This window comes from Tachyglossus aculeatus, chromosome 3 (assembly GCF_015852505.1).
Source record: "Tachyglossus aculeatus isolate mTacAcu1 chromosome 3, mTacAcu1.pri, whole genome shotgun sequence".
NCBI lineage: Eukaryota > Metazoa > Chordata > Mammalia > Monotremata > Tachyglossidae > Tachyglossus > Tachyglossus aculeatus.
This window is the reverse complement of record NC_052068.1, coordinates 24291692-24435870: the sequence shown is the minus strand read 5'-3', so window position 1 is coordinate 24435870 and position 144179 is coordinate 24291692. Positions and strand designations below refer to the sequence as shown.

Genomic DNA, 144179 nt, shown 5'->3' with positions numbered 1-144179 from the left:
AACATATAGAGACAGTCCCTACCCAACAGTGGGCTCAGCTCTGCAGCCCTTATTCATTCATTCAATCGTATTTATTGAGCGCTTACTGTGTGCAGAGACTGTACTTAGTGCTTGGGAAGTACAAGTTGGCAACATATAGAGACGGTCCCTACCCAACTTATGTAATAATAATAATAATGATGGCATTTACTAAGCGCTTACTATGTGCAAAGCACTGTTCTAAGCGCTGGGGAGGTAACAAGGTGATCAGGCTGTCCCCAGAGGGGCTCACAGTCTTCATCCCCATTTGACAGATGAGGGAACTGAGGCACAGAGAAGTGAAGGGATTTGCCCAAAGTCACACAGCTGACAAATGGCAGAGCCGGAGCCATAATTTATTTATATAAATGTCCATTCTCCCTCTCTAGACTGTAAGGTCATTTTATTTTGGTGGGGGGTAAATGGTTTTTGTTAAGCGCTTATTGGTTACCAGGCACCAGGTAGATTCGAGGTTGGACACAGTCAATGTCCCACAGGGGGAATCACTGTTTTATTCCCCCTTTTACAGATGAGATAACTGAGGCACAGAGATGTGAAGTCACATGGCAGACAAGTGGCGGAACAGGGATTAGAACCCAGGACCTCTAACTTCCAGGTCTGTGCTCTTTTCTCTAGACCATGCTGCTTCTGCCCTCATTTATTATCAGGGAATGTGTCTACCAACTCTGTTATGTTGTTCTCTCCCAGGCGCTTAGTTCAGGTCATGGGTTCTAATCCCGGCTCCGCCACTTGTCTGCTGTGTGACTTTGGGCAAGTCACCTAACTTCTCTGGGCCTCAGTGACCTCATTTGTAAAATGGGGATTATGACTGTGAGCCCCACGTGGGACAGGCTGATTACCTTGTATCTACCTCAGTGCTTAGAACAGCGCTTGGCACATAGTAAGCGCTTAACAAATACCATCATCATCATTATTATTATTATTATTATTAGCATGGGGATTGAGACTCTGAGCCCCACGTGAGACTGTGTCCAACCCGATCTGCTTGTATCCACCCCAGAGCTTAGTACAGGTAGCAGTGTGGCTCAGTGGAAAGAGCACGGGCTTTGGAGTCAGGGGTCATGGGTTCGAATCCTGACTCTGCCAATTAATAATAATAATAATGACATTTGTTAAGCGCTTACTATGTGCAAAGCACTGTTCTAAGCGCTGGGGTAGATACAAGGTAATCAGCCTGTCCCACGTGGGGCTCAGCTGTGTGACTTTGGGCAAGTCGCTTAACTTCTCTGGGCCTCAGTTACCTCATCTGTAAAATGGGGATTAAAACTGTGAGCCTCCCGTGGGACAACCTGATCTCCTTGTAACCTCCCCAGCACTTAGAACAGTGATTTGCACATAGTAAGTGCTTAATAAATGCCATTATTATCATTATTATTATTATTACATTGCCTGGCACATAGTAAGCACTCACCAAATACCGTAACTATTATTACAGTGCTCTGAACACAGTAAGTACTCAATAAATGTAATTGATTGATTGATTGACACGGACCCTGGATCCCTGAGCAATTTTGTGGGCACTCTGCCATCTTCAGTGGATCTACAGCCCACAGAGCAAGGCCGTTAGCTGGGTTCCCCTCAGTCTGGTGGTTGTGATTTGAGTGGTTGCTGCCCATTCTGCAGTTGCATTGATGGTGTTTGCTGCGGTGGAGATTGATTGCCATGGTTGGGAGGACTGTGGTGTTTTTTTGGTTTTGATTGACTTGTTTCTCCTCAATCCTGTCCACTCTTCACTCTGCGGCCCAGGTCATTTTTCTGCAAAAACATTCAGTCCATGGTTCCCCACTCCTCATGAACCTCCAGTGGTTGTCCATCCATCTCTGCGTCAAAGGGAAATTCCTTACCACTGGCTTTAAAGCAGTCATCTTGCTTCTTTCTACCTTACCTCGCTGCTCTCCAACTACAACCAGCATGTTCGCTTTCCTGTTCTAATGCCAACCCTCTTATCGCCTCTCGATCTCATCTATCTTGCCTCTGACCTCTCACCCTTTTCTTGCCTCTGGGCTGGAATTCCCTCTCCTTTCATTCATTCATTCACTCATTCATTCATTCATTCATTCAATCGCATTTATTGAGTGCTTACTGTGTGCAGAGCACCGTACTTTCATAATTGACAGACCATCCGTCTCCCCACCTTCCAAGCCTTATTAAAATCACATCTCCCCCAGGAGGCCTTCAGGCCTTCCCTGACTGAGCTCTCATTTTTCCTACTCCCTCTGTGTTATAATAATAATAATGATGATGGTATTTGTTAAGCGCTATGTGCAAAGCACTGTTCTAAGCACTGGGGAGGTTACAAGGTGATCAGGTTGTCCCATGGGGGGCTCACAGTTTTAATCCCCATTTTACAGATGAGGTAACTGAGGCACAGAGAAGTTAAGCGACTTGCCCAAAGTCACACAGCTGACAGTTGGCGGAGCTGGGATCCCTGCACTTAGCTTTGTACCCCTTATCCATCCCACCCTCAGCCCCACAGCACTTATGTACATATCTGTAATTTATTTTAATGTCAGTCTGCCCCTCTAGACGGTAAGTTCCTTGTGGGCAGGGATCAAGTCTACCAACTCTTATATTGTCATCTCCCAAATTATTTGATGACAAATAATCAATTGATTAATTGATTGTTTCTATTTTTTATGGTCTTTGTTAAGACCTTTTAGACTGTGAGCCCACTGTTGGGTAGGGACCGTCTCTATATGTTGCCAACTTGTACTTCCCAAGTGCTTAGTACAGTGCTCTGCACAAAGTAAGCGCTCAATAAATACGATTGATTGATTGATTAAGCACTTACTATGTGCCAGGCACTGTACTAACTGCTGGGATGGATACAAGCTACTCAGGTTGGACCCAGTCCATGTCCCACATGATGTTCACAGTTTTAATCCCCATTTTACAGATGTGGTAACTGAGGTACAGAGAAGTGAAGTGGCTTGCCCAAGATCACACCAAGCAGACAAGTGGCAGAGATGAGACTAGAATGCAGGTCTTCTGGCTCCCACACCCGTGAGCCCATTTCTAGACTGTGACCCCACTGTTGGCTCTATATGTTGCCGACTTGTACTTCCCAAGCGCTTAGTACAGCGCTCTGCACACAGTAAGCGCTCAATAAATACGATTGAATTCATTCATTCATTCAATCGTATTTATTGAGCGCTTACTGTGTGCAGAGCGCTGTACTAACCCCTTGGGAAGTACAATTCAGCAATAAAGTGAGACAATCCTTGCCCACAATGGGCTCACAGTCTAGAGGGGAGAGACAGACATTAATACAGGTAAACAGGCATCAATATAAATAAATAGAATTAGAAATATATACACATATACATAAATACTGTGGGGCGGGGAGCGGGGGAAGAGCAAAGGGAGAGAATGCAGGGTGATGCGGAAGGGAGTGGGAACTGAGGAAAAGTGAGGCTAAGTCTAGGAAGGCCTCTTGGAGGAGGTGTGCCTTCAGTAGGGCTTTGAAGGCTTTATAATAATAACGATGGCATTTATTAAGCACTCACTATGTGCAAAGCACTGTTCTAAGCACTGGGAAGGTTACAAGGTGAACAGATTGTCCCAAAGGGAGCTCACAGTCTTCACCCCCATTTTACAGATGGGGGAACTGAGGCCCAGAGAAGTGGAGTGACTTGCCCAAAGTCACACAGCTGACAAGTGGCAGAGGCGGGATTTGAACCCATGACCTCTGACTCCAAAGCCCGGGCTCTTTCCACTGAGACACGCCGCTTCTCTCCCCCTCATCCCCCTCTCCATCCCCCGCATCTTACCTCCTTCCCTTCCCCACAGCACCTGTATATATGTATATATGTTTGTACATATTCGTTACTTTATTTATTTATTTTACTTGTACATATCTATTCTATTTATTTTATTTTGTTAGTATGTTTGGTTTTGTTCTCTGTCTCCCCCTTTTAGACTGTGAGCCCACTGTTGGGTAGGGACCATCTCTATGTGTTGCCAACTTGTACTTCCCAAGTGCTTAGTACAGTGCTCTGCACACAGTAAGCGCTCAATAAATACGATTGATGATAATCTTCTCTTTATCCTCTAGACCACGCGGCTCGTCATGTTCTTATGCTGCGGCTGGATTTGTGGTGTTGTGATTTGATACTCGCGGTGGTAGAATTTGGGCAGCAGAGGTGTTGTTGATTTATTTCTTTCCTTGTCATCCATAAAGTTTTGCCCTTTATGGCATCTTCAACAGGAAACACCTTTTCCCTCAGAAACCTGCTTCCTTTAGATGGAGACTTTCTCAGTCTCACAGCTATACATGATGGAGCGGTGAGGAGAGATGCGGTGGATATTTTCTCTCATTTTTTATTCTTGACAATTGTGCCTGAAATGTTTCCCTCATTTTCCTTTCTGTCTTCTCTTGGAACATCCTGTTTGGCTGCCTCAGAGACAAGTTAAGATTCACTCATTCATTCACTTGTATTTATTGAGCACTTTCTGTGTGCAGAGCACTGTACTAAGTGCTTATGCGAGAAGAAAGCATTTGGAATAATCAGTGATAATAATAGTAATAATAATTATGGTACCACGGGTTATGACAGAGGACAGGATGTTCTGAAGAAAGTATATCCATGGAGTCGCTATGAATTGGAAACAACTTGATGACACATAATAATAATAATAATAATAATAATTTGTTAAGCACTTACTATATGCCAGGCACTGTACTAAGCACTGGGTTGGATACAAGCAGATTGGGTTGGATACAGAACCTCTCCCCAATAATAATAATGGCATTTATTAAGCACTTACTATGTGCAAAGCACTGTTCTAAGCACTGGTGAGGTTACAAAGTGATCCGGTCGTCGCACAGGGGGCTCACAGTCTTAATCCCCATTTTACAGATGAGGGAACTGAGGCCCGGAGAAGTGAAGTGACTTGCCCAAAGTCACACAGCTGACAATTGGCAGAGCTGGGATTTGAACCCATGACCTCTGACTCCAAAGCCCGCGCTCTTTCCCCTGAGCCATGCTGCTTCTCGCACTCTTGATCCCCATTTTACAGATGAGATAATTGAGGCACAGAGAAGTTAAGTGACTTCATTCATTCATTCAATCGTATTTATTGAGCGCTTACTGTGTGCAGAGCACTGGACTAAGCGCTTGGGAAGTACAAGTTGGCAACATATAGAGACGGTCCCTACCCAACAGTGGGCTCACAATCTAGAAGGGGGAGACAGAGAACAAAACAAAATATATTGACAAAATAAAATAAGTAGTAGTAAAATAAGTAGAATAAATATGTACAAGTAAAATAAATGGAGTAATAAATATGTAGAAACATATATACATATATACAAGTGACTTGCCCAAGGTCACCCAGCAGACAAGTGATGGAGTCAGAATTAGAACCCATGACCTTCCAACTTCCTATATGTTGCCAACTTGTACTTCCCAAGTGCTTAGTACAGCGCTCTGCACACAGTAAGCACTCAATAAATACGATTGATTGATTGATTGATTGATTCCTGGCCTTTGCTCTATCCACTATGCAATGGGAGTTTGTACTTGGAGCAATGAATTTTGGCCCCTGCAGGGAATGCCTAAGACTAGACATCTAATAATAACATTATTATTAATAACAGCAATAATAATTTTAAATACCTGTGGTATTTGTTAAATGCTTAGTAGACTGTAAACTCATTGTGGGACGGGAAAAAGTCTACCAACTCTGTTATAGTGTACTCTCCCAAGTGCTTACTACAGTGTTCTGCACAAAGTAAGCGCTCAATAAATACGATTGATTGATTATGTGTCAAACATTGTGCTGGGGGAAATACAAGATAATCATATTGGTCACAGATCCCATTCCACAGGAGGTTCACAAGTCTAATACTGCAATTACGGCATATTATTGACCTCTTCTTGGGATCACGACCACCCCAAGGACTTCTCTCCGGAGTCTCCCCTTTTCCTCATCCTTTTCCTTGTGTCTCCCACCCCACTGCCATCTCTTTTATTTCCCCACTCTCCTACTCCCCATTAGCTTAGTACAGTGCCTGGCACATAGTAAGCACTTCTTAACAAATACCATAATTATTACTATTATTATTATTGTTCATTCATTCAATTGCATTTATTGAGCGCTTACTGTGTGCCGAGCACTGTACTAAGCGCTTGGGAAGTATTATTAATTATTATTAGCCTGTCTCCTCAGACCATGACTCCCTACCCCGGCCAAGCAAATTCACCAGTAATAGCAATAATAATAATGGTATTTGTTAAGTGCTTACTATGTGCAAAGCACTGTTCTAAGCGCTGGGGGGGATGCAAGGTGATCAGGTTGCCCCACATGGGGCTTACAGTCTTCATCCCCATTTGACAGATGAGGTAAGTGAGTCACAGAGAAGTTAAGTGACTTGCCCAAAGTCACACAGCTGACAAGTGGCGGCGCCGGGATTTGAACCCATGACCTCTGACTCCAGAGCCCGGGCTCTTTCCACTGAGCCATGCTGCTTCTCTGACTGGACTAGTAGCTAGAGCCCAGGCCTGGGATTCAGAAGGATCCAGGTTCTAATCCTGACTCCACCACTTACTACTACTACTAATAATTGTGGTATTTGTTAAGCACTTTCTAGGTGTCAAGCACTGTTCATCATCATCATCAATCATATTTATTGAGCGCTTACTATGTGCAGAGCACTGTACTAAGCTCTTGGGAAGTACAAATTGGCAACATATAGAGACAGTCCCTACCCAACAGTGGGCTCACAGTCTAAAAGGGAGAGACAGAGAACAAAACCGAACATACTAACAAAATAAAATAAATAGAATAGATATGTACAGGTAAAATAAATAAATAAATAAATAGAGTAATAAATATGTACAAACATATACATATATACAGGTATATATATACACTGTTCTAAGCGCTGGGGGAGATACAAGGTCATCAGGTCAGACACAGTGGCTGTTCCACAGGGGTTTCACAGTCTTAATCCCCATTTTACAGATGATGTAACTGAGACACGGAGAAGTGAAGTGGCTGGCCCAAGGTCACACAGCAGGCATCTTAGAACAGTGGCACGTAGTAAATGCTTAACAAATACCATCATCTTCATCAAGTGACGGAGCCGGGATTATAACCCACGTCCTCTGAATCCCAGCCTCGTCCTCTTTCCACCAGGTCACGTTGCTTCTCTTGTCTGTTTTGTGACCTTGGGCAAGTCACTTCTCTGTGCCTCAGTTACATCATATGTAAAATGGAGATTAAGAACGCAAGCCCCTTGTGGGACACGGATTAGGTCCAACCTGCTTGATTTGTGTCTACCCTAGTGCTTAGTTCAGGGCCGGGCACATAGTAAGCACTTAACAAATACCATATAAAAAAAAGCAACGTGATTCCTAATAATAATAATGATAATTGTGATATTTGTTAAGTGTTTATTATGTGTTAGGACACTGTACTAATCGCTGGATAGAAGCACAAAAGTTCCTGTCCCACATGGGGCTCACAGTCTTGACCCCATTTTACATCTGAGGTAACTGAGGTACAGAGAAATGAAGTGACTTTCCCGAGGTCACACAGCAGACAAGTGGTGGAGCCGGCATTAGAATTTGTGTCCTTCTGATCTCCAGGCTTGCACACTATCCTCTAGGTCCTATTGCTTTTTTTTTTTTGATGGCATTTGTTAAGCGCTTACTATGTGCCAAGCACTGTACTAAGCGCTTAATGGTAGTAATGCCAGAGATGGTACCTGTTTAGTATATTTTACTCGTACATATCTATTCTATTTATTTTATTTTGTTAGTAAGTTTGGTTTTGTTCTCTGTCTCCCCCTTTCAGACTGTGAGCCCACTGTTGGGTAGGGGCTGTCTCTATATGCTGCCAATTTGTACTTCCCAAGCGCTTAGTACAGTGCTCTGCACATAGTAAGCGCTCAATAAATACGATTGATGATGATGATGATGATACAAGGTAATCAGGTTGTCCCCCGTGGGGCTCCCCATTTTTCAGATGAGGTAACGAGGTCCAGAGAAGTTAAGTGACTTGCCCAAAGTCACACAGCTAAGTGGCGAGCTGGGATAAGAACCGGTGACCTCTGACTCCCAAGCCCGGGCTCTTTTGACTGCGCCACGCTGCTTCTCTATTGCTTCCGTGCCCCTGAGGAACCCTCTTCTCGCCTTGTTCAGTGCACATCGGACAGCAGATAATTAAACTGCAGCTGAGTGTCCTTGGTGCCCCCCACTCCCCTGATAGCTAAACTACCTTCCTGGGAACTGCTCCGGCTCTTGTCCTCCTTATCCACCAGGAGCGTCCACCCCATCCCACCGTCCACCACTCTGGTGGGGAAAAGAAAAGCAGCCACAGCATGAGGCCCCCACCAAACCTCGGGAAGTCTGGGAACTGCCGAAGTGATGACTGGGAATATCGAGCCATGAATATTTATTCTATTTATTTTATTCTGTTAATATGTTTTGTTTTGTTCTCTGTCTCCCCCTTCTAGACTGTGAGCCCACTGTTGGGTAGGGACCGTCTCTATATGTTGCCAAATTGTACTTCCCAAGCGCTTAGTACAGTGCTCTGCACACAGTAAGCACTCAATAAATACAATTGAATGAATGAATGAAGAGCTTCAAATTCTTCCCCTTTAAACTCAGCATCCTGCTGATTTCTGTTTTTATTTTGTGTATGTGCCCTGGGGGTTTTGGTTGTTTTAGTATTTCATTGTTTCATCACTCCTAAATTTTCTGCCACCAGTCTGCCCTCTCTCCATTCTATTCACAGACTGTGAGGTGCATGAGGGCCAACTGCCGTACTTATTTTCCACCTATGTATTGTTTCCCAGTGTTTAGGTCAATGTTCTGTACATAGTAATAATAATAATAATAATGGCATCTATTAAGCGCTTACTATGTGCAAGGCACTGTTCTAAGCGCTGGGGGTATACAAGGTGATCAGGTTGTCCCACAGGGGGCTCACAGTCTTCATCCCCATTTTACAGATGAGGTGACAGGCCCAGAGAAGTTAAGTGACTTGCCCAAAGTCACACAGCTGACAAGTGGCAGAGCCAGGACTTGAACCCATGACCTCTGACTCCAAAGTCCGTGCTCTTTCCACTGAGCCATGCTGCTTCTCTAGTAAGCACTTCATAATAATAATGATGGTATTTGTTAATCGCTTACTATGTGCCAAGCACTGTTTTAAGCACTGGGGTAGATACAAGGTAATCGGGTTATCCCACTTGGGGCTCACAGTCTTAATCCCCATTTTACAGTTGAGGTTACTGAGGCCCAGAGAAGTTAAGTGACTTGCCCAAAGTCACACAGCTGATAAGTGGCAGAGGCGGGATTAGAACCCACGACCTCTGACTCCCAAGCCTGGGCTCTTTCCAATAAGCCATACATACTATTACTAGATCAGACAACTACTTATGATGTCAGGCTACACGACAGGGCTGGAGAGGATAGAACATTTTACAAGCTGAAGAGAATTTCTATATGCCAGGCACTGTACTAACCACTAAATGGACTGTGAGCCCCACGTGAGACAACCTGATCACCTTGTATCCCCCTAGAGCACTTAGAACAGTGCTTTGCACATAGTAAGCACTTAACAAATGCCATTATTATTATTGTTATTATACAAGTTAGTCAGGTTGGACACAGTCCCTGTCCCACACAGGGCTCACAGTCTTAATCCCCATTTTCTAGATGAGGTAACTGAGGCACAGAGAATTGAAGTGATTTGCCCAAGGTCACGGAACAGACAAGTGGCTGAACTGGGAGTAGAATCCAGGTCCTTCTAACTCCCAGGCCTGTGAGTTAGAATCATTTGCAAATCAATCAATCAATCAATCAATCAATCAATCATAGTTATTGAGCGCTTACTGTGTGCAGAGCACTGTACTAAGCACTTGGGAAGTACAAGTTGGCAACATACAGAGACAGTCCCTACCCAACAGTGGGCTCACAGTCTAGAAGGCGGAGACAGAGAACAAAACCAAACATATTAACAAAATAAAATAAATAGAATAGATATGTACAAGAATGAACGATTGAATGAATGTATATATGCTTGTACAGATTTATTACTCTGTTTATTTTACCTGTACATATTTATTCCATTTATTTTGTTTTGTTAATATGTCTTGTTCTGATGTCTGTCTCCCCCTTCTAGACTGTGAGCCCGCTGTTGGGTAGGGACCATCTCTAATGTTGCCAACTTGGACTTCCCAAGCGCTTAGTACAGTGCTCTGCACACAGTAAGCGCTCAATAAATATGATTGAATGAATGAATGAACAAGTAAAATAAATAAATAGAGTAATAAATATGTACAAACATATATATATATATATACAGGTGCTGTGGGGAAGGGAAGGAGGTAAGACAGGGGGGATAGAGAGGGGGATGAGGGGGAAAGGAAGGAGGGGGCAAATAAGGATTAAATATCAGTTCTCCCACCCAGTCTGTGAGCTCTGTGTGGGACAGGGGCTGTGTCTGTTCAGCTTATATTGTATGTCCCCAGTGAATCAATCAGTGGCATTAATTGAGCGCTTACTGTGTGCAGAGCACTGTATTAAGCGCTTGGGAGAGCACAGTACAACAGCCTCGGTAGACAGATTCGTTGCCCACAGCAACTTTACTGTCTAGAGGGGGAAACATGATCTCAGCTGGGTGGCCTAGTGGACAGAGAGCAGGCCTAGGAGTCCAAAGGACCTGGATTCTAATTCCAGCTCCACTGCTTGTCTGCTACGTGGCTTTGGGCAAGTCACTTAACTTCTCTGTGCCTCAGTTACCCCATCTGTAAAATGGGGATTAAGACTCTGAGTGCCCCGTGGGACAATCTGATCACCTTGTAACCTCCCCAGCACTTGAACGACCCACTGTAGGGTAGGGACCGTCTCTATATGTTGCCAACTTGTACTTCCCAAGCGCTTAGTACAGTGCTCTGCACACAGTAAGCGCTCAATAAATACGATTGAATGAATGAATGTGAGTTAGAATCCACTAGGTCACATTGCTTTGCTGATTTTCCTCATCCTCCTCCTCTACTGCATCCTGATAGGTTGGCCACCACCCAACCACCTAGTGATATTGTCCACAGTTCTCAACCCTGCAGCAGCTAGTTAGTTGCTTAAAAAAAAATGAGTGTTATTTCTTTGTCAAAATAGACACAAGTTCTTAGATTCGATGCACTTTAAATAACACTAATGGTATTCATTAGGCACTTGCTAGGTGCCCAGCGCTGGGGTGGATGCAAGATAACCAGATTAGACACAAAACCACATCTAAGAACACATCTAACACATCTTACCTCCTTCCCTTCCCCACAGCACCTGTATATATGTATATATGTTTGTACATATTTATTACTCTATTTATTTATTTATTTATTTTACTTGTACATATCTATTCTATTTATTTTATTTTGTTAGTATGTTTGGTTTTGTTCTCTGTCTCCCCCATTTTAGACTGTGAGCCCACTGTTGGGTAGGGACTGTCTCTATATGTTGCCAATTTGTACTTCCCAAGCGCTTAGTACAGTGCTCTGCACATAGTAAGCACTCAATAAATACGATTGATGTTGATGATGATGATCTAACGGACTGTACTCCACCCTAATCATCCTTGGTCTCTCAGTAGCCTATAAATCTGAACCACTCCCTTCTCCAGGAAACGCCATCTATCCTTGTTTTCTCTGACACTGTCCTCTCCTGGTTCTCCTCCAACTTCTCCGGATCTTCCTTCTGGGAATCTTTTGCCGATTCCTCCTCTGCCTCCCACCCACAAACTCCCACCCGCAAGATTCTGTTTTGGTTCCCCTTCTATTCATTTACATCCACTGCCTTGAAGAATTCATCTGCTTTACTTTACTTAGATGTCTTGCAGATACCTCTAGACTGTAAGCTCATTGTGAGCAGGGAATGTATCTGTTAATTTTTGTATTGTACTCTCCCAAGTGCTTAATACAGTGCTTTGCACACAGTAAGCGCTCAATAAGTGTGACTGAAGAATGAATGAAGGAATGAACATCTAAAACTCAATATGTCTAAAAGCAGAGAAGCAGCATGGCTCAGTGGGAAGAGCCTGGGCTTTGGATTCAGAGGTCATGGGTTCGAATCCTGGCTCTGCCACATGTCTGCTGCGTGACCTTGGGCAAGTCACTTCATTTCTCTGAGCCTCAGTTCCCTCATCTGTAAAATGGGGATTAAGACTGTGAGCCCTGCGTGGGACAACCTGATCACCTTGTATCCCCCCCAGCGCTTAGAACGGTGCTTTGCACCGTTTGCTTTGCTCTCCCCCTCTCCCCCTCTCCATCCCCCCATTTTACCTACTTCCCTTCCCCACAGCACCTGTATATATGGTTGTACATATTTATTACTCTATTTATTTATTTATTTATTTATTTTACTTGTACATTTCTATCTTATTTATTTTATTTTGTTGGTATGTTTGGTTCTGTTCTCTGTCTCCCCCTTTTAGACTGTGAGCCCACTGTTGGGTAGGGACTGTCTCTATGTGTTGCCAATTTGTATTGCCCAAGCGCTTAGTACAGTGCTCTGCACATAGTAAGCGCTCAATAAATACGATTGATTGATTGATTGATTGATTGATTTGCACATAGCGCTTAACAAATGCCATCATCATCATCAGTGTGAACTAGTGGAAAGAGCACAGGCCTGAGAGTCAGAGGGAATCAGAAGACTGGGGTTCTAATCCCAGCTACGCCACTTATCTGCTGGGCGACGTTGGGCAAGTTACTTTACTTCTCTGTGCCTCAGTTCCCTCATTTACAAAATGGGGATTCAATAACTGTTCTCCCTCCTACTTAGTCTGTGAGCCCCGCGTGGGAGAGGGACTGTGTCTGACCTGATTATCTTGTATCTAACCCATTGCTTAGTACAGTAGTTGGCACATAGTAAGGAGCTTAACAAATAGCACAATTAACATTATTATTATTGTTGTTATGATCATTATCATTATTATTGATAATAATGGTATTTGTTAAGCTATGTGCCAAGCACTGTTCTAAGCACTGGGGTAGATACAAGGTGATCAGGTTATCCTACATGGGGCTCACAGTCTAAATCCCCATTTTACAGATGAGGTTACTGAGGCACAGAGAAGTGAAGTGATTTGCCCAAAGTCACACAGCTGACAAGTGACGGAGCCGGGATTAGAACCCGCAACCTCTGTCTCCTATGCCCAGGTTCTTTCCCCTAAGCCATGCTAAACTGAACTTCTCATTTTCTTTCCCAAACCCACTCCTCCCTACAACTTTCCCATCACCGTCGACAACACCACAATCCTTCCAGCCTCACAAGCCCTCAAATTCGGGCATTTTCCAGTACAGAGTGCTTAGTAGAGTGCTCTGCACCCAGTAAGCACTCAATAAATGTCATTGACTTATCCTGAGCTTTGCTCTCTTCTTATACCTGCATACTATCTGAGGCCCCACCTCCTCCAGGAGGCCTTCCCAGACTGAGCCCCCTTTTTCCTCTCCTCCTCCCCATCCCCCTTCCCTACCTCCTTCCCCTCCCCACAGCACCTGTATATATGTTTGTACAGATTTATTGCTCTATTTATTTTACTTGTACATATTTACCATTCTATTTATTTTGTTAATGCTGTACATTTAGCTTTAATTCTATTTATTCTGATGACTTGACACCTGTCCACATGTTTTGTTTTGTTGTCTGTCTCCCCCTTCTAGACTGCGAGCCCGTTGTTGGGTAGGGACTGTCTCTATATGTCGCCAACTTGTACTTCCCAAGTGCTCAGTACAGTGCTCTGCACACAGTAAGTGCTCGATAAATACAATTGAATGAATGAATGAATGAATAATGTGGAGGTGGATGGGCAATCACTGGAGTCTTTTTGAGGAGTGGGGTGACAAGTCCTGCATGTTTTTTGTAGAAGAATGATCCGGGCAGCAAAGTGAAGAATGGACTGGAGTGGGGAGAGGTAGGAGTCTGGGAGATGAGCAAGGAGGCTGATGTGGTAATCCAGGCAGGATAGGATGAGTGATTGTATTAAAGTGGTAGCATTTGGATGGAGAGGAAAGGGAGGATTTTAGTGATGTTGTGAAGGTGGGACCGACAGGATTTACTGACGGATTGAATAGGTGGGCTGAATTCATTCATTCATTCATTCAATCGTATTTATTGAGCACTTACTGTGTGCAGAGCACTGTACTAAACGCTTGGGAAATACAAGTTGGCAACATATAGAGACAGTCCCTACCCAACAGCGGGCTCACAGTCTAGAAGGGGGAGACAGACAACAAAACATATTAACAAAATAAAATAGAGTAAATATGTACAAGTAAAATAAATATATAGTGTAATAAATATGTACAAACATATATACAGGTGCTGTGGGGAGGGGAAGGAGGTAAGGCGTGGGGGATGGGGAGGGGGAGGAGGGGAAGAGGAAGGGAGGAAGAGAGCTAGCTTGGCGGCTCTGTGGAGGGAGGGCATTCCGGGCCGGGGGAGGACGTGGGCCGGGGGTCGACGGCGGGACGGGCGAGAACGAGGCACAGTGAGGAGGTTAGCGGCAGAGGAGCGCAGGGTGCGGGCTGGGCTGGAGAAGGAGAGAAGGGAGGTGAGGTAGGAGGGGGAGAGGTGATGGACAGCCTTGAAGCCGAGAGTGAGGAGTTTTTGCCTGATGCATAGGTTGACAGGCAGCCACTGGAGATTTTTGAGGAAGGGAGTAACATGCCCAGAGCATTTCTGCAGAAAGATGATCCGGGCAGCAGCGTGAAGTATAGATTGAAGTGGGGAGAGACAGGAGGATGGGAGATCAGAGAGGAGGCTGATGCAGTAATCCAGTCGGGATAGGATGAGAGATTGAACCAGCAGGGTAGCAGTTTGGATGGAGAGGAAAGGGCGGATCTTGGTGATGTTGTGGAGGTGAGACTGGCAGATTTTGGTGACAGATTAGATGTGAGGGGGGAACAAGAGAGCAGAGTCGAGGATGACACCAAGGTTGCGGGCTTGTGAGATGGGAAGGATGGTAGTGCCGTCAACAGTGATGGGAAAGTCAGGGAGAAGGCAGGGTTTGGGAGAGAAGATAAGGAGTTCAGTCTTGGACATATTGAGTTTTAGATGGTGGGCAGACATCCATATGGAGATGTCTTGAAGGCAGGAGGAGACCCGAGCCTGAAGGGAGGGACAGAGAGCAGGGGCAGAGATGTAGATTTGGGTGTCATCAGCATAGAGATGATAGTTGAAGCCATGGGAGTGAATGAGTTCACCAAGGGAGTGAGTGTAGAGAACAGAAGGGGAACCCCTACAATAAGGAGATGGGAGGGGGAGGGGGAGCCCGCAAAAGAGACTGAATGAGAGACAGGAGTCAAGGAGTCAAGGATAGCACCCAGGTTATGGGCTTGTGAGACAGAAAGTGTGGTAGGACTGTCTACAGTAAAAGGAAAGTCATGGGGAGGACAGGGTTTGAGTAAGAAGATGAGGAGCTTTGTTTTGGATGTGTTTAGCTTGAGGTGACAGGAGGGCATCCAAGTAGAGATGTCTTGAAGGCAGGAGGAAATGTGAGACTGCAGAGAAGGAGAGAGATCAGGGCCGGAGATGGAGATTTGGGAACATATGCATAGAGATGGTAATTGAAGCCATGGGAGTGATTGAGTTCTCCAAGGGAGGGGTGTAGATGGAGAATAGAAGGGGACTAAGAACTGAATCTTTTGGGACCCCCACAGTTAGGGGGTGGGAGGCAGAGGAGGATCCCGCGAAGGAGACTGAGAATGAATGGCCAGAGAGATAAGAGGTGAACCCAGAGAGGAGAGAGTCAGTGAAGCCATGGTTGGATAATGTTTCCAGAAGGAGGTGGTCGACAGTGTCAAAGGCATCTGAGAGGTTGAGGAGGATTAAGGTGGAGTGGAGGCTGTTGGATTTGGAGAGAAGGAGATCATAAACTGCTACCTTGCTGGTTCAATCTCTCATCCTATCAATCAATCAATCAATCAATCGTATTTATTGAGCGCTTACTATGTGCAGAGCACTGTACTAAGCGCTTGGGAAGTACAAATTGGCATCACATAGAGACAGTCCCTACCCGATAGTGGGCTCACAGTCTAAAAGGGGGAGACAGAGAACAGAACCAAACATACCAACAAAATAAAATAAGTAGGATAGAAATGTACAAGTAAAATAAATAAATAAATAAATAAACAGAGTAATAAATATGTACAACCATATATACATATATACAGGTGCTGTGGGGAGGGGAAGGCGGTAAGGCGGGGGGATGGAGAGGGGGACGAGGGGGAGAGGAAAGAAGGGGCTCAATCTGGGAAGGCCTCCTGGAGGAGGTGAGCTCTCAGGAGGGCCTTGAAGGGAGGAAGAGAGCTAGCTTGGCGGATGGGCAGAGGGAGGGCATTCCAGGCCCGGGGGATGACGTGGGCCGGGGGTCGATGGCGGGACAGGCGAGAGCGAGGTACAGTGAGGAGATTAGTGGTGGAGGAGCGGAGGGTGCGGGCTGGGCAGTAGAAGGAGAGAAGGGAGGTGAGGTAGGAGGGGGCGAGGTGATGGAGAGCCTTGAAGCCCAGGGTGAGGAGTTTCTGCCTGATGCGCAGATTGATCGGTAGCCATTGGAGGTTTTTGAGGAGGGGAGTGATATGTCCAGAGCGTTTCTGGACAAAGATAATCCGGGCAGCAGCATGAAGTATGGATTGAAGTGGAGAGAGACACGAGGATGGGAGATCAGAGAGAAGGCTAGTGCAGTAGTCCAGACGGGATAGGATGAGAGCTTGAATTAGCAGGGTAGCGGTTTGGATGGAGAGGAAAGGGCGGATCTTGGCAATGTTGCGGAGCTGAGACCGGCAGGTTTTGGTGACGGCTTGGATGTGAGGGGTGAATGAGAGAGCGGAGTCGAGGATGACACCAAGGTTGCGGGCTTGTGAGACGGGAAGGATGGTAGTGCCGTCAACAGAGATGGGAAAGTCAGGGAGAGGACAAGGTTTGGGAGGGAAGACAAGGAGCTCAGTCTTCGACATGTTGAGCTTTAGGTGGCGGGCGGACATCCAGATGGAGATGTCCTGAAGGCAGGAGGAGATGCGAGCCTGGAGGGAGGGGGAGAGAGCAGGGGCAGAGATGTAGATCTGGGTGTCATCAGCGTAGAGGTGATAGTTGAAGCCGTGGGAGCGAATGAGGTCACCAAGGGAGTGAGTGTAGATTGAGAACAGAAGGGGACCAAGCACTGAACCTTGGGGAACTCCCACAGTAAGAGGATGGGAGGGGGAGGAGGAGCCTGCAAAAGAGACTGAGAAAGAACGACCGGAGAGATAAGAGGAGAACCAGGAGAGGACGGAGTCTGTGAAGCCAAGGTCAGATAACGTGTTGAGGAGAAGGGGGTGGTCCACAGTGTCAAAGGCAGCTGAGAGGTCGAGGAGGATTAGGACAGAGTATGAGCCGTTGGATTTGGCAAGCAGGAGGTCATTGGTGACCTTTGAGAGGGCAGTTTCCGTGGAATGAAGGGGACGGAAGCCAGACTGGAGGGGGTCGAGGAGAGAGTTGTTGTTGAGGAATTCTAGGCAGCGCGTGTAGACAACTCGTTCAAGGAGTTTGGAAAGGAATGGTAGGAGGGATATGGGACGATAACTAGAAGGTGAGGTGGGGTCAAGAGAGGGTTTTTTTTAGGATGGGAGAGACATGGGCATGTTTGAAGGCAGAGGGGAAGGAACCAGTGGAGAGTGAGCGGTTGAAGATGGAAGTTAAGGAGGGGAGAAGGGATGGAGCGAGAGATTTCATAAGATGAGAGGGAATGGGGTCAGAAGCACAGGTGGCCGGAGTAGCACTTGAGAGGAGGGAGGAGAGTTCCTCTGAGGATACCACTGGGAAGGATGGGAGAGTAGCAGAGAATGTTGAGAGCCGGGGGGTTGGAGAAAGGGGGGAAGAGACTTTGGGGAGGTCGGACCTGATGGATTTAATTTTGTTAATGAAGTAGGAGGCCAGATCGTTGGGGGTGAGGGAAGGAGGAGGGGGAGGAACCGGGGGCCTGAGAAGGGAGTTGAATGTACGGAAGAGCTGGCGGGGGTGATGGGCATGGGTGTCAATAAGGGAGGAGAAATAGTTTTGTGTGGCAGAAGAGAGGGCTGAGTTAAGGCAGGAAAGGATAAACTTGAAGTGAACGAGGTTGGCATGGTGTTTAGACTTTCGCCAGCAGCGTTCGGCAGCTCGAGCATAAGAGCGAAGGAGGCGGACAGTGGCAGTGATCCAGGGCTGTGGGTTAGTGGTGCGAGAGCGGCGAAGGGAAAGGGGAGCGAGCGAGTCTAGCTGAGTAGAAAGGGTAGAGTTGAGAGCAGTAATCTGATCATCAAGACTGGGTAGAGAGGAGAGGGCGGCGAGGTGGGGTGTGAGGCGTTCCGAAAGATGGGTGGGGTCCAGAGAGCGGAGATCTCTGTGAGGGAGTAATACGGATTTACAGGGGAAAGGAGTGTGAGTGAGGAGGCAGGTGAGAAGATTATGATCAGAGAGAGGGATCACAGAGTTGGTGAGGGTGGACACAGTGCAGCGGTAGGAGATGATGAGGTCGAGGGTATGACCAAGTTGGTGAGTGGGTGAGGTGGGGTGGAGGAAGAGGTTGGCAGCGTCAAGGAGAGATAGAAGGCGGGCGGCAGAGGAGTCGTTAGGGATATCCATGTGGATATTGAAGTCTCCAAGGATCAGAGTGGGCATGGAGAAGGAGAGAAGGAATGTGAGGAAGGGGTCAAAGTCGTTAAAGAAGTTGGAAGTGGGGCCCGGAGGGCGGTAGATGACGGCTACAAGAATCTGGAGGGGGTGGTAGAGGCGAATAATGTGGGCTTCAAAGGAGGGGAGGGAAAGGGAAGGGGGAGGAGGGATAGTGCGAAAGCGACATTGGGGGGCGAGAAGGAAACCGACACCTCCTCCTTTTCCAGTGAGTCTGGGGGAGTGGGAGAAGAAGAGGCCTGCACTGCAGAGAGCAGCAGAAGAGACCGTGTCGTCCGACGACAGCCATGTTTCAGACTGGATTACTGCATCAGCCTCCTCTCTGATCTCTCATCCTCCTGTCTCTCTCCACTTCAGTCTATACTTCACGCTGCTGCCTGGATCATCTTTCTGCAGAAGCGCTCTGGGCATGTTACTCCCTTCCTCAAAAATCTCCAGTGGCTGCCTGTTAACCTATGCATCAAGCAAAAACTCCTCACTCTTGGCTTCAAGGCTCTCCATCACTTCCTACCTCACCTCCCTTCTCTCCTTCTCCAGCCCAGCCCGCACCCTGCGCTCCTCTGCCGCTAACCTACTCACCGTACCTCGTTCTCTCCTGTCTCGCCGTTGACCCCTGGCCCACGTCCTCCCCCTGGCCTGGAATGCCCTGCCTCCACACATTCGCTAAGCTAGCTCTCTTCCTCCCTTCAAAGTCCTACTGAGAGCTCACCTCCTCCAGGAGGCCTTCCCAGACTGAGCCCCCTTTTTCCTCTCCTCTTCCCCATCCCCCCACCCTACCTCCTTCCCCTCCCCACAGCACCTGTGTATATGTTTCTACAGATTTATTACTCTATTTATTTTACTTGTACATATTTACTGTTCTATTTATTTTATTAATGATGTACATTTAGCTTTAATTAGATTTGTTCTTATGACTTGACACATGTCCTCATGTTTTGTTTTGTTGGGTCTCCCCCTTCCAGACTGTGAGCCCGTTGTTGGGTAGGGACCGTTTGTATATGTTGCCAACTCGTACTTCCCAAGTGCTTAGTACAGTGCTCTGCACACAGTAAGTGCTCAATAAATATGATTGAATGAATGGATGAATTATTGTTAATGATATTACTACTGTTATTATTAATAATACCAAAAAAGATAGTATTTGTTGAGTGCTTACTATGTACCAGACACCGTTCTAAGCTCTGGGGTAGACACAGGTTCATCAGGTTAGACACAGTCCCACATGGTGCTCAGTGTCTTAATCCCCATTTTCCAGATGAGGAAACTGAGGCCCAGAGAAGTGAAGTGACTTGCCCGAGGTCACACAGCAGACAGGTGGCGGAGCTGGAATTGGAACACAGATCCCTCTGACTCCCAATAATAATGTTGGTATTTTTTAAGCACTTATTATGTGCCAAGCACTGTTCTAAGCGCTGGAGGGGGGATACAAGATGATCAGGTTGTCCCATGTGGGGCTCACAGTCTTAATCCCCATTTTGCAGAGGAGGTAACTGAGGCACAGAGAAGTTAAGTGACTTGCCCAAAGTCACACAGCTGACAAGTGGCGGAGAGGGATTAGAACCCATGCCCTCTGACTCCCGGGCTCTTTCCACTGAGCCACACTGCTTCTCTAGCCTGTGCTCTGTCCTCTAGGCCATTCTGCTTCTCAGTAGCTTGAGAGTGCCCCCAAACTACTGTCTTAGGCAAGTCCATAGTGAGCTGGACATGGCTGCCATGGACTAGAACCCACATCAATCAATCAATCAATCGTATTTATTGAGCCCTTACTGTGTGCAGAGCACTGTACTAAGCGCTTGGGAAGTACATGGTAGTGGGGAGGGTGGGCAGTGTCTGGGGAAACTCCCAGATCTCTTCTCTACCTCAGGGCTTACTGGCTTGGAGGCTCCATTCCAGCTTGGCCCAAACTGGCTCCGGGAACTGTGTCTTCCAGAAGTTGTCTCACTTTTGGGGCCCCCAGAAGTGTCTCTGCTTCCCTCAGGGGTCTGAGGACTCCCACAAACCACACGCTTGGCCTCGTGGTCATCCCGGAGAGCCTGGCAAGCTAGGGGTGGGCTCCCTCATCACCCACCTGATTATTTTCCCTCCCTACTGTATGGCCAATGCACTCTGTGTGACTTTGGGCAAGTCGCTTAACTTCTCTGTGCCTCAGTTACCTCATCTGGAAAATGGGGATTAAGACTGTGAGCCCCCCGTGGGACAACCTTATTACCTTGTAACCTCCCCAGTGCTTAGAACAGTGCTTTGCACATAGTAAGTGCTTAATAATTGCCATTATTATTATTATGACCAATGCACTCCATCCCATCTCATCCTACCCCAGCCCCACAGCAGTTCATTCATTCATTCATTCATTCATTCAATCATATTTATTGAGCGCTTACTGTGTGCAGAGCACTGTACCAAGCGCTTGGGAAGTACAAGTTGGCAAAATATAGAGACAGTCCCTACCCAACAGTGGGCTTTATGTAAAGTTGCTCCCCCTACCCAAAACTTATTTTAATGTCTTATTTTAGAGAAGCAGCGTGGCTCAGTGGAAAGAGCATGGGCTTTGGAATCAGAGGTCATGGGTTCAAATCCCACTCCACCAATTGTCAGCTGTGTGACTTTGGGCAAGTCACTTAACTTCTCTGGGCCTCAGTTCCCTTATCTGCAAAATGGGGATTAGCACAGTGAGCACCCCCATGGGACAACCTGATCACCTTGTAACCTCCCCAGCGCTTAGAACAGTGCTTTGCACATAGTAAGCACTTATAAATGCCATCATTATTATTATTATTATGTCTGTCCGCCTTACCTCCTTCCCTTCCCCACAGCACCTGTATATATGTATATATGTTTGTACATATTTATTACTCTATTTATTTATTTATTTTACTTGTTCATATCTATTCTATTTATTTTATTTTGTTAATATGTTTGGTTTTGTTCTCTGTCTCCCCCTTCTAGACTGTGAGCTCACTGTTGGGTAGGGACCATCTCTATATGTTGCCAACTTGTACTTCCCAAGCACTTAGTACAGTGCTCTGCACAAAGTAAGTGCTCAATAAACACGATTGATTGATTGATTGTCTCCCCTGCTAGATTGCAAGCTCCTTCAGGACAGAGATCATGCCTACTAAATCTACTCTACTCTCTCAAGCACTGACTACAGTGTTCTGCACAGAGTAAGTGCTCACGAAATTGATTGACAAGAAAGAATGGGCATTTTACCCTCATTTTACAAATGAAGAAACTGAGGTACCGAGGTTTAGAGACTTGCCCACCATCACACAGCAGACCAGAGGCAAAGTTGGGGCGAGGACCCAGGTCTCCTGACCCCCAGTCCCGTGCTGTTTCCATTGGGTTCCGTTGCCTCACTACAGTGTTTCATTTCCAAAATGCTTTTATTCTTCAGTTCTCCGTATCTTCAGCGCTCTTGTCAGGGAAGTCAGAAGTGTTCTGCTTTTTTTTTGCTGTTTTCAGAAAAGAGAATGGGGTTACAACAAGTTGAAAGGATTTACCCAGGTCCCGTCAATCATGGACACGTGATGAACACCAATGTGCTAGATGCACTGCAGAAAATGAAACCGGACTCTACTCAATCGATCAATCAATAGTATTTATTGATAACTTTGTACAGAAAGCCACACTAAGCCCTTGGGAGAGCACAAATCCATAATTGATTTATTAATATTATTGTCTGTCTCCCCCTCTGGACTGTAAACTCCTTGTGGGCAGGGAACATGTCTATCAACTCTGTTGTACTGTACTCTTCCAGGTGCTTAGTACAGTGCTCTGCACACAGTAAGTGCTCAATAAATATGATTAGCATGGCTAGAGAAGCAGCATGGCTAGAGAAGCAGCGTGGGTCAGTGGAAAGAGCCCAGACTTTGGAGTCAGAGGTCATGGGTTCAAACCCCAGCTCCGCCAATTGTCAGCTGTGTGACTTTGGGCAAGTCACTTCACTTCTCTGTGCCTCAGTTACCTCCCCTGTAAAATGGGGATTAAGACTGTGAGCCCCACAAGGGACAACCTGATCACCTTGTAACCTCCCCAGTGCTTAGAACAGTGCTTTGCATATAGTAAGTGCGTAATAAATGCCATTACTATTATTTTTATTATTATTATTGATTGATTGATTGATTGCTCCTCCATGTTGCGGAAGTTCACGTGATTTAGCACACTATAATTATCCCGGATCTAGAACTTTCTCCCAGAATACCCCTTCCTCCACCCACTCAATTGTTCCTGGTCCTTTTCTAGATCTGTAGGAACTCAGACTCCACATCAGCTCTGCGGCCCGTGGCAGTGGGAGTCAGAGGGGAGGGAGGGTGGGCGGGCGCTAAAAATGGAAGCGACGGACATGAGAGTGTCTGGTATCAAATAGGTACCAGGCAGGGCAGGGATGATCTGGAAACTGGACTGTCCACCTTAGGCCCGGATTAATGACCATTTCAGGTCCTAAGAAACCCCTAGACTAAATCTGGTCCTTAAAAGTACCATTTGGGAGTCCTCATATAGTTTTTAATCTATGTCTCTTTTTGGGGTTTGTCAAAATATTTGTTAAGTTCTTCCTATGTGTCAAGCATTGTACTAGGTACTAGGGCAGAGACAAGATAAGCAGGTCAAATACAGGGCTCACAGTCCAAGTGGGAGGGAGAAAATATTGAATCTCCATTTTACAGCTGAGGCACAGAGAAGTTAGTGAGTTTTTATTGATTTTTTAATGATTTTATTGATTGATTGTTAAGCACTTACTATGTACCAGGTACTGAACTAAGCAGTGGGGTAGATACAAAACAACAGGATTAGACACAGTCCCTTGCCCACCTAAAGCTCACCATCTTAATCCCCATTTCACAGATGAGGTAGCTGAGGCACAGAGAAATGAAGAGACTTGCCTAAGGTCACACAGCAGGTAAGTGTTTTGTTTTGTTGTCTGTCTCCCCATTCAAGACTGTGAGCCCGTTGTTGGGTAGGGACCGTCTCTATATGTTACCAACTTGAATTTCCCAAGTGCTTAGTCCAGTGCTCTGCACACGGTAAGCGCTCAATAAATACGATTGAATAAATGAATGAATGAAAGTGGCAGAATCAGGATTAGAACTCAGGCCCTCTGTCACTCCTGTGCTTTCCACAGCACTTTTCATGGTGAAGTGGATAAAGCACGGGCTTGCAAAACAGAAGGGCTTGGGTTTTAATCCCAGCTTTGCCATTTGTCTTCTGTGTGACCTCGGGTAAGTCACTTAACTTCTCTGTGCCTCAGGTACCTCATCTGTAAAATGGGGATTGAGACTGTGAGCCCTGCGTTGGACAGGGACTGTAACCAACCCGATTTGCTTGTATAAACTCGAGCACTTAATACAGTGCCTGACACATAGTAAGTGCTTAACAAATACCATAATTTTTTTTTTGTTGCTGTTAGTGAGAAGCCATCTTTTCTCAGCCTGGAAAATTAAAATTAATGAATCTCAGGAGCGTCTCGGTTACTGTCAACAATAGTAAATAGGACAGGCAGAGGGGTCCCTCTTCAGAATGTGTCAGCTTTGCAAAAACAACTGGTTGTTGGACACATTTCCGGACTCGAACGTGTGGTAATTCTGAAGTGCTTGGTTTCCTTCTTATTTTTGGAACTGAAAACTTCCTTCACTGATCATCTGGACTGTTGTTCTAATTCAAATGTTTTAAGCCTTTCGTGGGGATGAGGTCATTCAGGGGAATAGAGGCTCTACGATGAAGAATCCAGAGTTTGCTTCTGATTTGGAAACTCGAATCTCTGGTGAGAGAAACAGGAGGGTCTTTCCGCACATGATCTTTACTCAATAGCCTCACACTCCACCTCCCCAGCAGGAGATAGTGTGTGCCTCCCTCCTCCTCTACCCAGGCACTCCAGGGCCTTGGCAGCAGCCCTGCCTGGAATGAAGAAACCTAAATACGGTCATTCCCCGGTGTAAAATCTCCGGGGGAATTCAGGCCAAAGAAATCCTAATTCTGTTTATTCTTTCAGAGGTCTCCCCTTCTGCTCTTCGCAGGTGAAGAATACTCAACTAGATATTTTTCCTTTAGTGGGATTTTTGTTTTGCATCTTGAAAAACAGTCCTTAATATGGTATCTGACGTGAATGCTTTTTTTAGACCAAAGGCAAAAACTATGCTGGGAATGGGGTTAGTCACCGCTGGGGAGAAGCCCTGTCCTGGGGGCGTCCTGGGACAGACAGAAGCCAGGACCACCTTCTCATGGCCCCAGACTCCTCCATCGGTGGCCAGTGGGCAGTCCGGCCCCCACACCCCCCGCCAGCAATTGCTAAGGAGAAGTCCCGTACCTTGGGCAAGAGATGGGCCAAAGCCAGGACTGCAGCATACCTGGACGGCCCTGCTGAAAACTCTTCCTTAAGTCTACTGAAAGTGGCAAAGATGCAGTGTGGCCCAGTGGAAAGAGCGCAGGACTGAAATCAGAGGCCCTGGGTTCTGGTCCCGGCTCTGCCACTTAACCTGGTTTGGGAACTTGAGCAAGTCAAATTAACTTCTTTGTGCCTGAGCTTCCTCTTCTGTAAAATGGAGTTTCAATACTTGTTCTCCTTCCTACTTAGACTGTGAGCCCCATGGGGGCCTGGGACTCTGTTTGACCTGATGATCTTGTTTCCATCCCAGTGCTTAAAACAATGATCGGCACATAGTAAGGGATTAACAACAACTCCAATTATTGTTGTCATTGTATTGGTTGTGTTCTCTTTCTCCACATTATATCCTTTCTTATGGGTCTATCTCTTCTCCTCCCACCCGCCTTTTGAGATTGTGAGCCACCGAAGCTGAATTATCATTCTTGTAATGACTTGACTGAACTCCTTGTCTTCCCTCCCAAACCCTGCCCTCTCCCTGACTTTCCCATGACAGTTGACAGCACTACCATCCTTCCCGTCTCACGGGCCCGCAAACTTGGTGTCATCCTCGACTCCGCTCTTGCGTTCACTCCTCACAACCAAGCCGTCACCAAAACCTGCCGGTCCCAGCTCCGCAACATTGCCAAGATCCGCCCTTTCCTCTCCATCCAAACTGCTACCCTGCTCATTCAAGCTCTCATCCTATCCCGTCTGAACTACTGCATCAGCCTTCACTCTGATCTCCCATCCTTGTGTCTCTCTCCACTTCAATCCATACTTCATGCTGCTGCCCGGATTGTCTTTGTCCAGAAACGCTCTGGGCATGTTACTCCCCTCCTCAAAAATCTCCAGTGGCTACCAATCAATCTACGCATCAGGCAGAAACTCCTCACCCTGGGCTTCAAAGCTGTCCATCCCCTCGCCCCCTCCTACCTCACCTCCCTTCTGTCCTTCTCCAGCCCAGCCCGCACCCTCCGCTCCTCTGCCGCTAATCTCCTCACTGTGCCTCGTTCTTGCCTGTCCCACCATCGACCCCCGGCCCACGTCTTCCCCCTGGCCTGGAATGCCCTCCCTCCCAACATCTGCCAAGCTAGCTCCCTTCCTCCCTTCGAGGCCCTACTGAGAGCTCACCTCCTCCAGGAGGCCTTCTCAGACTGAGCCCCCTCCTTCCTCTCCCCCTCCCCATCCCCCCGCCTTACCTCCTTCCCCTCCCCACAGCACCTGTATATATGTTTGTACAGATTGATTACTCTATTTATTTTACTTGTACATATTTATTCTATTTATTTTATTTTGTTAATATATTTTGTTGTCTGTCTCCCCCTTCTAGACTGTGAGCCCGCTATTGGGTAGGGACCGTCTCTATGTGTTGTCAACTTGTACTTCCCAAGCGCTTAATACGGTGCTCTGCACACAGTAAGCGCTCAATAAATATGATTGATTGATTGATTGATTGATTCTTGTACCTTTCTTTCCTTAGTGCTCAGCATACAGTAGGTGTGCAATTATTACAACTATTATTATTGCTAATATTACTCCTACTATTAGCACTCAATCACCTTGCCCCCTCCTACCTTATCTTGCTGCTCTCCTACTACAACCCAGCCTACATGCTTTGCTCTTCTAATAATAGTAATAATTATGGTATTTGTTAAGTGCTTATGTGCCAAGCACTGTTCTAAGTTCTGGGGTAAATACAAGATAATTGGATTGGACACAGTACCTGTTCCATACAGGGTACAGTCTAAATCTCCATTTTACAGATGAGGGAACTGAGGCACAAATAATTTAAGTGCCTTGCCCAAAGTCATCATCAATCGTATTTATTGAGCGCTTACTATGTGCAGAGCACTGTACTAAGCGCTTGGGAAGTACAAGTTGGCAACATATAGAGACGGTCCCTACCCAACAGTGGGCTCACAGTCTAGAAGGGGGAGACAGACAACAAAACAAAACATGTGGACAGGTGTCAAGTCATCAGAACAAATTGAATCCGCAGCATGGCTCAGTGGAAAGAGCACGGGCTTTGCAGTCAGAGGTCAGGGGTTTTAATCCCGCTCCACCACATGTCTGCTGTGTGACCTTGGGCAAGTCACATAACTTCTCGGAGCCTCATTTACCTCATCTGTAAAATGGGGATGATGACCGTGAGCCCCACGTGGGACAACCTGATCACCTTGTATCCCTCCCAGTGCTTAGAACAGTGCCTTGCACATGATAAGCACTTAACAAATGCCATCATTATTTTCTAGACTGTGAGCCCGCTGTTGGGTAGGGACCGTCTTTATATGTTGCCAACTTGTACTTCCCAAGTGCTTAGTACAGTGCTCTACACACAGTAAGCGCTCAATAAATATGACTGAATGAATGAATAAATAAAATTAAAGCTACATGTACACCATTAACAAAATAAATAGTAAATACATACAAGTAAAATAGATAGAGTAATAAATCTGTACAAATATATATATACAGGTGCTGTGGGGAGAGTAATGAGGGAGGGGGATGGGGAGGAGGAGAGAAAAAAAGGGGCTCAGTTTGGGAAGGCCTCCTGGAGGAGGTGAGCTCTCAGTAGGGTTTTGAAGGGAGAAAGAGAGCTAGCTTGGCGGATGTGTGGAGAGAGGGCATTCCAGGCCAGGGGGAGGATGTGGGCTGGGGGTCGATGGTGGGACAGGTGAGAACGAGCCACAGTGAGGAGGTTAGCAGCGGCAGAGGAGCAGAGGGTGCAGGCTGGGCTGGAGAAGGAGAGAAGGGAGGTGAAGTAGGAAGGGGCGAGGTGATGGACAGCCTTGAAGCCAAGAAGCCAAGAGTGAGGAGTTTTTGCTTGATGCATAGGTTAACAGGCAGTCACTGGAGATTTTTGAGGAGGGGAGTAACATGCCCAGAGCTTTTCTGCCCAGAGCTTTTCTGCACAAGGACGATCTGGGCAGCAGGGTGAAGTATAGACTGAAGTAGGAAAAAACAGGAGGATGGGGGATCAGAGAGGAGGCTGATGCAGTAATTCAGTCGGGATAGGATGAGAGATTGAACCACCTAGGTAGCGGTTTGGATGGAGAAGAAAGGGCGGATCTTGGTGATGTTGTGGAGGTGAGACCGGCAGGTTTTGGTGATGGCTTGGACGTGAGGGGTGAACAAGAGAGCGGAGTCGAGGATGACACCAAGGTTGCAGGCTTGTGAACCAGGAAGGATGGTAGTGCCGTCTACAGCGACAGAAAAGTCAGGGAGAGGGCAGGGTTTGGGAAGGAAGCTAAGGAGTTCAGTCTTGCACATATTGAGTTTTAGATGGTGGGCAGACATCCAGATAGAGATATCCTGAAGGCAGGAGGCGACACAAGCCTGAAGGTAGGGAGAGAGAGCAGGGGCAGAGATGTAGATTTGGGTGTCATCAGCATAGACATAATAGTTGAAGCCGTGGGAGTGAATGAGCTCACCAAGGGAGTGAGTGTAGAAAGAGAACAGGAGGGGACCAAGAACTGACCCTTGAGGAACCCTTACAGTAAGAGGATGGGAACGAGAGGAGGAGCCCGCGAAGGAGACTGAGAATGAATGGCCGGAGAGATAAGAGGAGAACCAGTAGAGGACAGAATCAGTGAAGCCAAGTTGGATAGTGTGTTGAGGAGAAGGGGTGGTCCACAGTGTCGAAGGCAGCTGAAAGGTCGAGGAGGATTAGGAAAGAGTAGGAGCCATTGGATTTGGCAAGAAGGAGGTCATTGGTCTATCCACTAGACCATGCTGCTTCTGTAATGCCAACCTATTCACTGTACCTCAATCTCATCTATCTCAGCACTGAGCCCTCATCCACATCCTGCCTCTGACCTGGAGCCCCCTCCTCTTTCATATTTTACAATCACTCTTCCCACTTTCAAAGCCTTACTGAAGGCACATCTCCTCCAAGAGGCCTTCCCCAAGTCCTCATTTCCTCTTTTCCCACTCCCTTCTGCATCACTCTTATGTTTGCATTTGCACCCTTTATTCACCCCATCATCAGCCCCTACAACTCCTATATATATATATATATATATACACACACATAATTTATTTTTTATGCTAATGTATGTCTCCTCCTCCAGACTGAAAGTTCCTTGTGGGCAGGGAACGTGTCTACCAATTCTTTAATATTGTATTCTCCCAAGTGCTTATTAGAGTGCTCTGCAAACAGTAAATGTTCAATAAATATGACTGACTGATCTAACAGTCGATTGATACTACAGTTATCAATAATACTAGCATGCTGAAAATAACCCTAAGTGCACTGGATTTTAAACCTGTTTTGTTAGACCAGTTTCCACTAATCTTACCAGTTTGGTGAGTAAGTATGCAGGTAATTTCTGGGAGGGAATCTCTTCTCTCTTCTCCAGGGCTTTCCCCAGTTCAAGGAGAGAGAGTGATAGCTTCCAGGGAGAGTTGGCTTTTTTCTGGATAGTTACCTCACCTTGGCTTTTTCATTCCCCCAATCGTATTTATTGAGTCCTTACTGTGTGCAGAGCACTGTACCAAGTCCTTGGGAAGTACAAGTCGGCAATATTGATGGGCTTTAACCATCTATGGTCAATTCCAGTAGATGCTGAACTGCCTAGTTGATTTTCCAGGATCTCAGTCTAGACCTATAGCTACTGTAGGGATTAAAAATCTGAACAATGCCTAACAAGTTTGAGCTGATACAGGCAAAACTCTTGGAAGACTTTTGTCGTTATTCCCTTCCACTCCCTAACAATCCTCCCTATTACAACGAATTACATAGTGTCGCCGTGGTCCCCTTCTAGCATGGTTCTGAGGTATTACTATTTTATGCTGGGATCCTTATGAGAAAATGGAAACAACAGCGATTACTACAGCGTTTCATGGGCAATGGCTAATCTATTAACCGGAGACCTAAAGGTCATTTCCTCTCTCTCCAGCAGGAAGCCGGTTGTAATGAACTGGCACCGAAGAAAGGCTTTACAGAAGTTTTTCTTCAACCCAGGAGGCAGTTCTGAACTTTTGTATCTCCTGTTTTTCTGAGGAAAAGTTCCGAAGACAGAACTTCTTCCTTGGGGTGGTGGGACAATGGGGCTACACTATTCCTCAGATGTAGAGAAGAAGCGTGGCTTAGCGGAAAGAGTGCCGGCTTGGGACGTGAGTTCTAATCCCCCCTCTGCCACCTGTCTGCTGTGTGACCTTGGGCAAGTCACTTCATTTCTCTGTGCCTCAGTTACCTCATCTGTAAAATGGGGATTAAAAGCGTGAGCCCCATGTGGGACAACCTGATTACCCTGTATCTACTCCAGTGCTTAGAACAGTGCTTGGCACATAGTAAGTGCTTAACAAATACCACCATCATTATTATTATTATTATGTAGAAAAAGAGATTCTCTGGAAATAGAATCGATATGAAGGAGGATTGCCTACTCGCAGCCGAGGGCCCACTGAGTTTCCCTTCCCCCGTGGTTTCCTTGGGATCCCTAAGAGACGGAAACAATAGACTCCCGACCTTCCTTAAAACAGAAATAACAGCTCCGCATTTACTGGGTGTCTGGTTCATTGAGCAAGATTCTTCTGCTTTCCTTCCAGCCCCTCTCCAACGGTAGGAGAGGAGGGCAGGGAAGGGGGGAAATAACATTTTTGGAGCACTGTGGGAACACCCAGAGAGCCTTCATGCCTATCTCCTCCTCCCTCTTTCCTCTTCTCCCCCATTAAGAGAAGTTTATCGAGTAATGGATAGATTATGGACCTGGGTTCTAATCCTGGCTCTGCCCCTTGCCTGCTGTGTGACTTGGGAAAGTCACTTTATTTCTTTGTGCCTGAGTTTCCTCATCTGTAAAATGGGGATTAAGCACCTATCTTTCTTCCCTCTCCCCCCGAGACTGTGAGCCCCATGTGGGACCGGGGCTGTGTCTGGTTGATTATCTTGTAGCTACCCCAGGCCTTAGAATTGACACTGTCTGTGGGGTATATTACATTACCAATCAATCAATCAATCGTATTTATTGAGCACTTACTGTGTGCAGAGCACTGTACTAAGCGCTTGGGAAGTACAAGTTACCATGTCGACAAAGGATTGTCTGGAATTCTTTAGAGCCACCAAGGGCCACCGTAGAGTGATATAGGAATAAAATAAGAGCACCAAGGTCTAAAGCTTCCTCGTTTGAGAAGCAGCATGGCTTGGTGGACAAAGCACAGGCCTGGGATTCAGAAGGACTTGAGTTCTAATTTCGGCTCTGCCACTTCTCTGCTGTGTGACATTGGGCAAGTTACTTAATTTATCTGTGCCTCAGTTACCTCACCTGTAACATGGGGACTAAGAATGTAATCCCCATGTGGGACAGGGACCGTGTCCAACCAGATTAATTTGTAGCTACCCCAAGCTTAGAACAGTGCTTGGAACATAGTTGTGCTTAACAAGTAGCATAAGTATTATTATTACTATTATTATTATTGGCTCTCCAGAGCATTGTCTGCTGCCAAGGAGGGTGGGCTAGTTGCTCTACACCTTCTTGTGGCTAGGACAAGATCGACTAGCGTGTTTTCCTACTGTTGAGGCAAACAGTAGGAAATCCCTACTTTCGACACTTTCGATACTTTCGAAGTTAAGGAGGGGAGAATGAATGAATGAATTTTAAAAATCCACAAGGTTCGTTCATTCATTCATTCAGTTGTATTTATTGAGCGCTTACTGTGTGCAGAGCACTGTACTAAGTGCTTGGGAAGTACAAGTCGGCAACATCTAGAGACGGTCCCTACCCAACATCGGGCTCAGAGTCTAGAAGGGGGAGACAGACAACAAAACAAAACATGTAGACAGGTGTCAGAATAATCAGAACAAATAGAATTAAGGCTATATGCACATCATTAACAAAATAAATAGAATAGTAAATATGTACAAGTAAAATCAGTAGAGTAATAAATCTGTACAAATATATATACAAGTGCTGTGGGGAGAGGAAGGACGTAGGGTCGGGGGGATGGGGAGGAGGAGAAGAAAAAGGGGGTTCAGTCTGGGTTGTATCTGTATGGGCTGAGGGAACCTGATAATTGAGCTTTACCAGTTAATGTGCTCTTCACGATGTGCTCCACAGAGATTTAGAGCCCAACCAGAAAATCAAGCACCAAATATAATTTTTAGCCTATATTCTCAAATTGGGTTCTCTACATTCATTCATTCATTCATTCAATCACATTTATTGAGCGCTTACTTTGTGCAGAGCACTGTACTAAGTGCTTGGAAAGTACAAGTCAGCAACATATAGAGACGGTCTCTACCCAACAATGGGCTCACAGTCTAGGATGGGGAGACAGCAAAACAAAACAACTAGATAGGTAATACTGTGTAGTGTTATATACGAACACACACACACACACACACATATATGTGTATATATATGTTAATATATACTGTATATTAACATAAGTAAATACGATTGAATGAATGTAGGTGCTTATTATTTGCCTAACACTGTACTAAAGTCATTCAATCATATTTATTGAGCACTTACTGTGTGCAGAGCACTGTACTAAGGGCTTAGCACTGTACCAAGCACTTAGCACTGTACTAAATGCTGGGGTAGATTCAAGATAATCAGGTGACAACTGGTGTTCACAGTCTAAATAGGTGGAAGAACAGGAATTGAATCTCCATTTTGCAGATGAGGGAACTAAAGCACAAAGAAGTTAGGTGACTTCCCCAAGGTCACTTCCCTGACTAAGCCCTCCTTTCCTCTTCTCCCACTCTTTTCTACGTTGCCCTGACTTGCTCTCTTTATTCAACCACCCTCCCAGTCCCACAACACTTATGCACATATCTATAATTTATTTACTTATATAGATGTCTGTCTTCCCCTCTAGACTGTAAGCTCATTGTGGGCAGGGAATGTGTCTGCTTATTATTATATTGTACTCTCCCAAGAGCATAGTACAGTGCTCTGCACACAGTAAGAACTCAATAAATATTATTGCCTGCCTGACTGACTGAAAAGAACACGCACCAGGCAAGAGGAAGAACTGGGTTTTGAACCCAGGACCTCTGACTCCAAGGCCCATGTTCATTCATTCATTCATTCAATCATATTTATTGAGCACTTACTGTGTGCAGAGCACTGTACTAAGTGCTTGGGAAGTACAAGTTGGCAACATATATAGTCCCTACTTAACAGTGGGCTCACAGCCTAGAAGGGGGAGACAGAGAACAGAACAAAACATATTAACAAAATAAAATTAATAGAATAAACATGTACAAATAAATAAATAAATAGAGTAATAAATACGTACAAACATATATACATGTATACAGGTGCTGTGGGGAGGGGAAGGAGGTAAGGCGGGTGGGATCATCATCATCATCATCAATCGTATTTATTGAGCTCTTACTGTGTGCAGAGCACTGTACTAAGCGCTTGGGAAGTACAAGTTCGCAACATATCATCATCATCATCAATCGTATTTATTGAGCGCTTACTATGTGCAGAGCACTGTACTAAGCGCTTGGGAAGTACAAATTGGCAGCATATAGAGACAGTCCCTACCCAACAGTAGGCTCACAGTCTAAAAGGGGGAGACAGAGAACAAAGCCAAACATACTAACAAAATAAAATAAATAAAATAAACATATAAATAAAATAAAATAAAATAAAATAAACATATAGAGACAGTTCCTACCCACCAGTGGGCTCACAGTCTAGGGAGGGGGAGGAGGGGGAGAGGAAGGAGGGGGCTCAGTGTGGGAAGGCCTCCTGGAGGAGGTGAGCTCTCAGTAGGGTCTTGAAGGGAGGAAGAGAGCTAACTTGGCGGATGGGCGGAGGGAAGGCGTTCCAGGCCAGGGGGAAATGTTCTTTCCATTTGGCCATGGTATTTCTCTAATCGGCCACTCCTTCGCTTCCTTTGGTTCTTTGCAGATCCAGCCCTCGAGCGAGTTTTAACCATTTTTTCTATATCCACTTTCCATCCCTAAGAGAAGCAGTACGGCCTCGTGGCAACAGCCAGGGCTTGGGAGTCAGAGGACGTGGTTTCTAACCCTGGCTCTGCCACTTGTCTGCTGTGTGACCTTGGGCACCTCACAACTTCTCTTTACCTCAGTTACCTCATCTGTAAAATGGGGATTAAGACTGTTAGCCCCATCTGGGAGAACCTGGTTACCTTGTATCTACCCCAGCACTTAGAACAGTGCTTTGCACATAGTAAGCGCTTAACACATGCCATTATTATTATTATTTTTATCTACTTATGAGCAGGCTAAATAGCATATCCATCTACCAGGGGGAATTAGGCAACTGTAAGTACTGAGTAATTTAAATGCTCTCTTTTTCCAGCCTATGAAACCTTGTTCATTCATTCATTCATTCATTCATTCATTCATTCATTCGTATTTATTAATAATGATGGCATTTGTTAAGCGCTTACTATGTGCAAAGCACTGTTCTAAGCACTGGGAAGCTTACAAGGTGATCAGGTTGTCCCACGGGAGTCCCCGTCCCATATGAGGCTCGCGGTCCAAGTATGATGGAGGACAGGCAGTGGATTCCCATTTTAGAGATGTGGAAACTGAGGCACAAAGAAGTTAAGTGACTTGCCCAAGGTCACATGGAAAGCAGTGCCATTTCCCCTGGCTAGTCCATGCTACTCCCATTTAGAAGCTGTCAAAGAGGACACAATCAGTCTCTGTTCCCTCCTCTCCCCATTCTCCCCTATTGCCAGGCTTATCTTACCTCCTTCCCTTCCCCACAGCACCTGTATATATGTATATATGTTTATACATATTTATTACTCTATTTACTTATTTATTTATTTATTTTACCTGTACATATCTATTTTATTTATTTTATTTTGTTAGTATGTTTGGTTTTGTTCTCTGTCTCCCCCTTTTAGACTGTGAGCCCGCTGTTGGGTAGGGACCGTCTCTGTATGTTGCCAACTTGTACTTCCCAAGCGCTTAGTACAGTGCTCTGCACACAGTAAGCACTCAATAAATACGATTAATTGATTGATTGATTGATTAATCCTCATTTTACAGATGAGGTAACTGAGGCTCAGAGAAGTAAGTGACTTGCCCAAGGTCACACAGCAGACATGTGGTGGAGCCGGGATTCGAACCCATGACCTCTGACTCCAAAGCCCGGTCTCTTTCCACTGATCCACGTTATTGAGTGCTTACTGTGTGCAGAGCACTGTACTAAGCACTTGCGAAGTACAAATCGGCAACATATAGAGACAGTCCCTACCCAACAATGGGCTCACAGTCTAGAAGGGGGAGACAGACAACAAAACAATTATTTTTTATTAGTTTATTATTTATTATTATTTATTAGTTATTGAGAGGAGCGTGTTCTGGGGTGTGAGAAGCAGCATGGCGTAGTGGATAGAGAATGGGCCTGGGTGTAAGAAAGTCATGGATTTTAATCCTGGCTCCGCCACTTTGCTGTGTGACCTTGGGAAAGTCACTTCGCTTCTCTGTGGTTCTCTGTTACCTCATCTGCAAAATGGGGACTGAGACTGTGAGCCCCATGTGGGACAGGGACTGTGTCCAACTTGATTTGCTTTGTATCCACCCCAGTGCTTAATACAGTGCTTGGCACATAGTAAGCTCTTAACAAATACCGTAATTATTATGTGAGTCTTGTTTTGGAGTTCACTATAATCACAACACCTTCGCTGCAGATAGTTCCTTCAGCAAACAATTTGCGGTTCCCCTCAGCAACTCTTAGCCCTAGTTTCAAACCAACAGTCTGCGCTCAGACCTTCTTCTAGCAGTTATGCATTGAAGAGATGCAGCGTGGCTCAGAGTCAGAGGTCATGGGTTCAAATCCAGGCTCTGCCAATTGTCAGCTGTGTGACTTTGGGCAAGTCACTTAACTTCTCTGGGCCTCAGTTACCTCATCTGTAAAATGGGGATGAAGACTGTGAGCCCCACATGGGACAACCTGATCACTTTGTATCCTTCCCAGTGCTTAGAACATAGCACATAGTAAGCGCTTAAGAAATGCAATTATTATTATTATTTACACCCATCCTCAGCAGATGTATATGTAGAGATAGTGAATTACATGTTTAATTATCATTCTGATTCCTCTAGTTGTTAAGAGTTTTACATCCATCTCCTCTATTAGACTGTAAATTCTTTGTGGGGAGGATAGCTGTTTTGTGCTTTTCTTGTTCTTTCCCAAGTGTTTAATTGAGTGTCTTGCACTCAGCAAGTGCACAATAAATGTCATTTCTTCTTCTACTACTACTACTACTGATAATAATACTACGACTAATACTACTACTACCAACACTACTAACAAAGAAGCATGGCCTAGTGGATAGAACTTGAACCTGGGAGTCAAAAGGTAATAGGTTCTAATCCCAGCTCTACCACTTGTCTGCTGTGTGACCTTGGGCAATTCACTTCACTTCTCTGGGCCTCAGTTCCCTCATCTGTAAAATGGCGATTAAGACTGTGAGCCCTATGTGGGACAGGGACTGTGTTTAACCTGACTATCTTGTATCTACCCCAGATCTTAGAACAGTGTCTGGTGCATATTAAGCACTTAGCAAATGCTATAATAATAATTATTATTATTAATGCTACTAGTACAACTAATGATATTGCTTGGGGTATTTGATAAGTGTTTACTGTGTACCAAGAACTGTGTGCTAAGCTACTGGGTAAATTCAAGATAAACACAACAGGCACAGTCCATGTGCCACATGCGTTCATATTCTAAATAGAGAGGGAGGGAGAACAGGTATTTCAACCTCATTTTACAGTTGAGGAATCTGAGGCACAGAGAAGTTCATTGTTTGCTCAGGGTAACACAGTAGGAAAGCAGGAGAGAGGGGATTAGAATTACCAATACTTCTATCAGTCAGTCAATCAGATTTATTTAGTGCTTACTGTGCGTAGAGCACTGCACTGAGAGCTTGGGACAGTACAATATAACACTATAATAGATGCTTTCCCTACCCACAACAAGCTTACGGTCTACTACTACTACTGTGCAAGGGAATCAGGAAAGCTCTGCTCCAGGCAATAAGGCAATTATTCACTGGCTGGATAAATGGGAGAATAAAAGGAATTGGTTTATTAATGACATTTTGTTAAGCACTTATAGCGCTGGGGTAGATACAAGTTAATCAGGTTGGGTACAATCCCTGTCCCATATGGGGCTCCCTGTCTTTATACCCATTTTACAGATGAGGTAACTGAGGCCAAGAGAAAAATAATGATGATAATTGCGGTATTTGTGAAGGGCTTACTATGTGTCAGACACGGCACTAAGCGTTAGGGTGGATACAAGCAAATCGGGTTTGATACAGTCCTGTCCCATGAAGGGCTCACAGTCTCGATCCCCATTTTACAGATGAGGTAACGGAGGCCCGGAGAAGTGAAGTGACTTACCCAAGGTCACACAGCAGGTATGTGGCAGACTGGGAATTAGAACCCAGGCCCTCCAACTCCCAGGCCTGCGCTTTTTTCATTAGGCTATGTGGCTCTCCTTATTACCACTGCTGCTACTACTACTACTATAACTACTTTTCATTAAATCGTATTTATTGAGCACTTACTAAGCGCTTGATAATGTTGGTATTTGTTAAGCGCTTACTATGTGCCAAGCACTTCTAAGTGCTGGGGGGGGGGGGGATATAAGGTAATCAAGGTTGTCCCATGTGGGGCTCACAGTCTTAATCCTCATTTTACAGGTAACGGAGGCACAGAGAAGTTAAGTGATTATCCCAAAGTCACACAGCTGACAAGTGGCGGGGCAGGGGTTAGAACCCATGACCTCTGACTCCCAAGCCCAGGCTCTTACTACTAATAATGATAATGCTTGGGGTACTTGTTAAGTGCTTACTATGTACCAAACACTGTGCACTAATCTATGGAGTAAATACAAGATAATCAAATCAGACACAGTCCACACCCCAGGTGTGTATAAGGTTTAATCCTCATTTTACAGCTGAGGAAACTGAAGCACAGAGCACTTAAGTGTCTTGCTCAAGGTCACACAGCAGACAAGGGGCTGAGTTGGGATTTGAATCCAAGTCCTCTGATTTACAGGCCTGTGGCCCGTGCTCTTTTCACCAGACTATGCTGCTTCCTTATTCACCCCACCCTCAGCCTCTCAACAGTTGTGAACATATCCACATATCCTGCCATTTCCCCTATCTATAATTTATTTTAGTGCCTGTCTCCCCGTCTAGACTTTATGCTCTTTGTGGGGCTGGGATCATATTGACCAACTCTATTGTACTCTTCCAAGAGCGTAGTAATAATAATAATAATAATGGCATTTATTAAGCGCTTACTATGTGCAAAGCACTGTTCTAAGCACTGGGGAGGTTACAAGGTGATCAGGTTGTCCCACGGGGGGCTGACAGTCTTAATCCCCATTTTACAGATGAGGTAACTGAAGCACAGAGAAGTGAAGTGACTTGCCCAAAGTCACACAGCTGACAATTGGCAAAGCCGGGATTTGAACCCATGACCTCTGACTCCAAAGCCTGTGCTCTTCCCACTGAGTCATGCTGCTTCTACACACGGTAAGCGCTCAATAAATACCATTGTTTTACTGAATGAACAGCCGTGACTACATTCTGGATTGTTTCTCTATAAACCATCAGAAGTCCTACCAGTCTCCTCCTCTCTTATCCCAAGGAGCACTTTAGGGAGTAAGGGATGGAGAAGGAGAAGGAGCAGCCTCACTCTGGGCCACTATTATAATGGTGCTAACAGAAACAGGGAATTAGTCCTAAATGTGGTTCATTACTCAGAAAGCTGCAGTCTTTGAAAACCATCTTAGGTGATCTTTGTCCTCGTGTCTCAAAGCTCCACATCAGAAGAGAGCAGGTACGATAACTTTTATTCATACTTCTTTTCTTAGAAGCCACCACCAGCAGAAAGAGAAGAAGCACACATTCAAAAGGAAAACTAACATCTGTGGGACTAGATAATTACAAGGGACAGTCTGATTAAAATTTTGGGCAAATTTCTGTGTTTCGGTTACCTCATCTGTAAAATGGGGATTAAGACTGTCAGCCCCATATGGGACATGGACTGTGTCCAGTTCGATTTGCTTGTTTCTACCCCAGAACTTGGTACAGTGCCTGACCCATAATAAGTGCACAACAAATACCATTTAAAAAAACACCAAAAAAACTCATCTCCTTTCCTCCCAAGACTCCCATCTAACTGATCGTCCTCAACTCTTCCACCTCCAAACCCTAACTCACTTTGTGCCCCCCACCTGGAACTCCTTTGTCCTCCTACCCGCTCAAATCCACCAATCCCAGCTCTCCCCACCTTAAATGTCCTTGAATTCCCATCTCTTCCAAGAAACTTTACCCAATGAATTTACCACACCCTATTGTGTCGATCAATACAATCAATCAATTGTATTTATTGAGTGCAGAGCACAATACTGTTTGGGAGAGTACAACACAGCAATATAAAGACACATTTCCTGCCCACAGTGAGCTTACAGTATAGAAGGAGAGACAGACATTAATATTAATAAACAAATTATGGATATGTACATAAGTGCTGTGGGGCTTAAGTGGAAGTGGTGGTGAATAAGGGGAGCAAGTCAGGATGTCACAGAAGGGAGTGGGAAAAGAGGAAATGAGGGCTTATGGTCAAGGAAGCCCTCATGAAGAAGATGGGCCTTCAATAAGGTTTTGAAGAGGGGAAGAGTAATTGTCTGTCCGATATGGAAAGGGAGGACACTCTGGGCCAGAGGCAGGATGTGAGCGAGAGGTTGGCAGCATAATCAAGGTACAGTGACTAGGTTGGCATTTAGGGGAGCAAAATATGCAGCCTGGTTTGCAGTAGGAGAGTAGAAAGGTGAGGAAGAAGGGGGAAAGGAGATAGCGTGCTTTAAAGCGATGGAAAGGAATTTTTGTTTCATGCAGAGGTGAATGGGCAACCACTGGAGGTTCTTGAAGCACGGGGAAGCATGGCGTGAACGTTTTTCTAGAAAAATGATCCGGGCAGCAGAGTGAAGTATGGGCTGGAGTGGGACTGAGACAGGAGGTAGGGAGATTCTAAAGGAGGCTGATACAGTAATTAAGGAAGGCTAGGATAAGTACTTGGATTGACGAAGTAACAGTTTGGATGGAGAGGAAAGGGGGGATTTTAGCCTTGTTGTGAAGGTCGATCCGACAAGCCTGTTGTTTGGTAGGGACTGTCTCTATATGTTGCCGACTTGTACTTCCCAAACACTTAGTACAGTGCTCTGCACACAGTAAGCACTCAATAAATACGATTGAATGAATGAATGAATAAATAAATTGAATATGTAAGTTGGATGAGGGAGAGGAGCTGAGGAAAATGCCAAGGTTACAGCATTGTGAGACAGGAAGGATGATGGAGCTGTCAACAGTGATGGGAAAGTCAGAGATGGGGACAAGGTTTGGGTGGGAAAATAAGTCGTCCTGTTTGGGACATGTTAAGTTTGAGGTGATGGCAGGACAACCAAATAGAGATGTTTTGAAGGCAGGAGAAAATGTGAAATGATAGAGAAGGAGAGAGATCAGGCCTGAAGATGTAGATTCCAGAATCATCCACATAGAGGTGGTAATCGAAGCCATGGGAGCGAAGGAGTTCTCCAAAGTAGTGGGGGTAGATGGAGAATAGAAGGGGACCCAGAACTGAACAGTTATGTGGTGGGAGGCAGAGGAGAAGCCCATGAAAGAGACTGAAAATGAGGTACACAAGAGGAGGAGAATGAGGAAAGGACAGTTTCAGTGAAGCGGAGGTTGGATAATGTTTCCACGAGTAGGGGGTGGTAGACAGTGTCTTAAACAGCTGAGTGGTAAAGGAGGATTAGGATGGAGTAGAGGCCGTTGGATTTGGCAAGAAGGAGATCATTCGTGACTTTTAAGAGGGAAGTTTCTGTGGAATAAAGGGGATGGAAGCCAGACTGGAGGGGGTCAAGGAGAGAATTGGAGGAGAGGAACTTGAGACAGCAGGTGTAAACAACTCTCTCAAGGAGTTTAGAGAGGAATGGTAGGTGGTAGATGGGGCAATAACTGAAGGGACCAAGGGTGGGTTTTTTTTAGGATAGGGGAGATGTGAGTATGTTCTAAAGCAGTGGGGAAGAAGCCACTGGAGAACGAATGGTTGAAGATGGCGGTCAGGGAAGGAAGAAGAGAGGGGGCAAGTGTTTTGATATGGCGCAAAGGGATGGTGTCAGATGTGCAGGTGGAAGGGGTGGATTTTGAAAGAAGGAAGGAGGTCTCCTTTTAAGGTACTGCTGGGAAGGATGGAAGAGTTGAAAGAGGGTAGGAGGAGGGAGAGACTCGAGAAGCAGGAGAGATTTTAGGGAGATCATGCCTGATAATTTCAATTTTCTTAATAAATTAGGTAGCCAGGTCATTAGGGGAGAGGGAGGGGGGAGGCAGGGGAGAAAGGGGGCTTGAGGATGTAGTTAAATGTCAAAACAATGCCCATCCTTCACACGTATGTACTTGAATTGTTTCCTCAGCACTGGTATAAATATACATTTTCACTTATTGATATAGGATATACAAATTATTATTTCAGTTGTTTGGAGTGTTTGTAGTTGATGCTTCCTGATGTGTTTTTACTGCTTCCAGTTATACTTGTTCTTCCTTCTGTTTCCCCCATCTGTAAATATTTTTGTCTGTCTCCTTCATTAGACTGTAAGCTGGGGAGGGAGGAGAAAATGTGTCTTCCTAATGTACTTTCCCAAGAGCATAGTATTTGCCTGACACTCCTCCTGTCTCTCCCCACTTCAATCTATACTTCATGCTGCTGCCCGGATCATCTTTGTGCAGAAACGCTCTGGGCATGTTAGTCCCCTCCTCAAAAATCTCCAGTGTCTGCCAATCAACCTACGCATCAGGCAAAAACTCCTCACTCTAGGCTTCAAGGCTGTCCATCCCCTCGCCCCCTCCTACCTCACCTCCCTTCTCGCCTTCTCCAACCCAGCCCGCACCCTCTGCTCCTCTGCCGCTAACCTCCTCAATGTGCCTCGTTCTCGCCTGCCCCGCTGTCAACCCCCGGCCCACATCCTCCCCCTGGCCTGAAATGCCCTCCCTCCACACATCTGCCAAGCCAGCTCTCTTCCTCCCTTCAAAGCCCTACTGAGAGCTCACCTCCTCCAGGAGGCCTTCCCACACTGAGCCCCCTTTTTCCTCTCCTCCTCCCCATCCCCTCCGCCCTACCTCCTTCCCCTCCCCACAGCACCTGTATATATGTTTGTACAGATTTATTACTCTATTTATTTTACTTGTACATATTTACTATTCTATTTATTTTATTTTGTTAATATGTTTTGTTTTGTTGTCTGTCTCACCCTTCTAGACTGTGAGCCCGTTGTTGGGTAGGGACCAGCTCTATATGTTGCCAACTTGTACTTCTCAATAAATACGATTGAATGAATGAAAAGGTGCTCAATAAATGCCATTTGGTAATCGACTGATTGGTTGATAGTTCTTCACAATCATGTATAATCAGGAGAAGAATAGGCAAGGTTTTCTTCAGGAGCCTGGTCCAGATTTCAGCGGCATAACTGACATTGGTTTTAGCATTTGGCGTACTGAAGATTTAGACCTGTTTAGGCTTCCTTCCCCCTCCCCCATCTCGCTCCACCCTCCCCGTACAGCCCCCTCCAAAAGCGCACAGAGTTTGCTACTTTGTTTTTTCATATCTGAAACTTCTTGGAAGCAGCCAGAATAATTTCCCCTCAGTTGTTACACCCTCATAAGTAGAAAGAGATAAGAAAATGAAGAATGGCCCGTGATGCAAAGGGCCTTCCTACTTGCATACAGCAGTTCAGCAGATTCTGTCTGCGTCTCGATAAAGGAACCAGATTTTTGGCAGTTCAGTTTCCTCACCCTTCCCCCTCCAGCCCTGAAGAAAGTGCTTTGCACATAGTAAGTGCTTAATAAATGCCATCATTATTATTATTATCAACTGGTCATGGCACAAGTTTGGCAGGATTGGTTGGCTTTTGCTTATAGCATTTTAAACCTCTAGTGTCCGGCTAGGATAGGCTAAAAGATGGGTTCAGGACTCCACAGGAGCATTTTCTGGAAATCCTTTTCTCTTCACCTTTTTATTTAATTTTGTACATTTGTTTTATATTTATTGAAAAAATGGGAGTCATTGTCAAAGCTGTTCTGCTCACTTTTTCTAGCTGGAGAAACAGTGAGGCCTGGTGGAAAGAACATAGGTCTCGGAGTCAGAGATCTGGGTTCTAATCTCAGCTTCTCCCTCTGTCTGCAAATCACTTAACTTCTCTGGGCCACAGTTTCTTCATCTGTAAAATGGGGATTAAATATACAATGTAGACTGTAAACTCCCTGTGGGATGGGGACTGTGTCCCACCTGATTATCTGGGCCCTACCCCAGTGCTAAGTTCAGCGCTTGGCATGTAGTATGTGCTTAAAAAATAGCACTGTTATAATTATTCGTTTGGAGATGAGCCAAGGTGGCTAGTTGCTGGAGGGGTCAGGCCTGGTGGCAGGCATGTGCTTAGCCCAACCTGGCCCTGGCTGCTGCTCTGAGTTCCGGAGGAACAGGACTGCAGGAAAAATAACTTTAAGGGAGGGTCAAGAACAGCCCTCAGTGATGTCTCTGCCTCCCGGAAGCTCAGGCCCAGACACTTGAAAGCCATCGTGAGAACCCAGCCCGCACCCTCCGCTCCTCTGCCACCACTAACCTCCTCACTGTACCTCGTTCTCGCCTGTCCCACCGTCGACCCCCGGCCCACGTCCTCCCCCTGGCCTGGAATGCCCTCCCTCCACACATCCGCCAAGCTAGCTCTCTTCCTCCCTTCAAAGCCCTACTGAGAGCTCACCTCCTCCAAGAGGCCTTCCCAGACTGAGCCCCCTTTTCCTCTCCTCTTCCCCATCCCCTCCGCCCTACCTCCTTCCCCTCCCCACAGCACCTGTATATATGTTTGTACGGATTTATTACTCTATTTATTTTACTTGAACATATTTACTATTCTGTTTATTTTGTTAATGATGTGCATCTAGCTTTACTTCTATTTGTTCTGATGACTTGACTCTTGTACACATGTTTTGTTTTGTTGTCTGTCTCCCCCTTCTAGACTCTGAGCCCGTTGTTGGGTAGGGACTGTCTCTATATATTGCCTACTTGTACAGTGCTCTACACACAGTAAGCGCTCAATAAATACAATTGAATGCATAAAACTGTTTTTCTGCTCCCTCCTTCCCAGTCAAATGGCTGCCAGTCCATTGGCTACCACCACCTCAAGCCCTGGTATGGGACAGCAGATCAAATGCCGGGGCAGAGGAACCGGTCATTAGTGTCTCTCTGTCTGTCCACCCATCAATCAATCAATCGTATTTATTGAGCGCTTACTGTGTGCAGAGCACTGTACTAAGTTCTTGGGAAGTACAAGTTGGCAACATATAGAGACGGTCCCTACCCAACAGTGGGCTCACAGTCTAGAAGATCAGGCCCCCGTGACATCTTGGGCCCCTCCTTTCACAGGAGTGGAACCTGACAGATAGTCAAGACCAACAGGAACCAGAAAAGTCCTGCTTTTGTTTGCTGCTGCCCCACTTTGTTTCAAAGGCCCCAGGGAGTCCAGAGTAAAGGATGGGAGCAGAGGGGTGGCAGGGTAAGAGGCTATTTCGATTCCCGTCCTTGTTTCCTTCTTCCTCTAATAGACCCCTCTTCTGTCTTTCTACTAATTGAAATACATTAGGTTTAGCAACTAGGGAAGACTTAAGGGCCTAAGACAACATCAGGAACATTGTAAGACTTAGTAGGTATTTGTAATACAATTTAAAAAACGAAATTGGGGGATCGGACTAGACTGTAAGCTCACTGTGAACAGAGAATGTGTCTTCCAACTCTGTTATAGTGTACTCTCCCAAGCATCCAGTTCAGTGCTCTGTCCACATTAAGCATTCAATAAATATAATAGATTGATGTATTGATCTGATGGTGGAACTTTTTGCAAATCAGCGGAGGAAGATCGCAGTTATTGAACCCAAGTCAGGTAAACAGGATATTTTCCCGTGAGCTTGCATCCTTGTGGTTCCTTCTAATTGGCTTAAAGACCTACTCAGTTTTCTGTCGGGAGCTCTGCCTCTCTCTGATTTGGCCTTCCTGCCCCACCACCAGACCGCCTGGTGTCTGGAGATTACTTTGACACCTCCCCGAGGGTGGTAGCCAATGGAGGTAAGAATCGGGGAGTTTTGCAGGTCTGTCTCAGTTTGATATGGCACCAGACACTGGGTCCCGGGGGCTAGAGCAGAGATAGAACCACAGCTCCAAGAGCGTTGGTCTGCCCATGTGGCACCATCTCAACATTAAGTAGGCATTTGAGAATAGATTTCTGCAGGGAAATTCAAACAGTCAATCAGTCAGTCGTATTTACTTAGTAAACCTTACCTCCTTCCCTTCCCACAGCACCTGTATAAATGTATATATGCTTGTACATATTTATTACTCTATTTATTTATTTTACTTTGTACATACCTATTCTATTTATTTTATTTTGTTAGTATGTTTGGTTTTGTTCTCAGTCTCTCCCTTGTAGACTGTGAGCCCACTGTTGGGTAGGGACTGTCTCTATATGTTGCCAACTTGAACTTCCCAAGCGCTTAGTACAGTGCTCTGCACACAGTAAGCGCTCAATAAATATGATTGATTGATTGATTGAGTGCTTATCGGTGTGGTGTAGTGGAAAGAGCATGGGTTTGGGAGTCATCCCGGCTCCGCCACTTATCAGCTGTGTGACTTCTGGCAAGTCACTTAACTTCTCTGTGCCTTAGTTACCTCATCTGTAAAATGGGTATTAAGACCGTGAGCCCCATATGAGACAACCTGATTACCATGTGTCTATCCCAGTGCTTAGAACAGTGCTTGGCACTTAGTAAGTGCTTAACAAATACCATAATAATAATAACAATAATAATAATAATAATTATTATTATTATTATTACTGTGTGCAGAGTGCTGTACTAAGTGTCTGGGAGAGTAGGATATAACAATAGTGCAGCCTATTCCCTGCCCACAACGAGCTTACACCAACCTGCCACTGTGATATGCACCAGAGGAATGATGGTGGCCTCACCAGATCTAAGATCAAAGTTCCAGAAGTGGAATTATGTTAGCCCAGTGGAATGGAGAGCAAACGTTTTGCTTGGTTCAGGACAGAAATCATATTTGAAATTCCACGAGGTTCAGAATGTAAAACAATAAGAATTTTTTAAGGGCAGTTTTTGTCCATGGAATCTGATTTGTTTTCCTGACACAAATCCGTGTGACATTCCTGGGGAGGAGGAAGGGGCCATGGTAAGTCATTCTCTTGATTTCAAAGCATTGCTCACCTAATGATGCTTGATAGATAGACATTTCCCTCCAAGTTGGTTGAGGAGTCCATTTCCCCCTTTTTGCCTTAATTTGGGTCAAAGTTTCAGCCAACTTACGTTTTGTTTGTTTCTCAAGGTATTTGCTAAGCACTTACTATGTGCCAGGTGTGCCAGGTACTATCAATCAATCAATCAATCAATCGTATTTATTGAGCGCTTACTGTGTGCAGAGCACTGTACTGTGCAGAGCGCTTAGGTACTATGTGTACTAAGCTCCAGCGTAGATACAAGCTAATCAGGTAGGACAGTGCCCGTGTTCTTAATCCCCATTTTACAGATGAGATAACTGAGGCACAGAGAAGTGACTTGCCCAAGGTTATACAGCAGATAAGTGGCTGTATAAGTCTGCTGTATAACCTTGGGCAAGTCACTTCACTTCTCTGTGCCTCAGTTATCTCATAAGTGGCGGAGCTGGAATTAGAACCCAGGTCCTACTGAGTCCAGGCCTATGCGACACCCCTAGGCCACAATGCTTCTCAGAACTTGTTCAAAAGAAACATCGTAGCCTTGTGGAAAGAGCAGAAGCCTGGGAGTCAGAGGACCTGGGTTCTAATTCTGGCTTTGCCACCTGCCTGCTGTGTAACCTTGGACAAGTCACTTAACCTCTCTGTGCTTTGGTTTCCTTGTCTGTAAAATGGAGTTTAGATGTCTATTCTCCCTCTTAGGCTGTGAGTTCCACATAGGTCAGGCAATGTCTGACCTGATTATCTTATATTTACACCTGTGGTTTGTACAGTGTATGGCACATAGTAAGTGTATTATTATAGTTCATCCATTCATTCAATCGTATTTATTGAGTGCTTACTGTGTGCAGAGCACTGTACTAAGTGCTTGGGAGAGTACAACAATAAACAGACATATTCCCTGCCCACAAGTTTACAGTCTGGGGCAGGATAGGGGGAGACACATATCAATACAAATAAGATCTACCCTGCTGGTTCAATCTCTCATCCTATCCCGACAGGGTTACTGCATCAGCCTCCTCTCTGATCTCCCATTCTCCTGCCTCTCCCCACTTCAGTCTATACTTCACACTGCTGCCCGGATCATCTTTGTGCAGAAACACTCTGGGCATGTTAGTCCCCTCCTCAAAAATCTCCAGTGGCTACCAATCAACCTACGCATCAGGCAAAAACTCCTCACTCTCGGCTTTAAGGCCCTCCATCCCCTCGCCCCCTCCTACCTCACCTCCCTTCTTTCCTTCTACAGCCCAGCCCGCACCCTCCGCTCCTCTGCCGCTCACCTCCTCTTCTATCAATCAATCAATCAATCAATCAATCGTATTTATTGAGCGCTTACTATGTGCAGAGCACTGTACTAAGCGCTTGGGAAGTAAAAATTGGCAACACATAGAGACAGTCCCTACCCAACAGTGGGCTCACAGTCTAAAAGGGGGAGACAGAGAACAGAACCAAACATACCAACAAAATAAAATAAATAGGATAGAAATGTACAAGTAAAATAAATAAATAAATAAATAAATAAATAGAGTAATAAATATGTTCTTCTAGACTGTGAGCCCACTGTTGGGTAGGGACCGTGTCTATATGTTGCCAACTTGTACTTCCCAAGCGCTTAGTACAGTGCTCTGCACACAGTAAGCACTCAATAAATATGATTGAATGAAATAATGCACCTCGTTCTCGCCTATCCCGCCATCGACCCCCAGCCCACGTCCTCCCCCTGGCCTGGAATGCCCTCCCTCCGCACATCCGCCAAGCTAGCTCTCTTCCTCCCTTCAAAGCCCTACTGAGAGCTCACCTCCTCCAGGAGGCCTTCCCAGACTGAGCCCCCTCCTTCCTCTCCCCCGCCCTACCTCCTTCCCCTCCCCACAGCACCTGTATATATGTTTGTACAGTTTTATTACTCTATTTTACTTGTACATATTTACTATTCTATTTATTTTGCCAATGATGTGCATCTAGCTTTACCTCTATTTATTCTGATGACTTGACACCTGTCCACATGTTTTGTTTTGTTCTCTGTCTCCCCCTTCTAGACTGTGAGCCCGTTGTTGGGTAGGGACCTTCTCTATATGTTGCCAACTTGTACCTGTTCTGGCTGAATCTCAACCCGCCAGAGTGTTTTCCAGTGACTTGTACCTGCTGCCCCGTGATCCTGCCCACAAATGCACTGGACAATGGGAGGGGGGATCTTTTAGACTGTGAGCCTTTTAGACTGTGAGCCCACTGTTGGGTAGGGACTGTCTCTATATGTTACCAATTTGTACTTCCCAAGCGCTTAGTACAGTGCTCTGCACATAGTAAGCGCTCAATAAATGCGATTGATGATGAGGGGGAGATTCGGTCCTGTTCTGGAGTCAAGTCTCTGCATCAAAACTAGGTGAGGGTTCAGCAGGTGCAGAGATAGCGAGAGAGAGAAAGAGAAGCAGCATGGCTCAGTGGAAAGAGCACGGACTTTGGAGTCAGAGGTCATGGGTTCAAATCCCAGCTCTGCCAACTGTCAGCTGCGTGACTTTGGGCAAGTCACTTAACTTCTCTGTGCCTCAGTTACCTCATCTGTAAAATGGGGATTAAAACTGTGAGCCTCCCGTGGGACAACCTGATCACCTTGTAACCTCCCCAGCGCTTAGAACACTGCTTTGCACATAGTAAGCGCTTAACAAATACCATTATTATTATTATTATTATTATTGTACTTCCCAAGTGCTTAGTCCAGTGCACTGCACACAGTAAGCGCTCAATAAATACGATTGAATGAATGAATGAATGAATCTGCCTGCCCTTGGCTGTAATCCTAACAACAGCAGCATGACCTAGTGGAAAAAACACAGGCTTGGGAGTCAGAGGTCTTGGGTTCTAATCCCAACTCTGCCACTTATCTGCTGTGTGACCTTGGGCAAGTCGTTTCACTTCTCTGTGCCTCAGTTTCCTCATTTGTAAAATGGGGATTAAGATTGTGAGACTCAGGTGGGGCCAAGAGGCACGTAGTAAATGCTTAACAAATACCATTATTATTATTGTTATTACTTACTCTGAAGGCTATTTTCTTCTTGCCGCAAGTTTAACCCTCTCTCATCCCGTCACAGAATCCAGCCATCCACATTTATGTGGGGACAAGTAAATGGGAACAGGCTTTTCTGCCTTCAAGAACCATTTCCCTCTCATTCTCAGCCTTCCCTGCCCCTCTGAGTGTTGACAGTAAGCTGGCTTTGAAGACTAATGAAAAAAAAATGCTTTTTTTTTGCTTATAGCTAAATAAGTAAGTTCTCGAAGGAAGAAACAACATTCAGCCTCCTGGGACCTCCCAGAAGAAAAAGCAGAGAACTATTCATAGTTTGGTATTCCAGAATACAGGAAACTGCAAATCCAGGGAAGTTTCCTTGGAGCTCCAGGGAAAGGAGTCGGCTCTCGTGCGAGCCAGTCTCTTGTTTTCCCAATGGAAAAGGCTGGGGGTGACCCCAGGTTCCTGGGATCCTCCTGAATCCTGCGTCGCCTCTGCAAGTCCCGCCCACCCCCAGAGAGGACCGTTATATAGCCGGCCCCTGAGCACCACTTATTAAAAACAGCAACCCAGGCACCGCAGAAGCTGAGAATCGGAGAGGGAAAAAGAGGAAGAAAACAATCGCTGCCACTTATGGAGGACCTTAGGGGTAAGAACCAAAACCAGCTGATCCGAATTCTTTAAAAACAAGAACGACCAAAAAAAAAAAACCCCAAAAAACCAAAGAAAACCTCTCAAAATGAACTCTCCCACCCTCTTCTTCTCTGAGAGAGGCAGAGAGCAAAGTTTTGAGAAACTTTTCAGGAAGCAAAAACCTATGCTGTTGTCTAATTTCAGCAAATTAGAGAAGGGCACGAATATTCATGAGTGTTTTCTGTTTGGATTTGTCTCTGGGGGAAGGGGGAGAAAATGCAGTTTGGGGAAGATTAAACCCTGTGCGGATCATTTAAAGCAGGCGTCTCTGCATAATCTCGGAGAGATGCTGCGGTTGCTGCCCAAGAGGGTTATTTGCGTCTCCCGGGGCACAGACTTCTCCTGCATTCTTTCCCCATTATGAAATTAGCACAAGTTTCTCAGCTGAGAATTTGGCTGGGACATTAATGGGCTGAAAGCCTGCTGTCACAATCGGACCTGGGAATTGTATGTCTTGCAACAGTCTGAAAGCTGCGGGGAGGGGCAGGAGGAGAGGAAAAGCGGACAACCAGGGTTTAGATTTCCCCGGGCTGCTGGAGAAATCCCAGCATGGACTGCATGTGGAATCACCAGAAAGGAGGGATGGGCAACAATCAGGCAAGCCAGGTGGGGCTGGGAAAGTGAACTAAACACCTAGTGAGGGCTACTGAGCCTTTTCACTAGATAGAGGAGGCAAAAGTGTCATCCTTGTTTCTGTCTGGTGACACCTGCCAAGCCGGGATGCTGTCATCCCCACTGACAGGAGCTGGAAATGTCTTTTGGATGTTTTGGGGCTGGCTGGGGGAGAAAAGACCTCTTTGTCAGAAGGATTTCATTCATTCAAACATATTTACTGTAAGCCCTTTTAGACTGTGAGCCCACTGTTGGGTAGGGACTGTCTCTATATGTTGCCAACTTGTACTTCCCAAGCACTTAGTACAATCAATCAATCAATCAATCGTATTTATTGAGCGCTTACTATGTGCAGAGCACTGTACTAAGCGCTTGGGAAGCACAGTAAGTGCTCAATAAATATGATTGATGATGATTTACTGAGCACTTACTCTGTGCAGAGCACTGTACAAAGTGCTTGGAAACTACAATTCGATTTGTGAGTGGCTTTGGGGAGCGGAGAAGAGGGTCCTAACTGCGGAGGATAGAAGTTTGAAGAGGAGAAGGAGGCAATGAGAGCTGAAAGGGTGAGTTGTGTTGAGCTACTAAGATTCAGGGGAAAAAAGGCAGTGGACTAAAAGCTCTCTAGATAAGTGTGCTCAGAGAAAAGACTTAGGTATTAAACTTTATGGAAATAGCCTTATATTCCGCTATTTACCAATCTGTAATTGATTTTAATGTTTATCTCCCCCTGTAAACTATGAGCTCCTCCTGGGCAGGGATCTCTCCTAAGTACTCTATTGCATTGTACTTTCCCATGGTTTATACTTCAGTATTTATCTGTAAGTCATTCAATTGTATTTGCTGAGCGTTTATTGTGTGCAGAGCACTGTACTAAGTGCTTGGGAAAGCACAATACAACAATAAACAGTGACATTCCCTGTCCTCAACTAGCTTACAGTCTAGGGGTGGGGGAGACAGACATCAATGGTAATAGATAAAAATACAGATATGTACGTGTAATTGATTTTAATGACTGTCTCCCCCTGTAGATTAAGAGCTCCTTTTGGGCAGGGGTGGTACCTAACAAGTGAATACTGTATTGTACTTTCCCAAGCGCTTAGTACAGTGCACAGTAAGTACCATTGACTAAGATATTGATTTAAAGAAGAATAGAAAGCCATCACTACATGAATCAATCAACCAACGGTATATATCGAGCACCTACTCTATGCTAAGCACTGTACTAAGCGTAAAGAGCAACAGAAGCAAGATACATGTTCCCTGCCCTCAAGGAGCTTCCTATCTAATGGAGGAGGCAGGTGGCATCCAAAATTATGTGGAAATAGCAAGAGCAGGACGAAGAGCAAAGATCACATATGACAGGATGAAGTATCAGACCAAATCTTTGAAAGTACAATTGAATGGAGTCCACTGGTGATTCTGCCTTCTATCTCTGGCCTGAGGAGCGTGATTTTCATTCATTCATTGAATCGTATTTATTGAGTGCTTACTGGGTGCAGAGTGATCTGGGGACCATCCTCTCTGGACATTACGTTATGGTATTAATAAAAAGCATCTAGACACTCTAAGCTCACCTAGGGCAGGAAATGTATCTATGTATTCTGTTGACTTTCCCAAGTGCTTAGTACAGTGCTCTGCACTGAGTAGGCACTCAATAAATACCATTGATTGATTGATTGATTGATTGAATGTGTAAAAATGCCGAGGAGGGATATGAATACTCCAGTGGTTAGGGGAACCTTTGGCTGATGTGACTTGGGGCGGGTGGAGGAGGGGTTTGGCAGGATGTTATGGAGTCAGAAGAGGGAGAAAAGACCTCTTTGTCAGAAGGAATAGTGCCCTCCTGGCAAAGACAGGAACAGTGAGCGGATCCCGGGAGTGGAGAGAGGTCCAAACTGAAGACTGTAGAAGAGGAGGAGGAGGAGGAGGAGGTGCTGTTGTACTCTCCCAAGTGCTTAGTACAGTGTGCTCTGCACATAGCAAGCCCTCAATAAATATCACTCATTGATTGACTGTATTGTTCATTCATTCATTCAATCATATTTATTGAGTACTTTCTGTGTGCAGAGCACTACAGGGCTCTTGTGCACTAAGTCCTCAGTGCACTAAGCGCTTGGAAAGTACAATTCAGCAATAAAGACAATCCCTGCTCGCACCGGGCTTACAGTCTAGAAGGGGGGAGACAGACATCAAAACAAGTAAATAGGCATCCAAATAAATAATAGAATTAAAGATATATGCATATCAAAGCAAGCAAACAGACATCAATATAGATAAATAGAATTATAGATATGTACATATAGACACATTTATACGTAAGTGCTATAGGGCGGGGATGGGGGTAGAGCAAAGGGAGTGAGTTGGGGCAATGAGGAGGGGAGGAGGAGCTGAGGAAAAGGGGGGCTTAGCCTCTTAGGGGCTTAGTACTCTCCCCCAGTGCATAGTACAGTGCTCTGCACACAGTAAATGCTCAATAAATACCCCTGATTGATTATTAATCAGGGAGGATTTCTAGATAGATTCCCCATCTGCTGCCAGAGAGCCAGAGCCACACTCCTGGCATAGAGGTCCCTGCCCCCCTGTAGAGAGGGGCTGGGGGCCCAACCGGGGGATCCTTTGGTCCAACTCCAGTTCCCCAGAATGGGTTATAATAATAATAATAACAATGGCATTTATTAAGCACTTATTATGTGCAAAGCACATAGTGCTGGGGGGATACAAGGTGATTCGGTTGTCCCACAGGGGGCTCGCAGTCTTTAATCCCCATTTTACAGATGAGGTAACTGAGGCCCAGAGAAGTTAAGTGACTTGTCCAAAGTCACACAGCTGACAATTGGTGAAGCCAGGATTTGAACCTGTGACCTCTGACTCCAAAGCCCATGCTCTTTCCACTGAGCCACGCTGCTTCTCAGCATTATCCAGCATTCTCAGGGTTATCCAGGGCACCCCTCAGTGCTCCCCCCGCCCCCGGACGACGAGGCCAGCACTTAGCCGGGGCAAAGCATCCACAGAGACCAGCCAGAGCTGGAGCCGGCAGCCCCATTAAAAGTCCCCGCCAAGTCCACCCCACAGTCCGACAAAGATTGTTTACGGATGGTGGGAATAGGAGAAATAACAAATATGTAGTGGGAAGTAGTATAACCATAGCAGTATAAATAAATAAAAGGTTACATTTCTACACATGTGCAGAGGTGAAGAATAAAAAACTCCAAGGGTCGTGTTGTGTGGTGAATTCATCGGGGAAGACTTCCTGGAGGAGGTGGACTTTTAAGAGGGCTGTGAAAATGAGAAGAGGTGCGGTGTAGAGGGAAAGGATGGTCCAGGCAGGGGAACAGCATCATCATCATTAATTGTATTTATTGAGCACTTACTGTGTGCAGAGTACTGTACTAAGCGCTTGGGAAGTACAAGTTGGCAACATATAGAGACAGTCCCTACCCAACAGTGGGCTCACAGTCTGATTGAAGGGTCAGAAGCAAGGGACATCAAGAGCAAGGTTCACTACATTCATTCATTCGATCATATTTATTGAGTGCTTATTGTGCGCAGAGCACTGTACTAAGCGCTTGGGAAAGTACAGTCCAGTAATGAAGAAAGACAATGAGCTCACAACGAGCTCACAGTCTAGAAAGAGGGGAGATAGACATCGATACAAGCATACGGACATCAATATAAATAAATACAATTACAGATCTATACATAAGTGCTGTGGGGCGGGGAGAGGGGGAAAGATTAAAGGGGGAGAGTCAGGGTGTCACAGAAGGGATTGGGAATGCCCATCTGCTACTTGCTTTTTCTGCTATGGTCCATAGAAGGTGCTCTGGGATAGCAGAGGGAATCCTGCCCATCCCAGGTGCAATTATAGGATTGAACACAGGCCCCAGCTCTGACAAGCCTGCAGTTTGTGCTTCCAATCTCTCAGAGAGTGTGGCCGGGACAATGGAGGTGGTTTTGTTTCCCCAAGACAAAAGTTCTGCTGAACTGAGCCTGCAAATTTTTCTTTCCCCATAACTCATGGTGGGGACCGAAGTGGGACCCAGTTAGGTTGCCTCTGGATGCTCCTAGCCCCCACACGTCTCCTCCAAGAGGCCTCCCCTGATTGTTGTACTCAGATGTTGTACTCTCCCAAGTGCATAGTACAGTGCTCTGCACATAGCAAGCCCTCAATAGATACTGTTCACTGATTGATTGTATTGTTCATTCATTCATATTTATTGAGTGCTCATTTCCTTTCAACCCTCATTTCCTTTTCTCCCATTCCCTTATGTGTCACCCTGATTTGCCTCTTTATTCACCGCCCCAACCCACCCCCCAGCCCCACAGCACTTACACACATCTGTAATTTATTTATTTATTCATTCATTCATTCAGTCGTATTTATTGAGCGTTTGCTGTGTGCAGAGCACTATACTAAGCACTTGGGAAGTATAAGTCGGCAACATATAGAGACAGTCCCCACCCAACAACGGGCTCACAGTCTAGAAGGGGGAGACAGAGAACAAAACAAAACATGTAGACAGGTGTCAAAATCGTTAGAACAAATAGAATTATAGCTATATGCATAGCATTAACAAAATAAATAGCATAGTAAGTATGTACAAGTAAAATAAATAGAGTAATAAATCTGTACAAATATATACAAGCGCTGTGGGGAGGGGATTAGCAGCAGAGGAGCGGAGGGTGTGGGCTGGGCTGGAGAAGGAGAGAAGGGAGGTGAGGTAGGAGGGGGCGAGGGGATGGACAGCCTTGAAGCCGAGAGTGAGGAGTTTTTGTCTGTCTCCCCCTCTACACTGCAAACTCACTGTGGGCAGGGAATGTGTCTGTTATATCATTATATTTACTCTCCCAAGCACTTAGTAGACTGCTCTACACATAGTAAGCACTCAATAAATCCAACTGATTGATTGATTGATTGATCAGCTAGGGGAGTTGTTCTTTTCAGGTGTATATTCCTGAGGACCTGTTGCTATGAAGTTAGGGATCCCGATGGAAATAAGACCAGGATGTCTCAGACATGGGCATGAACAGGAAATGCCTTGCATGGTATTTTTAATGCTATTTCTAAAGGGCTTACTATGTGTCAAGCACTGTACTAAGTGTTGGAGTAGATATAAACTAATAAGGTTGGATAGAGTCCACATCCCACATGGGGCTCACAGTCTTAATACCCATTTTGCAGATGCTTTACAGAGGCACAGATAAATTAAGTGATTTGCCCGAGTTCACACAACAGACAAGTGGGGAAATGTGTCCGACCTGATTAACTTGCATTCATTCATTCATCCATTCAATTGTATTTATTGAGTGCTTACTGTGTGCAGAGTACTGTACTAAGCGCTTGGAAAGTACAAGTCGACAACATATAGAGACAGTCCCTACCCAACAACGGGCTCACAGTCTAGAAGACTGTATCTACCTCAACACTTAGTACAATACCTGGCACATAGTAAGTGCTTAACAAATACCATTATTATTATTATTCTCATTATTACCATTAAAATTAAAAGGTGGAGCCATGATTAGAACTTAGGTCTTCTTGACTCCCATTCCTGTGCTCTTACATCTTGCAGTGATCTCTCTTATCCCACCCCATTAATTCAGGCTGACCTCCTTCTTATTCCTTCTGAAGCCCCTGAGGGAGTCATCACTGGGAGATCTCAGGTCAGACCAAATATTTTACCCATCAATCAATAATAATAATAATAATAATAATAATAATAATAATGGCATTTGTTAAGCACTTACTATGTGCAAAGCACTGTTCTAAGCACTGGGGTGGATACAAGGTGATCAGGTTGACCCACGGGGGACTCACAGTCTTAATCCCCATTTTGCAGACAAGGTAACTGAGGCCCAGAGAAGTTAAGTGACTTGCCCAAAGTCACACAGCTGACAATTGGCGGAGCCGGGATTTGAACCCATGACCTCTGACTCCCAAGCCCGTGCTCTTTCCACTGAGCCATGCTGCTTTTCTGATGGTATCCAGGAGAGGATGGGAGGCTGAGGGCCATTCTGCTTGTTGCCCTGGTCGGACAGAGCCCCTTGACTAGTCAATCAGTCAGTCAATCAATCGCATTTATTGAGCACTTACTGTGTGCAAAGCACTGTACTAAGCGCTTGGGAGAGTACAATACAATGATAAACAGACACATTCCCCTCCCACAACAAGCTTACAGTCTAAAGTTTAGCTGAGATCTGCCATCCAGTTTAAGCCAAGCCCATCGACCTTGGCATCTCTCTCCCGCCTCCCTCTTTTAATGGTATCTATTAAGCGCTTACTATGTGCCAGCCACTGTATTAAGCACTGAGTTAGAAACATGATAATGTGGTTGGACACAGTGCATGTTATGGGGCTCACAGTCTTAATCCTCATATTACAGATGAGGTAACTGAAGCACAAAGTTCAGTGACTTGCCCAAAGTCTCCCAGCAGGCAAGCAGCAGAGCCAGGATTCGAACCCTCATCCTAATGACTTTTAGGCTCATGCTCTATTAACTAGGCCACAATGCACTCTGAGGTATGAAGGCACAGGCTGGCACCCCCTTCCTTTCATTCATTCAATCGTATTTATTGAGCGCTTACTGTGTGCAGAGCACTGTACTAAGCGCTTGGGGAGTACAAGTTGGCAACATATAGAGAAGCAGCGTGGCTCAATGGAAAGAGCCCGGGCTTTGGAGTCAGAGGTCACGGGTTCAAACCCCTGCTCTGCCAGTTGTCAGCTGTGTGACTCTGGGCGAGTCACTTCGCTTCTTTGGGCCTCATTTACCTCATCTGTAAAATGGGGATTAAGATTGTGAGCCCCACGTGGGACAACCTGATCACCTTGTAACCTCCCCAGCACTTTGAACATTGCTTTGCACATAGTAGGTGCTTAATAAATGTTATCAAAAAAAAAATATAGAGACGGTCCCTACCCAACAATGGGCTCACAGTCTAGAAGGGAGAGACGGACAACAAGACAAAACATGTAGACAGGTGTCAAAACCATCAGAATAAATAGAATTATAGCTATATGCACAGCATCAATAAAATAGAGTAGTAAATATGTACAAGTAAGGTAAATATAGTAATAAATCTGTACAAATATATACAAGTATTGTGGGGAGGGAAAGGTGGTAGGGCAGGTGGGGGGAGCGATGGGGAGGAGAAGAGGAAAAAGGGGGTTCAGTCTGGGAAGGCCTCCTGGAGGAGGTGAGCTCTCAATAGGGCTTTGAAGGGAGGAAGAGAGCTAGTTTGGTGGATATGTGGAGGGAGGGCATTCCAGGCCAGGCGAAGGACATGGGCCGGGGGTCGATGGTGGAACAGGCGAGAACGAGGCACAGTGAGGAGGTTAGCACGGCAGAGGAGCGAAGGGTGCAGGCTGGGCTGGAGAAGGAGAGAAGGGAGGTGAGGTAGAAGGGGATGAGGTGATGGACAGCCTTGAAGCTGAGAGTGAGGAGTTTTTGCTTGATGCAAGATGTAAGCTAATCTGATTGGACACAGTCCCCATCTCATATGGGGTTCTCTCTCTCTCTCTGAGTCACAGAGATGTTAAGTGACCTGCTCAAGGTCACACAGCAGACAAGAGGTGGAGCCGGGATTAGAAGCTAGGTCCTTCTGAGTCCCAGGCCCATCTTCTGTGCTGTTTCCTACTAGGCTATGCTGCTTCTTCATTGTATGCTGCCTTTGGGTGGGGGATAGGAAAGGGATAGAATCTCAGCATTGGTAGCACTGTCAATCAATCAATGACAATAGTATTTATTAAGTACTTGGGAGAGGAAAAGGCAGAGTCCCTGCCTTGAAAGAGTTTACAGTGTAAGGGAGAAGTAGACCCAGATTAGAGACAGTGGGCAGGGAACCTCTCTACCAACTCTGTTGCACTGTACTCTTTCAAGTGCTTAGTACAGTGTTTTGTATGCAGTAAGTGCTCAATAAATATGATTGATTGAAATAGGAAGAAAAAGAGACTGAAACCTGCCTGCTGGGAAAACTTGGACACATCACTTCACTTCTTGGTTCCTCATTTTCTTCACCTGTAAAATAATAATAATAATAATAATAATAATAATAATAATGGCATTTATTAAGTGCTTACTATGTGCAAAGCACTGTTCTAAGCGCTGGGGGGGAATACAAGGTAATCAGGTTGTCCCACGCGGGGCTCACAATCTTAATCCCCATTTTACAGATGAGGTAACTGAGCTCAGAGAAGTTAAGTGACTTGCCCAAGGTCAGACAGCAGACATGTGGTGGAGCCGGGATTCGAACCCATGACCTCTGACTCCAAAACCCGTGCTCTTTCCAGTGAGCCATGCTGCATCTCAATGGTGATTAAATTGGTGATTAAATTCTTGTTCTTCCTCCCCTTTAGACTGAGGGACCAATCTGAAAATCTTTTATATGCCCAGAACTTCATATAGTGCTTTGCACCTAGTAAGTGCTTAACAACCACAATTTTTATTATCACTATTATCATTATCTTTACATCATTTCATTACATTATGCTATTTATTATCATATATTGTATCATTATTATATCGATATAGTATATCAATATAATATATCGATTGTTGTCTGTCTCCCCCTTCTAGACGGTCAGCCCATTGTTGGGTAGGGACCGTCTCTATATGTTGCCAACTTGTACTTCCCAAGGGCTTAGTACAGTGCTCTGCACACAGTAAGCGCTCAATAAATACGATTGAATGAATGATATATTTTATATCATTATTCTATTACCATAATCAATAATATCCTAATGGATATTATTACTGAATGATTAACTGGGGGGAAGAGGTCATCTTCATATGTATGTGATGGATTTATCTACATTTTCTTTTGCCTTTAAATCTTTCAATTTCCCTTTCACCATCATGGCCACTAAAAACATTAGTTGAGCGCTGACAGGCTCTTTAAACTTCCCAAAAGCCTTTGTATGGAGAATCTTGTCCTTGACTTAGAGAGGGGAGGAGAGGCCATAGTACACTTGACTCTGAATGAAAATCTTTGTCCCTCTGATCACCAGGAGTTTACAGTCTAGAGTGGGAGACAGACATTAATATAAAAAAAAATACATTACTGATATGTACATAAGTTCTGTGGGGCTGAGAGTGGGCTGAATACCAAGTGCTTAAAGGTCACAGATCCAAGTGTGTAGATTCATTCATTCATTCAATCGTATTTAGTGAGCGCATACTGGGTGCAGAGCACTGTACTAAGTGCTTGGAAAGTACAATTCAGCAACAAATAGAACAGCAACAGCAACAATGGGCTCACAGTCTAGAAGGGGGGAGACAGACAACAAAACAAGTAGACAGGCATCAATGGCATGAATATAAATAAATAGAATTACAGATATAAGCACATCATTAATAAAATTAATAGAATAATAACTATGTACATATATACAGAAGTGCTATGGGGCGGGGAGGGGAGTAGAGCAGAGGAAGGGAGTCAGGGTGATGGGGAGGGGAGGAGGAGCAGAGGAAAAGGGGGGCTCAGTCTGGGAAGGCCTCCTGGAGGTGGTGAGCTTTCAGGAGAGGGAGTTGGGGAAAAGGGCTTAATTGGGAAAGGCCTCTTGGTGGAAATGTGATTTTTAACAAGTTTTTGAAGGTGTGGAGAGTGGTGGTCTGGCATATATGGAGGGGGAGGGAGTTCCTGGACAGAGAGAGGACTTGGGAAAGGGATCAGCCATGAGATACACGAAATCAGGGGACACGGAACAAACTGGGGCTAGAGAGTGTGAGGGTGGGGCGGCAGAAGGAGATCAGTGAAGTAATTTAGGAGGGGGGAAGGTGATTGAGTGTTTTAAAGTGTTGGCAGGGTGTTTCTTTTTGTTGCAGAGCTGAACAATAATAATAATGATAATAATGGTATTTGTTAAGCGCTATGTGACAGACACTGTTCTAAGCCCTCGGGTAGATGCAAGGTAATCAGGTTGGACACAGTCCCTGTCACACATGGGGCTCACAGCCTTAATCCCCATTTTACGGATGAGAGAACTGAGGCCCAGAGAAGTGAAATGACTAGCCCAGGGTCACACAGCAGACTAAATGGCAAAGCCATTAGAACCCATGACCTTCTGATTCCCAGGCCCTTGCTGTATCCACTACGCCATGCTGCTTCTGGATAGGAAAGGGCTGTGAGGTTCATGAGGCGTGTAAAGAGCGGTGGCCTCGATTGGCATATTCCTCTCTCTACGATCCTTTTAGACATAAGAAATGCCATCCACATGGAGAGTAGCAGTTTCAGTTCAACTCTTTTCTTTGAGCAGATATCCCATTTTCGAAGATGATCTTTTTTTTTTAGGATTTTTGAATTTTACTGAAAAATCCCACCTGAGACTTTTTTCATTGCAATATGTTGTCTTTTTCCATTGAATTAACATTGCCACCTTATAAAATTTTACTTTTTACTTTTTTGATGTGGGTGGTAAATAAAGATTTGCAATTTCTGCTTTTCATTTTGTTGGTCGGGAAAACAAATCCCTGAGGCTGGTAGAGGGAAGTCATAAGGAAGAAAGAATAAAGAATGTCTGTCTGGAGGCTCAGCTGGTTGATATTACAGTTCATGGAAAGGAGGATTAGGACATCAATGTGACAAAATTCCCAGGAAATAAGACATCCCTGGAAGGAGGAAAAGAGTGGGATTTTAAAAAAATGTAAGGTGGTGGTATTTGTTAAGCACTTACTATGAGCCAAGCACTGCACTAAGCCCCAGGGTAGATTCAAGACAATCAGATTGGACCTAGTCCCTGTCTCTGATGAGACTCACAGTCTAAGGGGAAGGAAAACAAGCCTTTAATCATTACTTTGCAGATGAGGAAACTGAGGCTCAGACAAGTTAAGTGACTTGCTCAAGGTCACACAGTAGGCAAGTGGCAGAGTCAGGATTAGAATCCAGATCCTCTCACTCCCAGGCCTATGTACTTTCCACTGGCCCAAACAGCTCGCTAAGACAAAGACAGCATGCCCAGCCTGGTCATTGCGACTCCCCCCTTCAGTAGATTTGAGTGGGTCCTGGTTTTCCCAGCACTCTCTGATTGATTATGGAGGGCTCTGATCTCTTCAGGGCCCTCTCTTCATGGGCATAGTAATTATAATAATAATGATGGTATTTGTTGAGCGCTGACTAGGTGCCAAGCACTGTTCCAAGGACTGGAGTAAATACAAGGTAATCAGGTTGCCCCATGTCACATGGCTCACCGTCTTAATCCCCATTTTACAGGTGAGGTAACTGAGGCACAGAGAAGTTAAGTGACGTATTCAAGGTCACACAACAGACAAGTGGCAGAGATGGGATTAGAACCCACAACCTCTGTCTCCTAAGCCCGGGCTCTTTCCACTAACCCACGCTGCTTTCCCAAGGCATAGGGGGGGAACTTTAAAAATAATGATGGCATTTGTTAAGCGCTTACTATGCGCAAACCACTGTTCTAAGCGCTGTAAAAAGCAGGGTCAGTGTCTCCTTCCAGTGACCTTGGACAGACTGAAGAAGATGCCCCATCCCATGAAGTCTGCCTCTAAATGGGCATGGACACTGACTGGATGGAGGCCCCATTGTCCTTTTCCTGGGGCAGAGAACGCTTCTGGCAACTCTATTGTACCGTACTCTCCCAAGCGCTTAGTGGAGTGCTCTGCACATGGTAAGTGCTCAATAAATACCACTGATGATGATGATGGGGCCTCTGGTGGAGGTTACAGTGTTGCCTCGTACTTTTCCATCCCCAGCTTTGGAGAAAGGGAAGGTGGGACTTCTAGGGGGATGGTTCTGGGTCGGTGCCTTTCGTGTTGTGTTGCCATTTAATTTGATCTGTGATTTAACTGTTGACATCAGTTTACTGGAATTGTGGCTGCCTAACCAGCAGTTGTTTTCTTTTCCATCGTATTGTTGTAGTAACCCAGTGAAATTCCCCATTGTCCTTTTTTCCTGTTGCTGTGGGGCCTCCCTCTGGTTCCAATTATTATGTGCTCTGCCTTCCAGCCAGACAAATTCTACAAACAAATTGATTCTCTCAACTTCCCACTTTCTACTTCACGGGCACTTTCGAGGCTGTAGGCTTATCAAGTGGAGCATGCACTTATAAGAGGAGCAGCCCGAAGATGACCCACTGGAGTTGACATCTAGTTTTCATTCACTTCATTCCTGTCACCTCTACTTCTTACTCTCCTTCAACTCCCTCTGTGATCTATGATCTGATTTCCATCCTCTTCACTCCATTCTCCACTGAGGTCATTCTCTCCAAGGTCACCAATGACCTCCTTGCCAAATCTAATAGATTCTACTCTATCCTAAACCTCCTTGGCTACTTTCATCCCTGTAGGCCACTTCCTTCTCCTGGAATCACTATATTCCCTTGGGTTTTCTGTTACAGTTTTCTCTTGATTTTCATCCTACTTCTCTGACCGCTCCTCTCAGTCACCACTGCTTGCTCTGCCTCTGCCTCCCACTCCCAAATTGTGGGATTCCCTCAGTGGTCTTTTTTGGGCGCCTTCCTCTTCTCACTTAACTCTCACTCTGTTTGGAGAGCTCATTCAGATACCACTTTAACATGGGTGATGCCCAAATCTACCTCACCAGCCGCGACTTCTCTCCCTGTCTGCAATCTCTCATTTCCTCCTGCCTCCAGGATATCTCTATATAGATGTCCCATCGCTGTCTAAAACTGAACCTCCTCCTCTTTCCTCTCAAAACTTCTCTTCCCCCTAACTTTCCCATCACAGTTGGAGATCCCCCACAAAAGGATTGTGGGCCTCTGAACCCACAATCTTGGCATTATCCATCATTCCTCCCTCACTTTCAAAACCCATATTCAATTTAATGCCAAATCCCATCTGTCTTTCCTCCACGACATCCCCACAATCCACCCTTTCCTCTACATCCATATGGTTGCCATACTCTTCCAGACACTTGTCATAGCCCAGCCTGAATATTTCATCAGCCTCCTGACAAGTCTCCTTACCTCCTATCCATTCTTCATGCTCCTGCCATGATCATTTTCCTAAAACATCATTCCTCAGACATCTCCCCACTCCTTAGAAACCTTCAAAGGCTTCCTGTTCCGCTCTGCATCAAGAAGAAACTCCTGATCACGGGCTTTAAGGCACTCAACTGACTTTCTGCCACCTACCTATCTACTCTCCTTTCCCACTACACTTAAGCTTGTACTTTTCATTCCTTTCGAGCTAACATAATCACCTTACTCGTCCTCGTCTCTCCCACTGCTGACCTCTTGTTCACGTCTCAGCTCTGGCTGGAACTCCCATTTCAAATCCTTCAGACCTCAGTTCTCTCCATTTTCAAAATCCTTCTGAAATCACAACTCCTCCAAGAGGCCTACCCTAATTCATCTCTAATCTCCCCAGGTCATACTCTTCCATTTCTCCCTCTAGACTGTAAACTCATTATAGGCAGGGAACATATCTACTAAATCTGTTGTATTATACTCTCCCAAGTCCTGAGTATAGTGCTTTGCTTGGAGTAAGTGATCAATAAATACTATTGGTTGTGTGATTTGCCACACACAACCTCCTGTGGCACTTAGGCACATATTTTATAGACCAGAGTTAAAAGATCTAGTTTTAATTCATTTCACTTCATTCCTGCATCTCCATATCCTCCTCTCTGGCATAGTGGATAGAGCACAGGCCTGGGTGTCTAATCCTGGCTCTGCCCCTTGTCTGCTGTGTGGTCTTAGGCAAGTCATTTCACTTGTCTGTGCCTCAGTTACCTCATCTGTAAAATGGGGATTAAGACTGTGAGCTCCACGTGGGGCAGGGACTGTCCAACCCCATTTGCTTATATTCATTCATTCATTCATTCAATCATATTTATTGAGTGCTTACTGTGTGCAGAGCACCGCACTAAGTGCTTGGGAAGTACAAGTTGGCAACACATATCTGCCCCAGTGCTTAATACAGTGCCTGGCACATAGTAAGTCACCCTCTAATAATAATAATAATAATGATAATGGCATTTATTAAGCGCTTACCTCTACCATCCAGTTTCCTCTCACTTCACTCCAGACTCTATTACTTAAGCACTGACTCCGGGTTTATATGCTTTTTTCCCCTCTTCCTCCTGTTTCTAAATGATGTTAATGTCTATCTCCCCCATAAGATTGTAAACTCCTTGAGGGCAGGGATCATGTGAACTAACTCTATTGTTCTCTCCCAAGCACTTAGTGCAGTGCCCTGCACGTAGTGGGCACTTAGTAAATATGAATGACTTGATTAAACGATTGATTGAGAAGCAGTGTTGCCTAGTGAATAGAGCCTGGGCCTAGGAGTCAGAAGGACCTGGGTTCTAATCTCGACTCCACCACTTGTCTGCCGTGTGACCTTGGGCAAGTCACTTTAACTTCTCTGGGCCTCAGTTACCTCATCTGTAAAATGAGGATTAAGACTGTGATCCCCATGTGGGACATGGACTATGTCCAACCTGATTAGCTTGTATTTACCCCAGTGTCTAGTACATTGCCTAGCACATAATAAGCGCTTAAATGTCATAAAAAATTATCTTAGGAACAATTGGGTCACTGTTCAGCAGGCTCTCCTGTGGCTTCTAGAAACCTCACCTACAGCCGGAAGGCTTCTGGGTGGATCCCAGTATTTCAAGAGCTCAGCTACTCCTGGGCAGAAGAAGGTCAATATGGGACTCTGGACTTCTCACTTGACTCCTTCCTATTTCGCTGTTAATCCACGCCAGAGGAACAACCTCAACTTCTCTGGGAAACCTGAGGGTTGAGAATGTTTGGATTGGTATCTTCCCTCCTCTATTCTATTTACCCAAATGCTTAGTATAATGCAATCAATAACTACTAGGAGACTGTGTTGCCTAGTGGAAAGAGTGTGAGAATCAGGAAGCCCCGGTTCTGATCCCAACTTTGCCAATGACCTGCTCTGTGACCTTGGGCAAGGCAGAGGTCTCCTCCTGCAAACTAGCTCCTTATGGCACTAACCCTTCATGTGAAGCGGCCTGCAATTTACTGTACCACTCAAGATTGGTCTGACCAAGTTTGAAGACCCTAGAGATAGCCTTGTCTAAGCCCCTAGTATTTGAGAGTGACAGGGACCCCAAAGAACTCTGACCCAAGCCTGGTGAATAATGAAACCAGCTGTGACAGACAAGTGCCTATTTTCTTAAAGACAGTTGAGAGTGCCAATTGTGAGCCTATTGTTGGGTAGGGACCGTCTCTATATGTTGCCGACTTGTACTTCCCAAGCGCTTAGTACAGTGCTCTGCACACAGTAAGTGCTCAATAAATATGATCAAATGAATGAATGCATAACTTCTCTGAGCCTCAAGCTTCTTTATCTGTTAAATGGGGATAATAGTATTCATTAGAGCAAGATGCTGGGAATCAGAAGGTCATGGGTTCTAATCCTGTCTCTGCCACTTGTCTGCTGTGTGACCTTAAGCAAGTCACTTCACTTCACTGTGCCTCAGTTCCCTCATTTGTAAAATGGGGATTGAGACTGTGAACCCCACGAGGGACAGGGATTGTAACCCAGCCATTAAAACAGTGCCTGGAACATAGTAAGTGCTTAACAAATACCATCGTTATTATTCAATCATATTTACTGAGTGCCTGCTGTGTGCAGAGCACTGTATTAAGAGCTTGGAAGAGCACAATGCAACAATAAACAGATACATTCCCTGCCCATAATGAGCTTACAGTCTAGAGCGGGGTGTGGGGGGAAACAGATATCAATACAAATAAATAAACTACAGATATGTACATAAGTGTTGTGAGGCTGAGTCAGGGAAAGAACTAAGGGAACAAGTCAAGGCAAAGAAGAAAGGAGTGGGAGAAGAGGAAAGCGGAGGCTTAGTCTGGGAAGGCCTTTTGGAGGATATGTGCCTTCAATAAGGGTTTGAAGGGGTGAAGAGTAATTGTCTGTCAGATTTGAGGAGGGAGGACTTTCCTGGCCCGAGGCAGGCCGTGGGCTGGGGTGGGTGGTGAGATAGGTGAGATTGAGGCACAGTGAGAAGGTTAGCACTAGAGGAGTGTAATGTGAAGCCTGATATGTAGTAGGAGAGTAGAGGGGGGAGGTAGAAGGGAGCAAAGTGGTGGATTGCTTTAAAGCCAATGGTGAGGAGTTTTTTGTTTGATGCAGAGGTGGATGGGCAGCCACTGGAGTTTTTTGAGGAGTGGGGTGATGTGTCCTGGACGTTTCAGAAGAAAAATGATCCGGGCAGCAGAGTGAAGTATGGATTGGAGTGGGGAGAGACAGAAGGATGGGAGATGAGCAAGGAGGCTGATGTGGTAATCCAGGTGGGATAGGATAAGTGATTGTATTAACGGGGTAGCAGTTTAGATGGAGAGGAAAGGGCAGATTTTAGCGATGTTGTGAAGGTGGGACCGACAGGATTTAGTGATGGTTTGAATGTGTGGGCTGAATGAGAGAGAGGAATCAAGGATAGCGCCAAGATTATGGACTTGTGAGACAGGAAGGATGGTGGTGCCATCTACAGTGATGGGAAAGTCATGGGGAGGACAGGAGTTGGATGGGAAGATGAGGAGCTCTGTTTTGGACATGTTAAGTTTGAAGGTACAGTAGGGCATCCAAGTAGAGATGTCTTGAGGGCAGAAGGAAATGCAAGGCTGTAGAGAGGGAGAGAGAACAGGATTGGGGATGTAGATTTGGGAATCATCTGCATAGAGATGGTAGTTGAAGCCATGGAAGTGATTTGAATTCTCCAAAGGAGTGAGGGTAGATGGAGAAAGAAAGGGACCCAGAACTGAACCTTGAGGGACCCCCATAGTTAGGGAGTGGGAGGCAGAGGAGGAGCCTGTGAAGGAGACTGAGAATGAACAGCCAGAGAGATAAGAGGAGAACAAGGAGAGGAAGGAGTCAGTGAAGCCAAAGTTGGGTAATGTTCCCTCCCTCATAGGGATGTTGTGAGGATAAAATGGGGCAATTACTGTGAAAGTACTTTGGAAAAAATTTACAAGCACTGTAAATAAACAAGATATTATCATTGTTGATTCAGTGATTGGGAGGAGTCCCAGTGGACTGCAGGGAGGCAATGAGTCCCATGAGCCACTGCTGAGTCAGTCCCAGAGATATTCTTTAGCTTTAGCCTCTTGGGTTAGAAGGTCGCGAAGCAGTGTGGTGTAATGGAAAGAGCACGGGCTTGGCAGTCAGAAGTCACCTGCCGTGTGACCTTGGAGGAGTCGCTCACCTTCTCTGTGCCTAGTTACCTCATCTATACAATGGGGATTAAGACTGGGAACTCCATGTGGGACACGGGCTGGGGCCAACCTGATTGTCTTGTATCTTACGCAGTGCTTAATACAATTCCTGGCACAGAGTAAGCACCTAACAAATACCATTTAAATAAAACAACCAACAGAATAATATTTGCCGAGCAAAGTGAACCAGCTGGTTAGAAAAGCATGTTGTGAGTGGATCTGTGTTTATTTTGAATGCTCTTAAACTTGGTTAAGGGAAAATACATCAGAAAGGTTTTCAAGGCCAAAATATTGAAGCCAAAGCTCTGCAAGTCTCGAAGACAGCTTACCTAAGTAGAGTTTTAAACCCTTAGTCAGAGATGGGATCAGCCCTGAGACCCACCCACTGTTCACTCAGCTCTTATGTCTACATCTCCACATCTCCAGAGCAAAGAAGAGAGTAAAGGACAAGGCCCCATTTATGCCAGTGTTTCGTGATCAATCTGTATGGCTGATAGTGGGAGCACCTGGGCAGGGTGGTTAATGTCTGATGTCCCACACTCTCCAATGATGCCATGGAGATGGCAACTCCACCCTTTGGATTTCCTTCCTCTCATGCCTGGAAATATGGATAATGGTAGTTTAGGATAGGCGGCAGGGTCACAGGGGACATCATGTCAGGATAGGTTGAACCTTGATAGACAGGAAGCCAAATAGCCTTCATCCTGTTTTTGATTACTTGGGCGTGATGCAGATGGTTGAGGGAATCAGTTCATTCATTTATTCATTCAGTCGTATTTATTGAGTGCTTACTGTGTGCAGAGCACTGTACTAAGCACTTGGGAAGTACAAGTTGGCAACATATAGAGATGGCCCCTACCCAACAATGGGCTCACAGTCTAGAAGGGGGAGACAGACAACAAAACAAAACATGTGGACAGGTGTCAAGTCACTCCAGGACTCTTAGGAAACTTGAAAGAGCTCCATTGGTGTGGGGCAGGAAGAGGATCACAATGGAGTTTCCATAAGTTTCCTTAAGTTCACAGAAGCAGTGTGGCTTAGTGGAAAGAGCACGGACTTTGGAGTCAGAGGACGTGGGTTCTAATCCCAGCTCTGCCACTTGTCTGCTATGTGTCCTTGGGCAAGCCACTTAACTTCTCTGTGTCTCGGTGACCTCATCTGGAAAATGAGGGTTAAAGACTGTGAGCCCCATGTGGGACAACCTGATTACCTTGTATCGCCCCCAGTGCTTAGAACAGTGCTTGGCACATAGTAAGCACTTAACAAATGCCATCATTATTATTATAAGTTAAAGGAGTGAATATTGAGGGGAGAAAGCCCTGAAGGAAGGCCTTTCTACAGAAATGGAGTTTGAGGACCAGAGATACAAGAAAGAGAGCCTCTCCTTGGGAGGGAGTCATGGAATTGCAACCTCATTAAGTGAGTCTCCTTTTCTCTCTCCCCATCTGTATTCCTTTGCACTCCTGGAAGCTTGGAGAGCAGCCCACACATTTTAAAAGCAGAGTTAAGTATGGTCCCAAGCAGTATGATAGAGAGGTATTTACAAGGAGACCACTGTAAAATACTAACCAGCCTGGCGGGCAGCAATCAAGAAGGAGGTTGCTGTCCCCAGGCAATCAATCAATCCTATTTATTGAGCGCTTACTATGTGCGGAGCACTGTACTAAGCACTTGGGAGAGTACAATACATCAGAATTAATAGACACGTATCCCGGCCCATAACAAGCTCCCAAGCAGGGATTTAAGGAACACCAGGAGTCCAAAAAGCAGCTGCAGAAACAGTGGCAGACCTGGAAGTGGCAAATATATAAGCAGAGCAAGGACAATCGTTACACATACACAGTGGGGAATGAAGCACCATCATCATCATCATCAATCGTATTTATTGAGTGCTTACTATGTGCAGAGCACTGTACTAAGCACTTGGGAAGTACAAATTGGCAACATATAGAGACAGTCCCTACCCAACAGTGGGCTCACAGTCTAAAAGGGGGAGGCAGAGAACAAAACCAAACATACTAACAAAATAAAATAAATAGAATAGATATGTACAAATAAATTAAATAAATAAATACATAGAGTAAAAAAAATATGTACAAACATATATACATATATACAGGTGCTGTGGGGAAGGGAGGGAGGTGAGATGGGGGGATGGAGAGGGGGACGAGGGGGAGAGGAAGGAAGCACCAGTCTCATATATCAATCAATTAGTTAATGGCATTTACTGAGCACTTACTTGATGCAGAGCCCTGTACTAAGCCTTCTGGAAAGTACAATACAATAGAATTAGTAGACATGATTCCTGTCCCTACTGACCAGAGAGAGGGAATAAGCCCATCGCAGGCCAAGCTCTTCCCTCTTTGTCAATGTCAGACAGTCATATTTATTGAGCACTTACTGTGCACAGCACTGTAATAAGCACTTGGGAGAGTACAATATAGCAATGAAACAGACACATTCCCTGCCCACAAGGAGCTTACAATCAAGCTTTGGTCTGGTCTACACTGATCCCATGGCCCGTGGGGCTAACGACAGTGTCAGGGATTCAGGGGTGGGGCCTGGTAACTTTTAGGCTTCCCACAATCTTGGCCGATTTTTAGGCCAATGTGGAATTGGTAGAGAGGGGTTGAGAAGGCTGAAGTGAATAGGGGGTCCATGTCCTAAGGGTGAGCAACTCTTTCCTCCCAAGACTCAGTACTATATTAGGGGCTGGAACCATCTCTACAAATGGCAGAGGGAAACATACTCATCTCCCATCGGATCTATTCTGTACTAAGCGTTTGGGAGAGGACAGTAGAGTAAATAAAGCTGACCCCCACCCTCAAGGAGCTTACAAGGTAGCGCGGCCCTTCAGGCCACTGTATTCCGGAGTTTGATTTTCGCCGTTGGAGTTCAGGAGTGGTGACGTCAGCCAGTGTCTTAAATAATGCATGAAATGTCCCCTTGGGGGGTCACTCTGTTTCCTTACTCTGCACCACAATTTCCCTTTTCCTTGTCTGGACTCCCCAGTCCTAGCCCAGAGGAGAGACATAAGGGCTGGGGGATTCACGATTCTTTAAGAGGAAATCATTTTTCTTTAAGTGACTGAGATCGCCTATCTACCTCACTTCTAGTCTCTTGGGGAACCCCCTCCCAACCGGCTGATCCAACACAAACAAATGAGCCAGGATTCCTCCATCCATTCACTGTCAAAGCAAAAACCATCAGCTTTGTCCAACTTCCCCAAGTTTTCCAGGCAAAGGTGGTTGGAAAAAAGAAGGCTAATGATTCTTTTCTGAAGAATGCGGCTCCTTTTTCCTTGATTTACACCATCATTAGGGTAACCAATCATCGGGTTTTATATTGGACAGTTTGGTTTTCAAGTCATCTGTCATCCGTCTGGTATGAATCGAAAACCAGTAGTAGTAATAATAAGCGCTTACGATGTGCAGAGCACTGTACTAACCACTGGGAAAGAATGCACAGATAGGGTTTAGAAATGGTCCCTGTCCCTTGAGGGTCATGCAGTCTGAAAATAAGTAGGGGAAGAAGAGACTGGCAACAAATACCTCTCCCCCTCCTCCCCCTCCCCACAGCACCTGTGTATATGTATATATGTTTGTACATATTTATTTATTTATTTATTTTATTTGTACATATTTATTCTAATTATTTGATTTTGTTAATATGTTTTGTTTTGTTCTCTGTCTACCCCTTCTAAACTGTGAACCCACTGTTTGGTAGGGACTGTCCCTCTATGTTGCCAACTTGTACTTCCCAAGCGCTTAGTACAGTGCTCTGCACACAGTAAGTGCTCAATAAATACGATTGATTGATTGATTGATTGAAATACACAAGGAGAGATGAAACAAAACACTAAGACAACATAGAGACAAAAAACAAAAATCAGTAGGATGCTGTAGCTAGAGGAGCAGAATTTCTGGCTCCTCATGGCTCAGAGTTCACAGCACAACCACAGTCCCAGGGATCATTTCTTATTTTTTATAGTATTTATGAAGCACTTACTATGTGCCAGGCCCTGTACTAAGCACTGGGGTAGGTACAAGTTATTCAGATTGGACACAGTCCTTGTCCCACACGGGGCTCACAGTCTTAATCCCCATTTTACAAATGAGGTTACTGAAGCCCAGAGAGGTTAAGCGACTTGAACAAGCAGACAAGTGGTGGAGTCGGGATTAGAACCCAGGTCCTTTTGACACCCACCCAAAGCTCTACAGCAGCAGTTGTCTCAGCCTTCCCAAAGTGGTTTTTCCCTGTCCTGCCAGGGTGGTGCAAAGCAGGATGGGATGGAGGTTCCTCTGACATGGAGGAAGGCTTTAGTGTCCAGTATTTTTATTTTAAGCACCCAGTCTCTCTCCACCATGGCTGCCAAGTCCCTCAGTTCCAACTGGGCGTCTGTGTTTACAGGGACTCAGGAGGGCAACACAATGACGTTGGAACAAGAGATGAGGTCAAGGGTTCCCCCAAGGGAACTCAGCATATTTCCACAAAATGACACAAATGCCATTGTTACACTAGGCCTCAAAACAAGCATAATCCATGGGACATCAGGCGTGTCTTGATGTCTGCTGTTTTTGAGTGAGGTCAAAAATCCCCATGGCGATCGTCCCCAAAATACAGCTCTCAAAGCCCACAACGCGCATGGCAATCTAGCAGCCAACTCCCCCTCTGCCCCAGCTTCTCCCTTCCTTGAAAAACCTCTGGGCGGGGAAGCTTTTTGTCTGAGCTTCCACTGGGCAAAAAGAGACCTTCTCCCCTGCCTTGGGTTTGCAGTACACACTGGGAGTCCATAAATACTTGGAAAAGTGCATTCACTCTCAGGATAAGGGTACCCCATGTAAAAAGGAAACTTGCTCTATGCCCAGCTACATTGGACAGGAAGGGAAGGAGGCTTTGGTCTTTGTTCCTCATTCTTCTTCCCCCAACTTCACTTTCACAAAGCTGCTGAGGTCCCAACCCCTTGGTCTCTCCCCTCGGCCTTCTTGGAGCCTTTCCCATAATGATTCTCCAATTTTTGCATCTGGTGAGGCTTTAGGATGCCTTCCAGCTCACAAAAGATGGTACAGTCTTCGTGCCATTGAGAAAAGAAGGGAACAGGGAGAACCAGGGCTTTTAATAATGATAATCATAATAATTATGGTATTTGTAAGTGCTTACTATGTGCCAAGCACTGTTCTAAACACTGGGGTAGATAGGAGGTTATCAGGTTGGGCACAGTCCCTGTTCTACATGGGGCTCACAGTCTTAATCCCCATTTTATAGTTGAGGTAACTGAGGTCCAGAGAAGTGAAGTGACTTGCCCAAGGTCACACTGCAGACATAGCAGCATGGCGTAATGGATAGAGCATAGGCCTGGGAATCCAAAGGTCGTGGGTTCGGCCAATCCTGGCTCGGCCAAATGTCTGCTGTGTGATTTTGGGCAAGTCACTTCACTTCTCAGGGCCTCAGTTCCCTCATCTGTAAAATCAGGAATGAGACTGTGAGCCTCACTTGGGACAGGGACTCTGTCCAACCAGATTTGCTTGTATCCACCCTAGCACTCAGTACAGTGCCTGACACATAGTAAGCGTTTAACAAATACAATAATTATTATTATTAGTTATTAAGTGGCAGAGCCGGGATTAGAACTCATGACCTCTGACACCCAAGCCCATCTCTTGCCATTAGGCCATGCTGCTTCTCAGAAGCCTGTCCTCTTTTGTGGTTCAAGAGCATGGAAACGTAGTCCCAGGAACTCTGTTCCTGAGCAAGGTGCTCAATAAAATGTCTACTGTTCCAGGAGACCCCTCAACTCAGCTAGAAAAAAACAAGGGAGGGAGGAGGTTTTGCTTTCAAGCACTGCTCTGCCTCTTTCACTACCGAGCAGCTGTTCAGACTTCCAGTCCAGAGCTCTCACATCTGATCTTGGGCTTCAATTTGGAATAACAATAATTATTATATTATATATAATTATATGTAATTATATAATAATTATTATATTATTAATACTGAGGGCTGAGGTAAATACAAGATAATCCAATTGAACCTGGTTGAACCCAGTTCTTACCCCACATTGGGCTCACAATCAAAGTAGGAGGGAGTACAGTTGAATCCCCCTTTGACAAAAGAGGGAACTGAGATACAGAGAAGTTATGATTTGCCCAAGGTCACCCAGCAGACAAGTGGCAGAGCTGGGATTAGAATCCAGTTCATCTGAATCCCAGGCCTGTGCTTTCTCCACTAGGTCATGATGATAATAATAATAATAATAATAGCATTTGTTACGCAATCCTCCCCAGTGCTTAGAACAGTGCTTTGCACATAGTAAGTGCTTAACAAATGCCATCATTATTATTATAAGCACTTACTATTTGCTGTGCAGTGTTCTAAGCACTGACAAAGTGATCAGGTTGTCCCACGTGGGGCTCACAGTCTTAATCCCCATTTTACAGATGAGGTAACTGAGGCACAGAGAAGTCAAGTGACTTGCCCAAAGTCACACAGCAGACAAGTGGCAGAGCCGGGATTAGAACCCGTGCCCTCTGACTCCCAAGCCGAGGCTTTTTCCACTAAGCCACGCTGCTTCTCGCTGCTTCTCCATCCCCCCATCCTACCTCCTTCTCTTCCCCACAGCACCTGTATATATGTATATAGGCTTGTACATATTTATTACTCTATTTATTTATTTATTTATTTATTTTACTTGTACATATCTATTCTATTTATTTTATTTTGTTAGTATGTTTGGTTTTGTTCTCTGTCTCCCCCTTTTAGACTGTGAGCCCACTGTTGGGTAGGGACTGTCTCTATATGTTGCCAACTTGTACTTCCCAAGTGCTTAGTACAGTGCTCAGCACACAGTAAGCACTCAATAAATACGATTGATTGATTGATTGATTGATTAAAAAGCTCTTCCCTCTGCCTTACCATTGTTCACCCTCCTTCAGCCTTTTTACTATTCTTTAGCTGAACTGTTGAGGTGGGAGGGGATTAATTCAGTGCCAGTGGATGTGATGACAAAGGACTAATTTGATCTCCCTCCCCCCATGTGACCCTACGCCTATCTGCTTTACTAACTCTCTCACAACCTCCTCTTCTTCCTGGTTGGTTCTTCCCTCCCAATCTTAGGTCTAGAGGCAGTGATCAGGGTGGCTGGCGATGAGGGGCAAGGGGATAAAAAGGGTGTAACTCTCTTGTATTCCCATCTAGAAGACAATCAGTTCAAAGGAAATGACTAGAGGGGTTTGAGGAGATAAGGGTGTTAATGGAATGTGAGGTGATGAGGGAAGGAGTCATTTATATTAATATCTGTCTCCCCGCCCCTAGACTGTAAGCTCATTGCACGCGGGGAATGTGTCTGTTACGTTGTTATATGATAATTATGGCATTTATTAAGCGCATACTATGTGCAAAGCACTGTTCTAAGCGCTGGGGAGGTTACAAGGTGATCAGGTTCACAGTCTTAATCCCCATTTTACAGATAAGGGAACTGAGGCGCAAAGAAGTGAAGTAACTTGCCCAAAGTCACACAGCTGACAAGTGGCGGAGCCGGAATTTGAACCCATGACCTCTGACTCCAAAGCCCAGGCTCTTTCCACTGAGACACGCTGCTAGGTCTAAAAACTTTATCTCAGTATTCCTAGGTGATTTATTCTAAATCCTCCAGCGTATTTCTGATTTTTTTTAACTCTCATAGCAGAGAGGGGATTAGAACCCAGGCCTTACTCTCCCAAGTGCTTAGTACGTTGTTCCACACACAGTAAGCCCTCAAGCTCGTTGTGGACAGAGAATGTGTTTGTTTACCATTCTATTGTACTTTCCCAAGTGCTCAGTACAATGCTTGCGCGCTGCAAGTGCTCAATAAATATGATCGAATGAATGAATGAATACAATTGACTAAGGAACTGACCGGCTGACCGAACAAGAGGAAGTCGTATTACAGAACTGAATTTCCGCCACCCCCAAGCAACTGACTGTTCAAAGATAAAGTTCCCTGCGCAAATCTGAAACTCCTTGGAAGCCTCCACAACTAGTTTACAACATTCCTGCCACCTTATTCTGAGAAATTCATCTCTGGTGCCTCTCTGATTCCTCTCCTACATTAAATCCTAGCAAGCATATGATTGCTCCTCACGTGCCCTGCTTGGGACATGGCTTCCCCCTCTGTTGCCACCACTGCTGTCCCAGTTTAGCTGCTTGGGCTAAGGTCCTGTGAAAGAAAGCATGTGCCAGGGACTATGACTCTTCCCACTTTCAAAGCCTTACTTAGAGAAGCAGAAAAGCAGAGTGGCTCAATGGGAAGAGCCCAGGCTTTGGAGTCAGAGGTCATGGGTTCAAATCCTGGCTCCACCCATTGTCAGCTGTGTGACTTTGGGCAAGTCACTTAACTTCTCTGTGCCTCAGTTACCTCATCTGTAAAATGAGGATGAAGACTGTGAGCCCCACGTGGGACAACCTGATCACCATGTATCCTCCCCAGTGCTTAGAACAGTGCTTTGCACACAGTAAGCACTTAATAAATACCATTATTATTATTATTATCATCTCCTCCAAGAGGCCTTCCCAGACTAAGCCCTCTTTTCCTCTTCCCCCAACTCCTTTAACGTGTCTTCCTGACTTCCCCCTTTTATTTTTCCCAGCCCCAGCCCCACAGCCCTTATGTACATTTCTGTAATTTATGCACTATTTATATTAATGTCTGCCTCCCCTTCTAGACTATAAGCTCATTGTGGGCAGGGCATGTGTCTGCTTATTGTTGTATCGTAGTCTCCCAAGCACTTAGTACAGTTCTGTGCACACAGTAAGCGCTCAATAAATACGATTGAATGAATGCATAATGCTTTGCATTGAAACTACTGAACACTGCTGTCCTGGGGTGGGTTTGGAGTGAATCCGGTGGATGTGGGCAGAAATAGGGGCCTTTAGATGTCAGGATTGCCTTCTGTTCTCTCTCCACGGTGCGCCAACAGTGTTGAGGGAAAGGACTAGATGTGAAAGAACCAGAGCAGTGGGTTGTGAGTCACCCCTGCCCACCTATTCCCAGCCCCTGTTATGCCACGTGTGGGTTACTGTGCTGTCGGAAGCAGGTCGGGTAGTTGGGAATGACAAGGGGCTCAGAGGAGGGCCGGATGAGGGCTCCTGAGAACGCATAGCTGAGAAGAATGGAAGCTGCCACTGCTGAGCCAATTAAACCCCGTCATCACCCCACCGGGACCGGAAGACATCCCGGGGCTGATGCTGCCCCGCGTCATTCCCACCCTCTCGAGGGAGCCGGAGCTGAATAGCAAAGCACGAACAGGCCAAATCTGCCCTCCTGAGATGTCGAAGCTAACCAGATGAGTGGTACCCTCTCCAATTAAAAGGAATGTACTTTGGGGAGAAGCGGTGAATGAGGGAGATTGTCAGAATCCGTTGGTGGGGTGATAGGGAATTCCTGTCCGTAACCTCCATGACTTCACTGAGCTGGATACAAATCCCCCGGTCCCTGCCAACAGAAACATAAACCATGGGATTCCACCCTTCACACAAAGTCCCATTGTGTCACTTCAAGGCTGTGTGCTGGGGAAGTCAGAGAAAGACATGGAAAGGAACCTCCTACTTCCTGATTTCACACACAGGAACTCGGTTGGTGCTTGAGTTTTTGCAATCATTCTTGTCCTGAAGCTCTGGGGTTGCTCACCACTCTCCAGGGTAGGGGCGTGCCTCCCTCAGCTAGGAGCAGCGAGATCTTCCAGGAAGACTTGAAAGTCCCTGGTTTCCTCCGACTCGTCAGCTTCCACTTTCCTCCCCACCAAACCGCCGCAGCCTTGGGTCTTTGACCCGCTCTCAGTGCCGGTTCTTTTTCTACTGAATATTCAATTGTAATTCTATGAGGTATTATCGAGTTCAAACTGAACTGGTTTTGATAATTTTACCCCCTAAAATATGCTTGTATGACATCATGAAATGCTCTGGGGAATGACACGTTGAGGAATAGGTGAATCACAATTCCCAGATCTTAGTACATTGCTCCGCACATAGTTAGCACCCAATAAATACCTTTGATGATGTTGATGATGATGATGATCCCTGTCTTCAATTAATGTATATTGGGACCTATTTATGGATAGAGCAGCAAACTATATTTTTTGGATGCAGATGTCCAGAAAAAAGGCACGTTTCCTTTCCACAAGAAAAGACAAATAAGGGGCTAAAAGAAGTAGCATCATAGGCTTGCTTATGGTTTTCCTTTAGGTCTATTAGAATGTAAGCTTTTCCACTGGAGTGTAACCTTCTTATCTTCAGAGGATGTGTCACTTGCTTGTGTTGTACTTCTGAAATGCTCAGTGCCATGCACTGCACCCAGTAGATGCTCAATAAATACTGTTACTATTCAGCAATGATATTTACTAAGTGCTTACTGTATGAGGAGAACTGTACTCAGCGCTTGGTAGAGTACAATAAAACAGAATAGGTAGACACATTCCCTGCCCACATGAGCTTACAGTCTACTACTGCTACTACCAGGGTCACAGCTGGTGAGGAGTTCTAAAATCGTGGCAGCCAGTTGGAAATTTTCAGTGGCAGGAGTCCCCCATTGAGTGAACCCTTGAATCATGATCCTTTTCACATTTCTGCACCCTCCTTTCCCCTTCTCCAGGTGCAAAACACGATCCCTATTCTTCCAGTTCAACCTGAAGTTCCAGGAGGTAGAATAGAGAGTCAGGATAAGTTCCTCCATCAGTCAATCAATTGTATTTATTGAGCGCTACTGTGGGCAGAGCATACTAAGCACTTGGGCGAGCACAATACAACAGAGTTGGCAGAAACATTCCCTGCCCACCTGAGTTAACAGTCTAGATGTGGAGACAGACATTAATATAAATAAATGTTACGGATATGTACATAAGTGCTGTGGGACTGAGGGAGGGGTGAATAAAGGATGCAAATCTAAGTGCAAAGGGGATGCAGAAGAGGGTGGGAGAAGAGAAAAAGAGAGCGTAGTCGGGGAAGGCCTCTTAGAGGAGATGTGACTTTCATAAGCCTTTGAAGGAGGGGAGAGTGATCATCTGTGCATTATGAAGGGGAAGGGAGCTCTAAGATAGAGGCACAGAATGGGTATGGGATTGGTGGCAAGATAGATGAGATTGAGATAGAGTTAATAGATAAGCATTAGAGAAGTGAAGTGTCCAGTTTGGTTTGTAGTAGGAAATTAGAGAGGCCTAGTAAACATACAACTTGATCACAAGCAAACAAAATTAAATTAAACTATACCACACTCTTCCAACCTAATAGGAAAAACCACAAACCCTTTTTCTTGTGGTTACTATGGTGTAATAATAATAATATCAAGGATGATAATAGTATTTGTTTAGCACTTATTATATGCCAAATACTGTTCTGGGGTAGATACAGGATAATCAAGTCCTACAAGGGGCTCACAGAGTAAGTAAGAAGGAGAATGAATATTGAATCCCCATTTTGCAGATGAGAGAACTGAGGCACAGAGAAAGTAAGTGGGTTGCCCAAGATCGCACACAGTTAAGTGGTGAAGCCAGGATTAGAACCCAGGGCCTATGACTCCCAAGCCCATTCTCTTTTTACTAAGCCACACTGCTTCCCTAAGTCCCATATACGTTTCCACTGCAGTCTAGTAGAACCTAAACTCACCAAGAACTAACAAAACCAGATTAAAATGTTTCACAGCTGAGTTATATTTACTCAACAGTAATATCTTGCTAGATTGGATTAAACATTGGTCATAGATGCCTAGCCATACCTGAGCAAAGGTGCTTGTAAATTCCATTAACATCAGTGGTCACTGCATACAGTTTATACAGGGAGAAAAATGACCTTCTAACCTTGGCATCCTTATAGAAGATCGATTATCCTATTATGAGATACGCTTGCTTGAGTCTGAACACACTTGCACAACCTTTGAACACTATCATTGGAAAAAATTGGGCGTTCCTAACACTCCAAAGTCATTTATGCATTCATCATTTAGTCACATCATTCCAAAGGCTTTGCACTTCACTGAAAAGCAGTTATCTGAGCGCTTTCTCTGGGAAACTGAAGGAGTACTAAATACATGGATAGTAATCAGTTATGTCATGCTCTGTCAATGGTACGTGTAAGCTCTTTGTTGGCAGGGAAACTGTATTTGCTTCTGTTGTACTATCAGAAGTTTTTATTGCAGCTCTTTGCACTCAGTAGACATACGGTAGATATTAGACTGTAAGATTCTTGTGGGTAGGGATTGTGCCTGCCAACTCTTATATTTCTGAAGCACGTAGTACTGTGCACACCATAAGTGCTCAGTAAATACCATTGATTGAGGGTTTACCTGTGGATGGGTACTGAATCCCAAATAATAATAATAATAATAATAATAATAATGACATTTATTAAGCGCTTACTATGTGCAAAGCACTGTTCTAAAGGCTGAAACCTTGCCCAAACTAGGCAAGGTTCTCCCCAAGTCAAGGAATTGGATTCTTCAGGTCTCTTGGTGTTTTGGGGAGGAGGGGTTTAGTGGTATTTGTTGAGCGCTAACTATGTGCCAGGCACTTTACTAAGCCTTTGGGGAAATACAGGCTAAATGGCCTGGACACAATCTGTGTCCCGCATGGGGCTCACAGTCTTAATCACCATTTTACAAATGAGGAAACTGAGGGCCAGAGAAGTGAAATGACTTGCTCAAGGACACACAGCAGAGAAGTAGCGGAGCTGGGACTAGAATGCAGGTCCTCTTACTCCCGGGCCCTATGTTCTTTCCACTAAGCCATGCTGCTTCTCAGCCTTCAAGATCAGAACAACACTTCTTTAAATTGCCACCACCTCATCCATCACCACCACTCCTAGAAAAGGACATCATGAGTTTATCGCAAGCAAAACAACCTATGTGTATAGTGGCCCAAAATACCGGTCTCTTGCTAGCTGAAGAGGCAGCAGTATTTTTTCTCCATCCCAGCTCGCTGCATTCCAAGTTGGACTGCCAGCCTTTGAGGATTCCGAGGGTGCATTCGGCAGGAACTACGGTCCAGGATTAGAAATGGGCTTTCATCCGGCCTGCTCTGCCTGCAGATTCCCAACTTCAGCCAACCATTCTCCAGACCCTCCAGCCATTCTGCCATCTGATGCAGTGGAATAGTCCTGGTGGGCTGGCTCATTTTGGGTAGGGTGGTCATTCACAAGATACAGAAGCATTATGGGGCAGAAATGTACTGATACCCCTAAGCATTCCTTAAACAGGTGTATAGATGAAAAACAGTCTTTGGTTTTGATTGTGACATCAGTGATAGACAGCTCCAGCAGTGTGTGTGAGCTTAGCTGAAAAGACCAGCGCGTAAGGATGTACCCTCCATCATTGTTTACGCGTAAGGATTTGTCATCTCCCTTCTGTACTTCTCCAGCCCAGCCCACACCCTCCGCTCCTCTGCCGCTAACCTCCTCACTGTACCTCATTCTTGCCTGTCCCACAGTCGACCCCTGGCCCACATCCTCTCCCTGGCCTGGAATGCCCTCCTTCCTCACATCCACCAAACTAGCTCTCTTTCTCCCTTCAAAGCCCTACTGAGAGCTCACCTTCTCCAGGAGGCCTTTCCATACTGAACCTCCTTTTTCCTCTCCTCCTCTCCATCCCCCCCGCCCTACTTCCTTCCCCTCCCCACAGCGCCTGTATATATGTTTGTACAGATTTATTACTCTATTCTACTTGTACATATTTACTATTCTTTTATTTTGTTAATGATGTGCATCTAGCTTTATTTCTATTTATTCTGATGACTTGACACCTGTCCACATGTTTTGTTTTGTTGTCTGTCTCCCCCTTCTATACTGTGAGGCTGTTGTTGGGTAGGGACCGTCTCTATATGTTGCCAACTTGCACTTCCCAAGCGCTTAGTACAGTGGCTCTCCTCCACAATACTGAGGAACCTCCATCCTGACCTGCCTCCCACCACCCCAGCTGGATAGAGAAAAGCAGCCACAGCCTGGAGCCGCCTCCACAAAACCTCAGGAAGACCTGGAGGTTGTTTCTGGGGCACTCCCTGGAACTGCCCTGGTGACTGTGGACTCTGAACCATGAGGCAACAGAAATCCTGCTCCTCTAATCAATCAATCAATCAATCAATCAATCAATCAGTGCTTGGGAAGTACAAGTTGGCAACTTATAGAGACAGTCCCTACCCAACAACAGACTCACAGTCTAGAAAGGGGATGAGGTAACTGAGGCTCAGAGAAGTTAAGTGACTTGCTCAAGGCCACACAGCAGATGTGGCGGAGTCGGTATTCGAACCCATGAGCTCTGACTCCAAAGTCCGTGCTCTTTCCACTGAGCCATGCTGCTTATTTTCTAACCCTTCATCCATTTGTGCACTGTTAGATGCTGTACTGCCCTGGGAGCAGAATGTGATGACTGTTTTAAATTCTGGGCTGCTGATGAAAACCTTTGGTGATTACTGGGTTTTTAATATGTAGGCTGGTACATCCATTCAGTTTTCTTCAGGTCTATTGTCCATCTTTCCCCTCTCAGGGTCGCACCTGGAGAGTTTCCAGGACTCTTCCCGTCTCGACAATTCATTCAGTCGTATTTATTGAGCACTTGCTGTGTGCAGAGCACTGTACTAATTATTTGGGAAGTACAAGTTGGCAACATATAGAGACGGTCCCTACCCAACAGCGAGCTCAAAGTCTAGAAGGGGGAGACAGAGAACAAAGCAAAACATATTAACAAAATAAAATAAATAGAATAGTAAATATGTACAAGTAAAATAAATAGAGTAATAAATATGTACAAACACATATACAGGTGCTGTGGGGATGGGACAATGGGAGGGGGAGTCGAGCAGAGGCCTGTCCATTCCATTCCTAGCTTGGACAGTGGCTAGCGAGTGGAAGGCAATTTTCTATAAGTGAAAACTCACCTGTGCTGGGCAACAGTGTTACGGGAGAGAGTCGAGGGCGGAGAATCAAGTTTACTGTGCGAAAGGAGGCAATGGTAAACCGCTTCCGTATTTTTACCAAGAAAACTCTATGGATACACTACCAGAGCAATTGCTGATAGTGGTGGGGCATTCAGGGACAGATGGGTCCGTGGCGTCGCCATGGGTCGGAGACGATATGACGACATAAGACAAGACCATCATCCAACCGTAATGCTGAGATGGATCTGGAATGGGAATTACAATCATTAGTTTGTCTTCTTGTGTTTCATCTCTAATAATAATAATAATAATGGCATTTGTTAAGCACTTACTATGTGCAAAGCACTGTTCTAAGTGCTGGGGTAGATACAAGGTAATCAAGTTGTCCCATGTGGGGCTCACAGACTTAATCCCCATTTTTACAGATGAGGCAACTGAGGCACAGAGAAGTTAAGTGACTTCATTCATTCATTCATTTAATCGTATTTATTGAGCGCTTACTGTGTGCAGAGCACTGTACTAAGCACTTGGGAAGTACAAGTTGGCAACATATAGAGATGGTCCTTACCCAAGTCACACAGCTGACAAGTGGTGGAGCCAGGATTTGAACCCATGACCTCTGACTCCAGAGCCCAGGCTCTTTCCACCGAGCCACGCTGCTTCTCTAGAGAATAGTCAATGCTTATCTCAGTGTTTGACCCACCACCTCAAACACTTTTGAGAATGCTTGAAGCTGGAGTAATTTCCTGGTGGATCTGAAGTGCATTTTGACTTCAGGTTCCAGATTCATTCATTCATTCATTCAATCGTATTTATTGAGTGCTTTCTGTGTGCAGAGCACTGTACTAAGTGCTTGGGAAGTACAAGTTGGCAACATATAGAGACGGTCCCTACCCAACAGATCTTTCCCTCCGACCTCGAGCCTGGTGACAACAGTATTGGGCTAACCAGACAACCCTGCTTCATTCCAAAGTTGGGAAGAAGTGTGGCCTAGTGGAAAGACCACAGGCCTGGGAGAAGCCAGAGGACCCGGCTTCTAATCTCAGCTCTGCCACTTGTCTGCTGACACCTTGGGCAAGTCAATTAACTTCTCTGTGTCTCAGTTCCCTCTTCTGGAAAATGGGAATTAAGACTGGAAATCTCATGTAGGACATGGACAGTGTCCAGTCGACTAGTTTGTATCTACCCCAGAGCTTAGTACAGTGCCTGGCACATAATACTATAAATAAGGTGATGGAGAGTCTTGATAATTTCTCAGGTCAACCCAATTTGCTTAACCAATGCCATCAAAAGCTTTTTTAAGGTCAGTGAATGCTAATGGGGTCTTGGTGTTGCTCTGTACACTAATAATAATAATAATGGTATTTGTTAAGCACCTACTATGTGCCAAGCACTGTTCTAAGCACTGGAGTAGATACAAGGTAATCAGGTTGTCCCACGTGGGGCTCACAGTCTTAATCCTCATTTTACAGATGAGGGAACTGAGGCACAGAGAAGTTAAATGGTTTGCCTAAGGTCACACAGCAGACAAGTGGAGGAACCAGGATAAGCGCTTAGATCCAGCGCTTAGAACAGTGCTTTGCACATAGTAAGTGCTTACTAAATGCCATTATTATTATATTAGAACCCACGTCCTCTGATTCCCAAGCCCTTGCTCTTTCCACTAATCCACACTGCTTCTCTAAATCTGGTGTCTGTCATGTTATTAAGACCACATCTGCTGTGTTGCATTTTTGGTCTTCATTCATTCATTCAATAGTATTTATTGAGTGCCTACGATGTGTAAAGCTTGGGAGAATGCAGTATAACAATAAACAGACACATACCCTGCTCAGGACAAGCTTACAGTCTAGAGGGGGAATCAGACAATAATATACATACATAAATTATAGATATGTACATAAGTGCTGCGGGACTGGGAGAGGGGATGAATAATAATAATGATAATAATCGTCATCATCATAATAACGATGATGGCATTTATTAAGTGCTTACTATGTGCAAAGCACTGTTCTAAGCACTGGGAAGGTTACAAGGTGATCAGGTTGTCCCATGGGGGGCTCACAGTCTTCATCCCCATTTTACAGATGAGGTAACTGAGGCCCAGAGAAGTTAAGTGATTTGCCCAAAGTCACACAGCTGACAATTGGCAGAGTCGGGGTTTGAACCCATGACGTCTGACTCCAAAGCCCGGGTTTCCACTGAGCCAGGGTGATGCCCCGCCCTACCTCCTTCCCCTCCCCACAGCACTTGTATATATTTATACAGATTTATTACTCTATTTATTTTTCTTGTACATAATTACTATTCTATTTATTTTGTTAATGATGTGCATATTGCTTTTATTCTATTTGTTCTGACAATTTTGACACCTGTCTACATGTTTTGTTTTGTTGTCTGTCTCCCCCTTCTAGACTGTGAGCCCACTGTTGGGTAGGGACCGTCTCTATATGTTGCCGACTTGTACTTCCCAAGTGCTTACTACAATGCTCTGCACACAGTAAGTGCTCAATAAATACGATTGAGTGAATGAAAGGGAGTGGGAGAAGAAGAAAGGAGGGCTTAGTCAGGGAAGTTCTCTTGGAGGAGAGGTGCTGTCAGTAAGGCTTTGAAGAGGAGTCCAGCAATTGTTATTTAGTTCGTGCAAAGTTGACTATATTCTTCAGTAGTCTATTAAAAAGGATTCTGGATCAGATCTTGCCTGTAATGGAGAATAGGGAAATTCTCTAGTACTTTCCACAGTCAGCTCTCCCTTTTTTCTTCTGGAAGATGGTGATTGTGGTGGCCACTTTGAGGTCTTCTGGCATTCCTTTAGGATGCCTTATGCTGACGCAAAGCTTGGGCAGATGTCTGAGGATTCACTTCTTAGGTATGGATGCTTCTTCAGAGTTTTTATTGCTGAGGTTACTTCCTCAAAAGTTGGAGCCGGATCATGCCTTCAAACATATGTAATAGTCCTGTGTGATCCCATCCACTTCTTAGGATGTGTTGCTAGGACTATGTCTTAGTAGTCCTCTTGACACCTGTCCACATGTTTTGTTTTGTTGTCTGTCTCCCCCTTCTAGACTGTGAGCCCACTGTTGGGTAGGGACCGTCTCTATATGTTGCCGACTTGTACTTCCCAAGTGCTTACTACAATGCTCTGCACACAGTAAGTGCTCAATAAATACGATTGAGTGAATGAAAGGGAGTGGGAGAAGAAGAAAGGAGGGCTTAGTCAGGGAAGTTCTCTTGGAGGAGAGGTGCTGTCAGTAAGGCTTTGAAGAGGAGTCCAGCAATTGTTATTTAGTTCGTGCAAAGTTGACTATATTCTTCAGTAGTCTATTAAAAAGGATTCTGGATCAGATCTTGCCTGTAATGGAGAATAGGGAAATTCTCTAGTACTTTCCACAGTCAGCTCTCCCTTTTTTCTTCTGGAAGATGGTGATTGTGGTGGCCACTTTGAGGTCTTCTGGCATTCCTTTAGGATGCCTTATGCTGACGCAAAGCTTGGGCAGATGTCTGAGGATTCACTTCTTAGGTATGGATGCTTCTTCAGAGTTTTTATTGCTGAGGTTACTTCCTCAAAAGTTGGAGCCGGATCACGCCTTCAAACATATGTAATAGTCCTGTGTGATCCCATCCACTTCTTAGGATGTGTTGCTAGGACTATGTCTTAGTAGTCCTCTTGACACCTGTCCACATGTTTTGTTTTGTTGTCTGTCTCCCCCTTTCTAGACTGTGAGCCCGCTGTTGGGTAGGGACCGTCTCTATATGTTGCCAACCTGTACTTCCCAAGCGCTTAGTACAGTGCTCTGCACACAGTAAGTGATCAATAAATACAATTGAATGAATGAATGAATGAATAGTCCTAATAGACAATTACTCTCTCTGTATCTTCAAAGCCTTATTGAAGGCACATCTCATCTAAGAGGAGACGACTAAACCCTCCTTTTCTCTTCTTCCTCTCCCTTCTGGCTGCCCTGACTTGCTCCCTTCATTCATCGCCCCCCTCCCAGCCCCACAGCACTTATATCTGTAACTTATTTATTTCTACTAATGTCTGTCTTGCCCCCCTAGATTGTAAGTTTATTGTGGGCAGGGAATGTGTCTGTTTATTGTTATATTGTACTCTCCCAAGCACTTAATACAGTGCTCTGCACACAGTAAGGGCTCAATAAATACAATTGGATGAATGAATGAAAGTCTTAGGCAGGTTTACTAGTCCCCAAAAGGAAATTCACACAAAACAAATGGCTTACGACAGGTGGTCCTAGTAGCCCAGCCCAGCAAGTGGACAGTATAGACAGAAGGGACCCCAACAATCCACTTTCTCACTGCCACTGAGGGGGTTTCCCTGCCTCAGAGAAGGAACAGAAGGCAGAGTGGAAGCTGTCATCTCCCAATTTGACTTGAGCTGACTGAACCACTTTTGCTCCCAACGGGGATCTTGCTTTTCCACTCATTACTCAAATGATGACTTTTAGAGAAGCTAGTCAGGTGGAGGAACCGCTCAAGAAGCTGAATATCATCTGGAAGCACAACCATTCCCTAGATCTGGGGTGGGTTGGAGTTTAATGTCGCAATGCCCCACTACTCTGCCAGCAGGTCTCCTGAAAGCGGGGATTAGAGGGGCTCCCGGACCGGGCTGTTATGTCATGGTTAGACCAAGAGGGCAGAAGTCTTTGAGAACATACAAATTGGGAGAGTCCTCCCACAAATAATCCAGGACTCTGGGATCTCTGCATGTCCTGGGGAAGGCACTTAGGAACAAAGCCACCCAAGAACAGCAGGCAAGGAAGATCAATTAATCAATTGTATTTATTAATGATAGTAATAATAATAACTGGAAGATAACTGGATAAATAATAAAATAAATAATAACTGGAAGTTTAAGCTTCTTCCAGGAATGAAATATTCGTCATTCATTCATTCATTCATTTAATCGTATTTATTGAGCTCTTACTGTGTGCAGAGCACTGTACTAAGCTGTATATATGTACTACCTGTACATATGTATATATGTTTACATGTATTTATTACTCTATTTTACTTGTACATATTCTATTTATTTTATTTTGTTAATATGTTTTGTTTTGTTCTCTGTCCTCGTCCCCCTCTCCATCCCCCCATCTCACCTCCTTCCCTTCCCCACAGCACCTGTATATATGTATATATGTTTGTACATATTTATTACTCTATTTATTTATTTATTTATTTATTTTACCTGTACATATCTATCTATTTATTTAATTTTGTTAGTATGCTTGGTTTTGTTCTTTGTCTCCCCCTTTTAGACTGTGAGCCCACTGTTGGGTAGGGACTGTCTCTATATGTTGCTAACTTGTACTTCCCAAGCGCTTAGTACAGTGCTCTGCACACAGTAAGCGCTCAATAAATACGATTGAATGAATGAATGAACAGTATTTTAGTGCTCCACTGAGTACTTGGGAGAGTACATTATAACAATAAACAGACACAAGGAGCTTTCAGTCTAGTGGGTGAGAGTATAATACAACAAAATTGGTGGACACGTTCCCTGTCCACAAGGAGCTTATAGTTTAGAGGATCCTCATGCCAATCCTTTTAGAGTAGAAACCCAGGGTCCCAACCTTGTCTGATTGTCTTGGCACAAACATCACAGACATTTAGATCTTCTATTAGCCTGAGTTTCAGTTTTAGCTTCTGGCTAAAAGTCAAATGTTTTAGAACTTTCAAAAAAACAAATCTAGATACCAAATAAAAAGCTCAGGTTTCTCTCCTGAGCAGGAGCTTCACTCAGAGGGGACAAGATTTAGCAGAAAGTTTTATTTTTCAGAAAAGAACTTCCATTAAGATTATGTTTTCCAGTACTCTGATGGGTGTTTCCATTTTCCTTCAAGTGGGGTCTTCTTTGAACTTGAAGGAAACTGAAATAGTCCTTCAGTGGAAATCCAGCAACGATTTCAGAGCTGGTCAGAGGTTTCATTTTCAGAAGGAATCTGTTTGTTGTAAAGGAATCTGTTTCTTTTATGGCAACCCAACACCCACTCCTAAAACTTAGACATTTAATCCCTTGCCTCAACATGCACCTACATTTAAGTGTCTACCTATGTTTGAATGTTCAATAAGTGCCATTTATTTCACAATGTCGCAATTTCACAGTTTATTTCAAATGTCACAAAAGTGACATTTATTTATCTATCTCATCCTGACATATCTGTATTACTTCCTACTAAATCTCTGTTCTCTCCTTCTGCTTTAGTTATTCATAAATACTTTCTGTTTCCCCTATTAAAGTTTAAGCTTCATCCAGGAATGAAATATTCTTCATTCATTCATTCAATCGTATTTATTGAGCACTTACTGTGTGCAGAGCACTGTGCTAAGCACTTGGAAAGTACAAGTTGGCAACATATAGAGACGGTCCCTACCCAACAGCGGGCTCAGAGTCTAGAAATGCTTACTATTCAAGGGCTTAGTACAATGCTTAGCACTCAATAGGTGATCAATAAATGATATCGATTCTGAATTAGGAAATTTACTTGGGCAATGCAAAAGCAGAAATCACTGTTTGACTTACAGTTGTCCTAAAGTAAAACTGCAAAGAATAGGAACTGAAAAGCAGGAGTTTAGTAGAGAAGCCTTCTGGAGAATACAGAAGTAGATATCTGCCTCAACTTCTTTATAAAATGCACTTAGTACAGTGCTTTGCACACAGGAAGTGCTCAATAAATACGATTGAATGAATGAACGTGGACTCTCACTGTTACTAACTATTAAATTGAATTATTACCAGAGTGCATTTGGATGATAAAACTCAAAAATGCCTATCCAGCTAATGCTGGATATTGCTGAAGGGATTTATCATCCTCAATCAATCAGTCGTAATCATTGAGTACTCTCTGTGTACAGAGTACTGTACTAAGTGCTGGGGAAAGTACAATGTAACAGAGTTGGTAGGCATGTTCTCTGCCCACAAGGATCTTAAGGCTTCGAGGGGGAGACAGACATTAAAGTTAATTATGAATATGCACATAAAGCGTGGCTCAGTGGAAAGAGCCCGGGCTTTGGAGTCAGAGATTGTGGGTTCAAACCCCAGCTCTGCCAATTGTCAGCTGTGTGATTTTGGGCAAGTCACTTCACTTCTCTGGGCCTCAGTTCCCTCATCTGCAAAATGGGGATTAAGACTGTGAGCCCCCCTGAGGGACAACCTGATCACCTTGTAACCTCCCCAGTGCTTAGAACAGTGCTTTGCATATAGTAAGTGCTTAATAAATGTTATTATTATTATTATTATTATTATTATTAAATGCTGTGGAGTAACTCAGAAGGGAGTAGGGGAAATGAGGACTTAGTTGGGGAAAGTCTTTTGGAGGAGATGTGATTTTAGTAAGGCTTTGAAGGTGGGTAGAGAGATGGCCCGTCAGATCTAAAGGGGGAGTGAGTTCCAGACCAGAGGCAGGATATGGGCAAGGAGTGAGTAGCAAGATAGATGAGATCCAGCACTTAGAACAGTGCTTTGCACATAGTAAGCACTTAATAAATGCCATTATTATTATTATTATTATCAAAGTTCAGAGAGTAGGTTGGCATTGGAGGAGCAAAGCTTGTGGGCTAAGTAAGTTAGGAGGAGACTAGCTGATTGAGTGCTTTAAAGCTGATGGTAAGGAGTTCCCGTTTGATGTGGAGGTGGACGGACAACCACTGGAGGAGTTTCTTGAGGAGCGAGGAGACATGGATTGAACGTTTTTTTAGAAAAATCTTCCTGGCAGCAAAGTGAAGTAAGGACTAGAGTGGGTAGACACAAGGAGGCAGGGATAACGATAACTGTGGTACTTGTTTAGTGCTTACTTTGTGCCAAGCAAAGAGAAGCAGCATGGTGTAATGGATAATGGGAGTCAAAGACAGGGATTGTGTCCCAAGCCAATTAACTTGCATCTTTCGCTAGTACTTGGAACAGTGATTGGCACATAGTAAGCCCTGAACAAGTACTATTATTATTGTTATTATAATGATTATTAAGTGACAGATTGAGACAATTTTCTGGGCACATAGGATTAAAAGTCTGCTAAGTTAACAAAGGGCTTTTGGGACTTATTTGTCTGTCCTGGATACCCGGCAAGCCTCTCCACTTCACATCCTCTAGACTACAAGCTCGTTGTGGGCAGGGAATGTGTCTGTTATACTGCTGTATTGAACTCTCCCAAACACTTAGTACAATGCTTTGCACACAGAAGTGAGCTCACTAAATACGACTGAAGACGAGTGAATGAATTCCTGGCATAGGCCCTCCTTTCTTGGCCCTGACAAGTGGAAAAGGGGGAAATTTACCGGAAGAAGATGCCTGGGGATGGATTGTTCACAATAAAGCTTCAGTGTAGCAGTGTAGCAGTGCTGAGCCCCAGGCATAATCTCCATGCAGCAACTTGCTGCTGGTTTCCTGGAAGGAGAGAAGAAGAGAAGCAGCATGGCTCAGTGGTAAAGGGCACAGGCTTTGAAGTCAGAGGTCATGGGTTCAAATCCCAGCTCTGCCAATTGTCAGCTGTGTGACTTTGGGCAAGTCACTTAACTTCTCTGGGCCTCAGTTACCTCGTCTGTAAAATGGGGATTAAGACTGTGAGCCCCCGTGGGACAACCTGATCACCTTGTAACTTCCCCAGCGCTTAGAACAGTGCTTTGCACATAGTAAGTGCTTAATAAATGCCATTATTATTATTATAAGAGGGGCGTGAAAGAGGGGGAAGGAGTTGACGGAGGGGTGTAGGCTTGCCCTCCCAACACTCTTCCCCCCATCACTGCTCCTTCCCAGCTAAGCAGCAGTGGCAAGGAAAGGGAGTGGTAATGGGGAAGTTTCAGGGCCCGAAGGACACAGAGAGAGTTAGACAAGGCCCCTGCAACCATCCATTACCCACCCAACATGCACAGGAAATTGGAAGACTCACAGGAAGTGCGTGAGGCGCCCAATCAATCCATTCCTGCCATTACTGTCCTGGGCTGGTGAGCCAACCTCCCGGAGTTTTCAGTACGCTGCCAAGTTCTTTAGGGCTTCCCGCTTCTGGTGGTGTAACAAAAGGCCATTAAGAAGTTCCTTTCATGTTTCAGGGGTGGAAAGAGGGTGTGTCCTAACAAGTTTCCCAAAGAAAGGTCAGTCTTCATTTAAATCACAGACTATTTTGAGGGCTTTGCTCTTTTGGACAATTTCTACACTGTTCTGCTTGAGGGAAGCAGAGCTAATCTTCAGAACCCTCTCTCTCTGCCTCCTCGATTTAGTGGAAGATGAGATCATCTGTGAGGGCCAAAAATCCACAATAAAGTAGTCTTGGCGTTCCAGTTATTAAAGTCAGGTAGGCAGCGTAAGATGCGAGATTTTAGGGGCAGGGACACAGAGGTACCCTTCTCTCTTCCCCTCTCTTCTAATTGCAGATTTTCAGTCCCTCCCTCCCTGGTCACCAATTTTATTCGTTCATTCATTCATTCATGCAGTCAATCATATTAATTATCATCATCATCATCAATCATATTTATTGAGCGCTTACTGTGTGCACAGCACTATACTAAGCGCTTGGGAAGTAAAAGTCGGCAACATATAGAGACGGTCCCTACCCAACAATGGGCTCACAGTCTAGAAAGGGGAGACAGACAACAAAACAAAACACGTAGACAGGTGTCAAAATTGTCAGAACAAATAGAATTACAGCTATATGCACATTGTGGACTCTGGAATCCAATCAGTCAGTCAATCGCATTTACTGAGTGTTTACTGTGTGCAGAACACTCTACTAAGTGCTTGAGAGTACGATATAATAAGTGGACCCCATTCCTTGCCAATCCATCCACTGTTTTTGAGTTCATTCATTCATTCATTCCATCGTATTTATTGAGCGCGTACTGTGTGCAGAGCACTGTACTAAGCACTTGGGAAGTACAAGTTGGCAACATATAGAGACAGTCCCTACCCAACAGTGGGCTCGCAGTCTAGAAGGGGGAGACAGAGAACAAAACAAAACATATTAACAAAATAAGATAAATAGAATAAACATGTACAAATAAAATAAATAGAGTAATAAATACGTACAAACATATATACATACATATATACATATACAATATATATATATTCCCACTGTTTGCAGAGCACTATGTTAAACACTTGGGAAAGTATGTTTGAGTTACAAGATTTGATCCCTGTCCTCAAGGAGCTTATAGTTTTAGCAGGGAGATGGTCATAAAATAATAATAATAATAATAGTAATAATAATTATGGCATTTATTAAGCACTTACTATGTTCAAAGCACTGTTCTAAGCGCTGGGGAGGTTACAAGGTGATCAGGTTGTCCCACGGGGTTCCTCACGGTCTTAATCCCCATTTTACAGATGAGATAACTGAGGCACAGAGAAGTGGAGTGACTTGCCCAAAGTCACACAGTTGACAATTGGCGGAGCTGGGATTTGAACCCATGACCTCTGACTCCAAAGCCCGGGCTCTTTCCAGTCTTTCCACTGAGCCATGCTGCTTCTCTAATAAATAAAATTATTTTTAGAAAGGGGAGGTTGATGTAGAAACTGTTTTGATACCCTGAAGGATCTGTCTCAGTGAAGCCTGAGGGGAACACAGAAGGAGGCAGGTATGCTATGAAGTCCCTTTAGGAATAATAATATTAATAATAATAGTAATAATATTTAAGTGCTTACTATGTGTCGAGTTCTATAATAAGCACTGAGATAGATATAAGATCATCAGGCTGAAAGGATCTAGTTTTTTTCAGTGACAACAAGATGAAATCACCACAAGAAGGTGGTGAGAAGCAGCGTGGCCTAATGGATAGGGAGTGGGCCTTGGAATCAGAAGGATCTGGGTTCCAATTCTGCCACCTGCCCGGTGTGTGACCTTGGGCAGGTCACTTAACTTCTCAGAGCCTCAGTTACTTGATCTAGAAAATGGGGATTAAGATTGTGAGCCCCATGAGTGACATGGACTGGGTCCAACCTGTTTAGCTTTTCTCTACCTCAGTTCTCAGTATGGTGCCTGACACAGTACGTGCTCAACAAATTCCATTAAAAAATTTTTCAGTTTTTGACTCCTTGGGTCCTTTTCTGCTCTCTAGTTCGATACTTTAGTGGTGGAATTTTTATAGTTTGCATTTTGTATATGTGTCTGTGCTTTTTCCTGACCTTGTACATATTTACTATTCTATTTATTTTGTTAATAATGTGCATCTAGCTTTATTTTTATTTATTCTGATGACCTGACACCTGTCCACATGTTTTGTTTTGTTGTCTGTCTCCCCCTTCTAGACTGTGAGCCCGTTGTTGGGTAGGGACCATCTCTATATGTTGCCAACTTGTACTTCCCAAGCCCTTAGTACAGTGCTCTGCACACAGTAAGCGCTCAATACAGTTGAATGAATGAATGAATGAACCCCCTTCTTAAGGTGGAGAGCCGTAGTTTCAGAAATACAGAAAATGGTGACATCTGGGGCTTCAGATTCCACCAGTAAGCCTGGTATATATGAGAACATATGTACCCTAAATCTTTCGGCAGGGTTAGAAACTAGTTAAGTATTTCTGCCTTTCCCTTCTGCTCACTCAGTGAGAATTTTACTGATAATTGTGGTATCTGTTAAGTGCTTCCTATATGTCAAGGATTGTAAAAAGTGCTGGGGTAGATAGAGTATCTGTGGCCCAATCCCAATCTTTACTTCTGGAGAGGTCTCTTCATCATCATCAATCGTATTTATTGAGCGCTTACTATGTGCAGAGCACTGTACTAAGCACTTGGGAAGTACAAATTGGCAACATATAGAGACAGTCCCTACCCAACAGTAGGCTCACAGTCTTATTTCTGTAACTACAGCTCTCCACCTTAAGGAGGTGGTTTATTCATTCATTCATTCAATTGTATTTATTGAGCGCTTACTGTGTGCAGAGCACTGTACTAAGCGCTTGGGAAGTACAAGTCGGCAACCTATAGAGATGGTCCCTACCCAACAACAGGCTCACAGTCTCTTCCACCCGGACCCTGGCTTCTGCTGTTGGAAAGTTCCACAACTAAACCCCAGTGTTTAGTACAGTGCCTGGCACATAGTAAGCATTTAACCACTCACCCATTCTGGCTCAGTTACCTTGGCTCTCTGTGCTAGGGGACTTCACTGTGAGAAGCGGCATAGTGCAGTGGATAGACAACAGGCCAGGGACTCAGAAGGTCATGGGTTCGAATGCCGACTCTTCCCCTTGTCTCCTGTGTGACCCTGGGTAAGTCACTTTACTTCTAGAGAAGCAGCGTGGCTCAGTGGAAAGAGCACGGGCTTTGGAGTCAGAGGTCATGGGTTCAAGTCCCGGCTCCACCACTTGTCAGCTGTGTGACTTTGTGTCACTTCACTTCTCTGGGCCTCAGTTACCTCATCTGTAAAATGGGGATTAAGACTGTGAGCCCCCAATGGGACAATCTGATCATCTTGTAACATCCTCAGTGCTTAGAACAATGCTTTACACATAATAAGTGCTTAATAAATGCCATCATCATCATCATTATTATTATTGTTCTGTGGGTTTCAGTTCCCTCATCTGTAAAATGGGGATTGAGATTGTGAGACTGTGAGGTACAAGGACACTGTCCAGTCCAATTTGCTTGTTTCCACCCCAGTGTTTACTACAGTGCCTGGCACATAGTAAGCATTTAACAAATACCATTATTATTATTAGTAGTATTATTCTCTGGGTCTCAGTAAACTCATTTGTAAAATGAGGATTGAGATTCCCAGCCCCACATGGGACAGGGACTTTGTCCAACCTGATTTACTTGTATCCACCCCAGTTCTCAGCACATAGAAAGTGCTTAACAAATACCACAATTATTATCATTACTGGAGGATATTGAAAATAAGGGAAATTGAGTCTAAATAGGGCAATTTGTTCTTCACAAAGAGGCATTTCCCAGCCGACACAGATATTTAACAGGAATGTCCATTCGCTCCTGGTAAAATGAATAAAGTCAGTAGATGCTGGAATAGTTGGGGGCAGCTGGTTTAAAGTATTAACAAGATTCAGAAATCGTCCTTTTGCATATGAAACTTTTGCAGGACTGAGAAGCTACTCATTCATTCATTCATTCAATCGTATTTATTGAGCGCTTACTGTGTGCAGAGCACTGTACTAAGCGCTTGGGAAGTACAAGTCGGCAACATATAGAGATGGGCTCACCCAACAGTGGGCTCACAGTCTAGAAGGGGGAAACAGAACAAAACATATTAACAGAATAAAATAAATAGAATAAATATGTACAAGTAAAATAAATACATAAATAGAATAATAAATACGTACAAACATATATACATATATACGGATGCTGTGGGGAAGGGAAGGAGGTAAGGCGGGGGGGATGGAAAGGGGGAGGAAGGGAAATACTCCTTTGCCTTGTTCTTGTGCATGCAGGTCAATCACAATGTTACAATGATATAATTTAATATTTAACATATATTTCATACATGGTGATTTGTTGAACAGAGGACTTAGCAGTCCTCATGTACAATGTCCAGATAAGTAACAGTATTAGCCTTTGTTTGAAACAGGAGTCAAATAGAGGCAAAGCGGTTTCTAAGTCATAAGGAAATCAATGGGAGAGCGGAGACAAACTCCTTTCTCCTCAGTAATCCCAGCTCATAGATGGACATTGCCCCAGTTCTCCCCCTCCTTCCCTTCCCCATCCCCTCTGCCCTACCTCCTTCCCCTCCCCACAGCACCTGTATATATGTTCGTACAGATTTATTACTCTTTATTTTACTTGTACATACTTACTATTCTGTTGATTTTATTTTGTTAATATGTTTTGTTTTGTTTTCTGTCTCCCCCTTCTAGACTGTGAGCCCGCTGTCGGGTAGGGACCGTCTCTATATGTTGCCAACTTGTACTTCCCAAGCGCTTAGTACAGTGCTCTGCACACAGTAAGCTCTCAATAAATACGATAGAATGAATGAATGAATGAATCAAGATTCATTCATTCATTCAATCATGCTGCTGGCCTGGCTGACCACACCAGCCAATAGGTCAGATGCGAAATGGGTGTTACTACAGGTACTAGCATGGGGGCAAGATACTGGGGGTTTTTTCCTGAGCTTTAATCATGTTGCAGCTATTATTAGAAATGAGTCACTAGGGAGATTTTTGTTTGTACAACTCCCATTGGAGAAGGTCAACATAATTCTTTCCTTGTTCTTGGGACCTCTCCACCTATTTTGGCAGGAGTGGCCAGCCAACAGGACATGCCCCCCTCCTCCTCCTCTCTTTATCTTCCTTTTTCTCTTCTCCAATCACACTCTCGAATGAGTGCCCCCCCCCCCCCCCCCATCCATTCCTCTGTCTTCCCATTTTTGTGGTATTTTTTAAGCACTTATCTTGTATCAAGCATTGTTCTCAGAGCTGGAGTACATACAAGTTAATCATGTTGGACACAGTCCTTGTCCCACATGGGGCTCACAGTCTAACTAAGAGGGAGAACAGGTATTGAATCTCCATTTTGCAGTTGAGGAAACTGAGGCACAGGGAAGTGAAGTGACTGGCCCAAGGTCACACAGCAGGTAAATGGTAGAACTAGAATTAGAACCCAGATCCTCTGTATCCCAGGCCCATGCTTTATCCACTGGGTCATGCTGCTCCCTTTGGTGAGGGAGCATCTTTCCCTTCAGGCTGCCCTAGGCAGGAACTCCAGGAAAGCAGAGTGAGGAGACTAAGGACGAGGGGACTCATTCATTCATTCATTCAATTGTATTTATTGAGCACTTACTGTGTGCAGAGCACTGTACTAAGCACTTGGGAAGTACAAGTCGGTAACATATAGAGACGGTCCCTACCCAACAAAGGGCTCACAGTCTAGAAGGGGATGAAGCATTGTCTCCACCCCTGCCAAATGAAGTAGCGTGGCTTAGTGGAAAGAGCCCGGGCTTGGGAGTCAGAGGACGTGGCTTCTAATCCTAGCTCTGCCACTTGTCTGCTGTGGGACCTTGGGCAAGCCACTTAACTTCTCTGGGCCTCAGTTCCCTCATCGGTAAAATGGGGATTAAGACTGTGAGCCCCATGTGGGCTAGCTTGATTACCTTGTGTCTACCCCAGCTTTTATCTGATGATCTGTGTAGTTAACACTGTAATTTTTAATTATCTTCACACAAGCCTGGGTCTCTACCGACTCTAGCTCTGTTGCTTCTATCCGGTCAACAGAGCTGCTGTTCTACCGATTACCCTGTGAACAGCTGCTGAAGGTAATTTCTCTTTTCCTTTTGATCGCAGGGGCTAAACCGAAGAGAAGATTGTCCAGAAATGTCCTGGTCATCCTGGGATTCTTCTTTGCCATTGCTATCATCGCCTTAATCACGGTGGGGGTGACCCAAAACAAATCACTGCCAGAAAATGTGAAGGTAACAGAAGCACCTGAATATAGTCAAATGGGCTCAGTCCATGGCACTCTGCTCTTTCTGCAGAGGGGCTAAGGATATTTTTCATGACTTTACTTCAAGGGCAGTCCCAATAGGCCCTCAATACCTGTGAAGTGGTGGATCAATCATTCAGTGGTATTTATTGAGCACTTACTAGGTGCATAGCACTGTACTAAGTGCTTGGGAGAGTACAACAGAATTAGCAGACACATTCCCTGCCCTTGACTAGATAACCCTCTAGGGGGAATGAATATAACAAGTTTCTGGATCCAGGATTTTCAGTGATAATAATAATAATGGTATTTGTTAAATGTTTACTATGTGCAAGGTGCTGTTCTAAGCACTTGGGGGATACAAGGTGATCAGGTTGTCCCATGTGGGGCTCACAGTCTTCATCCCCATTTTACAGATGAGGTAACTGAGGCCCAGAGAAGTAAAGTGGCTTGCCCAAGGTCACACAGCTAAGTGGCGGAGCAGGGATTCGAACCCATGACCTCTGACTCCAAAGCCCGTGCTCTTTCCCCTGAGCCATGCTGCTTCAGTGATGTGTGGTCTGCGGTAGCACAGGGTGATCAGATTGGAAACAGTCCCTGTCCCCCATAGAGCTCACAATTAAAGTGGTAAGGAGAACAGGTATTCATTCATTCAGTCGTATTTATTGAGCACTTACTGTGTGCAGAGCACTGTACTAAGTGCTTGGGAAGTACAAGTTGGCAACATATAGAGACGGTCCCTACCCAACAGTGGGCTCACAGTCTAGAAGGTATCTTATTCTCATTTTACAGGTGAGAAAATTCAGGCACAGAGGAGTTAAGTGAATTGCCCAGGGTTACCTAGCAGGCCAGAGCTGGGACTAGAACTAGAGTTTTCTGACTCCCAATGCCATGCTCTTTCTGTTAGGCCTTGCTGTCATAACTAGTCATTATGGAGTAGACTAGGGTCTTGGTGAATTTTTCCAGGAAGTTCATCGTGTTTAGTAATTGGTAGGGCTTACATTTATGGATCATGTCAGCTGTACCATGTCGTAACTAAAGCCAGATTGTGATTCCAGGAATACAGAAAGTTCTTAGGCCAGAAGGATTCTGGATGGAGTCTTGCCCCAGAGGAGAGTAATGAGGTGCTGTGGTAATTGACACCCATTACTTTCCTCTTCTCTTGGAAATGGAGATGGTGAAGGAAACATCCTTGAAATCCCAGGACATTTTTCTATCTCTCCGTATTTTGATGAAAAGACTGGGCAATGCTTAGCAATCTTAACACCATAACCCTCCTTCCCCGTCTTGTATGAAAATTAATCCAGTGTGCCAACCTCAAGACTGACTTCCCTAAAGGAATCACAACTAATTATTGTGATTGTTGCCTCTCTGCAGGTTGTCTAGGAAGCAGCATAGTTGGGTGGCTAGAACACGGGCCTGGAATTCAGAAGGACCTGGGTTCTAATCTCTACTCCATCACTTGTCCGCCTCGTGACCTTGGACAAGTCACTTCACTTCTCTGTGCCTCAGTTCCATCATCTGTAGAATGAGGATAAAGACTGTGAGCCCCACGTGGGATAGGGACTGTGTTCAACCAGATTACTCTGTATCTATCCCAGCATTTAGAACAGTGCCTGGAACACAGTAAGCTCTTAACAAATACCATACATTATTATTATTATTATTAATAAACTGGGAAGAAGGGAGCCCTAGACTTTCCACTCCCTATTATGCCAGAGAGGTCATTCAAGGAAGTCACAGAAAGGACCATCTGTACTCTCAGAAGCCCCCTTCCCCAATCAAGGATGAAGACAGAGCCATAAATCCCCACTCAAATACATTCATTGCACAGTTAAAACCCCAGAATGCTGATGATTTGTATTGGGATACATGATGGAACGGGGTTAAAGGCGATTTCTCATTAGTATAGAGAGGCTGCTTGGAGGAAAAATGAGATTTTTTTTGTCAGAAAGACACAAATTTGGTCAAGAAGGGCAGGGAGGTCCTTTCAGGATTGTGAGATGTCTTGTGCCAAGAACTGGAGGGGCTTTCTCTTTCTGGAAGCTGCCAGAAGAGGACAGTAAACTGTCTGGTCCCTGGAATGGGGCTGGTCTGTTTGTTTGGAATGTTTGAGTGGCTGGATTAAGTTTGGGGACCATTCCAGGATGATGTGTCTTGGCGGGAAATGGTCAGGCCTGAGGCTGGCCCTTTGTCTTCTTTTTCTTTTTCATTTTCTCCCTTTTTTTTTTTTTACCATGCTCAGCTTGCATGTTTCTTTTATCAGATCACTGGTGGGGTGAGTAATGGGTCTTTTTTTGGTCATGTTTTGCCCTTATCTCTGGTAGAAGTGTTTCAAATACAGTCCTAAATACCAAATTGAATAAATTCCTTTTTAAAAAAATTCTATAAATCAGACAACTATCTTCTCCCACTTTACCTGTGATTATTTAATTTGATTAATTAATAAGTGTCTGTAGGGAAAGGATGTGGTCTGTGGCTGGTTTTCCGGAGAAAATTTCAAATTGACTGAGAGGTTGATACCACAACCCCATTTCCTAGGGGAACTGTAAACACAGACCTCTCTGTGTTTAAGTTCAACTTTGCTTTTATGTTCACTAGAGGAGTCATTATTGCTGGGACTAGTGACCTGCTGTTCCAACTCTTTTGGTATGTTATGGAGGCTCGGGCATTACCTAGCCTTTTATGGGGCAGATTCTTTCTGTGGTGACGTTTCTTAGTGGATTCACCCTTCGCCGCGGATGGTTTGCGGCTGGGTTCTGCGAGAAGATTTTGTGTTTTGAAACTCGGTGGAGAATTTGGAAGGGTCTGGCATCCTGGCCTGTTGGAACTGATTGCTATGCCTGGAGGTGGGTGGGCAAGGGGTTGCGTTGCCAACTTGTACTTCCCAAGTGCTTAGTACAGTGCTCTGCACACAGTAAGCGCTCAATAAATACGATTGATTGATTGAAATGGAGCGGGGGCCATGTGACACTAGTCTCCCCTGCCCCCCACCTCGAGAGTATGTGCTCTGGCTGACTCCCTCATACACAGGGAAAACCTACTGCTGGCAGATGTCAGCTTTCAAGACAGCCCCTCCCTGGAGAAGACAGCATAGCACATTCCCCCTCTCCTTTCCCGGACAAAATCCTGAGGCATGAGGAGACTGTGGGAGTGGAAAATAATTCATTTATTCATTCAGTCATATTTATTGAGCACTTACTGTGTGCAGAGAACTGTACTAAGCGGTTGGAAGAGTACCATATAACAGTAAACAGACATACTCCCTGCCCACAACGAGCTTACAGGCTCAGTGGAAAGAGCACGGGCTTGGGAATCACAGGTCGTGAGTTCCAATCCCGACTCCGCCATTGTCAGCTATGTGACTTTGGGCCAGTCACTTAACTTCTCTGTGCCTCAGTTACCCCATCTGTAAAATGGGGTGTAATGATAATAATAATAATAATAATGGTATTTATTAAGCACTTACTATCAATCAATCAATCAATCAATCGTATTTATAGAGCGCTCACTATGTTCAGAGCACTGTACTAAGCGCTTGGGAAGTACAAATTGGCAACATATAGAGACAGTCCCTACCCAACAGTGGGCTCACAGTCAACTATGTGCAAAGCACTGTTCTAAGCGCTGGGGAGGTTACAAGGTGACCAGGTTGTCCCATGGGGGGCTCACAGTCTTCATCCCCATTTTACAGCTGAGGTAACTGAGGCACAGAGAAGTTAAGTGACTTGCCCAAAGTCACACAGCTGACAATTGGCAGAGCTGGGATTTGAACCCACGACCTCTGACTCCAAAGCCCGGGCTCTTTCCACTGAGCCACGTAAGACTGTAAGCCCCACATGGGACAACCTGATTACCTTGTATCTACCCCAGTACTTAGAACAGTGCCTGGCACATAGTAAGCATTTAACAAATGCCATCATCATCATCATTATTATTATTATTAGAGGGGGAGACAGGCATAAATAGAAATAAATAAATTACAGATATGGATGTAAGTGCTGTGGGGCTGGGAGAAGGGGATAAGCCTGTGGTTCTCGAGGCTTAGGTCGCATGTCTATTCATTCATTCATTCAATTGTATTTATTGAGCGCTTACTGTGTGCAGAGCACTGTACTAAGTGCTTGGGAAGTACAAGTTGGCAACATATAGAGATGGTCCCCACCCAACAGTGAGCTCACAGTCTAGAAGAGGGGGCTCACAGTCTAGAAGTTGTATGCAACTCTCCCAAGAGCTTAATACAGTGCTCTGCATTAAGGTCTGCTCTGCAATCCATGAATGTCATGGATTGATTGTATCTTGGTGTTTAAGGAAGGAGAATCCACTGCATTATTTGGTGATGGCACTGTTCCAAGATGTGAAGGGCTGCCACCCAACTGGTATTGATCTGATCAGTTTGGAATCAGAAGCTGCTACTCAAACCCCCTTATCCTGCTCCCTCTGTTCCCTGACACTCGGACATTTTGGGGGATAAGGCCATCCAGGAGCTGGCTCAAACATCTGGACACTCTGTTTCCGGTTCTCATCTGCTCAGCATTTGTCTGTTGAAATCTTTACCAAAATACCATTCACCAGACTGTGCTGCCTGGGAGAACAGAGGGCTGAAGTAAGTTTGGGGAGGGGGGGTTTCTCTGCAGACTACATAGAAGAGAGAAACCTTCATTCATTCATTCAATCGTATTTATTGAGTGCTTACTGTGTGCAGAGCACTCTACCAAGCGCTTGGGAAGTGCAAGTCGGCAACATATAGGGACGGTCCCTACCCAACAATGGGCTCACAGTCTAGAAACCTGCACCCTGAGTGCTCAGAGCACTGTAGGAGTTTGGCCTGGTGGATTACAACGATTATGTCCTCTATAAAGTCCCCTTTACATCCCTCCCTAATAACATAGTGAAAGGGGTGGAAGCCAGATTGCAGGGGTAAAGGAGAGAATTGGAGGAGAGGACGTAGAGGAGCAGAAGTAGACAACTCACTCAAGGACTTTGGAGACGAATGGTAGGAAGGCGACAGGGAGATAGTGTAAAGGTGCCCCGGGGGTCAAAGGAAGGTTTTGTATTTCACATTACCATAATAGAGTATAGAAAGTACAAAAGAGTTCTTCGCAAAAAGGCAGCTTGCTTCAAACTGCCCACAGTGTCAAGAGAAATACAGGCAATTCCTTACTCTCTCCCTCTAACCTATAGAGTATTCCTTAGTGAGCTGCAAACTCCTCAGGAAATAGTGTCAGACCACTCCCTAAAAAAGAGGGTATGCATGCTCTTCAAAGGAACAGTGGGAGGAAATGACAAAAGAAATAGTCACAAAAGTATCATTTGCTATGGAACCAGTGCCTCTTTTTAACGGAATCGAGCATTCCCTTTCAGACATTATCTCATCTCAGGATATGAGGTGGCATGTGTTTTTTCTACCTGTTTCACTTGTGAAAAAATTGGGGTACTAAGGAAATGGAGAAAAATGGGGACTGGAATTTGGAGGGGAATATAAATAAGCCCACACATTTTTTCTTCAGTAAAGCAGGGATAAAATAGTCACCACAATAGGTACACATGTACCTTCAGGTTCCAGGTAGTTTGCTATTTTTCACAACTGTCTAAAAAACTTTGATATAATAATAATGATGGTATTTGTTAAGCGCTTACCATGTGCCATGCACTGCTCTAAGTGCTGGCATCTTTAATAGATGGTGCTAGAGCCGAGTCAGCACGCTGGTCATTTTTTTTTCTGTTTCCTGGGATCTTATTTTGATAATAGAAGACAGATGCAGGAGATTATTGAAAGATTGCCATCTCTACAAGTGTTCCTCATCGTCTATGATGAATACAGCTATTCATCTCCACTCTTCGGATGGGCTGGGATAGTGTGTATAAGGCTATAGCTTCTAGATGTCCTTGCTTGGGTGGTGATTAGTGTTGCCTTAGTTCTCTTCCACTTTGACAATCTTTCACATGACACTCGTTGTGGGTAGGGAACGGGTCTACCAATTCTTTTGTACTGTACTCTCCTGAGTGCTTAGTACAGTGCTCAATAAAAACCAACGATTGGTTTGTATATCACAATATAGGCTTCTAGAAGGCTCTTTTGTCAGGGCTGAGAGAGACCGCATGGTCAATGCAGTACTTGTTTTTCGGCAAATAGCGTCTTTATCTCCGAATCAGTTTCATCAAACCACTCTCTCGATAGGTTCAGCTAGCCAAGCCTGGTGGGCAGTTTGGTGGGGAAATACCTATTTGCTGTTTGCTCTGGAGATGAGTGCAGAGCTCTCTGCCATCATCCTCATTCTCCAGGACCTAAACATGGAGCTACTGTCATGATTTCAGGTCATCTTTTTTCAATATGATGACTGTATTGTTGGTGCAAGCTTGCAAGTTATCCAACAATACTCAGTCCAGCTTTCTGTTCCATTCATTCATTCATTCATTCACTCAATCATATTTATTGAGCGCTCACTGTGTGCAGAGCACTGTACTAAGCGCTTGGGAAGTACAAGTCGGCAACATATAGAGACAGTCCCTACCCAACCACGGGCTCACAGTCTAGAAGGGGGAGACAGACAACAAAACAAAACACGTAGACGGGCCAAATCATCAGAACAAACAGGATTATAGCTATATGCACATCATTAACAAAATAAATAGAATAGTAAATATGTACACGTAAAGTGAATAGAGTAATAACTCTGTACAAATATATACAAGTGCTGTGGGGCGGGGAAAGAGGTAAGGTGGGGGGGATGGGGAGGAGGAGACGAAAAAGGGGGTTCAGTCTGGGAAGGCCTCCTGAAGGAGGTGAGCTCTCAGTAGGGCTTTGAAGGGAGGAAGACAGCTAGTTTGGTGGATGTGTGGAGGGAGGGCATTCCAGGCCAGGGGAAGGATGTGGGCTGGGAGTTGATGGCGGGAAAGGTGAGAACGAGGGACAGTGAGGAGGTTAGCGGCCAAGGAGCGGAGGGTGCAGGCTGGGCTTTAGAAGGAGAGAAGGGAGGTGAGGTAGGAGGGGGTGAGGTGATGGACAGCCTTGAAGCCGAGAGTGAGGAGCTATTTCTTGATTCGTAGGTTGACAGGCATGGCTCCCATGTTCTAGACGTCCTTCAGGTCCCTTTGATGCACAATGCTGTAGTCAATGCTATGTCATTGTTTGAAATGTAAGAGAACCAGAATGTTTTTTCCTTAGTTTTGTTGGCAAACAATGGCGTTAGTGAGCATGAGATGTTCTGGCATATCTACAAAGTAATAGTAGTCTACTGCTTTGTTATTTAGTTTGACAATCCCGTGCGGTCTAGTGACTTCCTTCCCTATTTGCTCACTTTGGGCAGGGAATCTGTCGTTTATTGTTGTATTGTATTCTCCAAGTGTTTAGTCAGTGCTCTGCACACAGTAGGTGCTCCATAAATAGGATTGAATGAAGGAACGAATGGATATTTTGGCACCACTACTACTAACAATAATGGTATTTGTTAAGCACTTACTGTGTGCCAGGCACTGTAATAAGCACTGGTGATAGATTCAAGCCAGTAGACCCTGTCCCACATGAGGCTCAGTCTCAATCCCCATTTTCCAGATGAGGTAACTGAGGCACAGAGAAGTGAAGTGATTTGCCCATGACCACACAGCAGACAAGAGATGGAGACAGGATTAGAACCCATGACCTTCTGACTCCTAAGCCCGGGCTGTATCCACTACGCCATGCTGCTTCGTGCTGAAGCAGCGTGGTTCAGTGGAAAAATCATGGGCTTAGGAGTCAGAGGTCATGGGTTCATTCATCCATTCAATCGTATTTCTTGAGTGCTTACTGTGTGCAGAGCACTGTACTAAGCACTTGGGAAGTACAAGTCGGCAACACATAGAGACGGTCCCTACCCAACAACGGGCTCACAGTCTGGAAGGGGGAGACAGACAACAAAACAAAACATGGAGACAGGTGTCAAAATCATCAGAACGAGGGGTCTAATCCCAGCTCCACCAGCTGTGTTACTTAACTTCTCTGTGCCTCAGTTACCTCATCTGGAAAATGGGGATTAAGACTGTGAGCCCCATCTGGGACAACCTGATTACCTTGTATCTCCCGCAGCACTTAGAACAGTGCTTGGCACATAGTAAACGCTTAACAAATACAAAAATTATTATTATTATTCTACTACTAACTCAAGCATTGCATTCTTCTAGGACAACCAGCTTCTCAAATGTGAGAATTTTTGGAGGAGTACCATCTAAACCTTGACAGATTTTGTTGTTGTTGCTATTATTATTATTATATTAAGCACTTACTATGTTCATTCATTCATTCAATCACATGTATTGAGGGCTTATTCTATTTATTTTATTTTGTTAGTATGTTTGGTTTTGTTCTCTGTCTCCCCCTTTTAGACTGTGAGCCCACTGTTGGGTAGGGACTGTCTCTATATGTTGCCAATTTGTACTTCCCAAGCGCTTAGTACAGTGCTCTGCACACAGTAAGCGCTCAATAAATACGATTGATGATGATGATGATGGAAAGCACTTTTCTAAGTGTTTGGGAGAGTACAAAATAAGAACAAACAGACACATTCCCTGCCCACATAGATAGATGTTGCCTGCTGAAAGGGAAGGCCCACATGGGGCTCTTTCCAGTGAGCCACGCTGCTTCTAATTTCATTCATTCATTCATTCATTCATATTTATTGGGCACTAATGCTGCAGAGCACTGTACTAAGCGCTTGGGAAGTACAAGTTGGCAACATATTGAGACAGTCCCTACCCAACAGTGGGCTCACAGTCTAGAAAGGGGAGACAAACAACAAAACAAAACATATTAACAAAATAAAATAAATAGAATAAATATGTACAAGTAAAATAAATAGAGTAATAAATATGTACAAACATATATACATATATACAGGTGCTGTGGGGAGGAGAAGGAGGTAAGGTGGGGGGATGGGGAGGGGGATGGGCAGGTCACTTCACTTCTCTGTGCCTCAGTTACCTTATCCATAAAATGGCGATTGAGACTGTGAGCCCCACGTGGGACAACCTGATTACCTTCTAATGGCAAAAGCCCGGGCCTGGGAATTAGAGGATGTGGGTTCTAACCCCAGCTCGGTCACTTGTCTGCTGTGTGACCCAGGGCAAGTCACTCCACGTCTCTGAGCCTCAGTTTCCTCATCTGTAAAATGGGGATGAAGACTAAACGAGATTGGGCACAACTCTGACACCTTTTTCTTTTTATGGTATTTATTAAGCGCCGACTTGTACTTTCCCAAGCGCTCAGTACAGTGCTCTGTACACAATAAGCGCTCAATAAATACGAATGAATGAATGAATGAATGAACTAATTTCTCGGCTTCAAGGCCGTGACAAAACCAAATCCGGATCCAGCTGAAATAGCTAATATGCTGTGGAATTCATTTGGCCGAATCATATTTTTGAGGGTGTGAACCAGAGTGATTATTAAAGCTCCCGTTCCAGTTCTGGTTTTTTTTAAATAGTATTTGTTAAGCACTTACTATGGGTCAAATACTGTTTTAAATTAAGTCGGACAAAGTCCCTTGTCCTACTTGGGGCTCACAGTCTAAGTAGGAGGGAGGACATGTATCACCTTTTTGTTCTCTGTCTCCCCCTTCTAGACTGTGATCCTGCTGTTGGGTGGGTACTGTCTCTATGTGTTGCTGACTTGTACTTCCCAAGTGCTTAGTACAGTGCTCTGCACACAGTAAGCACTCAATAACTACAATTGATTGATTGATTGATTGATCGCCATTTTACAGCTGAGGAAGCTGACGCACAGAGATGTGAAGTGACAGAGCTGACAAGTGGCGGAGCCGGGATTAGAACCCACGACCTCTGACTCCCAAGCCTGAGCTCTTTCCACTAAGCCATGCTGCTTCAGTGTCTTTCATCTTCCTCTGAGGATGGAGGGGAATAATGGATGGGATCACTGATCACTTCCAATGTGTGTCTTAAGATTATCCACTTGCTGTTCGCAACATCCGGTGCTGCTCTCAATCCTTCCTTATAACACAACCATCATCCCAGACCTTAGACTAGGAAACAATCACCCTATTCCCGCATCCCACTTGGCAGGCCGGACTGTCCAGCCCCTTAGCTCTCAGTAGTCCCCAGCTTCACAGAATCACTGGAGTTGGGCCACGGTCCTTCTTTAAGACACTTCCTCCGCCCATCCCAGGTACTGCAGAAGCAGTTAGGCAAGGGTTGATTTGATGCCTGGTGTGTTTTGTCCTCAGTTCGGGATTGTCTTGGATGCCGGCTCTTCTCACACAGGCCTGTACGTGTACAAATGGCCAGCGGAGAAGGAAAATGATACTGGAGTTGTGCAACAGGTGGCTGTGTGCAAGGTACAAGGTAAGGAGAGGATGTGGGGCAAGGAAAGAAGGTGGGAAGGCCTCTCTTCCAAGAGGCCTTCCCCAGTTATATCCTCATTTTCTACTTCTCTCACTCCTTTCTGAGCATCCCTGTACTTGGATTTGCACCCTTTATTCACCCCTCCCTCAACCCCACACCACTTACACAAATATCCACAACATCTATTTATATTAATGTCTGTCTCCCCTTCCAGAGTGTAAGCTCGTTGTGGGAAGGGAAAGTGTCTACCAACTCTGCTATGGAATACTCTCCCAAGTGCTGGTACAGTGGTCTGCACACAGTCAGCGCTCAATAAATATGATTGACTGATTGAGGGATCGGGAGCCTGAGGCTAGATCACAGAATGATAATGAATTTGCAGTACCCAGAGAGAGTAGTTAATTATTCATTGGGGCATTTTTTAAGTGCTTATTATTTGACAAGCACTGTACTATGCTCTGGGGTGAATACAAGATCAGGTTGGACATAGTCCCTATCTTACATGGGGTGCCAAGTGCAAGTAGGACAGAAAACAGGTATTTCACCCCCATTTTATAAGGCCAGATCATAGAAGGATAATGAATTTGCAGTACCTAGAGAGAGTAGTTAATTATTCATTGGGGCATTTTTTAAGTGCTTATTATTTGACAAGCACTGTACTATGCTCTGTGGTGAATACAAGATCATCTTTCCATGGGGGCCTCGCTGGGATATTTATTGAGCCGTCAATAGGTACGATGCTCCAGGATAAACACTTGGGAAATCAATCAATGGTATTTACTGACCACAGTACAACCAAGTTGGTAGACATGTTCCCTACCCACAAAGGACTTAGAGTCTAGAGGGAAAGTACAAAAAGTGCAGGGGATACTGTCTTTCCAGAGAATAGCATGAAGAAGTGTAGATGGCCAAGGGAGGGGTAAACTCAAAATGATCCTAGTGATGATCCAGAAACCTCCAGTGGCTGCCCACCAGCCTCCGTAACAGATAAAAACTCCTTGCCATAGGCTTTAAAGCACTCAATCAGTTCGCCCTATCCTACTTCACCTCACTGATCTCCTCCTACAGCTCGGCCCTAACACTCTGATCTTCTACCTATTACTCATTCTGCCCCAATCTCATCTATCTCACTGCTGACCCCTTTCCCATATCCTCCCCCTTTATTTTGTTAGTATGTTTGGTTTTGTTCTCTGTCTCCCCCTTTTAGACTGTGAGCCCACTGTTGGGTAGGAACTGTCTCTATATGTTGCCAACTTGTACTTCCCAAGCGCTTAGTACAGTGCTCTGTACACAGTAAGCGCGCAATAAATACGATTGATTGATATACCTCAGATCACCACTCTCTCCACCTTCAAAGCACTATTAAGGTCACATCTCCTCTAAGAGGCCTTTCCCAATTTTCTTTTCCCCAGCTCGGTCTCCTTTCATTCATTCATTCAATAGTATTTTTTGAGCGCTTACTGTGTGCAGAGCACTGTACTAAGTGCTTGGGAAGTACAAGTTGGCAACATATAGAGATGGTCCCTAACCAACAGTGGGCTCACAGTCTAGAAGGGGGAGACAGAGAACAAAACAAAACATAGTAACAGAACAAAATAAATAGAATAAATATGTACAAGTAAAATAAGTCAATAAATAGAGTAATAAATACGTACAAACATATATACATATATACAGGTGCTGTGGGGAAGGGAAGGAGGTACAGTGGGGGAGATGGAGAGGGGGAGGAGGGGGAGAGGATGGAGGGGGCTCAGTCTTTCTGCATGGTCTATGGACTTGGATCTGTGATATTTGGATACTTTACATTCATCCCAACCTCACAGCACTTATGTACATATCTTTAAATTATGTATTGCAAATTACTCATTTTTCCATTTTAAAATCTATCTCCCCCTCTAGAATGTAAACTCATCATGGACAGGGAATGTGTTTGCTAATTCTGTTGCACTGCATTCTCCCGTGCGCTTAATACAGTTTTCGGCACATAACAAGTGCTCAATAAATTCTATGACTGATCGATTGATAAATCCTTAGATGAAGAAAGAGATCATTTTTAACTTTGAATTTTTTTAGATAATTGACTCAAATCTCTGCTTCTCTGAACCAGAATGGATCTGGATTTGGAGGGCTGGGTAGGTGGCAGAGACGGTGGCTCCCCATTCCCCACATCTTACTGAGGGTCACTTACCAATCTGGAGCCTCCATCCCTGCGTCTATTTTACCTCAGCTTTGCCCAGCGAGGAATCTAGAAAACCCAGGAATCATCAGGAAGCTAGGCACATATGAAACATAGAACATCCCTGCCTTGAGAGGATCGCTTTGACCTTTGACCTCCACATTCCTTTTTCTCCTTCCCCAGGTCCCGGAATCTCAGGATATGCTCAGGAAGTTGATAAGGTGGGCGCTCCCCTTGGCCAATGCATGGAAAAGGCCAAGGAGGTGATCCCTGAACAACAATACTCAGAGACCCCTGTCTATCTGGGGGCAACAGCCGGCATGCGGCTACTCAGGTACGATATCATCTGTAGACCCTCGGACTGGGAGTCCCACTGGGATAGACTGTGGACCTACCCCTGCACTGATCGCAGTAATTGGCACACAAGTGATTAACAAATACCATGTTTCTTGTTACTCTCTGGGGCAGAAAGGCCTATTCAAGTTGCTAAGGGTCACCTATCTTTCTCAGTTCCAGGCGAGTTCCCCACAACCCAAATTCCCAAAACCATCTGAAGAGATTTGGGAGCTGGGAGGCTGATGGAGAAACCACACCATAGGATATTTGAGGAACCAGAGGATCCCAAAAGCTCTGAGGTCCCTAGGACAGGGCTTGAGTTTGAGTTTCATTCATTCATTCAATTGCATTTATTGAGCCCTTACTGTGTACAGAGCACTACACTAAGTGCTTTGGGAAAGTACAACACAATAATAATAATAATAATAACACAACAATAAAAAGTGACATTCCCTGCCCACACAAGCTTACAGTTTAGACAGGTGGAGACAGACATCAATATAAATAAGTAAAATTACAGATATGTACACAAATGCTGAGGGGCTGGAAGGGGGAAAGCTAAGGAAGCAAGTCAGGGTGATGCAGAGGGGAGTGGGAGATGAGGAAAGCCCACTTAGTCTGGGAAGGCCTCTTGGAGGAGGTGTGCCTTTAATAAGGCTTTGAAGGAGCTGGGGAGAGTAATCGTCTGTCGGATTTGAGGAGGGAGGGCATTCCAGACCAGAAGCAGGATGTGGGCTAGGCTGTATATGTCCCCCCATTTCCCAGCAATATTCTGTAGAGTAGTGCATCAACTGTAATGCAATCAGCTCACCCCCTCTTTCCTTACCTTGCTGCTTCCCTACAACTACTTTTATTAATAATCGTAGTATTTGTTAAGCACTTACTATGTGCAGGCACTGTATTAAGCCCTAGAATGGGTTCAAGCAAATTGTGTTGGACAAAGTCCCTGTCCCACATGGGGCTCACAGTCTCAATCCTCATTTTACAGATGCAGTAACTGAGGCACAGAGAAGTGAAATGACTTGCCCAAACAGACAAGTGGTGGAGCCAGGATTCTTGTCCTCACACTTTGCTCCTCTATTGCCGACTTATTCACTGTACATCAGTGTCATCAATCTCACTGCTGACCCCTTGCCCACCCTCTGAACTGGCAGTCCTTCCCCCTCCATGTATGACAGACCACCACACTCTCCTCCTTCAAAACCTCATTAAAACCCCATCTCCTCCAAAGAGGCCTTCCCTGACTGAGCCCTCATTTCCCCCTGCTCCCTCTCCCTTCTGCAAAACCTTTGCACTTGGATTTTTGCCCTCGAAGCACTTGATATTCACTCCAGCCTCAGCCCTATAGAACTTAAATACATCCCCCACTAGTCTGTAAACACTCTGTGGGCAGAAAACATGTCTACCAATTCTTTCTGGAGCACTTAGTACAGTGCTTTGCCCACAGTAAACACTCAATAAATATGACAGATCGATTATTGTCTGTCTCCCCCTCTAGGCTGTAAACTTCTTAATAATAAAAATAATAATGGCATTTATTAAAGTGCTTACTATATGCAAAACACTGCTCTAAGCTCTAGGGAGGTTACAAGGTGATCAGGTTGTCCCTCGGGGGGCTCACAGTCTTAATCCCCATTTTACAGATGAGGTAACTGAGGCACAGAGAAGTGAAGTGACCTGCCCAAAGTCACACAGCTGACAATTGGCGGAGCCGGGGTTTGAACCCATGACCTCTGACTCCAAAGCCGGAGCTCTTTCCACTGAGCCACGCTGCTTCCTAGGGGCAGGGAATGTGTCTACCAACTCTGTTATACTGTACCCTCTCAAGTGTTTAGTACAGTGCTCTGCACAGAGTAAGCACTCAATAAATATGAGTGATTGATTGATAGAGACCACTTATTTTCCCAACCTTTTCAGAGCCAAGGTGAAAGCATGGATTCCCCAAGGTGTCCATTTTCTGCTTCCTTTATTCATTCATTCATTCAATCATATTTATTGAGCACTTAATGTGTGTAGAGCACTGTACTAAGTGCTTGGGAAGTACAAGTCAGCAACATCTAGAAACAGTCCCTACCCAACAGTGGGCTCACAGTCTAGAAGGGGAAGACAGACAACAAAACAAAACATATTAACAAAATAAAATAAATAGAATTAATATGTACAAGTAAAATAAATAGAGTAATAAATATATACACACATATATACAGGTGCTGTGGGGAGGGGAAGGAGGTAAGATGGGGGATTCATTCATTCATTCATTCAATCGTATTTATTGAGCACTTACTGTGTGCAGAGCACTGTACTAAGCGCTTGGGAAGTACAAGTTGGCAACATATAGAGACGGTCCCTACCCAGCAGCGGGCTCACAGTCTAGAAGGGGGAGACAGACAACAAAACAAAACGTATTAACAAAATAAAATAAACAGAATAAATATGTACAAGTAACATAAGTAAATAAATAGAGTAATAAATATTTACAAACAAATATATACAGGTGCTGTGGGGAGGGGAAGGAGGTAAGACGAGGGGCTATTCATTCATTCATTCATTCATTCAATCATATTTATTGAGCGCTTACTGTGTGCAGAGCACTGTGCTAAGCGCTTGGGAAGTACAAGTAGGACAGACCGTCTTCGTTCAGAGCAATCAATCAATCAATCGATCGATCGGTGGTATTTATGGAGCACTTACTGTGTGCAGAGCACTGTACTAAGCACTTAGGAGTGTACAATACAACAGCAGATATGTTCCCTGCCCACAACGAGCTTGAAGTCTTAGAGGGGCACCGTGAGGCAGTTATAAGGGTCTCCTAGCCTGAAGCTCTGCAGCCTCTTCATTTTCTGCTTCCTTTAGGACAGACCACCTTTGTTCAGAGCAATCAATCAATCAATTGATTGATTGGTGGTATTTATGGAGCACTTGCCATGTGCAGAGCACTGTACTAAGCGCTTAGGAGTGTACAACAGAGTCAGCAGACACATTCCCTGCCCACAACGAGCTTGAAGTCTTAGAGGGGCACCGTGAGGCAGTTATAAGGGTCTCTTAGCCCGAGGCTCTGCAGCCTAACACCTCCAGCAATTTCTGAAATGGCTTCAGTCTCTTGCTGCCCAGACCTCAGCTAGCCAGAAGCTCACATCCTCCGGTCAATTCTCTCAGTTGGCAGCGGCAGCAGCAGTTCACACGGGCTCTTTTTCCTCTGCGCTGGATGAACAGGTTGGAGAACAGCACTCTGGCTGAAGAAGTCCTTTCCGCGGTGGAGAAGAGCCTCGGCTCTTACCCCTTTGACTTCCAGGGGGCCCGGATCATCACCGGCAAGGAAGAAGGGGCTTATGGCTGGATCACCATTAATTATCTGCTGGGAAATTTCAATCAGGTAACCTAAATCACAGGGATGTGCATTGGGGATGGGGGAGCTCCTGGGAACAAGGGCTGGTCGGGTCATGGGAAAAGCATCCTCTCTCATCTTCATTCATTCATTCATTCAATCGTATTTATTGAGCGCTTACTGTGTGCGGAGCACTGTACTAAGCACTTGGGAAGTACAAGTTGGCAACATACAGAGATGGTCCCTACCCAACAGTGGGCTCACAGTCTAGAAAGTGGGCTCCCAGTCATCTTCCCAGCCCCTAGTCAAGGGTGACCCTCTGTAAATGCCTTCTGAAGGAAATCTAGACTCCCTGCTCCCCCGGCTCTGGTCCCACTCTGGTGGGAAACATTCCCTTGTTGTACAGAGAAGAGAAGCAGTGTGGCTCAGTGGAAAGAGCACGGGCTTTGAAGTCGGAGGTCATGGGTTCAAATCCTGGCTCCACCAATTGTCAGCTGTGTGACCTCGGGCGAGTCACTTCACTTCTCTGGGCCTCAGTTCCCTCATCTGGAAAATGGGGATGAAGACTGTGAGCCCCACGTGGGACAACCTGACCACCTTGTAACCTCCCCGGCACTTAGAACAGTGCTTTGCACATAATAAGCCCTTAATAAATGCCATTATTATTATTATAGAGTCACATGTAAAATCAAAAAGGGGCAGTCTATTTTGATTCAGCTTTCTCCAAGTTCTGATTGGCTGCTACCAATGCTCTTCCTGAATCTTTTTTTCAATGGGACCTATCGAATGTCAGAGTGCTAGGCCCTGTGGTAAGCACTTGGGCAAGCATAACTGCAGCAAGTCACACACTACCTGCCCTCAAGGAACTCACCGTCTAATTTATTTTAATGTATGTCTCCCCCACTAGATTGTAAATTCCGTAATAATAATAGTGGTATTTGTTAAGCACTTATTATTTGCCAGGCACTGTACTAAATGCTGGGTGTATACAAGCAAACAGGGTGGGACACAGTCCCTGTCCCATGTGGGGCTGACATTCATTCATTCATTCAGTCGTATTTATTGAGCACTTACTGTGTGCCGAGCACTGTCCTAAGCACTTGGGAAGTACAAGTTGGCAACATATAGAGATGGTCCCTACCCAACAACGGGCTCACACTAGAAGGGAGTCTCAATCCCTATTTTACAGATGAGGTATCTGAGGCACAGAGAAGTGAACTCACTTGCCCAAGGTCAAACAGCAAATGGCAGAGCAGAGATTAGAACCCCCCTCCTCCCCCTCTCCATCCCCCCCGCCTTACCTCCTTCCCTTCCCCACAGCACCTGTATATATGTATATATGTTTGTACTTATTTATTACTCTATTTATTTTACTTGTACATATCTATTCTATTCTATTTATTTTATTTTGTTAATATGATTTGTTTTGTTCTCTGTCTCCCCCTTCTAGACTGTGAGCCCACTGTTGGGTAGGGACTGTCTCTAGATGTTGCCAACTTGTACTTCCCAAGAGCTTAGTACAGTGCTCTGCACACAGTAAGTGCTCAATAAATACGATTGATTGATTGATTGATGGCCTTCTGACTCCCAAGTCTGTGCTCTAGCCATCATGTCCGTCACTCGCCCAAGTGCTTAGTGCACTGTAAGAGCCCAATAGATACCATAAATCGATGGATTAATGGTTCCATTCAGGTCCCTGCCAGACTTAGCTCGGCTGCTTCTTCTGCGCTGCGTGGCTTCCTCTAGAACCCACCGTGTCTCTGATTGCCTCCCCTCTCCTCCCTTCCCCCAAAACCCTAGACCAGGTAGCTTTGTGTCTTTCAGAGTTCTGCCTGGCTGAAATTTCTGCCCAAATCCTGGGGCAGCCAGGAAACATCGGGAGCCCTGGACCTGGGAGGAGCCTCCACGCAGATCACCTTTGTGCCACAAAAGGAGGACAACGAGTCCAGTGACAGCTCGCTGCACTTCCACCTCTACGGCAAGAACTACAACATCTACACACACAGCTTCCTGTGCTATGGGAAGGACCAGGCTCTACGTTTGAAGTTGACCAAGAGCATCCAGGCAAGTAATGCCCATCCCAGACTTGGCCTCCCTTTCGCTGATGAGTGTTTGGAATTCTCGTCTGTCTTCCTGTTGTTTTCTGGCCGGACACAGGGCTGGGCTTGAGAGGTCACTTAGCAGGTTTTGGAAATCCTCTCTACTGCCTGGCTTCATTTTCTGGATCCTTCCATTTGGAAACTCTGAGTCCAGTGGTTGCCCATCCACCTCCACATAAAGCAAAAACTCCTCACCGTTGGCTTTTAAGCACACAGTCACCTTGCCCCCTCCTACCTCACCTCACTAACCTCCTACTCATCTAATGCTAGCCTTCTCACTGTAACTCAGTCTCATCTAACCACCAATCTCTTGCCCACATCCTACCTGTGGCCTGAAATGCCCTCCTTCCTCAAATCTGACAATTACTCTCTGCCCCTTCACAGCCTTATTGAAGGCACATTTCCTCCAAGAGGCCTTTCCTGTCTGAGCCCCCATTTCCTCTCTTCTCCCTTCTGCATCACTCTGACTTGCCCCCTTAATTCACCATGCCCCAAGCCCCACAGCATTTATGTACAAATCTGTAATTTGCTTATTTATATTAATGCCTGTCTCCCCTCTAGACCATAAGATCGTTGTGGGCAGGGAATGTGTCTATTCATTCTTACATTGTACTTTCCCAAGCACTTCATACAGTGCTCTGCGCACAGTAAGTGCTCAATAAATACAATTGAATGAATGACGTCTCCCTGCTTCTCTCTATGTTCTCCTTCATTCATTCATTCATTCAATCGTATGTATTGAGCGCTTACTGTGTGCAGAGCACTGTACTAAGCGCTTGGGAAGTACAAGTTGGCAACATATAGAGACTGTCCCTACCCAACAGCGGGCTCACAGTCTAGAAGGGAGAGACAGACAACAAAACAAAACATATAAACCAAATAAAATAAATAGAATGACTTCCTTCCTGACTACAGTTTCTCCAGGGAACTTTTCCCGCCCCCTCTCTCTCCTACTCCCCGAAGAGGGCCAGGTCTCTGCTCCTTTTTATTCAAGCACCTTCCCCTACCTTTAATATCTTCCTCTTAGGTCATATCTCATGGCTCTGAAGACCCCCCCAAGTTCATGGGGTCCGAGCCACATTTAGAAAAATGTTCATTTGTTGTTCTGGGGCATTGTATTAGGAAGACCTGCATTGAGCAAAGTAGTGAGAGACAAAATATCCCAAAGGCCCGGCCGATGTTGGCAAAAATAAGGTGGGAAAACAGGTGCCATCCTGGACCGGAGAGAGGGGAGAAGCAGAGGACAGGGAGGAGAGGGGGACCCTTTCGGCAGACCTGGGTAGGTGGCTGGAGTCAGTCCCAAAGCCTTGGTTAAGTAATGTAGCCTAGTGGGTAGGCTCAGAAGGACCTGTGTTCTAATTCAGCTCTGCCACTTTTCCACTGTGTGACCTTGGCCAAGTCCCTTTCTCTGTGCCTCAGTTCCCTCATCTGTAAAATGGGGACTGTGAGCCCTATGTGGGACAGGGACTGTGTCCAACCTGATTAGCTTGTATCTAACCCTGCGCTTAGTACAGTGCCTGGCACATAGTAAGCACTGAACAAATACCATTAAAAAAAATCCAAATGAGCCAGGTGTGGCTGGGCCTAAAACCACAGGTCAAGTAAGTTGTGGGGCTGGGATGCCCCCTGGGCAAGCCCATTGCTGGGTAGGGATTGTCTCTATTTGTGGTTGAATTGCACTTTCCAAGCACTTAGTACGGTGCTCTGAACACAGTAAGTGCTCAATAAATACGATTGAATGAGTGAATGGCATGTGCCCAGAAGTGAGGAGCCACTGGTATCACGCTCTGAGTCCCACTCAACCCACTTCCGATCATTCCACAGCCTGGAGACAGGCAGGGCCAGGTATTGCTGATTCGCTCCGGGTTCTGCCCAGGCAGGGGCAGGTTCAGACCTGACTCTTCTTGTCCAGGCCAAGAAGGGCTCCAGGGGGAATTGAAGGGAAGAGAAGTCTAGCCAAGCAGCTTGGTCAGGTCAGGAGGTAGAGAAGGGGAGGTAAGAGAATGTGGGTTTCCTAGTGGGGAGGAGAGGAAACAACCAAGAGGATCCAGTATTCTAAGGGAAAAGAGGAAGGAAAGAGCCATCTTAGGGTTATTCCTTCAATTGCATTTATTGAGCGCTTACTGTGTACAGAGCACTGGACTAAGCCACTGGACTGGAGGCCTTTCCAGACTGAGCCCCCTCCTTCCTCTCCCCTTCCTCCCCTTCCCCATCCACCCCACCTTACCTCCTTCCCCTCCCCACAGCACTTGTATATATGTATATATGTTTGTACGTTTTCATTACTCTATTTATTTATTTTATTTGTAAATATTTATTCTATTTATTTTATTTTGTTAGTATGTTTTGTTCTCTGTCTCTCCCTTCTAGACTGTGAGCCCACTGTCGGGTAGGGACCGTCTCTATATGTTGCCAACTTGTACTTCCCAAGTGCTTAGTACAGTGCTCTGCACACAGTAAGTGCTCAACAAATACGATTGAATGAATGAATGAATGAACTAAGCAGCATGGCTTAGCACGGGCTTTGGAGTCAGAGGTCATGGGTTCGAATCCCGGCTCCACCAGTTGTCAGCTGTGTGACTTTGGACAAGTCACTTCACTTCTCTGGGCCTCAGTTCCCCCATCCGTAAAATGGGGATTAAGACTGTGAGCCCCCCGTGGGACAACCTGATCACCTTGTAACCTCCCCAGTGCTTAGAACAGTGCTTTGCACATAGTAAACGCTTAATAAATGCCATCATTATTATTATTATTATTATCTGTAAAATGGGGATTAAAACTGTGAGCCCCCCGTGGGACAACCTGATCACCTTGTAACCTCCTCAACACTTAGAACAGTGCTTTGCACATAGTAAGTGCTTAATAAATGCCATTATTATTATTATTATAGAGACGGTCCCTACCCAACAACAGGATCACAGTCTTTCCCTGTCTCGGGGAAGAGATGGGAAAGAGCAGTAGAGACTAATTAAGAGGCTTTGCTACACTGTCAGGACATAGGAATGGGCAGCTAGTGGAGTTGATTTGACCTGGCAGTAAAACATTGGGAATGGGCCACTCAATGGGCAACAAACGGCACGCGCTGGGGCCATCTAGGCATGGACCAAGGGACGAAGCTGACATTTCCAGAGGTGTCATAAGTGGGGCTGGGGGTATCGTGAGGCAGAGCCTTGGGCTAGGAGACAATTCCAACTGTCACACACAAACCTCCCGGCACTCTGGCTGGATGGAATGGACTTATGTGGTTTTCCCCGTAGGAGGCAGAAAATGGACAGTTGAAGGACCCATGCTTTCACACTGGCTACAAGAAGGTTGTGAAGATGAGCGATCTCTACAGTAGCCCCTGCACTGAGAAGGCGGAGAGCGTCCTTCATCTGGATGAGCTCCACATCCAGGGCACTGGAAACTTTGCGCAGTGCCAGAAGAGTCTCGAGAACATTTTCAACACTTCCTTCTGCTCTTACTCACGGTGTTCTTTCAATGGGATTTTTCTACCACCCGTAAGGGGAGATTTCAGGGTAAGTTCATGATACCTTGAAGCTAGATTCATGGGGGAAACTACTGGTGCAAACAAAATATATTTTTTTTTTTGCAGGGGAGGGGAGGGATCAGTAATTCCTGAATAATTTCCTAGGTTCATTCATTCATTCATTTGTTCAATCGTATTTATTGAGCACTTACTGTGTGCAGAGCACTGTACTAAGCGCTTGGAAAGTACAAGTAGGCAACATATAGAGACAGCCCCTACCCAACAACGGGCTCACAGTCTAGAAGGGGGAGACAGACACTAAAACAAAACATTCATTCATTCATTCAATCATATTTATTGAGCGCTTACTGTGTGCAGAACACTGTACTAAGCACTTGGAAAGTACAAGTTGGCAACATATAGAGATGGTCCCTACCCAACAGTGGGCTCACAGTCTAGGCGAGGGAGACAGACACTAAAACAAAACATATAGACATGTGGACAGGTGCTACTTAATAATAATAATGATGTTATTTGTTAAGCACTTACTATGTGCCAAGCACTATTCTAAGCACTGTAGTAGATACAAGGTAATCAGGTTGTCCCACTTGGGGCTCACAGTCTTAATCCCCATTTTACAGATGAAGTAACTGAGACAGAGGGAAGTGAAGTGACTTACCCAAAGTCACACAGCTGATAAGTGGCGGAGCAGGGATTAGAACCCACGACCTGTGATTCCCAAGCCTGTGCTGTTGCCACTAAACCACACTGTGAAGATGACACTTCACCAATCTAAGCCACGCTCCCAATACACCACACACATTCACTAAATAAGATTCCAAGCTTCAGGACCATAGTTAATAGGGGAGATGGGGGAATCCATCTAGACTGTGAGCTCCCTTTAGACTGTAAGCTTGTTGTGGGCAGGGGACGTGTCTGCCAAACTCTCCCGAAAATTTTGTACAGTTCTCTGCATACAGTAAGTGCTCCGTAAGTACCATTGATTGATTGAGATTATGTGAGGGAGCAATGTACTTTGTGGGCGATTCATCTGACCTTTTCCTCCCTTCTACTCCTCACATTTTAGCCACTGAGGGGAATACAGGCAGAAACTTGTATCAATATCAGCAGGGTCCGGCCTTGAAAATCACCTGAGAAAGCAATGGCCAGGGCCCATTCTGAAGTTCCCCTTTGAATCAGTGCCATGGTGCCTAGCCTTCTCCAGCTTTCCAGGATTGGGCTTCAGCTGAGAGGGAAGCTAAGAGAATATATGGAAGCAGGGGTGATTCCAAGTACCATTTAGTCCTGGTCATCTGATGCACAGTTTAAGAAATCTGGAGTTTTTTTATGGTATTTGTTAAGCGCTTCCTATGTGCCAGGCCCCGTACTAAGTGCTGGGGTAGATACAAGGTTGAACACAGTCCATGTTCCACAAGGGGCTCACAGTCTTAATTCCCATTTTATGGATGAGGTAACTGGGACACAAGGAAGTTAAGTAACTTGCCCAAGATCACACAGCAGACCAACGGCGAAGCCAGAATTGGAGCCCAAGTCCTTCTAACCCCCAGGCCCATGCTCTAATCTACTAGGCCTTCTCAGCAGTAGAAATTTAAGCAAATTAGTTCCCATTTGGAGCCAGCGGACCACATTTTGGCTTAAATGCAGTTTGTCAGAACCTACTGGATTGTAAGTCCAAGGACTGCCTGCACTACTACCAATGAAAATAGGGGTATTTGCTAAGAGCTTATTTTCTGCCATGCCCTCTGCTAAGCAAGATGATTAGATCTGACCCAGCCCCTATCCCACATCGGGCTCATAGTCTAATCAATCAATCAATCAATCAAACATATTTATTGAGCGCTTACCGTGTGCAGAGCACTGTACTAAGTGCTTGGGAAGTACAAGTTGGCAACACATCTCAAAGAGATGTGTTGAGATGTTAAGAGTTGTGTTACATCTAAGAGATGTAACACATCTTTAAGAGGGAGAGAGAACAGATATTTTATCCAAATTTTACAGATGAGGAAATTGATGCCTTGATGCAAGTTTAGGGACCTTTTATGGTATTTGTTAGGCACTTGCTATGTGTGAGGCACAGTTCTAAGCACTGGGGTAGATATAAGGTAATCAGGTTGGACACATTCCATGTCCCACATGGGGCTCACAGCTGTAATCCCCATTTTACACATGAGGCCCAGAGAAGCAAAGTGACTTGACCAAGATCACACAGCATTCATTCATTCATTCATTCAATCGTATTTATTGAGCGCTTACTGTGTGCAGAGCACTGTACTAAGCACTTGGGAAGTACAAGTCGGCAACATATAGAGACGGTCCCTACCCAACAGCGGGCTCACAGTCTAGAATGGGGAGACAGACAACAAAAGAAAACATATTAACAAAATAAAATGAATAGAATAAATATGTACAAGTAAAATAAATAGAGTAATAAATATGTACATACATATATACAGGTGCTGTGGGGAGGGTAAGGAGATAAGGCTGGGGGGAGGGGGAGAGGAAGGAGGGGGCTCAGTCTGGGAAGGCCTCCTGGAGAAGGTGAGCTCTCAGTAGTGCTTTGAAGGGAGGAAGAGAGCTTTCGTCCCTTTTGCGTTATTAGTCATCGTCAATAAATGCGTTTTCTTAAAGAAGTCTCCCACTCACGGGCCTGTTACTGCCTCTCTCAGTGAAGGCGGGGACAGCCCACATCCACCTGGGCAATAAGCGCCCCCTAAAAGAAGCCTTCCTCCTCCACTTTCACTCGCACAGTCTCTCAAGGGACATAGAATTGTTACTGAACACTTCCTGGGGACCAGTGCTGTGGAAATAAAAGATTCATGCATTCAGTCGTATTTATTGAGTGCTTACTGTGTACAGAGCACTGTACTAGCTGTACTGTGTACAGAGCACAGCAGACAAGTGGCAGAGCCAGGACTAGAACGCAGGTCCTTCTGCCTCAAAGACCTGGGCTCTATCCACTAGGCCATGCTGCCCAAGGGCACACAGCAGACAATTGGCAGAGTCGGGTTTAGAACCCAGGTCTACCGGCTCCCTGCCCTGTGTTCTTTTCACTAGGCTCTGCTGAGCTGGGCATTTGGAAGAGTTTAATAAAAATAGAAGCATTAGGCCCTGCCCTTGAGAACCTTACAGTCTAAGGAAGCAACAGGGCATAGTGGCTAGAGCGTGGGCCAGAAGGTCATGGGTTCTAATCTCGGCTCTGCCACTTGCTTGTTGTGTGACCCCGGGCAAGTCACTTCCTTCTCTGGGTCTCAGTTACCTCATCTGTAAAATGGAAATTGAGACTGTGAGCCCCACATGGGACAGGGACCGTGTCCAACCCGATTTGCTTGTATCCACCTCAGCACTTAGTACAGTGCCTGATGCATAGTAAGCACTTAACAAATACCATTATCATCATCAGCAGCAGCAGCTTATACACTTGAACTGACCCAATCCAAACCCCAGCCTGACTGATTTGGGTCAAACCCCAGAAGTGGAGTCAATTTTTTTAAATTTTTTTTATGGTATTTGTTAAGTGCTTACTATATGCCAGGCATTGTAATAAGTGCTGGGGTAGTTAAAAGCTAATCAGTTTGGACACATTAGGGCTCACAGTCTTAATCCCTACTTTACAGATGAGAGAAATGAAGCACAGAGAAGTTAAGAAACTTGCCCAAAAGTCAGAAAAGTCTGGGATCTAATCCTGGTTCTGCCACTTGTCTGGCGTGGGATTTTGGGCAAGTTTCTTAACTTCTCTGTGCCTCATTTCTCTCATCTGTAAAGTGGGGATTAAGACTGTGAGCCCTGATGTGTCCAAACTGATTAGCTTTTAACTACCCCAGCACTTATTACAGTGCTGGGATATCCACTAGGACGTCCAGTCAGAGGCCCAAAACCCAACTACACTGAGACTTTCCCACACGCAGATCTTCAGTCCCGCACAGTGGGTCCCGGGACCAGAGCTACTAGGCTTTGCTGAGAGTCACCAGGCAGGCCTTCCAGCCTGAAGAGACTTGAAAGGAAGGGTCACAGGCTATCCCAGCCAGTGTCCCCCTCTCCATCCCATTTCTTGGACAAGCCAAGCCCAGGCCTTTGCAGAACTCTAACATGGAGGAAAATCCACTGGGTAACTGTTCACTTCTCCGCCTCACTTGAGGGTGCTGTTCCAACCGCCGTGCGTCCTTTCACTCATTCATTCCTTCATTCAATCGTATTTATTGAGCACTTACTGTGTGCAGAGCACTGTTCTGAGAGCTTGGGAGAGTACAATACAACAGTAAACAGACATATTCCCTGACCACGACGAGCTGACAGTCTGGGGGGCGGGGGGGGGAGACAGACATTAATATAAATGAATAAGTAAATTTCAGATATGTACGTAAGTGCTGTGGGGCTGGTGGGGGGATGAATAAGAAGAGAAAGTCTGGGCAATGACGGAGAGGGGAGTGGGATAAGAGGAAAAGAGGGCTTAGTCAGGAAAGGCCTCTTGAAGGAGAGGCCAGCTTGCCAGGAGAACTAGAACATTATGTGGCCTAATGGAAAGAACTGGGGGCTGGGAGTTAGGTAGGTTTTAATCTCAGCTCTATCACTTGCCTGCTGTATGTGGCACTGGGCTCAACTTAACTTCTCTATGCCTCAGTTACCTCATCTGTAAAACAGGGATATTCATTCAATTGTATTTATTGAGTTCTTACTGTGCGCAGAGCACTGTACTGAACCTGATTAGGGTGTATCTACCCTGGCGCTTTCTATAGTGCTTGGCATATATCAAGTGCTTAACAAATACCGCATTTATCATTTTCAAATCCACCTCAGCACCTTCCTGCAGGGAGAAACCCTTGGCTTGTCCATAGGCCAGAGACCTGAATGAGAGTAAAGACTTTGTCGGCTGCCGGTTCTTCTGGCTCTGAGACCCTGAGCGCCTTGGTGGGACAGGACAGGGGCTGAAGCAAAGGGAAAGGGCATCCGCCCATGGTAACCTCATTCTTAAGGAAAGAGTTCCTTAAAAAATTCTGTTTCTTACATCCATTTGGTCACGGTATTCTCCTGGGTTACTAGATTGAGTCCAGTATCTCAGACAAATATAGCAACAATTTGGAGAAGACGGAAAAGGATGATTAAAGGCCCTTGGGGAAGTGCATGTAGGGAATTGCTTTTCCTTTTTTAAATGCATCTGTGGAATTTGGCCCAGCAATGAAACAATGACTGTCTGCTGCCAAGGAGCAAGTGGAATTGATTAGAGAACATGGCAAGGAGGGATAGGTTGAAATCAAATCCTGATCCTTGTGTGACTATCAGGACAATCCAGGGGAGGCTTCTTTAGGACGGGGTTCCTGGGGGGAATTGGCAGAATTCCCACAGTATGGAGCAGACCGGAAGAGTATCCTGAACCAAGTGGTCCTGCCCTGGCCTCTAGAGAGGGAGGAAAGGTGTTGATGATCTAATCCGCTTTCTTCCATCTCCAATTCCATGGTTTCATAATTCTAGACTTGGCTTGGAACTAGCGAAAGTCAGAGTGAGGGGCTGCAAGCCATTTCAGGGGAAAGGATAAACAGATGCAGCCACAGTTCGGCTCGGATTAGTTTCTCACTTAACCCCTTATTCCAGGCGGACCTTGGCTAACCGGCTGTTGCAGAGAAATGTCTCTTCAAAATATCACTCTAAAGCAGGGGTCACCTCCAAAAGGATTTATCCCAGCTGCTGAAACAGAAGGCCCAAACTCAGGTGGACATACAAATAACAGTCTAGGTCAAAAATTTGAGGATATAGTTGATCACTGCTGCCCCTAAAGCTGAATGGCCTAGTGGATAGAGCACGGGCCTGGGAATCTGAAGGTCCTGGGTTCTAATTCCGGCTCTGCCACTTGTCTGCTGTGTGACCTTGGGCAAGTCACTCATTTCTCTGGACTTCAGTTCCCTCATCTGTAAAATGGGGACAGGGGCTGTGTCCAACCCGACTATCTTGTACCTACCGCAGAGCTTAGAACAGTGCCTGGTACATAGTAAGAGCTTAACAAATACCATTGTTATTATTATTATTTTCGCCTTTGTTCAGTTTCACTCAACATTATCCAGGCTCCAGGCTTCTCTCCAGACCAGAAATGTGTACCAGGAAGGAGGGAGATGCACAAAACCAGGAGAAATTGGTGGAGTAGGGGTGAGGGGGCAAATGGGTGAGAGTCATCAAAATCCCTTACCTGACCCATTGGCCTATTGAGTCTCTATTTGAAAAATAATACTTACAGAGCTTAAAAGACAACAATATCCTCTTTTCTGTTTTTCCCTCTGCCTCCTGAGATTGGCATGATTCAAAGTGTTATAGGCACTGAAACAGTGGATGGGAAGCTTCCCAGGATTCTTCTTCTTATTATTAGTAGTAATAATAATAATTGTTAAATGCTTACTATGTGCGAAGCACTGGGTTAGAAACAAGAGAACCAGGCTCACATGGGGCTCAAAGTCTAAGCAGGAGAGAGAACAGGTATTGAATCCCCATTTTGCAGATGAGGGGATTGAGGCACAGAAAAGTCAGGTGACTTGCCCAAGGTCACACAGCAGGTACTCGATAGCCTTGGAATTAAAAGCAAAGTCCTCTGATTCCCAGGCCCATGCTCTTCCCACTAGGCCACGCTGCTTCTCTGTGTCTTCCATTATTAATCATCAGTGGTATTTATTAAACACTACTGTGACAGAACACTGTACTAAGCGCTTGAAAGGGTACAGTGAAATAGTTGGTGGACATGATCCCCGATCTCAGAATCTTACAGTCTAGTTAGTGGGACATTAATTAAAATAAATTACAGATAAGAGAAATGGGAGAGTACAAAAGTATTTCTATAAATGCTGTGGAGCTGGGGGTGAGGAAAGTATCAAATTGCTTAAGCCAACACATCAGGGAGGGCAGATAAGGTGCAGAAATGAGGGTTTAATCTGGAAAGACCTCTTGGAGAAGATTTAATTTTAGGAAGGTTTTGAGGGTGGAGAGAGTGGTGGACTGTCAGATATCGTGGTTTAGTGGAAAGAGTACAGGCTTGGGAGCCAGAGGATGTGGATTCTAATCCCGCCTCCAACACTTGTCCGCCGTGTGACCTGGGGCAAGTCACTTAACTTCTCTGGGCCTCAGTTACCTCATCTGTAAAATAGAGATTAAAAGTGTGAGCCCCACGTGGGACAACCTGATTATCCTGTATCTACCGCAGCACTTAGAACATATAGTAAACACTTAACAAATATCATAGCTATTATTATTATTATTATATGAAGAGGGAGGGAGTTCCAGGAAAGAGAGTGGATGTGGGCGAGGGGTCGGTAGTGAGACAGACAAGATTGAGGGACAGGTGAGTCATTTAGCATTAGAAGAGTGAAGCATGAAAGCTGGGTTGTAATAGGTGATTTCTGGTATGCCATTTAACAGCCAACAAATGGGGCTAGTAATTCTTGGCCTTCCCTTTCTTACCATAAGGATGCAGTGAGAATTGATAAGTTAACACCAGAAAAGCTTTTTGAACATGTTGGAAACAGGAAGTATAATAATGCAAGACATGAGAAAAAGCCTTCATCTGAATTAATAGCTTTATTTCAAACTGAGGTACATTGGGATCATAAGGGGGCTAAAAAATGTTTGGTTAATTAAAACCCCCGAAAATTGGCCAAGCATCTGTCAAGGAAATCAAGGCTTGTACATATTTACAATTCTATTAATTTTGTTAATGATGTGCGTCTAGCTTTATTTCTATTTATTGTGATGACTTGACACCTGTCCACATGTTTTGTTTTGTTGTCTGTCTCCCCCTTCTAGATTGCGAGCCCATTGTTGGGTAGGGACCCTCTCTATATGTTGCCAACTTGTACTTCCCAAGCGCTTACTACGGTGCTCTGCACACAGTAAGTGCTCAATAAATACAGTTGAATGAATGAATGAATTTGGTAAGCTGAAATAGCCTCTTTGCTGATTAAACAACTCACTAGCTATTATTTTGACCATTCACTACCCTATGCTCTTCTTCTCTGATCCCTTCCTTCTCTCCCCCCACCCTACTCCTCCCCCTTTTTCCCCCACACCCACAATCCACTGCCACTATTTTATTCTTAGAGTACTCATTCCTGCAAAGAGGACAGGAACAAAGCATTTTCACACCTTGGGTTGGATATTGCTCTCATATTACGAAGTTTCTCAGTGGGGTATACAGTCCACTTTCAGTTGAATAGGTCCAAGTTACTTTGAATCTTTCTCTTCCAGGCATTTTCTGCTTTCTACTTTGTGATGAACTTTTTAAACCTGACAGCTAAGGAGGGCTCGTCTCTGAAAAATGTGACCAAAAAAATAGAAGACTTCTGTTCCCGGCCGTGGGAGGAGGTAAGGGAATAGAAAAAGTCACAGCTACAGGTTTAGCTACAGGTTTTCTATTAAGGTGTTCATCATACCTGACCACTCACCCCAAAATGTTTGACTATTAGTCAACCAATAGTATCTGCTGAGTGCTTACTGTTTGCAAAATACTGGAGTCAGTGCTTGGTACAATACAATACAACAGTGTTGGTAGGCACAAGCCCTGCCCACAAGGAACATATAGTCTACAGGGGGAAATAGACATTAAAATGGATCTCAACTTCCAAAATCAATATTTTTCTTGCTCAGAGCATTGCTTATCCTGCCGTCTCCTTTATTTGTGCTATGATATGCACACAGTAAGTGCTCAATAAATACGATTGAATGAATGAATGAATGAATGATATACATTCAATCTCCAACTGATTACAATTATCGTCCCCCACTCCATCCCCCCATCTTACCTCCTTCCTTTCCCCACAGCACCTGTATATATGTATATATGTTTGTACATATTTATTACTCTATTTATTTATTTATTTATTTTACTTGTACATATCTATTGTATTTATTTTATTTTGTTAATATGTTTGGTTTTGTTCTCTGTCTCCCCCTTCTAGACTGTGAGCCCGCTGTTGTGTAGGGACTGTCTCTATATGTTGCCAACTTGTACTTTCCAAGCACTTAGTACAGTGTTCTGCACACAGTAAGCGCTCAGTAAATACGATTGATTGATTAATTACCATTATTGTACTGGTAATAACTGTGGGATGTATTAAGCACTTATTATGGTCCTAGCTCTGTCCTATCCATTGCAGTAGATACAATACAGAAATCAATCAGTCGTATTTACTGAGCAGTCCTATAGACTGTAAGCTAGTCCTCTAGACAAGATTTGTCCTCTAAACTGTAAGCTCACTGTGCGTAGGAACTGGGCCTACCAACTCTGTTATATTGAAATAATAATACTAATAATCATGGTATTTGTTAGACACTTACTATGTGCCATGCACTGTACTAAGCACTGGGGTGGATACAAGCAAATCAGGTTGGACACAGTCCCTGTCCCACATGGGGCTCACAGTCTCAATCCCCATTTTACAGATGAGGTAACTGAGGCCTAGAGAAATGAAGTGACTTGCCCGGCCTAGAGAAATGAAGTGACTTGCCCCAGGTCACACAGCAAACATGTGGCAGAGCTGGGATTAGAACCCATGACCTTATGACTACCAAGTGCTTAGTACAGTGCTCTACACAAAGTAAGCACTCAAATATGATGGATTGATTAAGCTCTTACTGTGTGCAGGGAACTGTAGTAAGCACTTGGAAGAGTACACTATAACATAGTTGACAGATGCATTCCCTGCCCCGATGAGCTGTTGGCCTCAAGGGGATTTGTGAGACTGAAGAGAATGTAAAGGCTAATCCCTGCTCAAAAGAACAAATCTGGGCCCCAAAGACGGGGCCATAATACAGCAGGAGTGAACTGTACTTCAGTGGAAAAACAAAGGCCTCCAAGTCAATCAATTGTATTGATTGAGTGCTTACTATGTGTACAGCACTGTACTAAGCGCTTGGGAGAGTACAACACAGCAATGCCTTTAATGCCATTTGTGCCTTTTCACCTGTTTGTTGGAGGTTTTGACTCGTTTTCACCTCATGCAAACATCCACGGCCTCCCCTCAGTAGGTACAGTCTGGAACCACAAATTCTGCATCCAGTTCAGGGAGGGAGGGGAGACTAGAGAAGCTAAAAAAGGGGAAGTCTGCTTTTAAATTTCCCCCTTCCCCTTCTCCTGAGGCTGAAGCAGGCCCGGCAGACCCTTCGGCTGCCAACTTCCTGCCCTTCCCAGTGAGCAGGTCTCTGGAGAGCTGCTGGGACAGTCAATTAATCCAGAGGATTAACTGAGCACTCACTAAATGCAAAGCACTCTACTGTGCACTTGGGGGAGGACAACAGAATTAACCAATACATGGCAGGTATATATCAATCAATCAGTCAATCAATCATATTTATTGAGCGCTTACTGTGTGCAGAGCACTGTACTAAGCGCTTGGGAAGTACAAGTTGGCAACATATAGAGACAGTCCCTACCCAACAGTGGGCTCACAGTCTTAAAGGGGGAGACAGAGAACAAAACCAAACATACTAACAAAATAAAATAAATAGAATAGATATGCACAAGTAAAATAAATAAATAAATAAACAGAGTAATAAATATGTACAAACATATATACATATATACAGGTGCTGTGGGAAAGGGAAGGAGGTAAGGCAGGGGGGATGGAGAGAGGAAGGAGGGGGCTCAGTCTGGGAAGGCCTCCTGGAGGAGGTGAGCTCTCAGTAGGGCCTTTAAGGAAGGAAGAGAGCTAGTTTAGCGGATGTGGGGAGGGAGGGCGTTCCAAGCCAGGGGGATGATGTGGGCCGGGGGCGATGGCAGGACAGGCGAGAACGAGGTATGGTGAGGAGATTAGCGGCGGAGGAGCGGAAGGTGTGGGCTGGGCTGGAGAAGGAGAGAAGGGAAGTGAGGTAGGAGGGGACGAGGTGATGGACAGCCTTGAAGCCGACAAGACAACCTGATCACCTTGTAACCTCCACAGTGCTTAGAACAGTGCTTTGCACATAGTAAGTGCTTAATAAATAATAATAATAATAATCTATATTTATATTAATGTCTACATTCCCCTCTGGAGTATAAACTCACTGTGGGCAGGAAAGGTGTCTGTTATATTGCTATATTGTATCCCCCCCAAGCGCTTAGTATGTTGCTCTGCACACAGTAAGCACTCAATACTTGTTATTTTATTTTGTTAATATGTTTTGTTTTGTTCTCTCTCTCCCCCTTCTAGACTGTGAGCCCACTGTTGGGTAGGGACCGTCTCTGTGTGTTGACAACTTGTACTTCCCAAGCGCTTAGTACAGTGCTCTGCACACAGTAAGCACTCAATAAATATGATTGATCGATTGATTGATCAATAAATATGATTGTCTAAGTGACCATGGGCAACTCACTTAATCCCACCTAACAGATGAGGAAACTGAGTCACAAAGAGCTTAAGATACCTACTCTTCCTACTTCTTACAATTGGTTTGAGTCCCTATGCGAGTCAATCAATCAATGGTATTTATTGAGTGCCTTCTGTGTGCAGAGCACTGTATTAAGTGCTTGGGAAAGTACTATACAAAAGAGTTGGAAGATATTTTCCTTGCTCACATGTTCTCTGTCCCCTCTCTGAAGATCTCGTATCTATCTCAGTGCTTAGTATAATGCTTTAAAATGCAGTAAAATCTTAATAAACGCCATGCTAATTCATTTTATTATTATTAGTCAGTACTATTAAAGAAAATAATTGCCTGGATGGGTCATGTTGGGAGGCAGGTCAATGACGAAGTCCCAGGGAGAATTGATTTTGGAATGAAATCTCTTTTCCTCCTTTTTCCAGGTGAAAACTTCCTTCTCTGATATAAAGGAGAAGTACCTGAGTGAATATTGTTTCTCCGGCACCTACATTGTCACGCTTCTGCATCTCCGATACGGCTTCACTGATGAAAACTGGAAAGACATCCAGTTCATGGGCAAGGTAATAGCTCGCCTGGGAAGGAGGGAGGGCTGCTGGGAGAGAAGAAAATGCAGGATCAATCATTTTATTGAGTGTTTATGATGCGCAAAACACTCTACTAAATGCTTGGGAGAGTATGATACAATGGTGATCATCAGGATAATGATGATAACAATAATAATACTTAAGTGCTCACTATGTGCCAAACACTGTTCTAAGCACTGGGATAGATAATAATGATAATTATTGCTATTATGGTAGGATGTTAAGTGCTTACTATGTGCCAGACACTGTACTAAGTGTGATACAAGCAAATCGGGTTGGACACAGTCCCTGTCCCACGTGGAGCTCAAAGTCTCGATTGCCATTTTGCAGATGAGGTAACTAAGGTACAGAGAGGTGAAGTGACTCGCCCAGGGTCACACAGCAGACGAGTGGCAGAGCCGGGATTAGAACCCATGACCTTCTGACTCAAAGGCCCGTGCTCTTTCCACTACTCCATGCTGCTTCTCCAGGTTGGACACAGTCTCTGTCCCTCACGGGTCTTGCAGTCTCAAAAGGAGGGAGTAGGATTTAATCCCCATTTTCAGGTGAGGTAACTGAGGCCCAGAGAAGTGAAGTGATTTGCCCAAGGTCACACAGCTGACAAGGGTCAGAGTCAGGATTAGAACCCAGGTCTTCTGACTCCTGGCCCTGGCTCATTGGGGCTCGGGCTCATCCCAGGAAATGGCTAATGAGCCAACACCCCCTTTTCCTCTCCTCCTCCCCATCCCCCTGGCCCTACCTCCTTCCCCTCCCCACAGCACCTGTACATATGTTTGTACAGATTTATTACTCTGTTGATTTTACCATATTTACTATTCTATTTATTTTCTTAATGATGTGCGTCTCGCTTTATTTCTATTTATTCTGATGACTTGACACCTGTCCACATGTTTTGTTTTGTTGTCTGTCTCCCCCTTCTAGACTGTGAGCCCGTTGTTGGGTAGGAACCATCTCTATATGTTGCCAGCTTGTACTTCCCAAGCGCTTAGTACAGTGCTCTGCACACAGTAAGCACTCAATAAATATGATTGAATGAATGAATGAATGAACACCTCCCCCTGGCCAAACCAGTAGCAGCATGACAGACACATTCGCAGATGGACCCAGGCATGAAAACATACTCAGTGGCCTTTAGTTAGCGTTGCTCAGTGGAAAGAGCACGGGCTTTGGAGTCAGAGGACATGGGTTCAAATCCTGGCTCTGCCACTTGTCAGCTGTGTGACTTTGGGCAAGTCACTTCACTTCTCTGGGCCTCAGTTCCCTCATCTGTAAAATGGGGATTAAGATTGTGAGTCCCATGTGGGACAACCTGATCACCTTGTATCCCCCCAGCACTTAGAACAGTGCTTTGCACATAGTAAGCGCTTAACAAATACCATCATCATTAACATTATTATTATTATTTAGTAGTTAGTATAGAATTGGTTAAGCATTTACTGTGTGCCAGGCACTGTACTAAGCGCTGGGGCAGATACAAGCAAATCGGATGGGACACAGTCCTGTTCCACATGGGGCTCACAGTTTTAACCCCCATTTTACTGGTGAGGTTACTGAGGCCCAGAGAAGTGAAGTGGCTTGTCCAAGGTCACACAGCAGACAAGCGGTGGAACCCGGATTAGAACCCAGGTCCTTCTGACTAGCAGGCCAGTGCTCTTTTAGTATGGGGTAGCAGTGGTGAAGAGGAGAAGAAAGGAGACAGAAGGTCAAGACTGCGACTAGTGTCTGTTTTCTGTTTTCCCCTGGTAGTTTCTGGTGTGGAAAGTCACCCTGGCAGTGACAGTGGCAGCAGAGGAGAATCTGCAACATCGACTGCCCTCCTCTTTCCATTTCCTCCCTGCAGCTACTCAGTGCTAGACTTCCCCCACTTCCATAATTGCTCCCGCCACCCAAATTTCACTAGTTTAATCAATCATTCAATTGTATTTCTTGAGCACTCACTGTGTGCAGAGCACTGTATTAAGCTCTTGGGAAAGTTCATTCATTCATTCATTCATTCATTCATTCATTCATATTTATTGAGCATTTACTATGTGCAGACCACTGTATTAAGCTCTTGGGAAAGTTCACTCATTCATTCACTCATTCAATCGTATTTATTGAGCGCTAACTGTGTGCAGAGCACTGTACCGAGCGCTTGGGAAGTGCAGGTCGGCAACATATAGAGACGGTCCCTACCCAACAACGGGCTCACAGTCTAGAAGGGGGAGACAGACAACAAAACAAAACAAGTAGACAGGTGTCAATATTATTCTGTTTATTTTATGTTGTTAGTGATGTGCATCTAGCTTTACTTCTATTTATTCTGATGACTTGACACCTGTTCACATGTTTTGTTTTGTTGTCTGTCTCCCCCTTCTAGACTGTGAGCCCATTGTTGGGTAGGGACCGTCTCTATATGTTGCCAACTTGTACTTCCCAAGCACTTAGTATAGTGCTCTGCACAGAGTAAGCGCTCAATAAATACGATTGAATGGATGAATGAATACCATCAGAATAAATAGAATTATAGCTACATACACATCATTAATAAAATAAATAGAAAAGTAAATATGTACAAGTAAAATAAATAGAGCAATAAATCTGTACAAATGTATACACAGGTGTTGTGGGGAGGGGAAGGAGGTAGGGTGGGGGGGATGGGTGCAATAGAGTTGGGTAGACAGAATCCCTGCCCATATTAATCTTACAGTCTACAAGGGGAAACAGACTGTTAAGCGGATTGGGGCTATAGGAAATAGTAGTTTTAGTGGTGGTAGTAAGTGGCAGCAGCGGTAGCAGTGTGACTCGTCAGGGGCATGAAATTTATAATAATTGTGGTATTTGTTAAGTGCTTATTATGTGCCAGGCACTGTACTAATCAATAGGGTGGTTACAAGCAAATCGGGTTGAACACAGTCCCTGTCCCCCAAGGGCCTCACAGTTGCAATCCTCATTTTACAGATGAGGTAACTGAGGCACAGAGAATAATAATAATACTAATGGCATTTATTAAGTGCTTACTATCATCATCATCAATCATATTTATTGAGCGCTTACTATGTGCAAAGCACTGTTCTAAGCACTGGGGAGGTTACAAGGTGATCAGGTTGTCCCATGGGGGGGCTCACAGTCTTAATCCCCATTTTACACATGAGGGAACTGAGGCCCAGAGAAGTGAAGTGACTTGCCCACAGTCACACAGCTGACAATTGGCAGAGCCGGGATTTGAACCCCTGACCTCTGACTCCAAAGCCCGGGCTCTTTCCACTGAGCCACGCTGTAAATGGACTTGCCCACGGTCACACAGCAGACGAGTGGAAGAGCCGGGATTAGAACCCATGACCTTCTGATTCCCAGGCCCATGCTGTAGCCACTACACCATGCTGCTTGCCCATCTCCACCTAATAGATGACGTCTAATCGTATCATCATCATCATCATCATCATCATCAATCGTATTTATTGAGCACTTACTATGTGCAGAGCACTGTACTAAGCGCTTGGGAAGTACAAATTGGCAACATATAGAGACGGTCCCTACCCAACAGTGGGCTCACAGTCTAAAAGGGGGAGACAGAGAACAAAACCAAACATACTAACAAAATAAAATGAATAGAATAGATCTGTACAAATAAAATAAATAAATAGAGTAAAAAATATGTACAAACATATATACGTATATACAGGTGCTGTGGGGAAGGGAAGGAGGTAAGATGGGGGGGATGGAGAGGGGGACGAGGGGGAGAGGAAGGAAGGGGCTCAGTCTGGGAAGGCCTCCTGGAGGAGGTGAGCTCTCAGCAGGGCCTTGAATCGTATTCTATTTGACTCTCACTGCTTTGTTCCACATCAGATTGCTAGCTCCAAAAAGGCAGGAAATGTGTCGCTTCTTACAGTACTCTTGGAGTCAGGCATCCAGCTCAGGACCACGCTCACTGATATTAACTATCGATCAATCGATCGTATTTCAGTGGTCTTTCAGTGTATCAAGCGCCCGAGAGAGTTCAACACAGAGATGGTAGAAACTTGACTAGGTGTTGGTCAATGTGGATAATAATCGCTGAAGAGGGGTTCAATCCAACCTTGAATGGTGACAGACCTCTTCTCCCTTTTTATTTGCAGATTGGGGACAGCGATGCAGGTTGGACTTTGGGGTACATGCTGAACCAGACGAACATGATCCCAGCCGAGCAGGCTCCCTCCCCACCCCTCTCCCACCCGGTCTACGTCTTTCTCATGGTGGCCTTCTCACTGCTCCTGGTTGCGGTGTGCCTGACGGGCTGCCTGGTCTTCCGCTGGGCTTCGTGCCTCCAGAAGGGAGTGGTGTAGCACGGGGGCCCTCCCAGCGAATCTGCTGGGATGGGGCAGTGGAGAAACCACTGGAGGAAGAAGTCTCCCTCAGGAAAGGTCCTACACTCTTCTTCGCTGACCCTGAGAATCACCTGAAGTTTCCCCATCTGCTGCTCGGAGACTTCCCAGGAGGACACTCTCTGCTTTCCATCTCGTGTGGTTCCTGGCAGAGGAATTCAGTCACTCCAGCTGATTTGTTTTTAATCTGTCCATCCCCATCTCTGTCTGTCTCCATCTCCATCTCTGCCTGTCCGTCTCCATCTCTGTTTGTCTGTCTCCATCCCTGTCTGTCTACCACCATCTCTCTGTCCTCCGCCATCTCTTTCCGTCGGTCTCTCTCGGGTGGTCCGTGCCCACCCAAGTCAGAAAAACCAGACCACTTTCAGGAATTCTGCTTTGTCTTTTGGATTTGGGCTGGAGAAAGGAAACCCCAGAGACTGGCTCAACAGCTGTGTCCCATGAAGACCACCAGACGACTCTGGAAGAGTAGAAGGGGCAGGGCCCCTTACTCCATGAATTCCTTCTAAAGAGTTGTATTCTCAGAGAGTCCTTGCTTTCCTCCATTCCCTTTTACTAAGAAACCCTTAAGCTCGCCTTGCGTGGAGCATTATCAGCTGCACTTTAACCACAGTGCCGTGGGGCAGTTTCAGAGAGGGCCAAAGATCACTTCAAGACCAACATATATTCCAGGACTTCGCTTCCATTCTTTTGACAGAGATGGGCACGCCACGCTGTAAGAGGAGGACACAGGGACCAGTTCAGAGCTAGGGAGTAGAACTGAACCGAACCCCCCTGTGATTAAAACCCTCCTCAAGGCGAGGTGTGTGTTTTTTTAATGGTATTTGTTTAGTACTCTCTATGTGCCAGGCACTGTACTAAGCGCCAAGGTAGGTACAAGCTAATCAGGTTGGACACAGTCCCTCTCCCACATGGGGCTTACTGTCTTAACCCCCATTATACAGTTGAAGAAACTTGAGCCCCAGAGAAGTGAAGTGACTTGCCCAAGGTCACACAGCAGATATGTAGCGGAGCTGGGGCCCATGCTCTATCCACTAGGCCTTGCTGCTTCACATCTAGTAAGACTAAGAACGGTCACAACTCAGGGTTGGGAAGCCCTACCACTACAAAGCCATGTCTCGGACCAGTGAGAGTTCAATTCAGGCCTTGGCGTGGCCGGTGTTGAGCATTTGAAGGGGGAGGCCCCAGAGTGGAGTTGGGCTTAGTTGTCCTGGCAACATTCAATGCAGAGGGAACCCTCCAGTAGCCATGAGGCTGGGCGTTCTGGCCACCCACGCCTAATATTTACGCACCCTCACTCACTGCTGTCCAGATTCTTTGAGATGGAACCTATTCCTTTAAAGCAATATTTGGGGGAACTGAAACTTCCCTAGGAAGATGGGCAGTTTGGCAAAATGTATGGAAATAACCCAAAACCATGACTCTTGTATTACTTTTAAATGGTGAAAATGAATGTACTGTTCTTTTTAATCACAGTTTTTCCTTTGTGGTTTTATTAGGAATTGTAGTTTGCGATCTATACCAACTCCTAACCATCCCATCTCCGGTTTCCTGGTGCTTCCAGGTGGAAGACACTGTCCTGGCTTCGCTCCCTGCTGGGAGCAGATTTTTTTTTCCCCCTTAACCAGCATAGATAGAAGCAAGTGAAAGTGGGGTTGGATCCCTCTCTAATGATGGATGAGAGGATTGCCGACTTAGAGTGGGGGTAGAGAGTAACGCTCCGCCCTACGTGGCACATTGCGAAGAGATCGTTGTTCCCAGTTCAGATTTCCCCAGGCATTTTACCAACACAAAGCTGGTCGCTTGAGAGGGTTGGCCGTGAGCGCCAAGTCATCCAGATGGTGGAAGGTGCGATAGATTGTGTGCCTAGGATATGGTCACCTCTGACCATCAACAGCGTTGGCGGTTCACATGGAGTTCTTAGCATCCCTTAGTAATAATAATAATAATGATGGCATTTATGAAGCGCTTACTATGTGCAAAGCACTGTTCTAAGTGCTGGGGAGGTTACAAGATGACCAGGTTGTCCCACGGCGGGCTCACAGTGTTAATCCCCATTTTACAGATGAGGTAACTGAGGCACAGAGAAGTTAAATGACTTGCCCAAGGTCACACAACAGACATGTGGTGGAGCCGGGATTTGAACCCACGACCTCTGACTCCAAAGCCCGTTCTCTTTCCACTGAGCCACGCTGCGTTCATTCATTCATTCAATCGTATTTATTGAGCGCTTACTGTGTGCAGAGCACCGTACTAAGCGCTTGGGAAGTGCAAGTTGGCAACATATAGAGACAGTCCCTACCCAACAGTGGGCTCACAGTCTAGAAGAGTGCTTCCCAGTGCTCCACATACAGTGAGCACTCAACAAATATCACTGATTGAGCGATTGCTTGATTGATTGATCCTTTTGCGTCTGGCCCTAGTTGGGGATTCTTCCATTCTTCCGACAGGAGGGAAAGAATGTGCCACTCCATCCGGTTCTGAATGGCACCTACCCTGGCATTAATATGGTGTTTGGCACCTGGTAAAAATGTACTAATCACCATGGTTATTATTTACATTTATTCATTCATTCATTCAATTGAATTTATTGAGCGCTTACTGTGTGCAGAGCACTGTAAGCTGCAGGCTCATGTACATTCCATATGATGTCATTATGTTACGTCACATGTAATAATCATTGCAGTATTTGTTAAACACTCACTATATGCCAAGCACCATACTAAGCTTGTATAGACACAAGATAAGCAGGTCTGACATAATCCCTGTCCTGTGCGAGGTTCACAATCTAAGTGTGCATGAAATGATAATAATAATAATTGGTATTTCTTAAGCGCTTACTATAATAGTGATTGTATTTGTTTTTGTTAAGCGCTTACTATGTGCCAAGCACCGTTCTAAGTGCTGGGGGAGATAGGACGTCAACAGGTTGTCTCACGTGGGGCTCACAGTCTTAATCCCCTTTTTACAGATGAGGTCAGTGAGGCCCAGAGAAGTGAAGTGACTTGCCCAAGGTCACACAGCTGACAAGTGGCAGAGCTGGGATTAGAACCCACAGCCTCTTCCTCCCAAGCCCGGGCTCTTTCCACTGAGCCACGCCGTTTTCTGCATGCCAGGCACTGTACTAAGCACTGGGGTGAATATTCATTCATTCATTCATTCAATCGTATTTATTGAGCACTTACTATGTGCAGAGCACTGTACTAAGCGCTTGGGAAGTACAAGTTGGCAAAATATAGAGACAGTCCCTACCCAACAGCGGTCTCACAGTCTAGAAGGGGGAGACAGAGAACGAAACAAAGCATATTAACAAAATAAAATAAATAGAATAAATATGTACAAATAAAATAAATAAGTAGAGTAATAAATACGTACAAACGTGTATACATGTATACAGGTGCCACCTCTTGAATACAAGCTAATCGGGTTGGACAGAGTCCCTGTCCCACATGGGGCTGCAGTCTCAATCCCTGTTTTACAGATGAGGTAACTGCACCTCAGAGAAGTAAAGTCACTTGCCCAAGGTCACACAGCAGACAAACGGTGGATCAGGGAGTAGAATCCATGGCCTTCTAATCCCCAGCCCCACGCTCTCTCCACTAAGCCATGCTAAATGTAAGGCAGTGACATCATTCGTAGAGAAGCAGCACGGTGGAAAGTGCAAGGGCCTGGGATTCAGAGGACCTGGGTTCTAATCCTGGCTCTGCCTCATGTCTGCTGTGCGACCTTGGGCAAGTCATTTCACTTCTCTGTACTCCCGATACCCCACCTGTAAAATGGGGATTCAATCCTACTCCCTCCTACTAAGACATATGGGACAGGGACTCATCATCATCACCATCAATCGTATTTATTGAGCGCTTACTGTGTGCAGAGCACTGTACTAAGTGCTTGGGAAGTACAAATTGGCAACATATAGAGACAGTCCCTACACAACAGTGGGCTCACAGTCTAAAAGGGGGAGACAAAACCAAACATACTAACAAAATGAAATAAAAAATATGGAACGCTTCACGAATTTGCGTGTCATCGGTCCAACCTGATACACTAACAAAACGATTGCAGATGGATGCGGAGCATTCTGGGAGAGACGTGTCCATGGTGTCACGATGAGTGGGAGATGACAACATTTAACAAGATCACAACACTTAGAACAATGTTTGGCACACAGTAAACGCTTTAGTACTATTATTATTATCATTATTATTATTATTATTATTATTGCTATTGAGAAGCCAGTTCAGATTCCTGAATCTAGAGGGCTTCTCTAGAGAGACATCAGTCGCCCGCCCACCCATTTTATTCCTGAGCCACTGCGATCCACTCCCAGCTTCTTGGGCACACAGGGACCACATCCAGTGGCCAGAAGCTCATATGGCTTTAGCCATCATCACTCTCCTGCCCGCCCTGAGGTAATCGCTTCACTCATTTGAAGCCAGCCTGTAGACTGTAAGCTCCTTGTGGGCAGGGAGCATGTCTACCAACAGTGCTTAATACAGTGATCCGAACACAGTAAGCACTTAATAAATACCATCGATGATGATGATGAATGTAACAACAATGTAACCACCAAGCGTAACTTACCTGGGCCTCTGCTTCTGGGGACACAAACATGTGAACACTTGGGAGACCCCCCCCCCCAGACTGTGAGCTCGTTGTGGGCAAGGAATGTTACTGTTTATTGCTGTATTGTACTTTCCCAAGTGCTTAGTACAGTGCTCTTCACACAGTAAGCACTCAATAAATATGATTGAGTGAATGAATGAACGAATGAATGAAAATCCACAGCCTCGAGGAAGCTCTTCCATTGTTGGGAAATTTCCCCAAACTCCCGTTGTTCCCCAGTTTTGATAGGATGTAGAGAAAACTATAAAGTTTGGCACGACCTTTGTATCTATCCATTATGACTCTCACACGGGCTTTCCTGACCCAAAAGCAATAAAGTCCCTGTGTGGGACCCCTCTTTTCTACTCCTCACACTGGAATTTTCCAAGATCACTGCTAAACAAACGAGCTCCCAACTAAACACAGGAGAGCAGAAGGAGAAGGTGAGGGAAGCTGGGAGTCACGGCATTCCCATCAGGCTCTGGGAAGTCCAACTCCAGTGCCACTTTCTACCAGCAAAGATTCCTCTGGCAACCTGACTCTTCCACCCAGGGCGGGTCAGGAGAGAAAAGTTAGGGATGTTGGATGGCCCGCTGATGGAAGCCCGCTGTGGGCAGGGAACACATCTATCACTTCTGTTATAGTATACTCTCCCAAACACTTAGTACAGTGCTCTGCACACAGGAAGCACTCAATAAATATGATTGTTTGATTCATTCATTCATCAATCGTATTTATTGAGCACTTACTGTGTGAAGAGCACTGCACTGTTGGGTAGGGACTGTCTCTATATGTTGCCAACTTGTACTTCCCAAGCACTTAGTACAGTGCTCTGCACACAGTAAGCACTCAATAAATATGATTGATTGATTGCTTGGAAGTACAAGTCGGCAACATATAGAGACGGTCCTTACCCAACAATGGGCTCACAGTCTGGAAGGGGGAGACAGACAACAAAACAAAACATGAAGACAGGCGTCAAAACCATCAGAATAAATAGAATTATAGCTATATGCATATCATATATATTTTGTTTAACAAAATAAATATAGTATATGTACAAGTAAAATAAATAGAGTAATAAATCTGTACAAATATATACAAGTGCTGTGGGGAGGGGAAGGAGGTAGGGCAGAGGAAGGGATGGGGAGGAGGAGAGGAAAAAGGGGGCTCAGTCTGGGAAGGCCTCCTGGAGGAGGTGAGCTCTCAGTAGGGCTTTGAAGGGAGGAAGAGATTGATTGATTGATAACCAAGCAAAGAAATGTCAAAGACAGCAGCCATCAAACAGTTCCTCCAAACAATTTACCTATTATAAGTTTCCCGAACAACCTAGGGTCTGAAGGAGAAAGGTGAGCTCCGGGTGGTGCCCATGTATCTCTAAGGGGCAGCAAGGACCCTTAGGATGGGACAAGGAGGAGGCCCCGTCATGGTCACTGGAGAAATCAAGAGTGATGCTGTGGCTTCTGCCTTCCGACTAACAGAGTCTGGAGCTCCCAGGATGTCCAGATTTATTCATTCAATCATATTTATTGAGTGCTTATTGTGTGAAGAGCACTGTACTAAGCACTTAGTACAGTGTTCTTCTTCCAGACTAATTATATTCTCTCTCAGAGGGATGGGGGCATAATAGCCAGAGAGGCAAATCACAGGACCCTTGCGGATAGCTTTTACAGAGGCGGTTATTTCATACTCCCCATGTCCACTTTAAGCATTTATGAAGCTGTAACTGCCCCTGGTTAATGACTATTCACTCCCTCCTTTCCCCCAGGAAGGGAGCTCTTTAATTATCCTAATAATAATAATAATGACATTTATTAAGTGCTTACTATATGCAAAGCACTGTTGTAAGTGCTGGGGAGGTTACAAGGTGATCAGGTTGTCCCACAGGGGGCTCACAGCCTTAATCCCCATTTTACAGATGAGGTAACTGAGGCCCAGAGAAATGAAATGACTTGCCCAGAGTCACACAGCTGACAATTGGCGGAGTTGAGATTTGAACCCATGACCTCTGACTCCCAAGCCCGTGCTCTTTCCACTGAGCCACACTGCTGCTTCTAATAAGCCACGCTGGTTAAGATTAATGCTAATCCTACCCATTAAATGGTGAGAACCTAGGTCAGGTTCTCCCACAATCTTAGGACAGCCGAAAAGTAACTTCACCAAGCAATCATTGAGATCTTCATCCAAGTGACAGATGTTCCCCCCAAAACAGCACCCATCTCAACCCTCACCCCCAGAAATCCTTCTGGTTCTGATCTAGCTCATCAACAACAACAACAACAATGTGCAGCAGCAGCACATTTATTGAACACCTACTTTGGGCCAAACATCCAACTTGACCTTTGAGGATTAGGCAAGAGAAATGAACTGGGCAGCCAGTGCTCTTGAACAGCAGACTGTAATGGAGGAGAGGCCAAATATCCAGTAGGTAAAAGGGTGGGTGAAGGATATAATTAAGTAATTAGCAGATAGATAACAAAAACAGATTTAACAGATAAATGCTAAATTGGTCCATGAGGTGAGTAGCCAGAAAGTTAGGGAGCTTCAGCCAGGCAGTAAATTTTGAAGGCCTTGGCTTTTTTGGAGGGTTTTGTCTCCGTGTTTTGTTTAGTTGTCTGTCTCCCCCTTCTAGACTGTTAGCCCGTTGTTGGGTAGGGACCGTCTCTATATGTTGCTGACTTGTACTTCCCAAGCGCTTAGTACAGTGCTCTGCACACAGTAAGTGCTCAATAAAGGAAGGAAGGAAGGAAGGAAGGAAGGAAGGAAGGAAGGAAGGAAGGAGTGAGGCCTGGTTTGGAAGACTAGGCTGAGATAAGTTTGGGCTGGAGCACAGTAGATGGGGTAGATTTTGAAAGGGACTAGAAATTTCCTCTTGAAAAGTGGCTGAGAAGGTTGACAGAATGGAAGGGGGAGTGGAAGGGAGTTAAAGAAGTCATAGGGAGACTTCGGGTATCTCAAGGCTGATGATATAGATTTTGTCACTAAGTAATTGCCAAAGTTTTTAGGCTCAAGGAAGAGGATGGTGGGGCACTGGGGGCTTCAGGAGTTGGCTAAAAGTCTGGAATAATTGGTGGGGGCATTGGTCATGAGAGTCAATGAGGGAGGAGAAATAATGTTGTGGGGATGAGGGGAGACTCTTTTAAGAGATCAAGCTGCCAAGGGGAGGGTTCAAAGAAGCAAAACACACTGTGCCAAATGGCAACCACAACTGCCTTTATTTGTGCGGGGGACGGCAGGGAATGTTGGCCAGGCTGTGGTTTTCCCAGCCTCTCCTCTCTGAGAGGGAGCTCTTGTCCTTTGGATACAAAACACACACACACACACACACACACACACACACACACATACACACACACAATATACACAATTCCAGGGATGGCAGTTCTAGCTGCCACTGGCCGCGACAACCCCAAGGCTGGCAGGGTATCCAGAGACAACCCCACTTCCTCGCCAATCAATCTGTGA

The 144179-nt window shown here is 45.1% G+C and overlaps 1 protein-coding gene across 1 annotated transcript; it reads left to right on the top strand.

Annotated features, from left to right (window-relative positions):
• Positions 1-49812: 49812 nt before the first annotated feature.
• On the top strand, positions 49813-136984 carry ENTPD1 (ectonucleoside triphosphate diphosphohydrolase 1). Its single transcript, XM_038743913.1, has 10 exons — positions 49813-49996; positions 97958-98085; positions 108311-108428; positions 110788-110938; positions 114154-114313; positions 116090-116329; positions 119622-119882; positions 128072-128188; positions 131605-131742; positions 135864-136984. The coding sequence occupies exons 1-10, from the start codon at positions 49981-49983 to the stop codon at positions 136068-136070; spliced, it is 1536 nt and encodes a 511-aa protein (XP_038599841.1). The 5' UTR covers positions 49813-49980; the 3' UTR covers positions 136071-136984.
• The last annotated feature ends 7195 nt before the right edge of the window (positions 136985-144179 follow it).

Excerpts from the sequence above, each read along its gene's own strand:
- ENTPD1 (XM_038743913.1), top strand. Across the intron at positions 116,330-119,621 it reads AGTTGACCAAGAGCATCCAG|GAGGCAGAAAATGGACAGTT; the intron begins GCAAGTAATGCC and ends TTTTCCCCGTAG. Across the intron at positions 119,883-128,071 it reads CCGTAAGGGGAGATTTCAGG|GCATTTTCTGCTTTCTACTT; the intron begins GTAAGTTCATGA and ends TTTCTCTTCCAG.